At 29.0% G+C, this 117,387-nt stretch overlaps 2 protein-coding genes across 3 annotated transcripts; both read right to left on the bottom strand.

Annotated features, from left to right (window-relative positions):
* Nucleotides 1–36,409: 36,409 nt before the first annotated feature.
* LOC107446841 (chymotrypsin-like elastase family member 1) lies at nt 36,410–58,786 on the bottom strand. The gene is made up of 6 exons (XM_043041982.3): nt 58,529–58,786; nt 53,276–53,352; nt 52,029–52,135; nt 47,286–47,557; nt 39,788–39,939; nt 36,410–37,422 (listed from the first exon to the last, which is right to left on the bottom strand). Exons 1-6 carry the CDS (start codon nt 58,716–58,718, stop codon nt 37,249–37,251), a joined length of 972 nt encoding a protein of 323 aa, XP_042897916.2. The 5' UTR covers nt 58,719–58,786; the 3' UTR covers nt 36,410–37,248.
* Nucleotides 58,787–61,525: 2,739 nt separating this feature from the next.
* Nucleotides 61,526–81,183, bottom strand: LOC107446851 (cytochrome P450 4V2). Of its 2 annotated transcripts, XM_016061623.5 has the most exons (11): nt 80,747–81,183; nt 77,467–77,579; nt 74,747–74,832; nt 72,974–73,164; nt 71,020–71,089; nt 69,539–69,665; nt 67,329–67,526; nt 66,111–66,281; nt 65,784–65,850; nt 64,519–64,698; nt 61,526–61,960 (listed from the first exon to the last, which is right to left on the bottom strand). In XM_016061623.5, the coding sequence occupies exons 1-11, from the start codon at nt 80,961–80,963 to the stop codon at nt 61,773–61,775; spliced, it is 1,608 nt and encodes a 535-aa protein (XP_015917109.4). In that variant the 5' UTR covers nt 80,964–81,183; the 3' UTR covers nt 61,526–61,772. The 2 variants fall into 2 exon arrangements, with proteins under 2 accessions (XP_015917109.4, XP_042897915.2); XM_043041981.3 differs by lacking the exon at nt 77,467–77,579 and having other exon boundaries at nt 80,747–80,875.
* Between the last annotated feature and the right edge of the window lie 36,204 nt (nt 81,184–117,387).

The following is a 117,387-nucleotide window of genomic DNA, read 5'->3' as shown; positions in this document are numbered from 1 at the left end:
GATCTACGAGATAAATACCAATCTTAGTTCATTTGCCAAAATATTATGCACTTATATTTTTTATAATAGGTTGTCATTACTACAGTACTGCAGTGTTTGTTACTACATTTAATTTAGTGTCACTATTGTCAATATTAGGCTGGCGATATTTTACGACCTACGAAATAGATACCAATATTAATTCGTTCTTCAAAAATAATAAGAAAAATCTTAGTGCCGTAACTAATTATTTTAGCGAATTGCAATTAATCAATTTTAGTTCTAGGTACAGACAGAAAATTTCATTGAAAGGCTAAATTCATGGCCAAAATGAACCTATTCGCAAGTAAGAACTATAAAAACTTACCATATTGTTATTGACACCAATGATGTAAAATGTTCAACTAAGTAAATTTTTTTTCGAATTTTAGAAAAGGTAGTGTTTGGCTTGAAGATGTAGAAAATAACGTTTCAGGGCAAAAATGACTGTCCGCGTTACTTGTATTCTTACAATTATTATTAAAGATCATTTCATTCTGACAAATATTTAGGTTACATGGTTTTCTTCCATAAGCATGATTTGCAAATAGCATCCCAACGTTTCTATACATTCGGAAGTTAACTTTTGAAAGCATACTCTTTCACTAAGCTCTTCGATTGCGATCAGTTACTTATTTATCACCAAATATGGCTAATAAAGTTTCTTTGATTTATTTTTTTATTTAAAAACCTATTTTACGATTCTTAATATCACTACCGACATCTAATGCGATAGCCTCTCTTTAAGAAGAGTTTGCAAAATCCATAAAAAATAAAAAATGTGGAGGCAAAACTAAGAATATGCAATTTATTACGTTTATATTCACCACAACATTTAATATTTAATTTCAAAAACTAGGTAGTTTTTGGTCCAAAAATGTGGGATTTCAAATTTTAAATTTAATGATATCTTTATAATTACGATACTGATACCACAATTTTTTTACTTTATTAAGGACATATAAGTCCTGTTAAAATATTAAGATACAGATGTTTGCTACTGCGAGTATATAAACTTAATTTTTCTGAATGAAAGTTCAAATTAAAAAAAGGAGCTTCAAATCTGTTGTTTATTATTTAGAGATTTGCTGAATTTAATTACAGTTTTACTAATTTTATTAGTTTAATTAGTGAAAATAATGTGACCCCAATTACCCTTAACTATTTCCAGCATTTATGTAGACAAATCCTTTCAGTGGTATTTTTTTTCTGAAATTATTAGAAAATGGTCACAGAAATTATAGGTGAAAAAATAGTTTAGCAACAATACTTAAAAATAAATGCGTATGTGATAGATAATTCTTTTAAGTTTTACTGATTTGAATTAAGAATCTAACTTTTCGACTAATAAGTCAGTGATATTTATCGGTTTATTAATCTGTGGCTTAACTTATAGAAAACTGTAAATAGAATCAAAATGTTTGAATTTCTTCCTATAGGATTGAAATGGATACCTTTTTAAGCATTTTGAATTTTTCAAATATTGTAAAACATAAATTAGCTAAATGCCATAAAACTTCTCATTTTTAAATTTAAAAATTATGTAAAACAAATAAATGTTTTCTAAATTTATGATTATTTAATAGAATACAATTTATTTAGTGTCGTGTAACAAACTTATACGTATCTTTTCGGATCAGTTCTTTTATTTCAGTTGGTTTGTAACCGTTACTTTTTACAAAATCTCATCAATTTCATCATTGAATTTTGAATTGAGTGTAGAGGATAAACTAACTCATAAATTGTGAAAATTAGTTTTTTCACGATTCGCCGAAAGTGGTGTTCTTAAAAAACTTATTTCAAATCTTTAAAAATTTTAATTTCTTAAACTATGTTGATGTATGTTAATTGTAAAAAATATACAAAATGTCACTATTTTGACTCAAACTGAAACATATTGCAGCAGCAATATGTTTTGTTGCAATATGTTTACGCCGTTAGAGGGTACCAGCTTCGGATGTCATAAATGCAAATACTAACTAACTTATAGAAGAGAATAATCAATAGAGAAATATTTTGTGACTGAGATTGCTGGCTTTCATGACGGAAAAACATATAAAATAATAAATTATGTGAATATCTTACTTAAAATCATTAAAGCAAATGTATGCCATTGATTATTGTCTCTTTCAGACAAAGCAATGAAACAAATAAAGCATTTACATTGTAGTTTTTTTCAATCAATATCAAAGTCAAACACATTTTTTTTAATTTTAGAAATATATTTTGAAGGACTAATTTCTTTGCTTAAAATCTTCGCAATATTTTTCAATTCATATATGCAATTTTCAACCTAAAATACATCTTTGTGATTTACTTGAAAAATTGAGCCTTGTTTTATTTACTTTCATACTCTTATGCAAATTGTATGCCACCTTTAAATTTTTTTAAAATTAGATTTGGTTTTGCTTTGTTTGTCGTTGATTTTGTTGTTTGGCTCTAAGAAATTTCCGGGTGTTGACCGTTATTGTGCAAGTTATCAACTTACACCATATTGCTTTTGATATCAACATAGACAGGTGATCAATTTATGGTAGGGAATAATTCATTGTATGCTTCCATTTTTTACTATTTCTTATATTTTTATGTCCATGTCACAAATCAAAATATGACTAATTGTAACTAAACCTCCAAACATAATTTAAAAATTTTGCTTTTCTTTCAAATAACTATCTGCATGAGTTAAAATTTGTTACCTAGGAATAACATTACAGTAATGGGCTTCAAAAATACGGATAAAAAAAATACGGATAAAAAAATGTCAAACTTTTTAAAAACACTCATATTTGGTTTTTTAATGTGCCAGTTATTTATTACAAAGAATTTTTTAACGTATCGCTATACAAGGTCCTGTGCGCAGCATTTTAAAATTAGCTTTGCGAAACGTACCAATTAATTTGTTGCACGTTACAAAACAAACAAAATCCCTTAATATTTTTCCATTCATGATCACCTCATAAATTGTTTTAGGTTAACCTCTTGTTTCTGTTAATTTTAATACAAATTCGCCATTTCAGTGAAACTAATGCATATTAATTGCATAAAAATATTCCGATAAAAAATCCATGATTTATTCATAAAGGAATCAGAATAGCGTTTAATAACACTATTAGACAAATTTAATTTATTTCTCTGATTGTGCTTGCAAGATAGACAGGTGGTCAGGTAATAAAGAGTTTTTTTTTTCCTTTCTTGAATGGAATAAATCAAATTACAAATGTGGTCAACTTGACGAATTTCACTAAATTATTATTCTGTCCACTGTGAACAGCAGTATAAACTTCACTATTATTTTTAAGTATAAACAAAGTGCATATGGTATGAATAGATCGAACTATTTTTGCAAAGAAAATCGAAATGACTGAATAAATTTGTAATACTGACGAAGAAAGAACACTCTGAAAACTGCATTACCTTCGGATGAATCTTTCTAAAATTTTAAAAAAAAAATTCTATCATTTCTTATTAGCTTGCGAAATGTAACTTTAATGGAATGTTTTAGAGTATTTGTATATGCTTTAGAATAAAACATGTAATATTTTATATTTTATAACCGTCGTTGAACAGCTGACCCAATTTTGAGTTCACGACTACTAGCTCCGTAGCCTTGTAATTTTGAACCCAGTTCAGAAGATAAGGGAACTCCTGGATCAAGTGTGGGGGAAACTTGCCTTCGTGGAGGATTTTTTGATGAAATTAACCCGCATTTGTGTTACATGGTGAGGAAATCCTCAAAAATCTCCCCTGGTTAGCTTCACGGTGAGAGGACTCCATGATCCGTCTACCTCTGAGGATATTTTACGTCTGCACTGTGGTAGGTGCGAGTTGGATGTGGAATCGAAGAGCCATTGTTGGAATTCGAACCCGCTTCAGCTCATTGGAAGACTAACGTCTATCCCCTGAATTGGAGATTGATCGCTCTCTGGTCCAGGTCAAAATAACGATCTGTAGATGTATGAACGGGTCCTCCCTGTAAAACGGGCTGAAGTCGTATTCTTGACCATAGATGGCACCACTAAGAAAACAAGAAACGCACTATGATGAAATTGATCACCATTATAATTCGATTATGGGAATGATGTACTGTGTTTCATCTGATATATATAATTCGATTACTATTGATTAAAAATTAAGATTAAGTAATTAAAGAAATTTTAAAAGCTAGGAAATATGCAATGCCAATTGTGGCATCACACGCACCCTCTGGCTTAAAATCAATTGGATTCCGGTGGCAGGTTTGCAGTTGAAGTAAGCGAAGATAGCTCCTTTGAGATACTAATATTTTAGTGAACATACTTACATTATATACAATTTGGATTGATTTATAAGAAACATCACCACAGCATGTGATGGGAGAAATACTGGCAGGCTGCCATATGCGTGCTGGTAGTTATACAATTCTAAGAATATGATGACGTCAGAACTCTTAATTCAGTTCACTTCAAAAATAAGTGAAAACACAATTGATTATAGACAAACAGATAATAAAATGAAATAAACTTGATTTTATGATGAGCGGCGAACCCATCACCACACTGTTATTGGCAAGCATTAGTAACAACATCTATCGAAACTAGAGTTCGCCCTCATAAAGTATGCTTATGTTTTGAGTTGTGTAATAAGTAGAGATGTCCAATATTTTCTGGAACAGGTATTTGGAACCTGTTATTTAATCATACCTGTTATAAAAATAACAGGTTACTTCAAAAGGCCTGTTCCTAAATACTAGGCAAGAATTTTAATTCAATTATCTTGGCAAAAATTTATTTTTCTACTTGTTTTAAAATGTTAAACTGTTTTTTAGCAATCTTTGTAGATTTTATAATAATAATAAAAAAAAATCACGTTTTATTTATTATTACAGTGTCGCAGCCAGACATTGCGAGGGTCTATACAAGTTTTGCATTTCTAGTATTATAATTTTTTTTAGAGCTGCTTTAAATCTAATAATTTAACGAGTAACTTTTCTAAAATCAAATGAATTATTCGAAAAATGTTTATCTATAGCTTATTTTCTCTTGTTCAATAGTTAATATTTCTATATATAGTTTTTTTTTTTAAATTTTTATTATTATTATTATTTTTTACATATTTCGTGGTGTCACTAGAACTGCATTCAAAAACCATGCCAAGGCAGTCTTGCATAGGTTCTGAAAAACATTCTACGATAATATTTATAACAAATACCGCCTATGAAACGTGAGCCACTTTATGAATTCCCCCTCCCTCCTCGTATCTTGGAAACTTTGAACTCATTTCTTTTTTTTTTTTTTTTTTTTTTTTTTTTTTTTTTGAAAAGGGAGAAGCACAACCTTTGCTGCGGAAGATTTTTATTGATTATTAGATATTTTAAGGTGATATATCTTTATATATATATTTCGACTGTTCGTGTGTATGTCACTGAACTCCTCCTAAACGGCTGGACTGATTTAAATGAAATTTTCTGTGTACCTTCAGAAGGATTCGAGAATGGTTTAGATTCACAATAGAACATTCTGCCACAAACCGTTCCAGCGGTATCAGCGAAAATCGAAATGGAATTTTCTGATTGGTTAAAAGTTAGCCATTGTTTTAAATTTTGCTTTATACGAATCAGTTATCAAATATCTTGAAGATAACAACAGTGATATTTTCTATCTTATAGCTCTATTCTTTTAGAAAAGTAAATTACATATACTTTAATATTTAATCATAATTCGGTTCTTTATTTCAGGTGAGCACAAGCACGTAAAATCAACGAGAATAAGTTTCGTAATTATTGGTCGTATCACGGATTTAGTATTGTGAAAACTGTTTAATAAAAATCAAGGCAAAAGCAAATTTTATTCATCTTGCACGCTTTTAATAATTATTTATATTTAGTATGCAATTTTAGCTCAATTCAGTATGCAATTTTTCATTGCTGACAGTTGTCATTTGAAAACTATTAGATTGTTTATTATTACAAAGTTTGCGAATTCACATTCATTTTAATTATTTCATTTAAAAAATAGGAGTACACTATATTTGAGGGTGCCCCTTGACTCTCACCAAGTTGTGATAGCGGTTGATCTCCAAGCTGGCCGATGTTGAATCCCAATCGTGATTCTGATTCGTTTAAATTTCAGCGTTATTTTTAAATGTTCAACGGTATATGTAATTTCAGAAGTCCGTTAGTTCTATGTTGGATACCGGCTGATTAGGTTACTTTTGCTTCTGATCAAAAGGATCGAAGGTATGTGGGCAGTCATAAAAAAAGGACTTTAGAAAAAAATGTCACCGCCATTCCGATACCACAGACGCCATTTTCAATTCGTATTTCGCCGAATTTATGTGGCGATGGAGGAACACAGATTCTATTCATGATAAATTTAGACAGTATCTAACTGCTATTAGAGAATTCTGTGCACCTAAAACTGAGGAAATTCAAGCTTAATGAATAAGTGAGATGTTTTTTTTTCCTTTTCTTTCTATGCTTACTCCATTAATTTTTATTTCGATTCAAAATGCATTTTATTGGGCTCATTAATTTTGCTTACATTGGGTTCATTGCAATTTTATAAAGTTTTGGCCGATGTCTTGCTGAAATTTTCCAATGTATTATTAAAATATCATTATGTTTCGGCAGCCATTCCTGTTACCGCGGTGTTCCACGCAAACAGGAATGGTGATAAACATAAGTTACCAATTTCGTCAAGGGGCACCCACAAGTACATTTTTACCAAAAATAGATTTTTGTTTTAAATTTTATCATTATTATATTTCTTACTTAATTTATTTCATTTTTATTGCTTTTTTATTATTTAAAATAAATACGTGAATTTTCGAATTAGCAAATTTGCGACCACTGTCAACTTCTACATTTCTTTTTGTTTGAAAGAGAATATTTGCAAAAATATGCAGCCTAAACGAATCGCTCTTAGTCGATCAACATCTCAAGCACGCAAGAAGAGAACTAACCGTGTTTCAGAAAAATCGGAGCAACGGGAAGAAAGACTTGAAACTAATCGAGAACACAATGCTTTAGCCCGTTCCTTAGAAACGTCTGAGAAACAGGAAAGAAGACTGTTAACAAATCAACTACGCACTACTCAAGCCTGTTCCTTGGAAACATCAGAGCAACGGGAAAGAAGACTGTTAACAAATCAACTACGCACTTATCAAGCCCGTTCGTCGGAAACATCAGAGCAACGGGATGCAAGAATAAAAATCAATCAAGAACGCACTTCGCTATTCAGACGCTGCCAATACTCTGATTTGAATCTGAGTGCATTTCACTATGATCCGACAACCAACTATAGTCTTTCACCCAAGCGTCATCATCGGAAAAATGGATCAATTATGTATGTTTTGTAGTGCTCTCAAATTTAAGAATGAAACAGCTGGAATTTGCTGTTCTGGAGGCAAAGTGTAACTACCAGATTTAACGTCGCCAGCCGAGCCATTATCAACGTTGTTATCGGGTCAAGCAAATCAATAGAAACTTTTCTTGGCGAATATAGGTCAGTACATTCGTGTTTCCAAATGACTTCATTCGGTGCTGCTACAAGTATCGGTGCGCATATGGACAGCTAGAGTTATTTATTACATTCACATGCAATCCTGCTTGAGCTAAAATTAAAGAGCTTTAGTAACTTAGGCAAACATCATCGGATCTTCATGATACATTATCACACGTGAGTTAAAACAAATATTAAGCTCTAAACTTGGTTTTATTGCGAAAAGTCATGTTTTTAGAGAGACACGGTGTTTGATGCATTTTATTGAACGGCAGAAAAAGAGAATTGCCACATGATTTGGCTTATTGAAAAACTCACACCAGGACAAATTGGTCAGCTCATATCAGCAGAAATATTCATGACGCCATTGATCCAGAATTATTTTAGATCATCATCCAAAATATGTTTCATGGTCGGTGTGCATCACCATACATGTCTGTTTGAAAATGCACTAACGATATCCTGGAGAATTAACTGTTGAAACTATCACTGGTTTTTTCACCATTAAATAAAATTCTCTATTCAAATCATAATCACAAATCCACAAATCTCATTTACACACTTAAATACAAAATTTAAATTCAAACTGAAAGCGTTGCAACGCACGCAGGGTACAGCTAGTAAATATATATATATATAAATTTCCCGTTCATGTTAGTACATCTGATTTCGCTACTCGCTTTATAGTTTTTGTTTTATACTGTTCATTCTTTTTCTTTTATTTTATTTTCTGTTTTTACGTGTTATTTTTACTTATTGTGTTCTATTTTATTTGTTATAATTTTTGTAAAAATTTTCTTTGAGTGCTCCTCACACTATTGTATTAATATATTTTGCTTTGGTTGTATTGATACAATATCAGATAGCATTCTTTTTTGCGGATATAATCATGTGGGCTGATGAAAAGATTATATCTTTTACTTTCCGGATTTTTTAAAAAAATTTCATCCTTTTTTCATTATTATTCCCCCCCCCCTTTTTTTCATATGTCTATAATTTTCCTTTGTTTTATCTTCATTTTGAACTATATATATTAAGGTTAACCCTAAATATGCTAATTAGCTAAATATGCTAAATATTATGCTAAATTATTATATATTTATATGCTAAATATTCGAATCAGACACACAGAATCGAATCAGACACAAAAACTGTTTTACATGAATAACAATATCTTTAATTCAGCAAATTTTGATTTGGGAGGGCCCCCCCCCTCCCAAATCAAAGTCACTATCTGTAAAGTATGGTCCCGACAATTTAAGCAACAAAGAGGTTGTTTAAATCCTAAGTTTAATAATTAGTATTATTATTCACTTTTTTTTCAGTTTATCACCATATCTCAAGAAATTTTATGGCAGAAATCTATTCTCAGAAATTGATCACACAATTATTTTATTTTATTTTATAACCGTCGTTGAACAGTCGACCAAATTTCATGGGTTTACGACTACTAACGTTCAACTCCGTAGCCTTGTAATTTTGAACCAATCCAGAAGACAAGGTAACTCCTGGATCAGTACCCCCAGAGGTATTGATTTGTTGTGGGAACATGGAGGACTTTGAGACTCGACAGATTTAACGTGCATCATTCACCATTTACTACACTGGGAGTCTTCGACCGGCAAAGATCGAACCCACGACCTCTTGGATATGGGCCCAGGGCCCTACCGACCAGGCTATCCCGGCCTCGATCACACATTTATAAAATTTATTTATCCGAAGAAAATTGAATGTAAAAATTAATTTTAAATAATTATCTATTATTGTTTGTTATTTATAATTAGAGACGCCCGGTGGCAGAGTGGTAAAGCTTTGCGCCCCCGTGCCACAGGTCCTGGGTTCGATCCTCGGGCCGGGCAAGGTTGACTCAGCCTTTCATCCCTTCGATAAATGAGTACCAAGCATGCTTGGGAACTAAACAATTTGGGTTCCGCGTTCGGCTGACCACCGAACCGGGAACATCTGATCCTGCACCCCGGAGCCCATGGTCAAGAAAACTGAGAAGGGCACAGTAGGCCTTGGCCCTCTATGGGCTGTCGCGCCGTTGAGTTTAGTTTAGTTATAATTAGAAGAAAACTAAAATTTAAGCCATGTAAATTTTACATCATTTTAACTGTGTAATTTTAAAATGCAAAATTTGAACATTACTGATCAAATTGTTTCTAAGTTAAAAAATTTCAAAAAGACATGACCTCATTCGAATTTTACATTGTGTCATTTAAAATTACATAGTTGAAAATGATACATGAGTTAATGTGCCTTGGTATTCAAAATTTTTTCAACCATTATTAAACAAATTAATATAAATTAAGAAATAATTTTAAAAAGATTACATTGTCTTTCCCTTAGTTAAAGAAATTTTATAATAATAAATAAAAAAATTTAATTCGTTTAAAATTTTTTTTTTTTTACATGGAATACGTAAGAAGTAAAATTAACAAGCCTAAATAGAATTAGAAGGAAAAACAAATAGCCCAAATTCATCGAACAAAAGATCGATTTAGTTAAAGAATTTGAGAAATTGAAAAATTTCTTGAAAAAATTTCAACAGCCTTTTTTCCCCCTCCTAAGTGTAAACATCGTATTTCTAAACTTAAAAGCAATTTATAGACTTTAAAAAATTGTTTACTTGTATCAGCAAGAATTAAAAACTTCTCGTGTGAGTAGCATAAATTGTAGTTCATTTATGTCGCACTAGAGCTGTACAATGGGCTATAGGCGACGGTTTGGGAAGCATCCCTGAGGATGATCCGAAGACATGCCATCACAATTTTGATCCTCTGCAGACGGGATGGCACCCCCGCTTCGGTAGCCCGACGACCTGCACGCGAATTCGAACACTTTACGGTAGAACAGTTTATCGAGGACCCATACCGCACACCCACGGTCCCTACGCAGACTGATCCAAGTAGTCACCCACCCGCACACACAGACTGCAGCCGACTTCAGTGATCTGATGGGAACCGTGTCTTAACGATCAGTCCACTGCGGGACGTGAGTACCATACGATAAGTTTTGTAACGTATATGTGAAATCATGGTAAGTCTCAATTTCTGTGTTTCCTTTGTCTAAAAAATAAAAGAGCTGCAATAGAAGTCATAAAATTTAGCTCCTATAAAATCAAATTTCGTTCTATAAACTTAAATTTAAATATAAATTCCAATCATACATTAATATTAGTACTTAAATTTCGTTTCGTTAAAATTATTTTGCGTCCGAAGTAAATCATTAAATGCTTTTTTTTATTTCACTCCTAAGAAAATGATTATTCTGCAATTATATTGTTAAAATACATTTAGGGAGTCTTAAATTTCTCAATAAAAAATAGCCTTTCTAAAGTTTAAATAAAAAAAATAAAAAAAATTTTTAAAAATATAAAATTATTGATAGTCTACTGCTAGCCCCCCCCCCCCCTCTTGTGGTTCTACTTCTGTGTCGTAATAACCTATTATTAATAAAACTACCACCTAATATTTTAAACATGCTATATCGGAACAGCCTGTTATTTTTATCACAGGCTAGTATTTTGGAACAGCCGATATTTTGTCACAGCTAGTATTTTGGAACAGGCGATATTTTGTCACAGGCTAGTATTTTGGAACAGGCGATATTTTTTCACAGCTAGTATTTTGGAGCAGGCAGTATTTTGTCACAGGCTAGTATTTTGGAACAGGTGATATTTTTTCACAGCTAGTATTTTGGAACAGGCGATATTTTGTCACAGGCTAGTATTTTGGAACAGGCGATATTTTTTCACAGCTAGTATTTTGGAACAGGCAGTATTTTGTCACAGCTAGTATTTTGGAACAGGCGATATTTTGTCACAGCCTAGTATTTTTGGAACAGATGGTATTTTGTCACAGACTAGTATTTAGGAACAAGCTAGTATTTTGTCACAGCCTTTCTTACTATTTTGCAGTTTAAGTTAATTTGCAGCAATGCCGGGCACGGTGACCTGTCTTCCATGACCTTTGGGTTTTCAGGCATACGGGGGGGGGCAGGCTGTTTACAATTGCATTTTCCATATTTCCTTATTTTCATGTTTCCTACAAGTTGAATAGGAAAAAAATTCACGAAATTTTCCTACAAAATATGAGTCTTATTGTCTAATTTCTTCTCTCCTAAGTCTTACACTCTCTCTTTCGCATTTTTTTAAACTTTTTTTTTAAGACAATAAATATTTTAACTTTTTATTCCCTTATAAGAAGTTGGTGTTAAAATTGTTAAAACTATATTTAGTATGCGAATTCAAGCTATATTTAAACACTTCTTTGTATGCAAGCTATAGTGTTTGATAATATAGTGTTTGATAATTATATTATTATCAAACACTATATTTTTTCTCCCAATGTTTATCCTTTTTTACTTCGTGTACTTTAAAATGCTGAACTTATGACGAAGCATGAAGGGGTAGTACAATAGTACAGAGAAGATGAAGGGTAGTAGAATAATACGTAAATATTTCTATTTTCTTTTTTATGAAAAAAAGGAGAAACAATTCTTAACTTTCAGCCAAAGGAAGCATAAAGTTGTCGATTATGGACTCTAAGACTAATTACATTGCTATTATTTTTATATATATTAGGAAACTATCTGATGGATGTTCGGGTTAAGCAAAATATTTTATGAATGTGATTTAATAATGAAGTTTAGTAATAAAGTTTTAAGGGTCATTAAATTTGCGTATTTTATACATTTAATGAAAAATTCAGAATATTTTTTTTGAAATAGTAAATTGCTCACTATAGAGTAACTACGGCCTACATTTACATAAAAATGCTCCATTTTTTTCTCTCTTTTTTCCGACTACTGTATTTATTGCATTAATTACAATCGTCTTTTGGGGGACATCTAACCAAGGAGTTTTACTTCAAGAATCCAGACACCTTTTTACGGCATTGGTCCCCCGCCTCCCTCACTTTCACTGCGGGTTTCTTTTTCCGCTTTCGTTTTTGAGGTCGACCGTGACCTTCGAGGTTGCGAATTGACTCTCTCAATATCTTTAAATGAAGGCGTGTCCTTTACTTCCCTCGTAAATATTTGTTGTGGTAATTCAACCAATGTTCTACGTGAAGAGTGATTTGTTATTTCTCTGAATTTCGTCCACTCGCATACAAATAGATGTCTCTCTGGCATTGCCTATTATTTTGTTGCTTAAAAGATTGATTTATTTTGAATTTTTGAAGAAAATAAATAATATATTTTTAAATGATAATATTCTGCAGGAAAGGAAAAAATCTATTACTGTCAATTTCGCGAATTTTTGTCCCTTAATGGTTTGAATTTTACTTGACATAAAAATTATCATTAAGAGGTACATAGTATGTGATATTTTTAAATTAATGTGCTAATTGTTTTAAAAGGAAAATATTATTTAAATTTTCCAAGAAAAGTTTGGAATTGTTATAAAAAGGCTTGTTTCTTTAAAAATTATGCTAAATTCGTATACTGGTGTTTATTTTGCAAATTTTATTTTTTTTAATAAATGTTTAAAAAAATATCGGATTATGCTCTAGTTGTATTTAATTAGTTAAATGTTTTAGCTCGTGCAAATTGATAAAACTGAATCAATTACATTTTAGTAAACATATATTTTTTTTAGTTTGAAACTATAAAATGATGTTATTCGAATTATTTAAAAAAGTTGCATTGAACTAGGTTGCAATGTATGCAGTTAGACTACTTTCAGGTATTTAAGTAAATGAAATTATAAATCACTATCAGTAAAATTCACCAAATTCATTATGTCAGAAAATATAAATAATTTTACGAAAGTGGTGTTAGAATGAAGAGATTAGTTAACAAAGGGATCGTAATAATAATCACAAAGCATTTTAAACTATCTATTAAGTATAAAAAAGTTGAAGATTTTTTTCTAAGACCTGTTATTTTGGAACAGGTATTTGGAACAGGTATTATTTTGTATCGGAACAGCTGGAACCTGTTATTTGAAAATACCTGTTATTGCCCATCACTAGTAATAAGGAAAGTATTTTTCTTCTTATTTTCAAGTCTGTAAACTGTTTTAAATGCTTTTGCAATGTATAATTTCTAGCTGCTTCAACTCTGCTAAGCCTAGTTCGAATTCGTCTTAATATTCTCTGTATGTTGCGAGTATGTTTGACTAACTAACTATTTTTTGAAGAATTAGAGTATAATTGAATTTAAATTAATGAGTTTCTTACTTTATATTGACTAGTAAAAAATAACTTATCTTATCTTACTGAAATTATAAAAATTGATGTTACTAAATACTAAAATATGACATGAGCTAGTTTACAACAAGCAATGTAAAGAAACATGATTGGTGTTTTTGAACAATACTTTTGGAACAAGGTATTGGGTTGTTTGAAAGGTAATTTTGATTTTTTTAATACAAATGAAAGGTGAATTTCTTATAGTGAATAAATATTTTATTGGGTCATATATTGTTTATTTTGGTCCAATATCTTTTGCCATATTTCTGGGATCAGCATTATTCTACGCACATATATTTTTTCTTTGTTGGCAAAATCGGAGTAGGGTAATTTTTGACTTCCTTATTTGAAATAAAGGTTTTACATTCTAAAGAATTTCACAAAAAGTGGAACATTGTTGTATACAATCTATGTCTCCTCCTCAGTGATGATGGAATGGATAATTTTCTGATCATATGGAACACGTGTATCGAGCTTTGAAATTAAACCTAAGGCTTTTCAAATCATCATGAATCGTTGAATTCGATAACTTTATTTTCGCAGTAAGCTCTCACAACTCGCGAACAACTCGAATTACAACTCGCGATTACTTCTCAGTAATCGTGAGTTGTAATTCACCAGTTTGCATCAATTAATGCCTTTAATGAGTGTTATTCAGCTTAAATTAACGTGGAGCATCTTTGAGCATCTTAATCGAAATTTCGCCAGACCGGAATTTTGAAAACTAGTTTTGGCATTTGCGTATTGTCAGTACATCTTCTCCATACGCATCGGGTACTTATTTTCTTGTTTGAACAGAATTTTTACCTGCACGATGGGGAAAAAGTAAAATATGGCGAAAATTCTGCTTTTTACTTTCCATATTTTAAAGGGCACCAACCAAAACCTAGTGCGTGAAATCAATCGAATTTTTTCAATAGCAAGCCTTATTATACCAGCTGTCAAAATATATAATGATTATGTGGCTTAAGTGCGAAGTTGGTTGTAAAAAAATATAACTAAATCCTTGGGTGGTAAAAACGAAATTACTTTCTGAGCAACCCATTAGTTGCCACCATTTCTAACTTTAAGATAAAAGAAAGATTTTTACAGTGTATTGAGCTGAACGTACATGGGAACGTTTCATTTATAAAATAAAGGAAAAAATACAAATCTATGAAGTATTAATAGGTAAAATTTTTGCAAAATATTACACAATAAGTGCTGAGAAAATACTTGCAAAAATAACAAAATACAATACAGATTAAAATTTTAAAAAAAAGTAAAATCTATAGAAAACATTAAAAAAAATTAGAAGTAATATAATATATTTTCATTAAGAAGTATGCATGCAAAACTACATTTTGTACAGAGTGAATTAAAGAAAACAATTGAAGGGAGAGAATTAATCTATCACTCAAGTGATAAATTAATTTCTTTTCGATTATTGCACGTAAAATTTTAAGAAACTGATCAAGCCATACCAAAAAAATAAATAATAATTCTAAGGCAAAAAAATTTGAATTTAAATTTGAATTTTAAATATTTTTATCAAAAGAAAAAAAAAGTTTACAAGCAATTAAAAATTTCAAAAAATAATGATTTTTAAACTTACATAAAGGGCATTTAACATTGGCATTCTTTAATATGCATTTTCAGAATCTTTGTTAAAAATAATAACACACCAACACATCATATCAACAAGGGTTTCAAATTAATATTTAAATAATAAAAAAACTACTATTGAAATATCATGAATCAGTATTACAGAGAGCAGAAGTGAATGTATTAAACCTATTTGATTGCCGAAATAAATAGAGTGATGCTGAGAGACATTCTTTAAGAAGCCGTTTCAAGATTCATTAATCCAACTAGTATTGACATTTTCTGATCGATTTTGATCAGTAGCCATTCGTTAGAATCTAATAACGTTTATTTTTATGTTTTGAAAATGAGAAATTGAGACCTCTATTGTGCATACTTTTTCTAATTCAATTTCGACAAGAATTCTAAAAATGTATATTAATAATGGTTATTACGGAACGCAATTTATATAACAGAGATAACTATTTATTAATACCAATCTTAAAATTAATATCAATTTCATTAGGGCAAGCAGTCTAAAATATATCAACTCACAGCATATACAATTGAGAAATCCACTGCATATATTATTAATTGAATGCAGTAGGGTACTTACATTCAATAGGGACAATCTTCAAGTAACATACCACAAATATAGATTGGGAAGATATTTGGATGAAGGATAATGTTTGCAAAAAGCATTGATTTCAAATCAGCACATGGTGTCTTCTTTGATGAAACTGTACTAGATGGAAAAAATTTTACTTTAAGTTAAGAATTTTCTGAGTTTGTTGAATCGCGCGACATGATGATCAATTATTCGTTGTTTTGCTGTCAAATATTGCAGTTTATCATGTTATTATGGTTTCATTATGTTACCATTTTAACAATTATGTCTAAAGTTTTTTTTAAAAAATTAAACAGAGTAGAAAAGTTCTTGATGTAAATACGCTCATCACATGAAAGCATTTTTGATTATCCGAGTTTTGTAGCTTTTAAAATTATTGTTCGAAATCGTTAAATAATGCTATAAAAATTTTAATTTTTTATTAAATAACGGTGTCAAAATTTAGATTTCTAATCTAATAGAAATAGATGGTATCAAACCTTGCTTTTTAACAAGAACAGCATCTATTCACATCAACGTTATAACATTGGAATATTTTTTATTTATCTCATTTTATAGCTACCTAGTCCTTTTTCATTTGTTTCCACAATTTTATTTGTAGATTGGAGATTTAGTCTGAGAATCAAAATGTGTAAAAAATTAGTGCAAAATATACATCATAAGAATTTCCTTTATACTATATATTCTGCATAATATATATTTCATTGTTTTTTATATTTGTTTAGAATTATTTCTAACATCAGCACGAAGAGCGATAGAGCATAACCAGAAAACAATAAAATAAGAACACCAGAAATATCATGTAAATGTAATGGATTGACAGTATTTAAAGTGAAGTCAGAGTCTTTAGTTGCAGAAATGGTTTTTTTCATTTGAACTTCGTTAAAACATTTCTGATATAATCCTGAACTCCAAGCACGCGAAATAAAAACATTCATTCTATTCCGTAAGCAGAAATTTTTACGATAGTAAATGGAGATCATACTGAAGGAAATTTTGTCATCAGATATAAATAAGTTTGGGTTCGTACCATACTTCAATTTCAAAATGAATTCTTTATGAAGAAGTGCATCGTCCTCAACCAAAGCTTCGTGAAAAACTTTATTCTTTCTACAGTCATAAAAATTATTTTCATTTTCGATATTTTCTATTAATTTTCTAATCTGAGCATTGTTCGAACGCTTCAGTGAGTTAACAGAATTCTTGCAATAAACCATATGACATTTGTGAGTTCCAGCACTTACAGCATAGGAGAGCTCTTCGAAATTTTGAACTGGAGGATTTTTTAAAGGGTTTACCATGAAGGAGAAAAAAACCGCTGAATAACTGAAAGATATTATCATGGTGAAGAACAACCAAAACAAAAATAACAATCTACCTCTAATGGGATCGATTTTAAACTTCAACCCTTGCTTTAGGGCAACACTAAACAAACGAAATGAGAGATCCATATAAGATAACTTATTTTTCATTACTTTGATGCAAACTATCGGAATTAAAATAAAGACAGTCAGAAATCCCAACCATGTGTTGAGTGTGAAGGGATAAAGGAACGCAAATCTAGTTGATATGGGTACAGACTTTTTCACTACAAATGTAAGATAGTTGATTTTGTACGGAGTGCTTAAACCAGCCGTTATAAATCGGTCGTATGACATTATATGGAACATGGTTATATCTGCTTCTCCAGCATCAACAACCTGTTTAGCTGTCTGAAATCCTTCCAAATCGTTGTAGTATTTAAACTTTGCATTTACGCCCAAAAAGTGTATCAATAGTTGGAGAAATTTACCCTCCACCCCACTAAGTTCATAACGTCCATCAGAGAAGGTAGTCAAATTCATTATGTCTTCAACTTTGAATATCGAAACGGTAAGATCTTTACTGTCGCACATTGCGATTCTTGAGTCAACTTCTTATTCTATTTTACACACTTAAATTAACAAATCTGTGAGATTTTTACCACACAATATTTTTTCTGCGCTATCTTTTTATTTCATTTTATAAACTCATCAACTTCAATCAACAGTTTTCGGGATCTTGAAGATCACTTAATTAATTTTCTCGCACAAACCTTTTTTTTTTTACAAACTTATCAAGTTAAGTCTTTAAAATAGACAGATCATTTTTATAATGCAATACTTCTTTCGCACCAATTTTTTATTTTATTTTACAAACTTATCAACTTTAAATATCACAGTTTTTAGATTCACATTAGGTCAGTGAACTCTTCCATTTTACATGCAAAAATTCTAAAGAACTGTTAATAAATTTTTTAAATTAATTTTTGAAAAAAAATATTTTTATTATAAAATTCCCCAACATTTAACTACTTCCTTGCATTATAAATAAGAAAGCTTCAAAAAAATAGCTTATCTAATATTTATAGCACTTTTTTTTATTTTGCAGCTAATAAACACACGCACATTTGACTTGAAAATAAATAAAGAAATATATGGATTTTTTATGCAAATATGTAAATCAAATGATTTGACAAAACGTATTAAAACCTAATATTTTAAATAAAACAATCGTAATTCTGAAGACAATCAGCCATTTAGACAAAAAAGACCTCAGTGTCACGAAATTTCTCAATTTTTTTTTATTGATCTAGTTTATCATGGGTGAGATAATAATCATTAAAAAAGAATTATAGAATAGGATACGGAATATTTGCCGAAAATTATTGATAGCTTTCAAAGCGTAAAAGCTTTAAAAAAATATGTTATATGTATTAAATGTTTAAAACATAAAACCATTAAAAATATGAATAAATACCGCCGATTATCGCCGTTAGCAAAAAAAAATTTAACGAAAACAGAGAAAAGCATCTGTGATCGAAAATCATAAACAAACTAACTGTTAAATTTATTTTCAAAAATTTTAAATTTTGTTTTATACCAATCATTTAAATTTGTAGTGTGTATCAAACGTCTTACTCATTTCATAAATAAAATTGGGAACGAAAATCATATATAATGTTTAAAAAAATTTCACTTTATCTTCGCTTACTCACTGTAGTACAAAACAAACTTTTTTCTGAATTTTAAGAATTTGAAATTATTTTTGATTCTGCTCTTAACAAGTTAGAAACGATTAATTAATTATTTTAGAGGTTTATAAGTAATTATTGAAAAATAATCAATAATTACTTTTTGAAGTACATGTGTGCCTACAAAAAGAAGTTTTAGATGGGTAATTTGGAAACTGAAAATACCAGCTACTCTTATTAATTAGCATTTTTTATCAGGGGAACTCAAAACATGTAGGTTACACCTTACAAAACTATTTCATGTGGCAAATTTTCTAACTCAAAGTATCATCTGTTTCTTATATTGATTAGCATATTTTCTCTTTAACCCTCCGCATACGGCTCCCGCGATTTGAGCGGGGTATCTGTTTCGTCCCCCACTACGGGTCACGTGAAAATCGAGGGCGAAGAAATTTTTCCCCTGATTTCAATACGGATCCCGCCATTTCCCCGTGTACGACCATCATCCAAAACCATCATCTGATGCTTATTTTCGCTACTAGGTGGCACTACAGGGTTCGGGAATTTCGCAAATTATATAGAAAAATTTGTTGAAGGAAGATAGTAACGCCTACTTTTTAATATAGTAACCAGTAGATTGATGCTTTAACGTCGCATTTCATATCATACTTATAATTTTTGATATTTAGGGTATATATTTTGATATTAGTAAACTAAAAGTATCTTAAAAATCGCCCCGTACTTCAGGACCGTAAAGTATAAAAACTGAGCCAAACGCGGAGGGTGAACTATGTACTATAAAGTTTACACCTCAATCATAAAAAACTGGATAAAAATAAATCTCGTTGTAATGATTTTCTAACTTCATTTATTTAATGCATTGTACAGTGTACATACAAAAACTTTGGCACACTTATAACAGTTTTTATTTTATTTTATAACCGTAACAACAGCTTTTATAACAGCTGAACTAATTTAGGATTTACGGCTGCTAATATTCAACTCCGCAGCCCTATAATTTTTAACCCAATCCAGAAGACTAGGGAACTCCTGGATCAAGTATTGGGAGAAATTTTGCCTTCGTGGAGGACGTTTTGATGAAACTAACCCACATTTACGTTACATGAGGAGGAGAACCTTCCACGGTTAGCCTGACAGAAAGGGGAACCCATGATCCGTCTACCACTGAGGATATTTTACGTCAGCACTGCGGTCGGTGCAAGCCGGATGTAAGCTATTACCTTAATTCGAACCCGGTTCACCAAATTGAAAGGTGAATGCTCTATCCCTGTTATAAGTGAGCCATCACGGCTCACTTATAATATTTGACCAAGATTATTAGAATACTACTTTCTAAGACGTAATCTTAATTTTCGAAAGTCTAAGCTTAAAGCTCTAAAAATTAAAATTATGTTTTTTTGCCATTCAAAATGCTTAAAATGAAGGGAAAAAATGTGTTTATGTTTATTATTATGTTTATATAGATTAGATATTTTTCAATCATTATTTAATTAAATAGTAATAAAAAGAATCTTAATAGCTGAAATAATAAGATATTATTAAACATCGTCTAAAATATTTTGTTTTCATAGTAAAAAAAATTTGCACCTTTTTAAATAATGCAATTTTAAATGAAAAAAAAATTTAATTGAATAAATCAAAGTGCTCTTTAGAAATAAAAGCGTAAAATTATGACGTTAAGAAACTTCGTTGCACAGGCCCCATGCAAATGATTGCGAATGATTAAAATGAGATTAAAATTTATTTACTTTACTAAAGGAAATTTAACAATAATTATTAAATTAAATTATAACAATAAAGAGCGTTATGACTAAATTAATAAAGATAAATGCGTTAAGAAATTTAAAAAAAAATTATCTTTTGCAAAAAATCAGTATTAATTAAGGCTACGCAACCATGCACAAAACTGTAAGCCGCAACCCCTACCGATAAAAAAAAGCTAAAATAATTCTTATTTATGCTTATCATTATTTGTCAACCTTCCAGATGACTTTAGATAATTATTTTAAACAAATATGTTTTTCTTTCCTAAATACAACGCCTTAAAATAAATATAAACCACTCATTTTCATTCTGCACCAAAAATGATGCTATTACTCATTACTAATTCAAAATTATCGAAATTTGTCTCAGTCAAGCAATAAATTTTTTCTATTAATTTTGTAATTTAGTACATACATTTTTTTCCAATTGAGTCAATTTTCTTCCAGAAGAAGGTCACGGACACCCACACGTGTGACCTATGACGTGAGTACCAGTTCATCGCTTATAATCAAAATGGCCGGTTTAAGTTGAACTAAGTTTCTCCACATAAGTTGGAATGTTAATTAATATGAAGTTAATAAAATACAGCACCGTATTACACAACGAATTCTTTGAAATATAATTCTTACTCATCTACGTGTTTTACTTAATTTAGATTTATCACTTGTTTTATTGTAACAGTGATATATTTTTGCTTCGTTAAGCTAGCAACTTCTCTGCATAATATGTTTGTTTGTGTTCTACATGACTTCATGCCTATTTTTATGTTAAGTAAGAAATATATAGTGAAAGAACTGAAATATTTATGTAATAATCTTTATGAAAAAATATAGAATGGGTCACTCAAGAGAACTGATGCTTGACTGACTTAGTGCACATGAAATAGAATGGAAAGAACAGTTGCTAACTTAAACAAATGCCACGTTTTAACAAACAATCACGATCGAGATATCCTCACTACATTACTGGCAGGTATCTAGTGATGTAGATTACCATGTACATTACCGTGGATTCTAAAGCGGTAGTGTAAACAAAAAGAAGATTTCAGAAAAAATTTTAAACTTCTAATTCATCGGTGTCATCCTACTTTGATTTTTGTTTATTTTGAACTGACATCACACATTAATAATTCTTAAAAAAAGAAAAATAAATCTCATTGAAATTTGTTTTGTTTTTTTAACAGAGCTGTAAATCTAGTAAACATCATCGATTTTCTCTTATATTAAAACAGAATTAATAAATATTTGAAAAACATAATCGCATAAAGTTTTTTTATGACAATGATGTTAAACCTATAAGAAAAATTCATTTTTCAAAGTCTTTCGGAAAAATATTAATTAAATTTATATCTGTTAGGACAATGACTGAAATTCCCCTTTGCCCACAATGTTAAAATTGCAGTACTCTAGCCTAGATTGTTCTGGAGAAAAAATAAATTTAGTCACACACAAGCAAAAAGACACACAAACTTTTCATCTTTTTGTTATAGACAAGTTCCAGATATACCCGGGCAAAAACAATTTATGAATGGAGAAGTTTGCGATAAAACATGAAATATAATTTAACCCGTTCTAAAATTAATAATTCCTTACAATTTAGCTTTAGAAAATCCAGGAAAATTTTAAAACATTAACTATTAATTTTTTGCCAAGTTCGAGTTGCTCTTAAAAATCATTTATGCAACTTTTCCTTATTATAATAATAAAACCAATTAATACATTCGAAATAATAACAATAGTTTAAAACAAATATTTTTTTATGAAAAAAATAATTTTTGTAATATATTGAATAATTTCAAAGGCATATAATATAGTTCTATAGAGCATTTCCCTCCAGTTTTCCAATCCTAGGCTAATAATGATGATTGTCTTTTTTTTTTTCACAAGACATCCCAAACATACAGTAAAAGAAACGTCTTAATTACATTTAAATATCAATTAAGTTAAATTCTTAAAAAATGTTTCACTTAATTTGTTACCAAGGCAACTAGAACGCATTTCTTAAGCTGTCGAAACATAATATATAATGCAAATGAATAACTGTTTTAATTAAGGTTATTAGCTCCCCCTAAATCACAAGAGAAGCTTCGTCATATTATATGAAGGTTATAAGTAGGTCTAATTTCAAACAGTTACAATCAAAATCAGTCTTGATTTGACGTAACGATTTATTTCGAATTAATAATTTATTAATAAAGCACGTACATAAATTTCGCTTTGGATTAAACGGAGCTGTAAGCTAGCAAACATCACTGTTAATAACTCTGAACATTGATAAATCAGTAAAGCCGATACCCAAAATTATTTTTTGTTTATTTTTCATCTTCTTGAGGCCGTTGGATCTTGGGCTGTTTGAATTTATTTCTCCATATTTTAAAAAAAATACATTAAACTAAAAGAAAAAAACTGTCATCTGGTGTGCCAGTATAAAATGATTATTTCACAAAAAAATGTTATTTAAAAATGAGAACCTGTTTTTTTAAGTACATAAGTTCTGTTATTTTTACAAACAATTTCTGTTCAAAGCAAAAAAAATATATTTCAAAAAAAAAAAATTTTGTTATTTTAACAATATAACATAACTAAAATACATAATGTTCAGCCCGAACCGAGAGCTGATTTCGTACGCTCAGTCAACGCCGTTAATCGGACCGGGGTACCCTCATAATGAGACGAGCACTCTGTCTACGGAGCTGAGAAAGATCTAGGGCAGGGGTGGCGAACCTTTATACACCAACGTGCCCTTTTTTGGAAAAAATTGTTTAATGAAGTCACAGACGTGCCGTAAAATAATTTTGACTTCATGATTATTGCTTGGAAAAATATAATACTAAATACTATCAACTCAAAACTCTTTATTTAGTACATTGAAAAGAAAATACATTTTGCAATGTCTCAGTTATACGCGTAATTCAACTTAAAGTAACATCAGTGGGACTTCTGCTATTGCAGATTAAATGACAAGAAACTTATATTAGGTTGTAAGATATTGGTTTGTTGACTGTTGATTTTTTTGTTATTTATTTATTGTTTGTTTGCTTTTTTTATGGTTATCAATTGTTTTTTTTTAGCATTAATTGTTAATTTCTTTATTAATAATTGCTTATTATTTTGTTTGTTTTTATGAATTTTAATTTAATTGTTACATATGCTTCATAGTGTAATAACATTTGTGTAATAACAATTCATAGTGCAATAACAATTGTGATCGGTGGCGTGCCCAAAATATTGTGTAGCGTGCCATAAATGGCACGCGTGCCATTGGTTCGCCATCCTTGATCTAGGGTTTGATTATTTTATATTTTATATCTGTCTTTGAACAGCCAACCCAATTTTTGGGTTTACGACTACCAATGTTCAATTCCGTAGCCTCGTAATTTTGAACCAATCCAGAAGACGAGGAAACTCCAGGATCAGTACCCCCAGAGGCATTGATTTGTTATGGGAACAAGGCAGACTTTGCGATTCGACAGATTTAACGTGCACCAGTCACCATTTACTACACGGGGAGTCTTCGGCCAGCGGGGATCGAACCCACGGGACGGGATAGCTTAGTAGGAAGAGCACTGGACCCATGTTCAAGGGTATGATTATGAAGAAAACTCTTCAACTGTCTTTATTGTAAATGTCGTACTCATTGAAGGCGCATTTAATGGCAAAAAAATTTAATACTATATTAACCCACCCTTACAAAATGTTTGGCAATTTAACTTATCAAAATATTATATCTAAAGACAGATAGTAATCAAGAGGAGTATCAATCCACTATAAATTCGAAATACAATATTATTTACGCGATGCTCAAAACATTAAAATAATTTTTGAAATGTAAGAACAAGTTTAGAAAATAATCGTAAAAGGATTTGAAAAAAGATTAAAAAAAATATATATTACGATAAGCAAAAGTTCATTGCAAAAACTAAAATTTGAATTGACAGTTTTTATCCGCTTATGATTAGGGTGCAAAACAGAGAAAAACTGCTTTGTGAAAAACAGTTTTAAACCGTTAAATATGCGGAAAAAGTCAGGAATGGAGGAAAAACGGGAATGAGGCGGGAAAACGGGAGGGCACGGGTAACGATTAAAAACCTGAAAAATCAGTATTTATCTTAGAACAGTTTTAACTATATTTTAGCAGTTACAATTACAGTTATTTTTACAATGCACCAGCCTGCTGACACTGTTCTTACACTGAGTGTATGCTACAGTCCCCCTGATGGAGCACGTCAGTGCATTTCTTCATTCTTCATTACGCAGTATGTTCTTCATGTTTATTTTTGTATGTTTTTGATGACAGGAGTTATTTTTCTCGCACGTATTTTCTATTCTATTTTACAAACAGCGCGTCAGTGCATTTCTTCATTCTTCATTATGCAGTATGTTCTTCATGTTTATTTTAGTATGTTTTTGATGACAGGAGTTATTTTTCTCGCACGTATTTTCTATTCTATTTTACAAACAGCGCGTCAGTGCATTTCTTCATTCTTCAATATGCAGTATGTTCTTCATGTTTATTTTAGTATGTTTTTGATGACAGGAGTTATTTTTCTCGCACGTATTTTCTATTCTATTTTACAAACAGCGCGTCAGTGCATTTCTTCATTCTTCAATATGCAGTATGTTCTTCATGTTTATTTTTGTATGTTTTTGATGACAGGAGTTATTTTTCTCGCACGTATTTTCTATTCTATTTTACAAACAGCGCGTCAGTGCATTTCTTCATTCTTCATTATGCAGTATGTTCTTCATGTTTATTTTAGTATGTTTTTGATGACAGGAGTTATTTTTCTCACACGTATTTTCTATTCTATTTTACAAACAGCGCGTCAGTGCATTTCTTCATTCTTCATTATGCAGTATGTTCTTCATGTTTATTTTAGTATGTTTTTGATGACAGGAGTTATTTTTCTCACACGTATTTTCTATTCTATTTTACAAACAGCGCGTCAGTGCATTTCTTCATTCTTCATTATGCAGTATGTTCTTCATGTTTATTTTTGTATGTTTTTGATGACAGGAGTTATCTTTCTCGCACGTATTTTCTATTCTATTTTACAAACTCGTCATTTGTAATAAACAAAATTGTTGGATCTTTTATTGCCACTCATCACTTCCTTCGTGCTAGTTTTTGCTTTTATTTTTTAACTTATCAGCTAACTCATCAATTTTTACAACCAAAAAAATTTATTAGATCTTTTATCTCATGTGCCTTACTATTCTCACCCCATCTCGTTTACAATTCCATCAAAGTTAATAATCGAAGCTGTTTGATCTTTATTGTCAATATTCCTTATCTTCTTCTAAACATTTTATTTTGTTATATAACTAATCAACTTTAATTAACATAACTACGAAATCCTTCATCACAAACATTACTTATCTTGAGCCGATAAGTAATGTTTGTGATGATACTAAAAACTAAATACTTGCTTTTCAGTACTATTTACCAAAGTTTCTAGTCACTTTATCTCATAATTCCATTAGTATAGGTAATACTCACGTCATTTGCAAAAAATGGGTTTTTTCTTAACATTGTATGCTAGGAGAACAACAAAATTAGAAAAAGCCTACTTAATACTACGATACGAAACGAACCTTTTTTATTAGAAGTGTGAAAATTTTACAACCTATCCAGTTTTTTTTCTCTTTTTTTTGCAATTAGCTATAAAATAAACTGAATATTTAAGAAAATCATGAGAAGTCAATTTATTCAACTTCAAGCAAAAAAAAACTATATCACGATTTTAAATATGAAAACTAATAATGACACGAAAGAATTTTTAATGTTTTCTCAGGTTTATTTGGGAGATTTCGCAGATTTGCGTTAGATTCCGTATGCTTCCGTCCGTAAGAATTGAAGCAACTGCACATTTTCTCGCGGCACAGCCTGTTTAGATCCGACATTCTTTTTTTTAAGATCCTACTGTACCGTGATCTTACTAAGCTACAAGCACACTGTTAGCACCTGTACCTACCTTTGAATTAACGACATGGCGTGTTTCAGATGATCGAGAATAACGCTAACACAAAGTGACGAAAGAGGATTGATCATTACAAATATTAAAATCAATCATTAAAATCTACAGCAATTGGTTGATTTAATAAAATAAAAAAATATTTATTATTATTTAATTTTTAATTTATCATAAATATTTTTTTAATTATACAATTTGGTTGAAAGAAGACCAACTTCCTTGATTGCTACGTTCATTGTTTGTATATGTTTGTTTTAGTTTTCTGGTTGAAGTTTACATGATATTCCACTACCTTTTACATACGGATTTTTGCGAAATCTCTTATTTTCCTTCCCGTAAATTTGATATTTTTTCACTGGTGCATGCGTATGTCACTATAATAGTGCACTCTAAGCGCACATGCACAATTACTTCAAATCTTATTAGCGAGAGCGTATGGAATGTGAAGCAGAAGGACGAAATCTCCCTAATGAGATTCCTTCGGAAAATATTTGCTAAATTAATAATTATCTCAGTATAAAAGCTTTTCTTATAACAACAATACTATAAACTTGAAACCATAAAAATCTGAGCAAATAAATACCATCAGGCATCCATGGTGCAGGTACATAGCACTATTCAGATTTAGAAGAAAACAAAGCAAAAGTATTTTGCAGTAACCCACCACAAGCAGTAACAAAAAACAATATATTTTTTAAGGTTTTAGAAACTAATTTTAGAGCAAATACTGCAATCTCAAGTGCATAGGTACCCATCGTGGGTACTATTAGGGCTAGGCTTGTATGAGGACTTTCAAGAAGATGAGTGAAATTTTAGCTATAGAAGAAAGTTTTAAATATCGAGTAGACTTTAAAATGAATAATAATATAATTAAGTTCGAAAAACCAACACATATTTAACTGTGCATGAATGAACATGTAGTTGCATGTTCACTGCTTTGTGCATTTATACAGAATTTTTTCTACTACTAGAACGAGGATGGACAAAATATAGCCAGAAAATAATAAAATGAGAACACCAAAAATGTCCTGCAAATGCAATGGATTGACAGTACTTTTAGTGAAGTATGAGTTTTTCATTGCAGCAAGGATATACTTCATTTGAGCATCTTTAATAATTTTGTCATATAATCCAGAATTCCACGCTCGAGAAATGAAAATATTTATTCTGTTCTTTAAACAAAAATCTTTTGGAAAATAAAAGGAAGTCAAGGTAAATAAAACTATATCATCAGATATGAAAAGATTGGGATTCATGCCAAACTTCAACCGCAATAAGGCTTCTGGACGAAGAATTGCATCGCCCTCGACTAAATCCTCGTGAAAATCACTGTTCTTTCTATAGTCAAAAAAATAACTCTTATCTTCCATTTGCTTAATTAATCTTCGAACGTAGGCATTCTCGGAATGTTTTAGTGAGTTTATGCGTGCCTTTATAGGAAGCATGTAACATTTGTGAGTTCCAGCACTCACAGCATCGGAGAGCTCTTCGAAATTTCGCACTGGAGGTTGTTTTAAAGGGTTCACCATAAAAGAGAGAAAAACTGCTGAATAACAAAAGGAAATTATCATCGTGAAAAGCAACCAAAACAGAAACAATAATCTGCCTTTCAAGGTTTCGAATGAAAATTGTAACGGTTGCTTCAAGACACAACTGCACATATGAAAAAGTAGATCCAAATAAGATAGCTTATTGTTCATTATTTTGATGGCAAATATTGGAAGGATTAAAAAAACAGCGAGAAATCCCATCCATGCGTCGAAAGCAAAAGGTTGCAGAAATGCAAATCTTGTTGATATAGGTACAGAATTTCTAACAGCAAACGTATAATAGTTTAATTTGTAGGGTGCACTTAAAAACCCTTTATCAAAGCTGTCATATGACATCATATAGGTGGTGGATATGTCTGCCTCTCCCGCATCTACAATTTCATTAGGTGCATGAAATCTGTCTAAATCAACTTCGAACAACTGTTTAAACTTCGCATTCACACCCAAGAAGTCTAGCAATAGTTGCAGGAATTTTCCTTCAACTCCATTAAGTTCATAGCGTCCATTGGAGAAGGTAGTTAGATTCATAACGTCGTCAAGTTTATAGATCGAAACTGTTAGATCTTTAATGTCACACATAACTTCTCTCGTTTCGATTTTCTATTATATTCTACAAACTCATTTCCTTTTATTAACAAAATTGCTGAAATTTGTAATATGAGACTCTGTTTGTCCTATTCTAAATGAACAAACTCATCAACTACACTGAAATTAACATAACTGTTAGATCATCTCTCGATCAAATTCATCAGTTTAGATCAACAAAAGAGTTAAATCTTTAATGTGACATATTACTACTTTTATGTCATTTTTCTTTCAATGTTTTAACTGATCATAGTTAATCCATTACAACTATTAGATTTTTAATGTCAAATAATCTTTGCTCATACCAACCATTTTTTAAACTAAATTTTATTTTCCGTGCCCTATTTATCATAATTCCAAACAACTTATTGAATATTTGTTCTTTTTTATTTTGTTTGATTTAAATTATTGTGTTGTCTATAACCTAATTGTCGATCAAACTTTTAAGAAAATAGCCTACTCAATGTTTCGCACCCTATTTTACTTAAAATTTTTCATTTTATAGTTTTATAGGAAATCAAACAATTGTTTGATAAGGAATATGAAAGAATATGAAAGTAAATGTACCATTTAAACCAAATATGTGAAATAAATTATTGTAAGCAACGACTCTAAAAGTCACGAAATATCTTTTTTTAATGATTTCGCAGAATTTTTATGGATTTGGAGGTACGTAAGAGTCTTATACGTGAGAAAAAAAACATTTAAAATATTAAGATTATAAGCTTTAATGGCTTATAGATACATTATATGAATAATAAACTTGAAATCAGTAAAACCGATAAAATCCTGAATAAATAAATATCATTGAGTATTATTGTTTTCCGGCAAAATTAAAAGAAAATGAAACAAAGTATTTGCAATGAGACACAACAACCAAAAAGCAAAATAAATTTCTTGATGCTTTCAAAAATTGATTTTATAACAATGATTTCAGTTTTTTATACTATACGCTATTCACAAACATTTGATTACTTGGTTTATTTGTAGTAAAGAAAGCCAGCAAACTTGGGAAGAAATAGGCAATATTTTCTCTCACTTTTTTATTGAAGTAAAACTGTATTATTTATCTTAATATAAAACACAAACATTGTTCATTTGTAATGAATGCAAAATGCATTATGTAAGCTAAATGTGGGAAAAGAAATTTTTTTCAAGTAACAAGCCGAAAATTTAGATAAAAATAAACTTAATAACTTAAAATTATATAACATTTTTACTACGAACTTTGAGTTCCGTGACTACCGCATATGTCAGAAAATAATCTCCTTAAAAACAATTTATTGACTATGATTGTTAGGTTTTAGTGTGTATAAAGATATAAAGACATTAAAAATAATAATTTAAATCTTTAATAAAAATAAAATCTTAAGCAAATAGATATCATTTAGTAATGACTAAAGCCCGGATTTTGATGACATTTGCATTTTTCGCATTTTTGGACATTTTTTGTCTTTTAGAGCATTTTTTTAGATTTACAGGGCATTTTTCTTTAAATTTTGGGGCGTATTTTGCATTTTTTAAAGTTTTTTGTTAATTTTTTCCAATTTGTATTATTTTTTTATCAAGTTTCATTATTACACTGGCTTCCAAACAATTAAGAAAATCTGTAGGATATTAACAGGTGAAGCAAAATCTTTTCAAATTGAAGAAGAATTGTCAGTAAGTGAGACCGTCTTTTTCAAGTACGCACCTATAACATCAGTAGACGTTGAAAGAAGCTTCTGCAGGAATGAAAATTTACTTTCAGACAAGAGACGCTCGTTTACATTTCAAATTATTAAAAAACATTTAATAATTCAATGTAATTCTGATATTTAGCAATATTATGAGATGGAAGTTGTTATATCCATTAAAGTTTCTATACAAAATGAAAATGTTTTGGAGTCAATATATTTTCCTTTTTTTTGTTATTTTAGGATATAAAACATATTTTTCAAACTTTAATGAATGTAGAACAAGTATTGCATTGCTTTATAGTTTTTAAATGACTCATAATAATTTTAAAGAACAAAACATTTTTTTAATTTTATATTTTCACTTTATTTAAGGCATTTCTTGCGCAATTTTTGCATTTTTAAGGGCATTTTTTGCCCTTTTTAAGGGCATTTTTTGCACTTTTTAAGGGCATTTTTTGCACTTTTTAAGGGCATTAGTTGAGATTTTTTAGGTCATCAAAATCCGGGCTCTAGTAATGACTATGACTAAAAAATTTTAAAGAAAAGACAACAAAATGAAAAGTTTGTTAGGATTCAAAGATGTTTGAAATCTTAAAAATTAGTTTTTGTTTCAATGAATTCGATTTTTAAGGTCCTGTCAACTCTCACACTCAATCCGGAAGTAATATTTAAATTTGAGATCCTATATAAGTGAAGAAATTAAAAATTTCGGGTTTTGTTAAGTCGGAATATATATATATATATATATATATATATATATATATATATATATATATATATATATATATATATATATATATATATATATATATATATATATATATATACCAAGGAGCTTGCCATCCAGTTTTATTTAACTTTTATAGGTTTAGATGAAAGATTTTGATTATTAAAAAGATCTTTCGATTTGAAAGTTTTTTTTTTATCGAAATACCAGTATTGTGTCCCAGGAGTTCAGACTTAACTGAACTAAGCCTTAAATGTGTGTACTCAAATACATTATCTAAGTTTGGTTTTGTATAATGTGCGTACAATTTTTTTTAATGGTTCCAGCCGTTATTAGAACCCAACCTTTTATCTACTTATCGGCAATAAAAACCATATGTTGGTGACGGTTTTTTCGAGTTAATACCCACACAAACACCGATAACTAATGAGTACAAATTTTAATATCGCAACGCATTGTAAAAAATATATATCGTGATATTTTCCCTATTAATCTAATTTCTACATTGTTTTCAATATTTCTGTTACCCAAATAAAATGTAGCAACATTCAAAATAATGTGGTATTCAATAATTTTCGCTTTGTATAATATTCACGATATTGTCAGTTTCGATGCACCTATGTAAATTATCGGTAGCTAGAGATCTGTGTAAATTAGAACATAGAGTTGTTCCTGTTAGTAAACTTGGCTTCATAATACCAATAACCGATTAGCACTGATTTATAATATTTTCATATTTATAGTATTTTCATTTTCATTTCATAGTATCTTCATTTTCATTTTATAGTATTTTCATTTTATATTTATAATATTTTCAAATTTACAATTTTTTATTTTACGGTTAATAAATAATTAGTGTTCATTATTAATAGTTGGTATTTAGATATTTTAAGATTGGAATTTAACCTAATTAAAAGCCTTGAAATTGAAATGCCGTTTGCTTTAATAAGAATAAGCACACTTATGTCTGACATTGAAATATAATACATATTTCTTGAATTTCTGATAACTTATGTTAGCCTGCATATTCTCTTCCGCACTTAAACTATGAGATTAGTGAGCTTAAACTCTCTCAGTGGCGCGACAGCCCATAGAGGGCCAAGGCCTACTGTGCCCATCTCAGTTTTCTTGATCTCGGGCTCTGGGGTGCAGGAGCAGATGTTCCGGTTAGGTGGTCAGTGAGCTTAAAGGATATTTTATTTTTCTAGTAGTTTGAACTGTTTTTGCTTGCTTTTTTTTGTTTTTGTTTTCTTAATGTTTTGTAAAAATGCTGTTTCAAATGACAACATACGTTTTAATCGATGCTTTTTTTTTGAAGAAAAAAAACTTAGAAATGAATTTTTAACGTTTTAATTTTATTCATCAATGAAATTTCGTATTTTCGATACTGTGCCTGAACCGCAAAGAGGTGTTGGTTTATAAACTACCCCTTGAAAATTTGAAAACTTCTAAAAAAGATACACGATCCGAATAGGTGCTCCTATTCTCGGGTTATTAGCGAACATATAGCAAGTTAATGATAGACTTTTCGCTTTTATATATAAAGAGACTAGCAGAATGCCCGTTCTTCGTACGGAATGAGAAAAAAAAACAGAAAATAATAAATAAATCAGTAGGGGAGAGTGGGGTCAATTGTAACAGGGTACGATTGTAACAGAGCAAAAATTTCGAGTGTCGGGTTCTAGATTTGGTTCCTAGGTGGCGCACAAGGTGTATTTAATAAATCTACATGTACACCCCTGATGGCAACCATTTTTATGTACTTTTGAAGGAGTTACATCACAAAAGATATTTTCACGCCACGCAAGTACTTTTTTTGGTATTAGAATATTATATTGTAACAAAGTAATTTTGTTTAAACAAATAAAAATTAGTAACCGAATATGTAAGTGGACACTTTAATTAACATTTCAATGAAAAAAAAGATTAGTTTTGCTAATTAACTAGCATTGTTTTTAACAAATGAAGCTGAAATGGAGTCTTGGGGACAATTGTAACAATAAGTAAAGGGACGATTGTAACAGCTGAAAATAAATAATCCTATGTTTACAAACCATTACTTAACTCTTTAAGAACCACCAATAGTTTCCTATATCATTTATATTATGTTGCATGTGCATTATTTTATTTGTCACCTTTCACAGAATAAATTAAAATTTTTAACCCCTTAAAGTTAAAAGTTTAACCCTTTAGGTTTCTGCTCATTATTATTTTTACTCCTAAAATATCACTACTATTTTGATCAATAAAAATATATATCACAACTATGATAATATGTATAATTAACTATGTTTCAGTTGAATTTATGAACTGTTACAATTGACCCCGTAAGTGGGGACAATTGTAACAACTGCGCGACTGTCAAAAATTGTTAATAACTAATATAATAATATTTAAAATCAGGTATTTATTTTTTTTCTAGTAGAGGATAGTCTACTTTACTCGTCTGTCAATTAATACTAATAATATATTGGATTTTTTGTTAGTTAAAAATAGTTAAGTAAAAAATGTTACAATTGACCCCACTCTCCCCTACTAAACAGCCATGCACAAAGAATGAAATGCATATATACTGACGCAATTAATAAAAGCTAAAATGATTCCAATTATACATTTACTTACTATCAGTTTCAACATTTCCCGGTAAATTTTCGTTACTAAACTATGCAATTTTTTTCCTAGTTTATCTCATCAGAAAAAAAAGATTAACTGTATTCCGTAACTCCAACTGACACTAACTCATATCAGCGAAAATATACTGCTTTCAAATAAAAAAAATCTCCGATACTTATCCCTTTCAAGGAGCCGTAAGACATCTATCTCCACACTATCAATATTGGCTCAGTATTGGTTCAGTTTCAATACTCACCAAACATACTTTGTTTGTAGCTTTATTAGTATATTTGGTACCTATTACATGCCCTCCAATTGTTCAGAATATTCGTATCCAGAAACACTCGAGCAGCTCCCCCTATGTAATTGCAATTAGAAAACGCATTATGTCTTATGAGTGTTTGTGTTAATATGTAAATGTTTGTGTTACGTCCTAATAAATGTTTCTGAAAGCAACAATTCGTTTGTCAACTCGAAAGTAATAAGTTTCGTAACACCAATAGTTGAATTTTGAGCCAAATATATTTATCAGTGGTAGCTAATTAAAACCGAAATCTTTTAAACAAATAAAATTCTTACAAAATTTTCATTTTAATTTGTTCTTTTCGAAGGAAACGAAATTTTCCCATTTTTCTCATAGGATTACCATTATGCATTGTTGCAATTTGAACTGCAAATGCTTTTTCTTTTCAATTATTCACGTGATAAGAGAAATGTTTGGTAGACTAAATCTTTATTTCACCAAAAATGAATTTCGCTGGAAGTTAATTGCAAGTTGTTTAACAATTATTTATTTTCAAATTATAATATCACGTAAAATCAAGGAGGCGGGTGACGTCACCGGGTTAGTATTTTAAAATGTATCTGTAACCACGTGTTTATTTTGTTTATGTACTCCATCGTAAGTTAAGAAAAGACCATTGTGATATAAGATTTAAATAAACATTCGTGACTGCATATAGTTCCATTTTATTTAATTATCAAATTATATAAATATGCCTTTCAAACAATAAAAGAGTTTTTAGTAGTTAAACTACTTGGACAGAAATTTAATTCCTGCTATTTTTTGTGACATATATCATAGAATCATTAAAAAAAATATTATAGTTTCGTAATGGAAATTTTATAATTTCGTAATAGTTACTGGAATTACAGACTTGGTGACATATTTCAATGAATAAGGAGAACACAGTGACAAAGAAAATAACTATATAATAGTACAATATTATTGCATTTGATTGGACCAATAAAGGTGACGCGTCTAATGCTGAGATGTCATTAACAAACCAAATGAAAGATCGAGAATTTCTTTTAATTTTGTAATTTTTTTAAATTATTTTTTATTATTTTTTTTTATTATTATTATTATTTTTAATTTACCGTAAAGGAAAATCGTCTGCAAGAAATGATATCTATTATTATTTCATCAGTTGGCTCTTGGCATTTCCGGCAAAATTAAATTGCTAGTGCACTTTAGCATCCAAATAGAGTTTCGGTGCTGCCATCTAGTGTGGCAGAAACTAGACGTCCAAATTAACATGACCAACGGTATCTCACCCATTGTGGTGGTCCTGTAAGAGTGGATACCACCTCTGGAGAACGCACTAGGTCTGCTCATCGGCAAGACCAATTGTGCGGCTCATTGGAAATAAATTATTTCATCAGTTTCTTTAAATGCAAACAGAGAGACATATATTTGTTAAGATTTTTAGATATTATTCTTATTAATTTTTACAACAAAACAATTGATTTTATTTAATAAGTTTAATTTTCCTCATTTCATATGATTTAAGAAAGCAAGCAAAAGGAAGGCTGCGCAACATGCCGTTTCAAGAGTTGGCGATGTTGATATACGTTCGTGCTTGGAAATTTATCAACCATTTGTAACGTTCACTTAGATTCAAACAGGCTCTCTTCATTAGGATAATTGTTTTTTCTTAACTTACAAGAGAGTGTAGTTACTCTTTAGACAAAAAGTCATTGGTAATTTTAAAAAAGTTATATTCAAATGTGAAAATTTCGTTAGAAAATTACTTAATTGTGATAAATCTCGAGTATATATCATGTGAAATCCTCAATCAAATATGTAACCCACAATTCAATGTTCAATAATGCTGAGTAAAATCAATCTTTATTTTGAAGAGTTGATGTTCGCAAACCCTTTTTTTTTTTTTAATCTAATAATGCAAAGTTACGAAAAAGAACAATCCACGTGAACGTTTCAAATATTGAAATTGTTTTTTTAATTTTTAAATAGTCTCGTTATATGTTTTCCAGTTTTGTGCATAAGTGCGTATTGTTAATTAATGCCTATCTGTTGAATACTAATAATTCCTTTACCTTGTACGCAAAACGAGTGTTCAGCTAGTTAGGAATAAAATTGTTGTTATTAGAATCTTTTAGTTGTTTAAAATCTTATATTTCTGATTGCAGGAAGCATATTTGATACAAAAATGCTCATTGATATTCGTTAAATTATGAATAAAATTGAAAAAATAGTTTGTTTGTTTACTTCAGTTTTCTATGAAAAGGAATGGACGAATAATGAATGAATCATTAAACAAGCAAAAATAAAATGGAACTTTAATAAACGTATCTGATCTAAAAAATTAACACAAAATTTATAACACAACAAAAATCCCTTTATTTTATTTTTTTTACAAAAACAATAACAAAATAAATAAATCACAACATTGTGCTACATTGATTAAGTATTAATGAACGATTAAAATTGTTCAAGTAACAAAAATAAATTTTGCTAATATTAACAAGTGAACAACATAAAATAGTAGAAGAAATTTTTAGCCTTTTTTTTAGATGTTTCATATTAGTCGTACTTTCAATATACTTTTTTTATAATTGTAAAAAAAGGATTAAAAACATGGATCATGAGTCTTAAATTCATATTTAAGTGAGAAAAAAGAAAAAAAAATCACCATCTAACTCTAACAAATCATTATCGAGGTCAAACAGAGTAAAGTAGAGATTTAACTATGAAAAACCAGTTTATATTTCTGATCCACGCAGATAATGATTCGTCAAATATTAATTTGCGACTTTTTGCGTGCAGATTATTTTACTCCCTTTCTTAAAAGATTTTAAAAATATATATTCAGGGCAGTCATTTAGAAATATTAAGATTATGAGACTTTAAACAAAAATTTACTGATGTTTATTTTTAAATGAAAAAAAAATGGCAGCTTGAAATTTGTTTATCAAAAATCAATTTAAAAAAATCTAATTTAAATATCAATATTTGAAAGCTGTTTCCGATAAAGCATATGCAACAAATTTATCTGAGAAGTTTATACAAAACTGTTTTAGACATAAAAATTCCAACAAAATATTGTACAACAATGAAACAGTTACAAAATATGCTTGAGATGTAGAACTTTCAGTTTACCTGAAAATTTAAGAGGACTGAATAATTTCACATCTCTATCAAATGAAGCAGAATAGTTATGTTCCAGGTGACGGTCTAGTCATAATCTCTTCAATCCATTTTTCAAAATAACTAACTCGTGTGTAAATATCGGGATATCCTTCTTTGGCGCAGCCAGAACCAAAGGACGTTATTCCGGCAACATAGTATTGACCGTTTACCAAGCATTGTAAGGGGCCACCCGAATCACCCTGTAAAAAATGTGAATATTTTGTGATTATGAAAAAAAAAAAAATTTAACTTAAGAGTAACTATTTTGGCTCAATACAATAATCATAAGAATGTCCGGTGAATCGGAAAAGTCTAAATTCTTTTCCAATTAGCCTGGCCCATTGCAAAATGACGACAGTGTTTTTCAATTGAGCGGGATTTTTCAATTGAGCCTTCCAATTACGTGGCCAAGGTTTGAATTCCAGTGGTAACCATTAAGAGTAACCATTTTGGCTCAATACAATAATCATAAGAATGTCTGGTGAATCGGAAAAGTCTAAATTCTTTTCTAATTAGCCTGGCCCATTGCAAAATGACGACGGAGTTTTTCAATTAAGCGGGATTTTTCAATTGAGCCTTCCAATTACGTGGCCAAGGTTTGAATTCCAGTGGTAACCATTAAGAGTAACCATTTTGGCTCAATACAATAATCATAAGAATGTCCGCTGAATCGGAAAAGTCTAAATTCTTTTCCAATTAGCCTGGCACATTGCAAAATGACGACGGTGTTTTTCTATTGAGCGGGATTTTTCAATTGAGCCTTCCAATTACGTGGCCAAGGTTTGAAATCCAGTGGTGAATGGTCGATATGAGTTCTGTTCCCGGCATGCATCGATCACTGTGCTGATGTAAAAATATTCTCAGTGGTAATTGAATCATGGGTTAAAAATCCTCGTACCACCCGGCTAAGCGTGGGAGGTTTTCGTGATTTTCTTTTTTCTAGATGTAGTGCAAGTGCTGGTTAATACTATCAAAAAGTCCTCCACGAAGGCTAGCTCTGCTTTGAGTGCAAAATTATAAAGTTATGGAGTTGAACATAGACCCATTTATGGTGTTACGTAGTCGTAAATCCATTAATGGGTCGGTTGTTCAAAATAAAATAAAGTCAGTCGTTTAATTAACCTAAACAAGAAAACAGTTTTCCCACTATTAACTTCTAAATTTGAATTAAATGAACAATTGTTATGTCAAAAGGCAAATTTTAAATAACTCTTCCTGTAACCAAGCATTCTCAATATTTATACAGTGTTTCATAACAACAAATCAACCACAAAAAACCGACTTAGCGAATCATTTAGTTCCACTAATGTTGCCATTCTAAACTTACTAAATTGATTTGCCTTTTATTGAAGACTTTATACGTAAAAATAATAAAGTTTCAAAGAACTCTCTAGTGTAAGCCTTTTAAATTTAAAAAGGGTCCCAGATGGTCGTAAACGTTTTAATAAAGTTGCCAAAAGTTAGCAAATTATCAATTTTTATCGGAAAGTAAGAAGTCTTGATTTTTATATTCTGATAAGTCTAGTTCTGCCAGCATTAAGTGATTAACTGCAATAATATTTTGCACTATTAAAATTTTCATTCTAAAATTAAAGTAAAATAACTGGCAGTAGTCAGTCTATCCAATTAACCATTAATTGGATAACAATCAATGGACAATTTACCGTCGAATTAATTGAAGTTTACGGTAAAGAACATTTTTTTCCTTTACGATTTCAAAACCGTTTACAACTAGTATAGTTAAAAAAAAAACATGAATGCAAAACGATACAGTTTTTCTACACCATTTGCAGCTAACGTGGTTGAAAAATCATAAAATATGTGGTTTAATTAGTTAATCTGGTTGCTTCACCTGCTGAAAAGGATGGGAAATACTACACTTTTTGTGTTCAGCAGTTAATGCTGTTGCAATCGATGCGTAAATGAAAGTATTTTATTGTAATAGACCAGAATCACAAAGTGGGAAGTTCAGAACACTGGAAACTCTTCATGTTGTAAAGGAAATGGCGAAAATATTGTGACGTGAACGCTCGAACTTGAACCCATCTTCTGTCGGTCATCAGATTGACAAATTATCCTTCTCGATTATAATATCTACCCAACTGCAAGGAATTAAATGGCTTCACTAGGTGGGTCTAACTGGGGTGACAAATTTCTGGTTTGTCAACCGTAATAGGTAAAAGTGGTTATTAAATGGCTTTTCTCATAGTTAACAGTTTGAATGGAATCTTATTTATGGTTATTTGACTGATTTATTTTAATATGGTAAAGTAGCAATTAAATAAATTGTTATTTTACCATTTTTTTCCATTTTATATTTCTAGCAGTGTGTAGTTTAAGCTGTGATATTGGTAATTTTCAATTGTTCGTTTTTTTTTTTTTTTTTTTTTTTTTTTTTGTAAGTTGCATTGATTATTCAGAAAATCAACAGAATGGAGTTAAAGGCAGAAAATATTTTAATTCCTGTAGGATAAATATAAATCATTTTGTTACTATGCAAAGATTTTCAGTAGTTTCAAAACGAAACTCTTCAAGTTTAAGAAGAAAAAGAAACAGACTACTTACTTGGCATGTACCTTTACCCCCTTCTAAGATTCCTGCGCACATGTGCCAGCTTTTAATTGGAATTTGATAGTTTGGATAATAGACTTGATGGCATACATTATTGTCGAAAATTTGTATTTCTACCTCTCGTAAAACATTGGAGCCTCGCTTATCTGGAAAAAAAACCAGACATTTGAAATATTATGTAGTACAATTGAAAGGATTTAGTTATCGAAACATTATTAAACACACAGAATACTTTGAAACAGTAGGGTCAAAATGAAAGCACAAATCAGGCTTACTAAAAGAATCAAAAATCACATAGAAATATGAAGTTGCAAACACTAACCTTAGCTGCTTGATGAGTTAGCAAATTTTATCTGCTATACAAGGAAAATAATTCAAAATCCTTTTGCGCTATTTTATTTATTCTGTTTTTCCTCATAATTAGGACCAATACTACTGCAGAAGACTGTTACGAAATAATATTGTAAAAACTATGTGCATCCACATATTTTTTTTAACCATTTTTACTCCAAAATGATTGTTGGTAAATCGAATAATGTAAAGTCATTAGCAAGAGCAAAAATGAAGTTACTTACTAAGTGCCAAATTAAAGAAGTATTCACTATACCGTTGTCCTTTTTTCACCAAAAATGATTATAAAATAGTATTATTAATGACACAAGTTTACAGGTACTCATTTTCAAGTATTATTTATTGTCTATACAAATTGCCCTAACAGTAAAGCCTTTTTTTTTTTTTTTAAAGCCGAACAAAGTCGAGTTCAACGGTGCCGAGTTTTTTCAGTAGAACATTATACAGAAAATAAATTACTCCTTTCTATGCAGTGTAAAATATATATCTTATACACTATAATATTAATATAATAATATTTTTTTGTAATATTAATATAATAGTGTACACTTTAAATCTACGAATATAGTAAATCGATTATTTTTATTAGTTACTAAATTTTCTTTAACTCACGCTCTAATTATTACCTCATAACTGTCTTGAAATTATTTATTGTAATTATTCATAGAAATTATTTATATTAATAGTAACTATTTACAGTAATTACCTTAAACCCACGTGGAGAAACTGATTAAATATTACCGGCTATTATTAATAATTGTTGTTTTTATTTTGGGTTTTACACGTTTGCTAGGTAAAGGTTAACTTTGTCTTTTCTTCCTTTGGTTAGGTAGATATTTAAATTCTAGATTACAGTGAACCATAACAAACTAAATTAAAATTGTTCAAGAGCAAAGATTGATTTTTTTAATTATTATTTTAATTAATTATTTATTATTTATTTTAATTAATATTATTTTAATTAATATTATTTTAATTAATATTATTTTAATTAATATTATTTTAATTAATTTATTTAATTATTATTTTAATTAATTCTAATTATTATTTTATTTAAACTTATTTTATTTTTATTTTTTATTTTTTTGATCACGTGGTTAGTTACATGGTATTCTACTTAGTTCTTTTATCAAAAATAATGTTGTATGATTTCCATCAAATTTCGAATAGCTAAGAAAAATCGAAAAAGAAATGGAAAATATTATAAAAAAGGACGCATAAGTTAAAGTATTTTCTAGTGCGACTATTATTGAACCAATTTTCCCCCTTTCTTAAGATTACATTTTAGTTCAATGCATGATTCTAATTTACTGCTAAACTGTTTTCCTATAATTTGCAAGCGTAATATTCGATGAGTTTTTATTAATTAATGCAGTTTTAATAATTCTACTAGCGTAACAATGAAATATTGTGAGAAACTTCCTTGTTACATAGGGAACAATTAAAAAAAATTAAGCTAAAAAAAAGAAACAGGAATTCATATTTTTAAATCAGGTTTTTTTGCTTTGAAAATTACATCGATTAGTATTCTTTAAACGTTTCATTAAATAATTATTTTTCTAAAAATGGATCACCTTGAAATCTACATGAAGGTCAGATCTTCTTGTTATTGTATTGTAATTACCCAATTCTTATTCTAAATAAACAAAAGAACACTTCATATATTTTTTGACCTATTTTTTAAAAAAATGAGTAGAGATGGCTTTATGTCTTGTGATTATATTCATGCTATAATTAAGTGCAAATCTTTATAAACAACTTTATGTGACCAATGCAGTCAGTGTAAGTATGATAACTGTTCAAAATATTATTTAGGAAGGAGTTTAATATTTCAGAGAAAAAAATACTGAATAATAGCGAAAAATTTTACCGTTAGACCATTTTTTCCGGTAATTTACACTCTCTTAAACCTAGTTTTAAAAAGGAAAAAAAACATTTAACAAAATCCAAAAACTTTTGAATTTCTATAAATTAAAAATATTTTTTTTATTTTGATAAATTAAAATGAAATTTTTAATTAAATTTATCAAACTCTAATTTATTAGTTTAAGGGAAAAGGAAAAGCTTGTTACATATACATAAACATAAATCATATTTTTAATATTTAAACATGACAATTTTAAATATGTTATATTTACTAACTACTAGATGGCAGCACTACAACAAATTCTTAAATATTCTTTTACTCGTTAGAGAGCACACAACATTAACGTTTACAAACCCTAAATTTATTACTTCGAACATATACGTAGACAAGGAATGAATAACCAAGTTAAATTATGTCAATAAAATATTCAAATAAAAAATTATAAACCCTGAAAAATTCAAAAATATTATTTATAGAGGGTTGAAAGAGTTCCTGATAAATTCTGAAAAAAATTTCTGTTTTTTAAAATGACAAGATGAAAGATTTTTTATTAATTAGATTAAATTAGGATTAAATTAATTATTTTTTCCAAACAGTTTTTAAAATAATTTTAAAAAATTATTCGCTAATTTTAAAATCTTGCATTTAATTCAAAAAAAAATTATGAATACTGTGTATAGAAAATTTGAATAGCGCTCGAGGGGGAAAAATCCAAATATACGTATTTTTAAGAGTTTTATTCTTTGAAAACTATTCTAACAATTTCATGCAAATACTTTGTTAAAGCCCTTAAATTTAAGCCCTAACTCATATCTATACAGATGACTCGCTTTCTGAATTTTCTCTGGGCGCAGCAGCTAGAATCGTTTGTGAACAGTTTTGTTTTCTTTACCTGATCAGAAATTTCAAAACAACTTTGATGGATAGTTACAGCCAATTCTTTTCACAATCGAACAACATTCGACGAAATTCACCTTAGAGAGTATGTAGTTCAGTGGATTCCATTGAACTGTGGCATTGCGGGCAATAAGAAAGCTGTCTATCTTGCCAAGAAGTGATTTTTGGTTCCCAAGAAACCTTCTGATAATTTGGAATTACAATCAACTGAACTGGAAATTTTCAAGTGCTTCTTTCTGTGAAACGGCTTTGAATTTTTCGACAGGCTAACCTTGGAATGTACTCTTCGCCAAATCTAAACCACAGGAGATTGTTTCAAATTCAACTTTTTATCGAGCGGTAGCAGTTTCGATTTAGACTCCTGATTGTCGTCGTGGACTCTTCTACGGGATCTGTTTGTATGACTAGCAAGGATATGACTCTTTTGCATTTGGACGAGTGCCTTATCTTCTTTCTCTAGTCAAGTGCAGAAATATTGACGATGCCATGGTATAATGGCCTAGCGGCCAAACGACTGGTATTCGATAATTAAATAGAAAACAATTTATTCTTGTTAATTTCAAATAATAATATTGTTTATTTCAATAAATGTCCGAATCTTTAAAGTGCCGGAATAGTTAGCGCTCCTCTTCTGAAAAATTGTCACTTATCTTGTAACCAAAAATATGATTAGATGTAATCTCCTTTTCACAGAATTTACGCAATTACAATAATTTTAAATTTATTCGTTTCAATTGTCTTTAAACTTCGCAACAACAAAATATTATTATTATCATTATTATTATTATTATTATTATTTTTACTATTATTATTATTATAATTATTACTATTATTATTATTATTATTACTATTATTATAATTATTACTATTATTATTATTATTATTATTATTACTATTATTATTATTATTATTATTATTATTATTATTATTATTATTATTATAACTATTATTATTATTATTATTATTATTAAATCGTACTTGGGAAACACTTTTGTTAAATTAATATTTTCATTTATCGCAATACTTCCTTTATTCTTCTACCATAATTTTAAGTTGGAATGAGATTCCAATTAGCCTGATATACTTTTATACCTGATTATAACAACAATAATGAGAAAATATCTACCATATATTGTAACTCGATCATTGCTTTTAATTGCTATTTTTATTCATCGAAGTTGTTTTTTTTTATGTTTTAAGCTGGGACGGAATTCCAGGTTCACCTGACATACATTTACACTTGATTGTAGGAATAATAATTGTAATAGTAATAAATTTTGCTTTATAGCTTCCCTTACAACTAGTAAAATATATAAGTCCTTCATTTCACTGTGATGGTGAAAATTGCTGGACATTAACATAACAAAAAGTAAAATTCAAAAACTAATAACGAGAAATTTCCCTAATCTTTTATTAATAAGAAGTGTGGTGCCGCATATATGTTTAACATTAAAAAAAACATAAATATTTCCAACCTTGAAATTTCGCCAAAGAATGCCCAACGATCTTGAATTACCAAGAACATGATTTTCAAAAAATTCAATCAGAGCGAAGCCTTCAATGCCAAGGCGCAATTTAACGACGTTTCTTAGGGTTCAAAAACTTCTTCTCAAGGTTAAAGATAATTGATGGAGACATTGTTGCACATAAAAAAAGTTTTTTTCCCCTGCTTTTATATCACTGGTGTTAATTAGGAGTAAAAATATTAACTTCCCTAATGTCAGCGAAGAACAAAACAAGTGAAAATGGCTGTTTGAATATAATTGAATTTGTCAAAGCTAGTAATTTATTCAATCTATTACATAAATAACTGTATAAACGCATTCCAGAGTTATCCTAAGGGTCTAGTTGAACTCGCCATCAGCGGAAAAAAACGAATATAATATATTAAAACGAAATATAAATAAAAACGAACCTATTAACTTCACTAAATCAGCATAATGAAAATGGAAATCTCCTGTCAGCAATAAAGCAAGTTATCAGTTTTAAGGCAATTTTATTGTATTAACCCTTTGATACAGGTGAAAGGACAGTGTCCCATGCATTTTTCTGACTCTCTAATTACTAGCAAAAATACATTTGGGTATTTTAATATTATAAAAAACAGTCTAATAGTTACTAAAAAAATTCCATTAGATATCAGAATTATATAAGTACTAAAATATAAAATCCAGAGAAAATAGTTTTTCACTTACATGCAAAAATTTAACAACAATTGGTTTTATAAACTAAAGAAATTTCAATGAAGAATAACTATTTCTCTAATATCTAAATATTTGTACACCTACTATATCAATATAATAATATTTTAGGTCTAAATGACTAACACCTTTCGCAGAGATGGAGAGGTGCAAATGCTTACAAAATTTTCAGCAATAGGCCACAAGTCAGCTTTGGGAGAGATTTTTTTTCACTTACAAGCTCTTTACCGTAAAAAAAAAAAAAACTCATAGTGCCGTAGTAGCTCAGGGAATAGAGCTCTCGTCTTCCAATCAGATCAACCGGGCACGAATCCCAGCGATGGCTGCTCGATGCGAATTCCGCACCCTGCTCGCACCAGCCACTGTGCTGATATAAAATATCCTCAGTGGTTAATGGATCATGGGTTAGAGTCCCCTTGCCATCAGACTAACCATGAGAGGTTTTCGTAGTTTTCCTCTCCATGTAACGCAAATGCGGGTAAGTTCAATCAAAATGTTTTTCACCAAGGTGAATTTCTCCCAATACTTGTTATTTTGTCTTCTGCATTGGATTAAAAATTACAAGGCTACGGAAATGAACATTAGCGGTCATAAGCACAAAATTGGGTCAGCTGTTAAACTACGACTAGAAAAAATCCTCATAACTACGAAAATGATGGTATCTGGTCAGGAAACGCGCCAAACACTTGTAGAACATCGCCAAAATCTAAAGTTGGTAATGGTTTGCGGCAGAATTTCCTTGGTGTTGGTGTTGAGGGAGTTAAAATAAATCACAAAGTGAACCAGCAGTATGGTCTAGAGAAGCTGTTGTACTTTTGTGTTCCAAAAATACTTTGATAATGCAAACTTTAGTTTCAACAAAACTCTGAACCAGCTCCGAAGACGTAAAAGACAGAAAAGTGATGCAAAAGACATTTTCTGAACATGATATCATCTTAAAAGTGACCACACAACTCGCCAAATATCAATCCCATGGATTACAGTGTATGGTTCAATTTCCAGAGTAAGGCCTGTGCTGGAACACACAAAAGTTTGATCTTCCTAAAGCAATTGCTTCAGGGCCCTAAGATATATTGAAGGTAAAAGACTTGTGGCCCATTGCAGAAAATTTCAATAAGCGTTTGCGTCTCTGCGTTGCTGCAAACGGTCGTCACTTTAAAACCAACGAAACTTATTTATTTGTGAAAGTCCACCTTTAGTATTTCTTTGTTATATTTTGTTAATTTATTATTTTTAATAAAGTTATGTTATTATAGTTATTGTTTGTCCGGTTTTCGTTGCTGAACTCTGCAGTCGAATCACTTGCGAGGAAAGCGGAAATAGAAGCATCAAAACTCGCTTTGTTTCCTGTAAAAACATGGCGGTTTTCTAATAATCAGTTTTTTTATTTCACTGTGGCCCATAGCCTAGCAGATATCAATCCCTAGATATAGCAGATGTCTCTTTCTGACAATCAAAGAGGTTTTACTGTTTTTAGTTCGTCTTTCTCAAGCGTTCATTCATCAAATTTCAACGGTCTCGCTTAAGTCGCGGCTTTATAAATACCTGTATAAGGTCACAAGAGTTATGCTTCCCACAAAAATTAAAAAAAATTAAAAATTTCGATAGGAATCTATTTTTTTCCCTATGATTTGTTCGGAAATCTGCTTATAACTTTAGAATGAACAATAAAAATGCTCATAAATTGCTTTGTTTACATAAATGTGTGTAGCAGTAAAGGTTCGTGTAGGATCAAGTAAAAAGGCCTACTCTGAGGGGCTATTTTCTGTTTTGTGTTATATGTTTGTTTTTTATATTTCTCATCGAGATTATTTGCAGGTATAACACATCATTTTAGAAAAAAATATTATTTTAGAATACAAAAGCTAACGCATACACCCAATACTTTGCAGTAGGTAAAATTTTAAAATCCCACCCAGTTTTCCACCAAAAAAAATTCTAAAAATCCAAATAATTTTTGGTAATAAGCTAAGTAAATTTCTTTTTCTAATCAATTTATATCCAAAAAAATATTTTAACACATTACTAGAAATTGGGTCTATAAAGGGCTAATTTTTGATCCATAATTTGCATACTTTATTGAATTTTATTTTTCAACAAGAATTCTAAGAAAAAAGGGTTAAGGGTGTTTAATACGACTATGTGCTGTAGGCTGGTTTAAATAGTTAATAATTACCAAAATCGACTTTTCCCCATCCTGTTGCCACGCACTTCATCCCTAAATATCCAGCTTCTTCATCAGGCAAGCATGCTGCTCTAACATAATCATTAAATTCCATCTCTTTTTCCAACTTAAGCAGAGCTATGTCTTTGTCATAACCATGGTACCAAGGGTTAAAGTGAACTTCAGACACTTGAATCGTTTTCTCTGGACCTTCTGTGAGTTTCAGGTTGTGTTCGCCAACTCTGACCTTCCAAAACACTGGCTGAGGTAAGGAGAACAGTGGGCTATAATAAATGAAGGAAAAATGGTTTCTGTCAGCCTAGTGGCTATTTTCTCCCATTAAATCAAGGGAGGAAATTTGATTCCAAACATGGAATTTCCATTTAAAAATTTTTTAATTTTATTTGCTGAAGAGAAATGGATGGGAAAGTCTGTAATAGCTTTTTTGTGGAACCATGATAATAAATAACGTAAATTTTATGCAATTTTCATTTTTAGCCATTTGAATGACTTGTTCGTTTAAGTTTCCTCATAACCTTCTATGATGATAGGTCTCCACAATATATCGTTTTTAAAACACTAATTATCACTTTCTAATAACACAGAAACCCAAATATATCTATGCCAGTTTCTAGTCAGCCTTTATTATAGAAAACCATATAAAAAAAGGCGTCCATATACAATGGGCCCCTACTAAATAAAGCCACCTTGATTTTTTCCATAACTGAAGCAAAGAAAACGTAAGAACCAAACAAATACAATATGAAATCCATATCTAAACACATACTTACAAGGAGTAATTCACTTGCTGCTTCCCCTGAACTGAAAAAAAAATATGGAATAACCGAATTTTTTATCTAACTTAAAATATGTGTTGTTGCGTACTATTTACCAATCCCAAAAGAACAATAGCATCAATATTATGTCAGTATTATCAATATTATGAAGGCTGCTGATAATTAAAAATTCTAGAATTGCCGCTTTCAGAGAAAACTGGATGCCCCAAATCGGATTTGTCCAGCTGGGAAAAAACGCCATTTACGTTGCAAAATTTTCACAGTGTTGGTGTTAGAATAATTTGGTGCATGTCATGCCTGGCATGGTCTTTTACCTGACATATATCCGTAAGAAAAAGTGAGAACAGTCCTGAGTAACACTGTATATACTAAAAAGTTAGGGGGCAGAATTGAAGGTTGCCGTCAATGAAACGTGGGATATCATTGATTGCACTCTCCTCCGAGGTTTAGTAAATGGTATGCAGCATCTTATATTTCAAGTCATACTTGACGGATATGTTTGCTATACTCAGGCACTTTAATTGTTCTTTTTTTTTTACTTATTATTTTTTCCTGTTCAAGTGAAACAGGAAGTGAGTTACGTCTTGCAAATATATGTTTAGTTATAGAAGTTCTCAATAAAGATATTTGGTTCTCATTGTCTTCTTAGCGTCAAGTTATGGCAGAAAAATCGAAGTGGCTTTATTTAGTTGGGCACATTGTATAATAAAGGAGCCTTGAACTACTCAAGGATACTTTTATGAAAAGATAGGCTATGTATTAACCATCTTAATGCGTAAACGGAACAAAATATAGAAAAGCGATTTTTTTTTTAACTCAAAATTGGTAATAGAGCAAATTAATTTAATTTAATACTAATATAATCTGGGAATTGTTTGAGTGAAAAGTGTTTACACGGTTTGACTCAATTTCAAACAATAGCTTCCAGTACAACTGCTGATTTTGAATCAATTTCGAAGAAAAAATAATGGAAAATTTACAGTAGAAATTCAAAAAAGGTTGCTCTGTTTTAATCAAATAATTTATATTTTTAAATTGATGTGATTTAGTGATTTGAGGCAGGGCAGAATAAAGATGAGATTTTAATTAGATTCTTTTAGATCAGGGTTTTTTTTTATCTCTTTTCCGCGAAGTATTTACGGTTCCCAAAACATTACTCAGTGCTTCATGAAATAGTAAGGAATGTTTAAAATGAAAATAAAACGAATTTTAAAGTTTTTTTTATTGAAGAGTTGTCAGTACGTCCTTCTCATTAAATCCGTATTTAACTAAACGAAGAAAAAAATTTTGATAAATGCAATAGTGTCGGTAACAAATTGAATCAAACAGCAAATTGTACATCGTTAATATTTGTCTTGAATTTATTTACTCTTTTATGAATTTTTATCTCAAAGAAATTGTTTGCTGACTGCAATGGAAATTTAAACCGAAATGAACATTTTTTTAATTGTGAAAGTATATGTCCTGCAAGCTAAAATAAAAAACGCGACCTTGACTCATTAATTCTATTTTGTCGTGCTAATTACAATGTACTAATTACATTATTATTACAGTAATTATGTATTGTACTAATTGCAGTGTATAACTGTGAGGTAGAAATTGAACGCTCTGCGTTGAATTTCTAATTTCAATTTTCCGATTACTTTTTCAAAAATCCTTTGTGACTGAAAAGCTTTTGAAAATCTCTGTTTTACAGAACCAGGGTTGCTTTTTTACAGTATCAGAGTCATCTGGTTGTTTATTTTTTTTTGGGGGGGGAGGAATTTTTAAGCTTGAAATTACACTTACATAGTAATAATTTTTTTATAATTCTCAAAAATACTTATATAATCATTTTATACATTTAGGAGTACTTAGATTATGCGATTTATCATTCTCATCAATGAAGTTTAAAGCTCTTAAAGGTTTGAGGGACCAGCAATAAATTGCAAACGAAAAATAGTGTTTTTGAATACCCTAAGCCAAAAGGTGTAGCGATAAATTTGTAATTTTGGCTATTATATGCAGCAACAGCGCAATATTTCGTAAACCAAGCTTAAATATTTATGGTGATATGGACATTTTTATAAATGAAAGAAACAATATTTTGTAGTATATTTTTTTGCTATAACTTAAAAGATATTCAATAAAATTAAACAAAATTTTTGGAGCAATTTAACTTCTTTATTTCTTTAAAATTTGAGGAAAATTTGTTTAAAACACCGCAACATATGAGTAATTAAAGTAATTCGTTTATACTGCTCATACAAGGAAAAAAATTAATTGTTTTTTTCATAATGTTGCAGTGAATCGTATTTGGCAACTAATGAAAGAAATCCGATTTGAATATCTTAAAAATTTAAAAAGTCTTAAGCAATTTTCTCTTTCTTTCTTCGTACTTTAGAAAAGAAAGCTCAAAAATGATAAAGGTTTTGCACAAATTTCATTTTGTATTTTAAACAATATTTATTAAAATCGACACCAGTGTTAAAGTTCATCCCTCATAAAAGTCTTTCTTTTTTTCTTTTTTTTTTTTTTGGCTGTTTTTTTTTTACTTTATGCAATTTCCTTTTCGTGTACGAACGTTTAGTGAATTGTATTACCATTTGTTATTTAATTTTATAAATATTCCATTATCTTATGATACAAAAAAATATTTGTAGAAAATCATTTATCATTTCGAACTTTATTTTAATATGTAAAAAACTACTTTAAAAATTGTTTGAAACTTTTTAAATGTTTGAGACATTCAAATCGGACTTTTTTTGATTAGTCGCCAAATACGATTGACTACAACATAATGAAAAAAATATATATACCATTTTTTTCCGTTTATGAGCAGGTTTAAGAAAGCATTTCAGAATTATTTTAAATTGCTCTAAAATTTTTGTTAAATTTCATCGAATATTTTTGAAGTTACAGCAAAAAAACAAAAGACAAAAAAAATTGAATTTTATAAAAAAATGTCTATATCTCCATAAAAATTCAAGCTAGGCTAACGAAATTTTGTGCAATTATTGCGTATAATAACCTAAATAATTATTGCACATTAAAAATTTATTACTACATTTTTTGACATAGATTGTTCTGAAAAACTATTTTCCGTTTATAATTTATTATCGATCCGTCTATCCTCTAAAAGGTTTAAACTTTATTGATATGTATGAGAAATCACATAATCTGAAGTTATAAAATGATTCTTAGAATATTTCTTGAGAAATATGAAAAAATGTATTAGTGTATAAGTATTTCCATTATTTTGTCCACTCCCTGTATAATCACATTATTTCAAGCTTTTGAATCAAATCTTTAGTGTTGCTGGATAAAATAACTTTGTAATGACTCCCTATGGAAGTATGCTCCATATTTCAGAACTCGAAACACAAGGCTCATTGCAAAGCAAATTCAGCCTAATTGATCAACTCTTGGCTTATTTCCTAATTAGACAGAATGTCATATAACATAATTGTAATTAGCCTAAGAATATGAGACTAAGTAGAAATATTGAAGATTTTTTTTTCAATTAGCACGGAGCATTTTAAAGAGTCTGACTGTTAAACTACGCTAAATCTTACGTAAAAAGTAGATATAGGCAGTATTTTCTCTTCTTCTACGCAAATTTTGTTGATCGCATTATATTAAATGTTAAAATCTTTTTATTTTATTTATTTTTTACATGTTTTTGAAAATTTTAAAATCAGACACGTACTGTAAAATACGTAAAAGATGAATAGGTCATGGCATTTTTTAATATAACGAAGTCAAAATGCATTTTTTATTTCTAAACTCACTTAAGTGTACAATACTCACTTAAGTATACAATACTCACTAAGTATACAATACTCACTTGAATATACAATACTCACTTAAGTATACAATACTCACTAAGTATACAATACTCACTTGAATATACAATACTCACTTAAGTATACAATACTCATTCAAGTATACAAAACTCACTTAAGTATACAATACTCACTTAAGTATACAATGAGCAGCTGTCAAAACCCACTGTTTATGAACTATTACAGCACCACACCAATGGCCGACTCTTCCAAATTGTGGATGCGTTAGCATTAACGAGGCCTACACAAAGAGAATGCAGAATATGTAATGAAAAATAGTTACCACAAGATCGAATGGTCAGATATTTAATTGAGTAACTATTATGTAAAGTGAAAAGTAGAACAGTTTTAAGAAATCATCATATTCTCATAGTCACTTTTCCGAAATAAAAAAAAAAATCTATATACAAAATAAATTGTATTTATAAAAAAATGAACTGCGATCTATCAAACAAAATTAACACAGAAATTGCACTAAATGGTTTAAGAGGAATAGAAAAAATCTCCATATTATTATTGACGCCAACTATGCTTTATTAATTTGATTGGCAATACTGCTATTACGGAAGTTGGCGCAATTTTGATAAGTGCTAAAAGTACAAATATGCGTACACTATAAATATGCTTAATACCTTTTAAAACAGCATCAAAACTGGCAAGTTTTAATATAGATACTGTAAAAAGTGATCTTTACCATCCCACAGAAGGATAAGTAACGGAGAAAATCATGTGATTGTGGTAAATTTAGGCTATGATGATTTGGCCTCGAGTAACAAATGCTACTGAACGTTACTGAATACAGTTAATCTTCATTTTGATGGAATGAACTTTTAAAAACAGGATTTGCTTAATCTAACAAAGTAAAGTCACTTGAATGGCCTCAAATAATAACAATAACTAAAGAAAATATATTATTTCGTATTTATTACTTGCGTCGGTATATAAGTTTCAATTTCGGGCATGATTTCGTTCAGTAACGATTTATTCATTATTTTCCTTTTTTAACCTCATAAAAACATATAAACTAACACAAATATGTTTTAAACAAATGAGGTAGATGAATTAGATATGCAACTGCCAGCATAAGTAATAGATATAGCGTTTCAAAAGCTTGAACGCTATTCATTTTTGCATATTTTCGCTTAAGGTCATTCGCCCACCGAGTAATTTAAATAGACTGCAATCTTGGAACAGTATTATTATATGGCTTTTACAATTCCAAAAGTAATCTCCAATTGAGAAAGACCTTTTTTGATATCTCGCTCAAACGTAAAGAAAAAATAGGTGCCTTAGGGCAAACGTTGTCTTCATAATTAAAGTCTCTGTGCTCGTAATAAAAAGAAGAAAGAAAAATTAAAGAAAAATACGTGATGCTTTTCACCTGCCAAGGCCATTTATGTGGTTCTGTTTCATTACCACCAACAATCCTGCTCGTCAAAACAGGACCGATGCCACACTCTGAGAAAGAAAAAATGAGAGTAAAATTAGGTAGATAACAAGTTATTGTAAAACGTAAATGCACTCTAAATTAACCAGAGATTAAATCAATGAATCTAGGAATCATTTATAATTTTAATCATTATTCTAATCTACTTTTTAATTTTACGAAACTTTTCGATATTCTTTTTTCAAAATATTTCGATGAAATATTTTGAAAAAAAAGCATTTTTAATTTCGAATAGACTATAAAATTACATAATTAACTATTAAGACTTAAGTATTAACTTAAATTTCGAAGTTTAGTTAATTCATGTTGAAAATAATTTATTTATGGATTTGTTTTGCTTTTTTAAACTGCTTAAATAATACCAATGTTTGATAAAATGTAATTGATAAATTTGAAGTTAAATTATCAAACAAAAGATGCTTTTATCTTCGACAGCTTGTAATAGTTGTTTCTATACGTTAAAAGATAAAAATGTTTATAGTATAACAGCTATCCTTTCTTCGAATTCTTTCGACAATTTATTATATTTTAATTTGAAATAATTTATTAAGATATTTTACATAATTTATTACAATATTTTATTTACTTTATTAAGGTTATAATCTCGATGATATATGTTATCTAGATTGCAGTATAAATTTAAATTTATAAAGGTATTTAATTCCTATTGAATATAATGTATTCAATTATTTTGTCATTTTAACAGTTTAAAAGGTATCGATGTTAGATAGAAAAAAAATCGATAAATTCGGTTCTAAATTAGAATTAAAAAGATGCTTTAATCATCGGCAGCTTATTGTAATTTCTTCTATTTGTCAAAAGATAAACACGCTATTATGACTGTTTATATATATTATTATATTATTACGTCTTAAATGTAACCATGATTTTATAAATGTGATTAATACTTAGAGAAAATAATTTATTTAATTATTTGTTTAACTTAACAGTTTTAGGGACATTATTGTTAGTTAAAAAGAAAACGATAAATTCAGTGCTAAATTATGATTCAAAAGATGGTTTAATCATCGACGGCTTATAATAATTTATTCTAATTGTCAAAAGATAAACATGCTTATAATATTCATTTTATAGTACAGCTTAAATGCAACCATGATTTTATAAATGTAATTAATACTTATATAAAATGATTTATTTAATTATTTGTTTAACTTAACAGTTTTAGGGACATTATTGTTAGATGAAAAGAAAACGATAAATTCAGTGCTAAATTATGATTCAAAAGATGGTTTAATCATCGACAGCTTATAATAATTTCTTCTATTTGTCAAAAGATAAACATGCTTATAGTATGACTGTTTATCTAATATCAAAATATAAATTATCCTTTCATTAAATTCGTAAGACAATTTATTATGTTCTCTTTTAAAGCATTTAATTAAGATCATATAACATATATTATTATTAAAGCTTAACTGTTAACATCAATTTATAAATGTAATTAATTCTTAAAGAAAATCATTTATTTAATTATTTTCTTACTTTAACAGTTTAAATAACACCAATGTATGATGAAATCAATAAACTCGGTTTCACATTGATTTCATTCACACTGGATTCAAAAGAAATCAATAAATTGGAGGTTGAATTACCACACATCAACAACGTGTAATAGATGATTGCTTCTATTTGTCAAAAGATGAACATGTTTAGAATATGATTGTTTATCAGACTTCTAAATGTAACGATTCCTTTCAATGGTTTCTTAAGTTGATTTATTATGTTCTCCTTTGTTAGACAAGATTTATTTTATGACCACACCTAAGATTGGCTGGAAGGCATCATAATAAATCTGATTTCTCTGTTTCTGTAAGACAACTAATTTCTCAGTCCTTTTGTCGAATTAAAATAACAATTAGATTCGTATACCTTAAATTCTTATACAAGCTTTGAATAAAAAGGTTTCTACAACGTGAAGAAAATATTTAATTCAAAAAATATAACTTCTTCAGGATAACATATTTAAAGAAGGTTAAAGGTGAAACTAATTTCTAGAGTTAAGTATAGCCTTGAGGGTTGTAATATAGCCTTGATTCATACTATTCTGTAGTTTTTCCTCTCAAACTCATCCTATGGCATGTGGTAAAAAGGTATAAATGTTTACTTTGTGTTACATATAAATAAAGTTGAAACAACGAGAAAAAGCAAAATAGTCTACAGATATGCAAAATAGAATGTTTCTCTGTAAATTCCGTGTTGGCCTTTTGCGCATTGAAGGTGAGCCTTTCGTTTGACAAGAGAGCACCTCAAAGATCGATGGCAGTACTCTCTTTCACAGAGTCACTTTCTCAATTTAGACGTAGATCTGAAGGGGAAAGAAATTTTCTCCAGATCCCTGTACCCATGGAACTCCGAAGCGACCGACCACGGAACTCTCAATTCCCCAGATTTTACAGGCACGTATATCACATGTACTAGGTGGGTCTTAGCAGAGTCGATGATCGAACCCGACACCTCAGTACTGGAGTCTGTTCCTCTAACCACATGACTACCATGCGGAACGTACATTTCATATAATCTTCAAAGCCTTTAATCCAATAGAAGGGAAATTTGGCGCATTGATAGTTTAAAGCACGAAGAAGGACTCTGTGAACATCAGGACATTCGATTACGTATTGTTTAAACATAGTATGTGAAAATCAAATTTTCTCATGTGATTAATATTAAAGCTTTAAGGCTTATATTTAAAAGATGATGTCTATAAACATCTGAGAGCTTACAGCTCTATTTAATTAGCAACGAGTTTCGGAAAAAGTTAATAGCAAGTTTTTCATGCTTCTTCCTAGATTCCTTAAGTCACGTGAACAGAAGTAAAATCACGAGGATAGTTTTAGTTGTATGTAGGATAACGAGTAAGGAATTGTTGTTTTGAAAGCTACTTAAAACCCAAACCCATGCCCTTACTGTTTATAGTTATGTACCTATTCGAAATATTTTTCCAGAAAACATAAATTATGTGAAGTAACGAGAATTTTAAGGAGTCAAAATTGAAGCGTTTATTAATCAGTGCTAAATCAGCGGGAAAATTGCGTGAATGTGATAAAATCATGACTATCACAAGTTGGCCGCAAGCGATAGCAAAAATTTTTATGGTAAATAAAACTATATATAGTTGATCTCTTTTTTCTATTCGGGGAGTTAAACTTCCTAAAATTCTGTTCTGTTGAATTTTAAAATGTAAAGTCGGTGGGTAGCATTACTAAAAATAAAAAAACACTTGGAAATTAAGTACTATGGTTCGATTGCGTGGAATACTTTGTAGGTGGGCTTAATAAAGATATATGTTAAAATCTTTGCAGCTTATATCACCGAAAATTGTGATAAAAATATTATTGTTTTTAGTTATTACAGTCGAGATTAGAAGATTAGATTATGATTATAAGATCAAGATTGTGGTATAAATCGAGGCTTAATAATTATGATTACGATTAAAGCGCATCTTGACTGTTACGAATTTAATTTGTTAGTATTTTATTTTATAATCCGCATTGAACAGTTGCCCCAATTCTATGTTTATAACTATCAACGTTCAACTTCTTAACCTTGTAATTTTGGGCCCATTGCTGAAGACAAGGGAACTCTTGGATCAAGCATAGGGACAAACCAGCTTTCATGAAGGACTTTTCGATTGATACCCGCATTTGCGCTACATGGAGGGGTAAACCACGAAAAACTCTCACGGACAGCCCGACAACATGGGAACTCTAACCCATAATCCGTCTACCATTGATGATATTTTTTTTTGTCAGCACTGTGGTCGGTGCAAGTCGGGTGCAGAATAACAACCAGTCTCCGCTGGGATTTAAACCAGAATTACCTCATTGGCTAGTGAAAGCTCTTTTCTCTTATGCATCGTATCTCAAGTATAGAGAAAATTTTGCGTAGTATCGCAATTTGTTTGTCTGTCCTGTCTATCATAGGTGCGTTCCAATACCATTCATTTTACTTCAGCAAAATTTGACTTACTGGTAGTTCCAAATACGAGGAAGGTTACTGTCAAGATTAAAGCATTTTACTGGAAAGCGTTCAAGAGGAATATGTGAAAAACGGATTTTTCTTTGGATTAATACTACAAATTGTTTCATACAAATTACAGAATACTTTCCTATATAAGTCTAGTTTAAATCTTAGTAGTTTATATAGATGTTGAAAGCTTTTGCTAAATGTGATTAAAATTGTGGTGGTAGCAAATCTGGCTGTAATTAGTATTGAAAAATCAAATTCGTATTGAAAAAGTCAAATTCGTATTAAAAAAATCAAATTCGTATTGTAAAAATCAAATTACTAATAAAAAAATTAAATTAGTACTGCAAAAAATCAAATTCGTATTGAAAAAAAAAATTATAACTACAGATTTCTTTTAAGGATCATTCCCATTCTAAAATGTGCTTTAATAAATCTAATTATGAAAATTAGAGGAAAAAAACAGCGAATAGTAAAATTATGTAGTAAGTGCCAATTTAGCGAAATTATTTTATTGAAGTTTGAAAGGAATTTTAAAAACTAAAGGACACTGAATGAGCGAATTACTTTCCTATTATATTAATCAATTATACAATAAGCAAATAAATGAATCATGAATAATTGTTTGGAGAAATCAATAAATCGGCATATTAGAAAACTGGTGAATCAGATTGAAAATAAATTTTAGAAAAACGCTTAAAAACATAAAATTTGTAGTGCTGCAGTCAATGACTGTAGCTATCATTTATTTATTTATTAAATTTCACATCATTCATCAGCAAGAAAATAAATAAAATAGTTATAAGTAATTAAATTATTACATAAATTCTGAAGATTCAAAGGAATTTTAAGCAATCAAATTGAAAAATTAAAAAAATTAAACTCATATATTTAAAATACTATTGCATCATGATTTATTTTTAGTTGTTATAAAATAATTAGTAAAATTAAAAACAATATCCTAATTTCACTTTATGAAGTTTCCTTTTTTCGTCTTCTAACGCCAAAATATAAAAAAAAATATATATAAAAGAAGCATTAATCTTCAATAAAATCATACTTTAATTAAAACACCATTTGAGTAAATATTCTAATTCTCAGTATCAAAATAATAAAACTTATTTTATCCACACTTTAAAAAAAAAAATATTTATTTTTTCAGAAACTCGTCTAGAAAATAAATAAACGAATAAAGAAACTTACTCTCAAAATTTTCACCACCTTCCGCTAAAGATACCAACGATACGAGAAGAACAATGCAAGGTATCGGAAGGAAGAAATGATTGGGCATCTCTAAAGAGAGACAGATGGATCTGAGTAACAGGGTGGTGTCACCAAGGTGTTCTCGGCATGGCCCTAAGAATGTATGATGATGGGCTCGCGGCTGTGTCATCCACAAGAGGCCATCATCCTTACAAACCGGATTTTTAAAATTGCTCTCTCCCCCTTCCAGAGAGAGTGATTTTTTGGCATCAACGGAAGCGACACTTTTATCAACAGACCATCAATTTATCCTACTCAATTATTCCGCAATTTTTATTCTCGCCAAGTTAATGGAAATCTAAGTACCTTGCTTCTAACCGTTTTCAGTGGTTATAAGTGGATTCCCATTTATTGAAGGTTAGGTTTTGTTTTCACACTAATACATTTGGGTCGGTCAAATTTACATAGTAGTTGCTCTAAAACTTCTAAGGAAATAAAAATTTTAAATAATAAATTGTTATTATTATTTTGTTTCATGCTTTGAAGAATTTTTTTTTAATTGAACTTGTAGTACAAACAGAGGTGTAAATTTATTTTCTCAACCCTATTATTATTTGACGGATAAACTCTTTAACTAATCAGTTTATCAGTTACATTATTATTTAGTTCGGAGATTTTTAACTTATAGGTTTTGATCTGGTGGGTGTGGGTCGCAATTCCTGTTCAAAAATTAAAAATTTTGAAAATGAAATGAATAATATTTCTAACATTACGTGTGCATTCTACTTAAAGATTAATGATTAACCTAAGTATTCCATGCAAAGAAAGGGCAACTTACACAATAAGAAATCAGCCATGAAGCTCCGTATGTATTCATAAGGTTATAAGGATGAATATTTGCCATCTTTTCAAAGTACTTTTCAAATTTTAAAACAAATTTATCAATTACACTTATCTTTATTGAAAATTATCCATAAGTTATTTATTAAACATGGCTAAGCTGCGTCAGTGTATTATATTTATTGTCATTCTTGCTTGCAATACATTAATTGGAAAGGTACGTGCATTTTACACAACATTACGTAACATAAGATGCATTAACATAAAAAATGAATTCCATGATTGTTAATTATTCTATTAGTTGCCTAATTAAAATTAATTAAATTAAAATAAAGTGTTACTTTGGTAAAATAGGTCATGCATTTCTTAGCTAGATTCTAAATGTGAGCGGTACTTTTGTCTGAGGTATATCCGTCTGTTTTCGTTCGCATTTCAGGGGTCGTTATAGAGCGTCAACTGATCAACTGTTTGAATAGAAAGAAAACGAGTAAAAATCAGTATTTGCTATTGCAACAGTGTTTAGCAGATGAAGTAAGCTGATTTAAAAATAAAAGCTTCTCATACAAGCTCTTTTTTTTAATCCTTTTGTGTTGACTTTCAAGTTTTATTTCTTCAGTTGTCGATGAAAAAAAATCTAAACTAAACAAATAAAACTAAACCTTCTCCCTTTTACGCCTATAAACTTAATAAAAAATTGCTTGCGCAAATGTGAACAAACTTACTCACCCATTAGCACAGGTGACTTGACCTTCTTTTAGTGTTGATTGTAAAATAAAGGTTAGAAAAAAAATTATTTTATTATTGATCATGAAGAACTCAGAATAGTGATAACTGCAAATTCTCTTTACCATTTTCCCAATTACAAACTTATGATGAAATAAGAAATAAAGAAGTCGTTGGCTTCTGAAAATGTTTAGCAAAATGTCGTTGGGCTTAGTAATTATTTCACAATGTTTATCTCCCTTTTTTCTCAAAAGGCAAATAAAGATCGAAATCCAATAGAGTGTGTGTTCGTAATAGAAAATATCCTCTTTTATAGTGTAATTATTTTAATACGAGAACTGAACAAAAATTTCCAAACTGAAAACTTGACCTTAAAATTGATCTTAAAATGGCAAGAAAATGAAATTTTGAACAACTCTCTAGTTTTATTTTTGCCTTTAAGAAATAGACAAGCATGAAAGTTTCGTGAAGAAGTCTTAAACTTTGCCGAAACAAGATCTATTTACAAATCTCTGGTTACTGATTCGTATAATATGGGCCTAAACTTTGAGGCCTCAATCTGATAAATTTGCAAATAGAAATAGTTATGGGAAAGCTGTTAAAAGTTGCAAAGAATTTGATTTGGGCCCAATATTAATGTCTGGAATTAACACCCTCCCAAGAAATGAGCTTTAATTTCTGAGAGAGAGATTTAACTTAGGGAGGGGAGGCAAAAGTGTCAAAACATATCCGTTGCTATCTGGAGAAATGATATATATTTTTTTTTTTGTCGAGTCTATGACGTAGCCGAATCAAATGTTTCCATGCGTCCTGATTACTGCATCTGCGATTTGCTTGGTATTATCGTCATAAAGGTTTATCAATGACGGCAAGACTCCTATTTCTCTCAGATTAGTAATCATTGCTGGACACTCAAAGATATGGCATGGTGTCAGCTGCGTATCTGGGCAGGAGAAATGATATGTTTCCTATGTAACATTTTATGCGCATGAAAATGACACCCAAGTCGATATATCTAATCATTAACTAGTTATTTAAGTTTCTTTTATATAGAGACAGTACAAATTCTGCCTCATTCATATTTATGCGTCTGACATTGCTACGCAGGCAAGTGAGGTATTGATTCCAATATATTTTTTAAGAAATGGATAGGAATACTTCAGTTCATTAATAGTTTCAAAGTTATAAATGTTTTTAGTCGGTATAAATTTTATTCCTACATGTTATTCCGGTGAAATAGCCGCCTTAAACAACAAACCCTTCTCAAATGAAGCTTCTGAATAGGAGATAACTGGTATTGATTATAACACGTTCCAGACAATCTTCATTGTCACCTTCAAGAAGTAAATCAGTTTTATCTAAATTATAAACTATTAAACTTTGAAGTGCGTGAGTTTAAACTTATCCTGTATAACTTCAGACTTATATTTGAACTTTTATCTGTAAATACAAGCGACAAGTGTAGAAGTAAGTCTTTTATTGAAATAAAATAACATAAACATCACTTATGAGAGACGCGGTGACATAAATTTTTGTATTTCCAATCCATAACCACTCTTTTCTTCGAAGTGGGTGAGGCATTCAACCAATACGCTTTTGTAATTCAATAATACTGCAATGTTCTCGTTTATTTTGTTAAATAAAATGAAATAATTTCATTGATATAACAATTTTATGCTCGTTAATATACTAAGTGGAAGTCGAAATCCTGATGCCTCTGTCTAATTTGTATCCTCAATCCTTTATATGGACGAAGAACGAGTTCATTTATAAGATGGACTTGGTCTCTTGCATCTAAAGATCTCACTTTGAATCTTCTCAGTATGGTAGAAAGAATGGTTTTCTCTTCCATAAGAGCAAATTTTTGACCTAAATGGAAAACAAATATTGTATAATTGTGTCTAATATAAGATAAGATTACTATAAGATAAGATTACTATAAGATAAGATTTCTATAAGATAAGATTACTAAGAAGAATTACTATTAGAAATAATTTTGCTTATTGACACTAGAAAGTCTGAAATACCTATACTGCCCGAAAGCAGTCAAAATTACTGGATTGGGAAATAATAGCTAATGTGCAAGGAAATTTGTTTAAAATTAATTTTTAATATTTTTTGCATTATTTACAGTTACATAACAAGCTATTAGTAAATATTAACAATAAAAAAATTATCTGTTGTACAAAAAGTCACAAAATTCCAAGGAATTGTATCATTGCTTTTCTAATTTAAATTAAAAAGCAGTCAAAATGACTTCTTTAGGCAATTTAGTGTCAAATTGCTTTAATTACAGCGTCCTCTTTTGTTAACGACAAAATTTTGACCAAATAAAAACGGACATTCTCCATAATTATAACTGAGTAACATAACTACTGAAAAACAAAAATGGTGTACGTTCAGTATTTCTTTAGTCTTATTACTAATTGTGGTAAAGTTTTGATCTAAATGAAAATTATTAGGACTGCTTAGATATGAAAATTTATTTAAAAAATATCAAATAACCAATTCCGTTAATATGTGTCTCTTATTCTTTAAAAAGTTTGACCTAAGCAAAAAGCAAACATTACATAATAATATTCAGTATAACTGATTTTCATAGCAATGAAAGTGGTGCATTTTATCAATTCCCATTTGTGACAAACTTTAATCTCAACAGAAAACAGATTATGACTATATTTTGTACCATTTTAAAGAAAAAATGTCAGATAATAAATAATAAAAATATCATATAATTTTTATTGCAATTTAAGAAAATTGTGAAACTTATGAAAATTTAATTTTCATCAAATGACTAACTTTTTTTAAATGACTCTTCTTAAGGTAGGCATTTGTATAAAACAAAAAAAAAGATTTTATCTAAATCTGATTAGATTTCATTAGCTTAGAGTAAAATGTCAACTATCATACTTTATTGTACTGAATTAATTTTTTAATGTCATATTCATTCAATGCATAGTATTCAATGTATTTAGGCCAATATTTTAACCTAAATGAAAAGGAATCATAATATAACTATGACTAAGGTATGGACAGACATTATAGCATCAACATATAGACATTAAACATTACATAATTTGTAAAGTATCAACTCTTCAAATCTATTTTGAACATAAAATAGAGTTGATAGAGAAAACGTATAATAAGATTACCCGTTTTACCCATACAATGCGCCCCGCAGTGGACTGGACGTTAAGACACGGTTCCCAGCAGATCACCGAAGTCAGCCATCACTGGCTGCGGTCAGTGTGCTGGTGGGTGACCACTTGGATCAGTCTGCGTTGGGACCGAGGGTGTGCGGTATTGACCCTCGTTAAAGTGTTCTATCGTAAAGTACTCGACTTTGCGTGTAAGTCGTCGGGCTACCGAAGCGGGGGTGCCATACCCTCTGTAGAGGATCAAAATTGTGATGACGTGTCTTCGGATCATCCTCAAGGATGTTTCCTAGACTGCCGCCAATAGCCCATTGTGCAGCTTTAGTGCGACGTAAATAAACTACAACTACAACAACAACCTATACATTGCTGATACATATTTTAATGCTTTAAAAATATCTAAAGTTGGATAAAGATTTTTGCATTTATACTTTAATTTATCAGGCTAACATTACATTATACCATCATGTTTGGTTTCAATTTAGTAATAGTTGGAGTGAAATCCAGCAAATGCTTAAGTTTTGCTGATGGGGATGTTTAATTGTCATATATTTTTCTTAACTTTTTAACACCATGAATGTGTCTCGAGTTCTAATTATTGAAGAATAGCAAGATTAAAAAGTTGTACTTCGTGTACTTGTAAAATAAAAATTTCGTTAATGTACTAGGAGGTTACACTTCATGTTCACTATGCTCAACAAGCCCTGTAATTGCTTCTCATTCATCATTGAAAATCAAGGAGAAAAAACAGCTCATGTCCATTTTTTTTAAACATTACGGCTGATTTATCTTCAGGTGCATTTTGAGGGTTACTAAATTTTTGAAAATCAATGACATGGCTGTAAAATCGGAATGAATAGAATCGGAATCAGAACAATGGAAAATAAACTCGGTACCCCCCGAGAGTTATTGTGCAGTGAAGAAGAACTGCACTCGAAGACAACAATTCCTGTCCGTGCACAAATTCGGTTTTTCTCAGAATCAGCGTGTATGGACCTAAGCCTTTCCTCCTTCTTGATCTTAGAAAAAAATGTTTCTTAAAAGTCGATAAAAAATATCATTTTGTTCATGTATAATTGTTATAATTTTATGTAAGTATATTTAATTAATATATTAATCGTAATGAAATGAAAGGATAGCTGGATTTGAAAAATAGCCAACACTACAAGAAAGAAGACTTTAAACTTAGAAGCATAAAATGTGCGACACAATCAGTAGAAGATCATAAAATAAAAAAATTATTGTATTTTAATAGAAAAATAAATTACTAACCAATGCAGTTTCGTGGTCCGGCAGAAAATGGCACGTATGCAAACGGGTGCCTCCCAGTAATATTTTCAGATGAAAATCTCTCCGGATCAAACTTCTCTGGATTTGGGAAACATTCTGAATCTCTATGCAATATATAAGCATTCACCAAACACGTTGAACCTTTCGGTATAATGAAACCGTCTAAATTTACAGGAAAATAGAACGTTAATTATTCCACAAGGACCATCACATACATTATATCATGAACGAAGAAAAAGTAGATTAAAAATTTCCTACGTAGTATACTGTAAAAAAAAGTAGATGAAAAGTCTTTACAGAGGCAATCACACAATTTAAAATTTTGATTCGTTGCTTAGCTGCTAAACTTTAGTACATTGCTCGGCTATTAAAATATAGTATATTACCCACCCCACAACTTATGAATACACTTAGTTTCTAATAGCTGGGTACATACTGTAATCCAGTGAGCTAATATGTCACTCTCATGGCCGACGGAACGGGGGTTCGAGTCCCTGTGTTGACACCACAATGTTTCTTCTATTTCTTCAACACATGACGAATTTCCTATATCCTGCTCTCCCCAATCGGGCATTCATTGTTATTAAAATACGAATGTCTTATTCACGCATTGATGACAGCACTTAAGAGATTCTTAATACAATAAAGTCTAGCTTTTCTCATTTCTTGCGATAGATGGCACCACCAGAAATTTAATTGAGCCTCATTCCACAGTTTATTTGAAAAAGAAATCAACTATAATTTAACGCAAATGTCCATTACCTAACAGAAAAAGTTTTAAGTAACCTAATCCCAATGCCCAGTTAAATTTTTTTTACAGTTTAGAAACCATGCTAAATGTAGACTACCAAATAGTTATGTATTCACGGTTTTTTAACCATACTAATTTCAAAACTGAAACAGAAAAAAATGTTCCTAACCATGAACGTTAAGGGTAATTGAATGTACAGACAGCTACCGGTAATTTTACCGCACTATTAGAATGAAAATTCAAACAGTGTAGGATTTTGCTTAGCCAATAAAGTGTATCATATACGCTTGGCAACTAAAACTTAGTTCATTAATTGTCTATTAAAATTTACTATATATACTTAGCTATTAAAATTTAATTCACTTCCACTTTTAGGACGCACATCATGTTAATGGACGGCAATAACCAAGGACTTTTAAAATCTAAGAATATGCATACCAAAACTTACGATACATAATTAAACGTGCTAAATGAAAAGTACATTTATATCACTTACTGCAATCTAGATCTTCTGTCACTTCTCGCCCATAAGCGGGTACTGATGGATATAGCCTTAAAGCTTCCTGAAATGAAAAAAATTTAAAAATTTAGAGTTTTAACTTTAATATTCTCAAAATAAAAAATAAAATAAAAAATTTTGAATATAAAAATAATAACGAAAATTATCTTTTAAAATTTTGAAACTTTTGCAATTCATAGCAAAAATTAATTAGTTAAAAAGTTAAAAAGCATAAATTAATAGTTAAAAAGCATAAATTTTATGTTTCTTCTAAAGAATGATAAAAGCGAGTCCTATGCTTTAATGTAAAATCCAATATTATACCTTAATAACGCATTCCAAATATTTCATATTTTTCAGATCCTCGTCAGTGGGGTCCCGATCTTCTTCTCCAAAAATCATATCCAATTCATTGTGGAGTTTTTCCTGAATCCAAGGGTGGAGTCCAATTAAATATAGTGTCCAATTCATGCTCATAGACGTGGTGTCATGGCCCTAAAAAGAATAAATAATCCAAGGATATCATTGAGTGGTTCCTGTAATCCATGATTCATTTATTCGTGCATTTTTAACTTGATGCTTAGAAAGGTTTTATGACCTTAATGGTGGTTCTTAGCAAAAAATAAAGTTTTAAAAATGTTACTGTCACAAATGGAATTGTGAAGGTGCACTTATTCTTCTGAATGAGAAAATGAAGCGATAAACATCATTCAATCTTTATTATTATTTTGAAATTAAAATAAATGGATTAAGCATTTAATTGTCAGCTATTGCTGGTTAATTGTCTTGTATTACCAGCTTTCATAAAGGGAGCACTCTTACGTAACATAGATAAAGCCACAGTTTGTTAAGGTAAAAATCTACAGACATATATTTTGTAATGAATGCATTGTAATATCAGTTTCTATATTTTTCGCATCTTGCATTAGTAAACAGCTGACAAAAAAATACTCGTTATAATTTTTTTGTCGGATTTTCACACACTTAATTGATGATCCAAATTGTTCAGGGAACAGACCTACCTTAAATATCCTTATTAATTAATGAAGCTTCAGGTTTTGAAATCGGGTACAAAAAAAATCACCTTTTTTGTGATGAACACGAATTTTTGTCCGTCACAGCAGGAAAAGAAAGAAATTTCATCTAGGAAAATTTAGAAAATTTTATTTCCACACAAGGATTTCAGCACAAAAAGGCAATATTTTTTATCTTTTCCTTTTTTAAAATATATTTCTGAAAATGGCTCAATTAATATTTTTTTTTTTTACACAAAAGTCAAATTTCATTTATCCAATGATAAGGTACTGACAAAAATCTTTTATTTTTTAAGCAAAACAAACTTAAAAGCTTAAATATAAAAAGCTTGACAAGATTCAAAAATTGTTACATCGTGTGGAAAATACCTAATTTAAAATGTTGAAAAACAAATTTGCATAAATCCATAAAGTAGATCCTTAAATAATTGAATTCTCCTGTTTACAAAAAAAAAAAATTAAAACAAATCTTTGATTTGAAATAAATTAAACATTTGTATAAAATCACCTCAAATGTAAAAGTATCTACTTCTTCTCTAATTTCATCTTCAGTTATTGAATCATTGTCAATGAGCTCATCCAGCAAAAGATCCAACAGCGCTCTTTTTTTCCTCTTATACTGTATGTCATCATCGGCACAGTTTATATTCAAAGGACTATTCGAATTTTTTAATCTGATTTTTTTATGCTTTTTTTCGGCAATCATCTGAAAAAAAAGAGATTAAAAATATATAAAATCAAAAAGTAAAGCAAGCCAGTACACCAATCACCTTCATTTCCACAGACAAGCTCGTACATATCGAACTGAAGCTGAATGGGCTTCAAGCCGCCACCGAGGATGGAACCCTGGTTCTGATGATGATTAATGATCAACTAAGGCGAATTCAAAATCCTGTCATTACAGTAGAAATTGTTTATTTTAAGAGTCATAACACCGGTAATAGAAACTCTCCAATATGGCAGCGGGTTCTGCAGATCATTACAACATCTGCAGATTATCTTCTGCAGATTATTTTTCCCTTCGGTTTTCTTTTTATAAAGCAAAAAATTATATGAATGGAAATGGTTGAGATTCCTTTAATAAAATGACTAAGATGTTTAATCTTCAAACTTGTTTCTAGTAAAAATTAAGAAGCTGAATCTAGGGAACACAACGAAGAATAAACAAACTTTAAGATTTTTCATCTGTTACTTAATTACAGGTTTAACTTCATAGGGATTTTTCTTTTTCTGCATCATCATATATAATTCAAGTGAAATTTAAACAAAAAGTCTTGGGTATAGTTTTTAAAGACCTTATATTTGAAAATTTTGCTATATATTGGATTAAGCTAAATTTATACAATAAATAATCTCCGTCTGACTGCATTAAAGTTGCAGATAAATTCGAATTTATGAAAATAGTGCTACAGATTCATTACATGAATTCTGCTGTCAGAAAAAATAAGGTTTGGTTGCAGAATGTAATGTTTAATTACATTTTGGGCAACAATTTTTAAAGGGAGTTTAAGACAGATAAGCACCTCAATCAATATGGATATTTTTAAAAATCTTGACAATTTCATAGAGTCAACTCCCTTTATTAACGATATAACGAATATTGGAATATTCTGTTTATAAAAATAAAATTTAGGGGAACCAAATCAACTTGTAAGAATAATGTCTCCACTCAAGGTAGTACTTTTACTTTATTTCACCACTTAGTAACATAGTTAACCAGAACAAAACTTATTTATAGTCGGCTGATTGAATAACATGTCTTTTTGTAAAATGACGACCGCTGTTTCGGCCGGTTTAGATTCCGGGTTTTTCTAATCGAATGAATTTTTTGAAAATCAGATAATTGGGGAAACTGCATTCTAGAGAAAACTCAAATGTTTAAAGTAACCATCGATATAAACTTGTAAAAAAATTAACAAATGAAGACAAAATTTGTGAAGAATCTAATTTATTTACTTACTCATGCATTATGACGTCTTCTACCTAAACTCAACATTAAAATTTATGCTCTTGATAATGAAAAAAGAAATATTATTAACATTACTATTTTTGTAAGCAGCCCTAAGTAAAAATCCTGGAATAACATTCATTATAATCTTTGCAAAACAAAACCAATTTTTACAAATTTTTATACAAATCTTAAATTGCACATCAACTTATCTCAATCATTAGCAGGGGCTGAGCATTACTGAGAAAAAAGTAGAATAAAACTATCAGAATGTGGTAAAATGTACTATGTTTTTTGGGTCTATTGGAACACCAAAAAGATCGATAACTCTGTCAAAGCACTTTGGTAATGATTTTGATAAACACAAGTATAAAATATTGTTTTATGTGAAATAAAATTTCGTAAAAGTGGTAAAATTTATTAACTTTATCGTGATATCTTAGAGCATGGCATAAAAAACATTTATTCGGTTCAATTTACTTTTCAATTTGCATTTGTTTATAAAGTGTGTGGTAAAAGGAATTACAATTTTGAAAAACAGAATTTCCGGTAAATCGTTACCAAAAATTACTCTATGTATATTTTAAATACCATATATTTTGGTTTTGTTACTAAAATTATGCTTCCTTTATCAGAAATGTCATAACCATAATAATTTTAACTGTAATTTTAACCCAATTCTTCTCTTCGTTCCCTCATTATTACAATTTAAAATAGAAAAATATGCCTCCTTAAATCATTGATATAAATTCAAAAACTTTTTTACTTACTTGATTAGTAAATTCATGCAAGATGCTTTTATTCTTAGCAAATTTTTTACCAAATGGTAAAATAGAAAACAAAGAATCAAACCAGAGCCATGGACTATGCATTCTTTCAAATACTGCACCAGTTAGCCTATATTTAGAATTATTTCATAAAACATTTTTTGAAAACTCTTTGAATCATGTAATTATAAAATTTAAGTTGTTTGAAATATTAAAAATATATACAAGAAAGATGTCTCAAGTGTGACTCTACAAAAAATTTTCTGTTGTAAATACCTTAATTAAAGATAATGCATAAGTGTTTGTTCTATTTTGACTTATCAATCAATAACTGTCAATTAAGTAAAATTAATTCGATAACAACAATCAAATAAACAAGGAGTTATTATAATAAAATATACTTTTCACTATAAAATATGCTTATAACTATGCTTTTGCTATACGAACGTCGCCAAATTCTTGAAAACACATTTTTGGCTTCAAAGTTATTATGAAAAATTAATATTGAGGACTTGCCATGAAACATTATGCATTAATATTAAATCCGAGATGACAGCAAATAATTAATCCCTCAATCAACAAACATTTTGTCACATATTAAAATTTAATTTATCAAAATCCCTAAGCTATGAACTAATTTTTTGTAACCAATATGATGAAAAAAAAATTGTTCTTGCAATAAACTATACATTTAATGTTGACAGCATTTATGTACCAAAAATAATCATGATTTTCTAATAATATTTGAATCACTGCTAAGAGAACACTAGATTGCTATTGGATCCAAAATATGGATTAAATAATAATATTTATAATATTGCTCTATAAATATGGATAATACGAAGTGTTTTTGTAATAATTTTTTCTAAATATGATTTTATAATATACGTTAAAACTTGTTAAATCTGGAGAAATTTGTAGTTTTACAATGATAATTTAAAGCACGGAATAAAAACTATTTATTCGGCAAAATTTACTTTTCAGATTTACATTTTTTATTAAATGTGGGGTTATAAGAACTGCAACTTTTAAAGACAGAATTTCTGGTAAACTATTTCTATATGAATGGAAAAATTACCGAATGAATGGTTTAAATACTGTAAATTTTGGTTTTATTAAAAAAATTAAGATTTTTTTTTACCACAATAGTCATTACTATATAGTACGGTAATTTTATCAAAACTTTTTCCTTCGTGTATGAAATCAATGAAGTCAGAAGTATTGATTTCTTCTTCTAAGTTTTTAAGAGATTTTAAGGAAGCATTTAAGCATTTAAAGGAAAAAAGCTTATCTAAGAATTTTAAAGCATAAAAAATATTCTTCTCAATAAAAAGCATCGATGTTAATATTTCTAAATAACTACTTAAAATACGAGAACAATTACATAAAAATTTCATATAAATCATCTAGCAATCTCATGGCCTCTTCCTCTCGGCTCGTTTTTTTTCATAAAATCATAAAATAATTATAAACTATTCCCTTACCCATGCACAGCCTGCGAATAAGGATGACTTGGCTGTGTTTGGCTGCTCAACTCCTTTCCCAATATTGATTCTAAAAGAAACTTAGTAAAAAATAAAGTGGTTGAAAATAATAATAATGTTATTAAATCTGAGAAATCACAGAAATTAAACAATGAAATTGTTAAATCTGAGAAACTTAAAAGAGAAACAAATAATAAACTGTAAACAATTGAATCTGAAAAGTTTAAAAAATTAAATAAAGAGACAACGTAATCTGAGAAAAGTAACAAATTTTAAGACTGTGTTAAAAAAAAAATGCAGTTTATAATATTAACTTAATTCATAAGAAAAATTCTATTAAACCCTTTCCTGTGACTCTTTAACTCAGTTTCGGCAATGCAAATGTGCTAATTGTGGAATGCCCGATCTGAGTTCGGGCAAGAAAAAATTCGGGGAAGCCCGAACTCAGTACATCCAACATATGCGATTTACCCTGGTGTAAGAAATTACAGATTATTTTGTCGATTATCTCTAGAACTACTGGACCGATTTTAATGAAATTCGATAAGTACATACATATTTTGTTCCTAATAAATTTAGAGAATGCGAAATTTTGTTCCTAGAAGGTTTAGTCATTGCGAAAGATTATTTTCACGCCGAATTCTGCACACTTGAGATAATTTTCATATTAAATTACCTTCATTCGGCAAGTGATAACTTTATATTTCTTCTTAAAATGAATTGCAATCGAAGTTCCAAAATGTGAAAAGCTTTTGACAAAACAAGCTTGTCTTATTTCCTTAAAGCTCTCTCAGATTCTTCTTCCAAGGGTGATTCAACTTTCCAGTGTTATAATTTATAGATTTTTCAGCATTAGAAAGTAATCTCACGATTTAAACATGGAGTTAAGTATCCTGCATCTTTCATTTAAAGAGGATTAATCACTGATTTCAGAAGAAGTATACACAATATCTGCAAATGTAAAAGCATTTAAAAATTCCCAACAAAAATTTAGTGTTCTTAAATGTTTCTTCTTGATTTTCGTTACGGTTAAGACATCTTATATTATTATTATTATTATTATTATTATTTTATTATTGTTTTTATTATTGCTTTTATTATTGTTTGTATTATTGTTTTTATATTTGCCATTATTATTTGCTATTATTATTAAGAATATACTTCTCACACCCAATTTAAAAATTATTTTTAAATTATTCAACAAAAAACTTTAATATATTTTCAATTCAAGATGACAATTTTAGAAATATTGTGTAGATTTATTTTTCTACTATACATTTTTTTCCCTTACGCAACAAAATAAGCAATTATTAAATGTCAAAAAATGTGATATTCTCGATCAAAGCCACTTTCATACTAAAGCACTGCTCTTTTAAAGATAAGAACCACGAATTTTTTTTGGCAACTATTGCTATATTTATATATTTTCATTGTTTTTAGTTGTAATTATTGCTATAAAATCCATTTTAATGTAGCTATATTATTCAATACATTGATGGCTTTCTTACTTGTTTTTATGTATTATTATTGAAAGGTTTTAGCTATTATATCTGATTTTTATAATGAATCACGATAAATAATTTTTTTTCCAAATCAAAAAATCGCCTCATTAATGAGAAGAAAAAATGCAAGGGCAAAAAAATAGCTTTAAGAAATTTTTAAAAAAAAACTGGTGCTTAAAGGAAATAATTGAAATTTTAGCAACACATAATAAAATTTAGACTATCCCTTTTAGTAGAAAGTAAATCTGAATTTTCTAACATTTTAACATTTGGAAGCAATTTAATTTGTACTAGATATCGGCATTTTTTAAATTCTTACGAAAAACAATGTTGTATTACTGTTGAGTACGAGTATTTACAGTTTTTTTTTCTATAAACTTCGCGAACCTTACAAAGATTTAATTCGTATTCGATTTAATTCGGATTTAATTTAAATAATGATTTTTACGTACCGCATATTACGTCCAGACTGCATAGGGTAATGAAAGGTACAATGTCTATAAAATCATCATGGGTATGTTTATCTAGAATATCAGCCAAGATTTTCGATTGTTTGTTGAAGATTGGTTGAAAGTCCTTTAAAATACTGAAGTGAAAAGCTGATGTCAGCTGTTTTCTTCGGTGCCTCCATTTTTCTCCGTGGCTATAAAAAATTATGTAAGTTAGAGTTTGATGAATAATCTTATGTACGTAAAAAAAAAATGCACTAATACAGTAAAATACAAATTTCCGCATGGTGACTAGTGGGAAGTTTTGTGTATAGTATTTGAAGAGTACCCTAGTTTTTAGTCAATTATTTCATTTTTTTAAACAGAAAATCTAAGCACAAGGAGAAATATATATGATTTATTACAGAGGGAAAGGGTCTAAAATATGATCATTTAAAAACGATGGTTGAAAATATCTTTACTTCTGGCTAAATCTGATTTGAAGTTGAAAATGATAACTATAACACACTGAATTATCATGATCTTAAATATCTAATTCCTCTGAATGCCTTCCTTGATGTAATAACGAGAACGGTGTTCTAACATGAAACTCGCAAGTAATAACACTGAACCAATAAGTTCTTTGTACCTATGTGATTATTAATTGAAAAGCATACAAGTTTTGCTATCCATCACTTTTCCATTTTTTAATTTAAAAAAAGTCTAAGATATCTGTATAAACTACATAACATTGGAAAAAAGGTCTAAAATATTATCATTCACTTATTTTAGAAGCGACTTGTGTTTATAAAAAAAAATTGAATCTGGCTAAAAATTAATGGCATTCTAAATCGTTAGTTCATGCTCTGCAATATATTATTCTTTTTCATTCCTTTCTTGAAGTTACAAACCTAACGGAATTTAATTATCAATCAAATTTGCAGTTGTAGTTCAAAATATTCTGATGAAAAGTTCTCATCAATACGAAGTCAAAAAATTTATTGTTTCTAAGATACGAAGCCGATATCATCATGAAACGTAATTCTCCATTCTCTAATATAGTTCACATTAATCAATGTTCTCAACATTCACATTAATCAATGGGCACAATGTAGAGCACGATGTAAATTACGATATATTAAAATTTCAGCCGATTTGATGAAGAATTAATTTCCATAATATTTGTGCAGGGTGTTTAGCTTAACCAGGTCTCAGTTGAAGTCAAACCATGGTATGATGATAGAGAGATTCAAAAAACTAACTAAGGCCAAAATTAAGGTCCTCCTACCACGATCGAAACACGTGTCGTGTAGGCTTCAATATGGCTCTTACATAGCCATACGATTTGAATCTTTTTTCTTTTTTTTTTTAAATTTTGTCCTCGTTTGCCTTAATGCTTGTCTGCTTGCAAGTTGAGAACGATTGTTCGATAGTCCATCAAAAAAAAAAAAAACTAGGTTCAATGTTGAGTCATAATATTAGTAATTTAAGTCATAATATAAAGCAAAGTTGCTGCAACCATTGTACAATGCTACAGTGTTGTGTGACCAACTACAATTAGGATTAATTTATGTGGTGAAATTCTGCAGTTTGGTAATGCATTAAGGTTGCAACAAATTGTATGATAAAATGGCTCTAAGTGATCAAAAATTTTTAACTGTGTAGAAAGTCACAATAATATCAATTTCAAAATGCAATGTTTTTAAAATTTATCAAAAGTTTTTAAAATCTATCAAAAAAATTTTTATATTTGCATTTTAAATTTAATTGAGGAAGTCTGCAGGAGAAAAATGTTACCTCGTTAACAAACCAAATCCAAGCCATGGATGCAAGAAATCGTAGAACCAGGCTTTCTTTATCTCTGTACTGTGATTCAAAATGCCCTGAATAATAGGGTATTTATAAATAATTTCGAATAACAATGAATTTTTATAATACATTTCTAATTTCTATATTGCACAACATATGAAAATATTATGTATAAAAAGTAGCGAGTATCATTAGGAACTAATCTGAAACTAGGTCACCAAACTCGCATCCATTTTAATTCATTGATTTTGGATTAGTCTCGAATAACTACATTTTGGATATCTGAAGCTGTAACTGTAGCAATCCTTTCTCATTCTCCCGAACTATCTCACTACCTAACTATCAAACTTTCTCGTATTGGTTATTACGTGTTCGCCTTACATACAAATGATTCGCCTCACATAATTTAGTTCATCCTGCCTAACTATAAATACGAGGGTTGTAAATTAAATAGTGGCAACTTAACCTTGAAGCTCACAAAAGGGCGCGCATGCGTAAATAGGGTATGGGTGCGGTGAGGTGGCGCTGTTGTCGATGTGTAGAGTGCAAAAAACAGTCGATTTGCTTAGAAGGGTAGTTGTTGCGTGGCGTTAAAGTGAGGAGTTTCGTTTCCATCGCTCTAAAGCATGTTGTGAAAAGGCTTAATGACGAAAAAAGACGAGATGCTTGAATCCATCGTGCTACTGTCCTATATGGTAAAGCATTTGCTCCAAAGGCTTCCACTAATCCTCGATAGCATTCTGTTGTATTTTTGCCACGGGCAACCTCGATTGTAAGCCACGACCGCTGATCACCTTTTGAAAACATGCTTTAGAGCGATGGAAACGAAACTCCTCACTTTAACGCCACACAACAACTACCCTTCTAAGCTAATCGACTTTTTTTGCACTCTACACATCGACAACAGCCCCACCTCACAGCTCCCATATCTAATTTGCGCATGCCCGTCCTTCTGTGAGTTTAAAGGTTAAGTTGCCACTATTTAATTTACAACCCTCGTAAATTTGAACATACTTAGCAAGATATATTTTATTCTAATCTGTTTTTATCTTATATCTTTGATATTTTAAAGATCAAACAGAATTTATCTACATATAGATGAAAAAAATGTATTGATTGTTGTTTCTAATATCACTTGCCAATATCAGCAGGTCTGCTTGGTGAAACTTAGCGAATTTGAGGTACAGGGTGCTTTTCTTGTTTTTCAGTATCGCCATCTATGGTTAAGTGCATGACTTTAGCCACACACATGGCGTAACCCGTTTATAGGGTGGACCCATTCTTACATCCACAGATCGTAATTTTGACCTGTACCAGAGATCCAACAATCTTCAATTCAGTACCCCCAGAGGTTTTGATTTGTGATGGGAACTTGAAGGACTTTGTAACCCCGACAGATTTAACAAGCTTCAGTCACCATTTACTGCACGGATAGATTTCGGCATGTGGGTATCGTACTCACGGCCCCATAGACATGGACCCAACACCCTACTAACCAGGCTATGACGGCCGTGGAAAAGTACATACTATATTTATGAAATTTTAATATAAATATCTTAATATATTGAAATATTTCCAACAAGAATCGTAATTTTTTGAAATTTTATTTAAACAAACTGTATATTTTCTTTTGCTACTACGATAATAATAATAAAGTTACGTTCATAATAATGACGTTAATAATATCACGGTGGACGAGCGGTTAGCCTGCCTGACTGCGAAGTCAACGGCTGCGGGTTCGAATCCCACTCAGGGCATGGATGTTTCTCTCTGTGTGTTGTCCTCTGTTGTGTGTTATGTGTGAATGCGGCCCACCCAATAAACGGGTATCTGTAACAGCATGACTTGGGTAATGTACTTCGCCTCCTTGACTTTGATCACAAGGTGCTCACTAGGCAATACAAAATCAGCAACACTTCCGGCCCGGCACTTCCGGCGAAGAACGATAAGTTCAGTGCCTGCCGTTAAAAAAAGGATAATAATAAGACCTTTAGCTAAGGGATTTAAAATTCAAATGCAGGTTTTAAAATTTCTGCATATATTGCGTGTTAAATATCTTTTTTTTTTAAATAATTCAAGTAATTGTAATTTTGTATTCGATTTAAATCGACTTTTGCTTTAGTTTAATATCAAAATTGTTTTGAAATCTTCAATTTAAACGAATTAAAATTTTAGGTAAGTTTATGTATTCAATGTAAACTTTTAAGATAAATAAAAGGAATCAAAGTTGTATTTAATGTTTCGCTCTCACTTTCTCGTTTTAGATCTACATTAAGATTGGTATGCATCTAATACCTAAAGTATCCGGCTTCTGTAACTGATACTTAGCTGTATTAATATTAGTTTGCAACTGCTATTAAAAAATATAAAAGTTAGCCCTTACTCATCTCTAAGAACAAGTACAAAGTGGTCATATTAAAAAAAAAAATTTAAAAAAAAAATATGCCGAAAAACAGATAAAATTTTCTGTAAAACTTCACATTAGTTTAAATAAGAAGAACCTCGTACAATTTTTATTCTTAAAGGTCCCATAGACAAAACTTTATTTTAATCAGAATAATGAGAATAAAACAAAACAATATTTTCTGATCTTTCTTTTATTTATTTATTTATTTATTTATTTATTTTTAAGATCTGATCCCGAAACATTTCTTAAATGCGGAAAATATTTAAGTGTTACAAGACATATTAGTTTAAATGCAACTCACCTCCACTAAATCTGCTTTAAACACGGTAATAAATGGATAGTAAAATTGCCATGCGTGGGTTATACCTTCTTTTAGAAACAAAGTGTTGTAACCATGCATTCCAAGGAAATCATCTATTTAATAAAATTTAAATTCTCAGCTTAAAAAGTTGTAAATAATGCACAATTTTAGTAATAAGTGATAATTAATTTTAGTACACTCTAAGAAATTACAGCGAAAAAAAACCGGCCCTCAGGCTTAAAACTGATAAGATTAAAAAAACTGTGTACACGAAACTATAAGGTTTTGTAATCATTTACAACTAGCAGATTTTCGAAACCATGAAAGTAAAGCATACATTATAGCTCTTTGTGTGCTGCACTATTTATGCGTGATTTCGAAATCTAATAGTTCAGGGTCACCAATTGCAGAGTGCAAGACACATGTATATCTTCATAAATTTTTGGAAGGGTAGAAGTATTGTGGTGTCAACGCTGGGTTTCGAGCCCCTGTTCAGTTGGTTATATGATTCGCCAATTAGCCTTCTTAACTAAAGGATGTACACAACTGCAGGGAACAAATAACTTCACGCGGTGGGTCTAGCCGTGTCTAGCTGGCGTGAATAGAATTCTAGATGTTCAACCGTATTAGGTAAAAATAATCCATAAATGTTTTTTCTCAGACTTCACAGTTTCAATATCTACCTTTTTACGATTATTTAATATTTTTGTTTGAATAATTGCTATTTAATCATTTTTAGCTAGAACAGTGAGCAGGGGTCGATCCAGAAATTTTTCCTGGGGGGAGTCATAGACTCAGATCCCCCCCCCCCCACACACACACAATAAATTTTTTTTGTACATTTTTGTACATTTTTTTTGAAGAAAAAAAGAGACTGGAGTTTTTAATGCTAGCCTTCTCTTTATTTTTTTCATTATGAACAATAGAACAATACATAAATAATTCAAGTATTAATAATTCAAGCATGCTGCCAGATTTTAGTTACGAGTTTCGCAAGTGCCCCATCTTCATCTTTATACAATCTTTGGTTAAACCTGTTGAAGCGCGCTGAGAGCGCTTCAATATTATTAATGTTTACAATGAAACTATGACGAATTTCGTTTTAATCTTATGGATTCTTGAAACAGTGAAGAGCATAATTAGATGGGGGGGAAATATCGATTTTTCCGATCTACCTAGGTGTATATGCCCTCTTAAATAATTTTTAAAATATTTTATTTCCTTTGTAAACTATTAAAAAAAGTTATTATGTTTATTTATTTTTTCAACTTGGGGGGAGGTCAAGACCCCTATGACCACACACCCCCCTCTCACCCCTGGATCCGCCACTGTAAGTGCTTCGTTCATAGAAAAAAATGGCTTAACTCCATATTTTTGAAGCATGTATTTTTTTTAAAAAAATTTATTGTATTTATTCATATCACCCATTTTAAAAGTAACGGAGGTCTATTAAAAAAGCACTGGGAAAAAATATATGATAAAACTTTTTTTTTCTGACATTAATTTGCGAAGAGATTATTATTTAAAATCCGTTTTCAAAAATATACTTCAATTTTGCGATGAACGACTCATAAAAAGTTTTTAAGCACTGTAAATGGATTTTTAGTTATAGTATATATAATTAATCTCTCAGTAAACAAAATTAATCTTATAATATACACAATTAATCTTATAGTATACATAATTACTCTTATTGTATACATAATTAATCTTACTTTATACATAATTAATCTTAAGGCATGCATTAATAATCTTATGGTACACGTATATAATCTCATAGTATACATAACTAATCTTATGGTAAACATAAATAATTTTACAGTATATATAATTAATCTTTATGTAATTTTAGTAAACGATGCAATGTTTAAACTTGAATTTTCTTTTTTTTCACCAAGTTTTCCCATAGAAACAACAATTTAACAAGAGCTAAATAATAATGTATTTAAAAAGTTTCATTAGATAACAAAGTCGAGAAAAGTAAAGTGTTCGTTAAAAATTTTAAACAAGTTTATTTTTTGGAGCTCTAATAACAGCAAGTATAGAGGATAAATTTGTTACTTGTATTTTAATAAATATTCTCTAATAAATTAATATACAATATATTTAGTTTCGAAAAACGTAGTAGTAGGGAAAATTTTTTTATCATTATTCAATTATTATTGAATTGTAAGGAAGCGTTATATATTTGCAGCAAAAAAAAAAAAGCTTTAATATTTAAATGCACAGTGCGCAAAATAAAAAATGGATCACCCTGAATAACTTTTGATCTAATGATCGAATCTTCGCGTTCTAGAATCTAATCTTAATGATTTACGGAAGTGACCTCAAATAATCTAATTAATTAATACAGACGATATTTTAAGTTGTGAAATCAGACACAAAAACGCATTTTCTCTGAATAAACATATAATTTTTTTACTGATTTGGATTTGTGATCCCTAAAATATCGGGGGTAGCTTGCACTATGATCCCCATAGTTTGTAAGGAGAATGGTCCAAAATTTGAATGTCAATTTTATTTTTTGCTTATAATGATTGCCAGATCTCGAGAATATCATTTAAGCGAATCCATATTTTTTTAAACTAATAGAAAAAATTTGGGCACAATTATTAAAATTCTTTTATTCAAAGATACTTCGATGCAAAATATCAGTTTTAGTACATATTTATTATTTTTTATTCTTATTCTTTAAAGTCGAAAAAATTTTGAATTGTAAGGTATACAATTTTTTTAACATCATTGTAAAGAATGTAGTTTTAAATGGCAAAAAAACAAAATTTTAATGAAATCGGTCAAGCAGCTCCTATGAAATTGATTTTTAAAAAAGCAGTATTTTAAAAATTTTTATTTCTCTTTAAAATTTGATTCAATCAATTTCGTCCGAAATTTATATGATGCCATTCAAAATTACATCTTTTAAGATGACGTAAAAAATTTTATACCTTACAATTCAAAATTTTTCCACTATTACTGTATAAAATAATAATAAATAAGAAATAGTTTACTGAAAGCAATATTTTGCTTGGAATTATCTTTGGATAACCTAATTTTATAGTTATGTGCAAAACATTTTCAATTCGCTTAAAAATTTCTCGAGATACGGCGAAATACGCAAAAAATAAAATTTACATATAGGGGTCCGAATTTCGGACCGCTCTCTTGAACAATATATGGGGACCATATTTTCCATATTCCATGTACCTCTTATATTTTGGGGGTCAGAAATCCGAATGAGTCGGAAAAAAGGTCGTTTAAAAATAAACGTAGTTGTACTTACAAACATGAATTGGCAGGGGCAATCTTCGTAGCATTAACCTTATCCTTGCATCCAAATGTCCAAGAACATTGCAAGATCTCAGCTTGAGACCGGGAAGTTTATTTACAGCATCTACGGAATGGTGTTTTAGAAATTTTTTCACTAATACTGATACTAAAAACACTAAAAATATGACTTGCAGCGCATACTGTAAAAACAAAGCGGTTATAAATGTCATCGCGTCAAAAAATATTTATATTTCATCTGTTTCGTCAACTATATATCATATACATTTCTGTTTTTAATATAACTTTGACACACGGTTTAAAATAAATTTGCTGCAGAATAAGTACTAGCTGCTAAAGCATCGCATCCAACCATTGAATTATTATTTAGTTTGATTAGAACTCCGTCTAAAATGAACTCCGCTTATCTTTGAGCTCAGCGATAAAAGAGAGATTGATTAAATACGAGTAATTCAAACAACACTAGAAGAAATGTTGCGCAACTTATAAACTAAAATTAGAGTATTTTTAGCTTATAAGTTGCGCAAGCATTATAGTATGAAGAATTCTTCTAAATACAAATAATATAAAAGTTCGAAATGATTAAATATTTACTTATAATCCTATCAGATATAGTCTATCATTTTGTGATGTAAATTCGCCTACCAAAATTTTATGAAATTTTAAAATTGAAATTGTGGAATCTAATTAGATTTTTCCCCCATTTTAAAAATTGTTGAACTTGTTACATCAAGACAAAGAACGGGCACTCGCAATAGCTGTTCTTAGGGGTAGAGAATTGTTTTTTTTTTTTCCTAAATATTTTATGCAGAGCCCTAGTGACTCAGCGAATAGAGCAGAAACCCGGAATCAAATCCCAGAGATGGCTTTGGGATACGAATTTCGTACCCGGACATTGACTACAACTATTAAATAAGTAGCCAAGTTTCAACTAATGGTTTAGTTTAAGAGGAACTCGAACTTTTTTGGCGATTAGATCTCAAAATCTGTTTTGGTGAAACATGCAATTTTTTTTAAAAATGAGGATTTATCCTTTTTTCATTTCTTTTTTACCAAGTGTTCGCTATATTTTCAACTTCATATGTAATCGATACTTAGTTGATGGAACTGAAACATTAGTATATTTATTTATTTTAGAGAGAGTTTTTTTTTTTTTTTTTTTTTTTGCTGGTATGATCATTTTTTGATGTCATCTTCAATACACCTGGATTGAAATGTTGAAGTTTTCAATGAATTCTCACTTTTTACGAAACTAATTCTTTATTTCTTAAGAATGCAATGTTGTCAAGTCTCCTTTCAAAGAAAATTGAATCGGTAATTGGTGCATTTTGCGTTTATTGCAGATTAAACTCTTTAATTTTAGTAAAAGTATTAAATCCCTTAATACCATTTTACGAAGCATTAAATACTAATGCTGATGTTGATTACGTAAAGAATCTTAAGAGGGCAAAAGATTTTCCCGAATCTAAAGAAAAGAAAGAGAAGCAAAACATAGAGACAGCAGGATTTTCAAAAATTTTATATAACCGTTTTACTTTATGAAACAATTCTCGAGTTTCCCGATTTATTTATTTTTTTATTTATTTATTTAACATGATCATTATTTAGTTTTGTTTATTTATTTATTTCTTATTTTTTTATTTTTATGTATTTGATTATTTATTTATTTTTAATTTTATTGTATTTTATAACCATCATTCAGCAGCCGACCCAATTTTGGGTTTACGACTACTAATGCTCATTTTTCCACTCCGTAGCCTCGTAATTTTGAACGCAATCCAGAAGACAAAGAAACACCTGGGTCAAGTATTAGGAGAAATTCTCCTTCGTTGAGGACTTTTTGATGGAACTAACACCCATTTGCGCTTCTTGGCGAGAAAACCACGAAAACTTCTCATGGTTAGCCCGACGATAAGGGGACTCTAACCAAAGCCGTCTCGAAGGGAGGAGTTATTTGTTCAGGAGGACACGGCCCTCGGTTTTTGACGTCACGCATCGCGATCCATCTACGTAAGGCTCCTATATTATCAGAGCTGACCTATCAAGCAATATTGGAGCAAAAAAGTTCCGAAGTTAACGTTATGTTAGTATTGTACTTATGTTAGCTCTTTGGAGCAAAAATAGATGATGAGTCGGCCTGTCTAATTCAGGGGCTCTACATCTACGCTTCTTCATTTTCCATATAGATTTAAGTAGTTAGAATGTTTGTTGTTCTAAAGAGATTGCTTCATTCATTAAATTTCAAGCTCTGCTAGAAAGGGAATCTTCAGTTCAACGGAAATATAATTGTTGAATTTCCTTAGTAATAGTTTTTAAATAACATTTATTTAATTATCGAGTCCCGATTATCCGAGTTAATGTGGACCAAGATGAATTCGGATAACCCAAAAACTCGGTTAAAACGAAGAGTATAAAAAAGAATAGAAAAAGAGTAGGTTTAAATGTAATATATTTAATAAATACAAAATTTATACGAGTACACCACATACTATTCATATCATAATTAAAAAGTTTACTTAAAAACACTTAAAAAGCATACTCTACTGGAATTAAAGTGTTTTTACTTAAAGCAATAAATCGTTTGGCACTTTTCTGCAGCCAATGTTTCAACATTTTTTTAGGGATAACAGGAAGGATGGTGTCGTCTCTTCTTCTGTTCTATAATATAGCTCTATACTATTTAAAATCAAAATATAATTCTTATTTTATTAAGTTTCCATTCGAATGCAAGTTTAAATCCTCGATCCCTGTTGCAGGTGCCAATGAGTGTCAGTTCTGTTGCCTATCTGTTGCACATTAATTGTTTAATACATAGATGCACATTAAAGTTACAGTAGCCAGAATTTCTTAATATGTAATTATATATTTCTAAAAATCTACTTCTTATTTTAATTTATAATTCAATACTTTTGTTTTGTACAACTGGATTAAAATCTGACAGTGATATTTAATGTTCTTTCAAACATCAGAGAGTCCTATAGAAAATTTTGATAAAGTTGTGCCCCGCCATCTGGTATTTTTAATTGCTGCCCGGCCTTATGCAAGTTGGAAACCCCTGTTTTAGATATTCAACAGCACTTTCTATAGCTTTTAGTCCATCTGTACAACAGATTTTTATATGTTGATTTTCATCGTCACTGTCTTCATCATCTCGCTAGATTCATTTTCCTTATTGACGATATTAAAGATCATTTAATATCGTCAATAAGGAAATCTCGTGTTGATCGTAGGTAATCTTGTGCTGATACAGTGAAAATGGTTAAGGGTGTGATAATGTTGGATTTCGTTTTCTTGAGTGTTTGGAAGATAAAATTCAGAATTGTTTTCGGCTGAAGTTTTAGAAATAAAAAATAAACCAGAACAAAACAAATCCTTAAAGTATTTGATATCTCGGTAATCGGCACTCTACTGTATTTCCTAAATTTCTCTGTACTCTTTCACAAAAAATTTTTTTTTTCTTTCCTTCAGCATATTTATAAATCAAAATGTAGATTGTAAGCAGAGAAAGAAAATTGAATCTTAATACTTTCAAATTTTTCGACTATAAAAAATCAGAATTTTAAGCAAAACAAATAACTAAATTTCTTTTTAAATATAGAGCATCAGTTAATCTCAAAATTTGACTACTCAAAATTTACATTTTTATTCTGTTTAAATTACTCGACATAAGAAGTTTTCAGCTATTTTCTATCTGCAGAATTAAAGTATACAAACTATATTTCAATATTAAATGTACTGGAATTTAATTTATTGTAATTAAACATAATATAAATTTTATTCACATACTTTTTTGCAACTTTAATAACCAAACATCATTAAACTTAGTGCAAAGGAAATTATCATCTATAAGAAAAGTGGTAAAGATCTGAATGTATAAGGAGTTAACTAATTTATTTAATAAATGCTAATTGTGTTCAGTTCAAATATTTCATTTTTTTAAGAAAAAAAATTATTTTTGATTAATTATTATTGATGGTAAGTAATGAAAGACGAAGTTTTTACACTTTATTTTTATAAAATTTGAAAAAAAAATTGTGATTTAGCTGAAATGTTGCTTATCAATATTTTATTGCAAAATATGTTTTTATTACATATAAGTTGAACAACCTAATACACTTTTATGATCCAACTATGATTTATTCAATATATTGTTATTCACTTATATGAAGTTTTGAGCCAATAAAGAAAAGTAATAATGGAAAAATCTAATCATGGAAATTGCACTCGTAAAATAAAGAGCATTTTAAATAAGTTTCAGAAGAAATTGCTTAGCACTTTTATGAAAATTTTTAAACATCCAAGGCTAGAATTCTTTATTCTCATCATCAAAGATAATACCAATTAACAAAGCTACCATTGTTTTAATATGCAACATGTACCTTTTTCAAATCAATATTAGAAGTTTATGAAGAATATATGAAGGGAAATAATTTAGAACAAGGATGTACAATCTACATCTCTAAGAGTATGAATTAAAGTGACTTTTGACGATTTTATATATGATTTATGCCGACTGGATTGTGTAGGGATCGTGGAAAAGGGTCTTGCATCGGAAAAGTTCTGGGTTCGAATTCCAGACAAGGCATAGATGTTCTTTAATTCTCTCACCTAATATGGTGTCCCTGAAAGATTTTCCTTCAAATCAGCCCTGTAAAGAGCCTGAAGTGACAAAATGTTAACGAATGGGCATTGGAATAAAAAAAAAGATATATAGGATTTATAACACGCTAGAATCAACTTTGCATGTAACTAACACAGAACCAGCTGAAACAATGATCCTGTTGCGTGACGTCAGAGCTGAATATCACAATCAGTACCTAGGCCCTCTCTTCAATTATCAACTCCCCTTTTCGAGGCTGCCCGGCTCTAACCCATGATCCGTCTACCACGGAGGATATTTTTACGTCAGCATTGTGATCTGTGCGAGCCAAGTGCGGAATTCGTATCTGCCATCGTTAGGATTCGAACTCGGTTAACCTCATTAAAAGACGAACGCTGTATCCTCTGAGCCACCACGACTCAATATTATTTTTATATGATATTTGACTACCAAAGCTCATTGCTTTTATACGATATTAACATATGATTGTATGATATTTTTATATGTCTCTATATTATATATTTATTTAAATTTTGTCAACTGTTAACAACACTAACTGTTACAAATTGTTCTGTGAAAAGGGCACTAAACAATGTAGAACATATAAAAAACAGCCACCGTCATGCTTTTGAACAGTTAAACAAAGCAAAAAAGCACTGAAAATAAAGCAAAAGAAACTAAAGCATGAGAAAAAAACGCTGGAAAAAAATCATCCCAACACAAAATTATGTCTACATTTATTAAATATTATAAACTAATTAAATATTATGAATTAATTAATTATCTTAAAATAAATCATTTAATATACAAAAATTAGATTGAAGCTTGTGAAAGAGGTACTTTTAAGATTTCATACTTTGAATTACTTTCATTTCTTACCCTAAAATGAGCTTAAAAAATTCGAATTATTACACTTATCGTTTTGTGATAGGATTATCCTATAAAAATAATACGTTTTTAAAAAACGATTTTTTTGTTAAAAAAGTAAAAGACATATTATAATGAGATATTAGATACATTTTTGTAAATAATTTTAACTTATCATAAGATTAACACACTGAAAGAGCATTTAGACATTACATATGATAGTATACTATCAGTGATTTTATATAATTAAAATATTAAATAATATTATATTTTTATATAAATAAGATATATAATTAAATTATATAATTAAAATAAATTCCCTTCAGCACACTTCTAATTAATCCTTGTGAATAAATTAATTTTTGTAAAAAATATTTAGTTATATTTCAATACATATTTAATTAAATTAAATTCGTGCTCAACGGTCCGAATCGAATTGTTCATTTATTTCATATACGAACTACGCATCTCCACTTAAGAGTGTCACTTTTGCATTGATAACTTAAAATAACTTTTTTTTTCGCTGTCTTCGACTACATAAAATAACGTTTTACGAAATATTTGTAACAGTAAAAATTGAGATGCAGCTAAATAATTGCGGTTTAAATAAGAATTTCATTTTTTTTTTTTTTTTTTTTTTTTACAGAAAAGGGAGATTTTCAAATTTGCCTGATACTAAAACATACTTTAACAGTCTGATAAAAAAAAAAGATTTAAAAAAACTAAATAAATAAAATGAACCATCAGTAAACTATTATTACAATGTGTTATCGGAAAATTATCAATGCATTTCATTAGTAACATTATTAGTTTTTTTTTGTTTTTTTTTGCAGAGCAAATTCACAGGTTCCAGTTTAAAATTTAAAGCATTTGGATAACCACATGGAAAAAATTTTCCTCCATAGTTTTAAAGTTTTTTGAATTAAATTGACGAAATTGTAAAAAAAAATTTAGGAGCTGAGTTACCATAGAAAATTTTTAGTTGTCTAGTTCTAGTCAGCTGTTTTATTCATTTTCAAGGTTTAAACATGAAAATTTTATAAAAACAAATATGATGCTGCCATCTGTTGAACAAATAAGATTACAATACAGTTCCACTAAACGATTTCTAAAGTGTTTAAACATAATATTTTATTTTATTGAAGGAATTGAACTTCAACTGTAGAGAAATTAAAGTCCTTTTATACTTGTTATAATTGATAGTATCATTTTGGGGCAGAGGCTCTTATCAAACCATAAATATACAATTGAATTAGCGTAAATAATTTAAGTGTCACACACTTTCCTGAAAAATATAATTTATTTTATTACTGTTTGGAAATTTTTTTTATCAAATCCTTAATTTGTAGAGAGTTAAATTGGAAAATGCCATGCAATAATTTAAATTTTTTTCATTTAATTTTGCAGTTATTTTAAAGTTACTGTTATTTTAAAAGTTACAGACGTTTTAAAAAAATAAAATTTTTAAGATTTAATTATCGAACATTCGCTAGAGGGCGCTGGCTCCCCTAAAAGTTGAAAATTACATTCAAAGCAGAAATAATAATGTGGGAAATTTTCTTTTTCTTGAATTTTTTTTGTGTGAAAAAATTCAGGGAAAAAAATTACATGCTCTGTTTGACAAAGCCATCTGATTAGAACCTTATGTATTGTGGTTTCTATTGTGATTTAGAGTAATATTTATGCTTTTTTGTGGTTGTTTTTGTTTTTATTATTTTGACGCCTGATATGGTTGAATCCATTGTAAAAAGCTTTTTGAAACGGTCTTGGCCTGTAGTATGCTGCAGTGCACTGCAGAAGAAGAAGTATTGAAGGAATGTTATGTACGCTTAAGAAAATAGAAAATCTGTTTAAAAAGAATTCCGCCCCTAAATATTCCAGTTTTCACAAACAATATCTTTCTAACTATTACTTCATTAAAAATTATACAATGAAAATATTATAGCTGATTTGGATTTGGTTGTTATACTTATTTTTCAAACGTTTATTTTATTGAATTTAGAAATTCTCAAAAATTCTAGAAGTTTAGAAATTCTCAAAAATTCTAGAAATTTAGAAATTCTCTCGTTTTGCAAGCATTTTTCGATAGATATTTTCAAAACGAAATTTTAGTTTTCAGTAAAAAAAAAAAAAAAAAGAAGAAAAATTACTATGTTATTATATTTCCGCCAAAATAAAAATTTAAAAGCACCCACTTTAGATTGATTGTCTTGCGCGAGCTCGCTCCTCAATACTGTCTCTATTGGTTGAAATTCCTTATATTTTCCTTATTGTATTCCTTATATTTGAAATTTTTTTCTGCATCTCTGTGTCTTCTTCCATCATTTTATACTTTGACATTGATGTAGGATTATGATAATTGAATCAAAAATATAGTATGTCAGTTTTTGCCGATTTTCTTTTTTTTTTTTTTTCAAAGTCGTAGTAAAGATAGTTTTGTAAAGTATGCACTGTCTTTATGTTCAATACAAGTATCTTTGAATCAAAAAGCTTCATTCACTTAAATTATCTGAATCATAAATCGAATAAGATTAATCAAACAAATAAATTTAAATTTTCGAATAAATGAATTCGAATCTACAAATTTGAATCATAGAATCGTATCAACTGATTCCAATCAGAGTACAATTGTTAATTGGAATTAACAAATCACTGATTAGGAATCAACTAACTTCTAATATAGTTTTCAGTTTTTAATAATCTCATTATTTCTTCCTTCTATATATTATTTTATTTTCCATCGAACATTTTTTTTCATCCTATCTGAATCACAACTTGGGTCAGATTAATCAAATTAAGAGATATGAAATTTTTTGAATTTAGAATCGATTAGAATTGTGAGTTAGAATAGAATCTTGAATTTAGATTCGAAACAACAATTCCGAATCACTGATCCGAATATTGGAATTATTAATTAAAACCATTGAATCGAATCAACTTGTTTGAAGCAAACAGACTGATTAAATCAAATCGACTTGTCTGAGACAAATAGGCTGATGCTGATTGAATCAAACCAGCTTATTCTAATCACATTCAAAATTCTAACTGGAATTAGCAATCAATAATTGACTCAATTTCTAGGACAGTTTTAGTAAAATAGTTTTTATTAAGTACTTTTTTTGTCCCTAAAATATCCTTTTCTTAATAGTTTTATTTTTATTTCGTCATTACCCATCAGACATTTTAATCTGTGGTTGTTATCGAAAATCGGCTTTTATTTCCAAACCCACTTTTTTCCTATAAATTTATCTTTCCATCTCGTCCAAGGTCATTGTTTTCAAATTAATAAATCTGAATAATCAAGTAAATAGTTCTGAATTTTTCAAATGAAAGGAATCAAATCAAGAAATCACCAAATCGAATCAAGTTAATTAAATTTATAAATCTTTATTTTTGAAGAAAAAAAAACATATTTCAATCAGCAAATTGGAACCATTGAATCAATTTTGTCATGGTAAACGGAATTTATGAGGAAAAATTAGATTGGGAAATGAGAACCGAATTTCGAGAACTACCACAGTTAAATAGAAAATGTACAAAGGGGGAAAAATATCTGATAGGTAATGCTAAAATAAATAAATAAAAAAAAACTAAAAGGATATTTAAAAGATAAAAATTATGAAACTACAAGACTATTAAGAACTGTTTCGCCCGAGACTATTCTAGATGCAGTGTTATTGATTGCTGATTCCAATGTGCATTTTTATTATAATTAGAATTATATAAATATAGAATTAGAATTATTCTACCACTTGATTTGGCTCAAATCAGTTAATTTGGCTCAATGGTTTGAATTACTAATTAGAAATTTGAATTATTGAATCAAATTAACTGATTTGAATTTCAAATTGGAATCACAGAATTATATCAACTGATTAATCATAGAATCAAATCAATAGATTTGAATTTCAAATTCGAATCTTAGAATCAAATCAACTGATTCAAATCATAGAATCAAATCAACTGTTTCAAATTCAAATCATAGAATCAAATCAACTTATTTGAATTTCAATTTCGGATAATAGAATCAAATTAATTGATTCACATTCAAATCATGGAATCAAATCAACTGATTTGAATTTCAATTTCGAATCACTGAATCAAATCAACTGATTTGACTTTCAAATTTGACTCAGAGAATCAAATCAACTAATTTCAATTTTAATTTCGAATCATTGAATCAAATCAACTGATTTGTATTTCAAATTTGAATCATAGAATCAAATTAACTGAGGTAAGCTGAATCAACTAATTGAATTTATTTAAATGAGTGTCGAAATGCTCAATGGGATCAACCAATCAGCAATCAAAAACCCACTCTGTTTCCAGTATAGTTTTCAGTAAAAGAACCTTTCTAATAATCTTTTAATTTTTGTTTTATAAATACTCTATTCCTACACTTTCCTTTTTTTATTTCAACATTATCCATCGGGCATTTTTTTTATTCCCTTTAACACTTTCTTTTTTCAACCAACTGAGGCAGTCATCGAAAGTCAAAGGAAGGATTTCCTAAAACCACTTTCTTCCTACAAGCCTCGTTTCCCATCTCTTCTTCTTGTCATCGTTTTTCCACTTGCCTCTCTTTTCAAGTTCTTATTTGTTTCCTAAATAAACCTCATCGCTTCTTGTCTGTCATTTTGTTCTTTCGAAGATTCTTTTTTTCTGTTTATTATTTTATCTAAGAGATCTAACCGTAAGTGTTTTCCCCGAGAGCAACAAACAGCAGATTATTATGGATCCGAACTTCCTGTTCCATTAATTTAAGTTACTTTTTATTCGAGTAAATTAAATTTTTAACGCTTTCAGATTAATTATACAATTTTTGAAGTTCAATACACTCATCAAATCTAATCTAATCTAATTAATTTGAAAAAAATGTACAAAATTTAAATATATAAGTGCTTTATTTTGTTTATTCATTCATTTATTTTTATTTTATTTATTTATTTTGAGGAAAATTGCACCCACTGTCTTCGAAATTTTTTAGAAAGGACTATTTTTGTATTTCGCACCAGGCCGATAATGGGCGATCCTCTTTCCGAAACGTTTACTACGATTGATTTAGAACTTCTGGAAAATTTATTAGTCATGAACTGTTAAATAAAAAAACTTTAAAAAGTAATTTTCTTTTTAAAAAAATTTTCATGATTTGGTAATCATAAAATATGTTTTTTAAACAATAGTTTTCATTCGATTGACATCGGAAAAATATCTTAGACATAAACTACTAAATTTTTTAACTACTTAATAAACTAGTAATTTTTTTTTTAAATATTACAAAACCCACGTAGCCCTTTAATTATAATTTCTAAATAACAATACTAATGCGATTGGCTTAAATCTCTGAACAAAATTTCAAATATAATTTATTAAATAAAAAAATTGTAAAAATATATTTGAAAAAAAAAATTACGTCATTTGTTTATTTTTGCATTTTATTTGTATTTTATTTGCTTCTGCTTAAAAAGTGTGCAAATACCTTAAAATTTTCTATCTAAAGGCAGACGCGCAAAAAAATATTAGTATGTACTCCAATCCTAAAATCTCTTTATAACTTACTACGCTAGTCCAAGAATATTTGAAAGTATTCTTATTTTTTATTTCATCTATAAGTTTATTAATTTATTTGTTTATTTATTTTTTTATATGCAATTTTATTTTAGGGAGAGGTTTTAAATTCCTTTTTTTATAAAATGAACAGTCGTTACAAAAAATATAACAAGGCAATGCTTAGACTTTAATATATATATGCAAACACCAAACTTATTTAGATATAAACATATATAATCTAAATAAATTTTGTTTTTCATTTTAACTTTCAAAAAATAACTTTCTTAAGTTCACAATTTTCATAATAATTTTAATTCAGAAGCATTTCAGAATTTTAGTTTATTTCAATTTGGATTTAAAAAAAAAAATAATAATAATAATTCCTAAAATTTGCTAGTTTTTTTTCTAACGCAAAAATAGTAGTACTCCATAAAAATCTTGTTCAAAAGATTTTGAGGAATTTTAAAAAATAGCTTGATTACATCTGGTTTAAAATTTCAGAAAAATTTGAAATGGAATTTGAATAAAACTATGGAAATTATCAAAATTCAAATATATCAAGTGTGGTGTATTACTATGGAAAAACAATGCCAGATTTTTTTTTAATGTTTCAGAAAATAGTTTATCGTGTTGTGGAATATTTAGCGTTTTAACATCTATATGTGTATTGAATTGAATAGACCACCCCTAAATGTGATTCAGAACAATCGGAAAAATATCGATCTCCGGTCTGACCTGTTTGTTCGGAATTGTAACCATTTAGTTCTCAATTTACATCTATGCATCTTCCTCGTATGTCGTTTTCCCCACTAAACTCGTAAATCGTGGATTATAACGCATGCGCAGTTCCGGCTGACTCATAACTCATAGCATCCATGCATACCTAAAAACACGCATACATATCATCTGCGCACTGCCAAATTTCATTCTTTATTTTTTTATTATTATTTTATGATTCTCTTTTTTTCCCGCTCATAATAGTACTAAAGAACCATTTTATGTTGGGGAGAAAAGAAAAAAAAATGAAAAATGATGACAAAGCTGTTCAAGTAGGATTTTATTTATTTATTTATTTTTTTTATCTTTTTTACAGTAGTTATCCAATAACTTTAAGTTCAAAAACCTTAAATTCACACAACCTTTAACAGTAAAGGGTCATTTTTTTAGAAGTATCTGAGTATTTGGGACAAAAGATTTCTTTTAATAAAATCATGGTATCTGATAGATACAAGATTTTTTAAGGTACGCATTGTATGTCAGCGTTTAAGTTTGTTTTTTGATAGTCATATTTTAGAGCTGTTAGACTTCCTTTGTTCTGCGGATTGAGATTTAATATTTGCAGCAATAACTTATGCGCTGTTCTATTTTGCAAGAAAATGTTTCAAGAAGGAAGGTTTCAAGCAATTTTAATGGAAAAGAATAAATTATTTTTTAGGCTATAAAAATGAATTCTGAATAAATGTTGCCCAGCATTTTGCTCCCCGGCCTTATGTGCCAGTGAAGAAAATAAGTTAAAATGACTATTGAGCAACATTAACACCTGACTCTAAATTCAGATACCTAATTAAAAAGCGGAAACCTACAATCGTCCTAAAAGGAAAACCTCTGAATAAATCGTTAACTGAATTTTAATCAAAAGGCATGATTAGATGACAATTATAAGCAGAAAAAGTCTACAATAATCAGAAACGGATACCTTTTGAATAAATTATCAACTGAATCATAATAACTAATATAATTAGTTGACAATTATAAACAGCAGAAATCTACTACAATCTAAAGAGGTAACTCTTTGAATAAATCATCAACTGAATTATAATCAATAAGCATGATTAGTTGACAATTATAAACAACAAAAACCTACAATAACCTGAAACGGAATCTCTTTGAATAAATCCTCAATTGAATTATAATCAATAAGAATGATTAGTTGACAATTATAAACAACAAAAACCTACAATAACCTGAAACGGAATCTCTTTGAATAAATCCTCAATTGAATTATAATCAATAAGCATGATTAGTTGACAATTATAAACAACAAAAACCTACAATAACCTGAAACGGAATCTCTTTGAATAAATCATCAACTGAATTATAATCAATAAGCATGATTAGTTGACAATTATAAACAACAAAAACCTACAATAACCTGAAACGGAATCTCTTTGAATAAATCATCAACTGAATTATAATCAATAAGCATGATTAGTTGACAATCATAAACGACAAAAAACCTACAACAACCTGAAGTGAATCATTGTCATTTGGCAAAGTTAGTTAGCAATTATAAACAGCAAAAATCTACGATATGTCTAAAAAGAACACACTCTGAATAAACTATAAAATGAATTATAATCAGTAAGCAGAATTAGTTGACAATTCTGAGCAGCAAAAAAACTGGACAAAGTAATACTCGAAATTTCTTGCAGTTTTCATATTTTAGGGGGTAGCGTGAGATACAATGGGTATTTAATATTAATTAAATTTTCCATTCAGGCGCAGAAACGTATTCATTCTGAATAAACTTACTTATTTTTGGATAGATTCTTATTCTTCGATTTCAAAATATAAGAAATACCCTCGAGTTAAAAAATGTAAACGGAGTATAAATTTCTGGTAAATCTATTGTATTGTATGATAATGGCATCTCTGGTAGAAAGAAACCATAATTATGGTTAATAAGAACAAATTATACTGTACTTAAACCATTCGTTTGGAAATCTTTTCTTTGATACTAATCGCTAACCGGTAATCCTGATTTTTAAAATTGTAGTTCATATTACCTCACATTTATTAAAAAATACAAAACTGAAAAATAAACTTAGTCGAATAAATAGGTTTTATGCCATGCTATAAGGTATCATGATAAAATTACCAAAATTTACCTCATTTAGCAAGTTGTATCACAAATTATAAAACGATATTCCGATAGTCTGGAAAATGTCTTAATGTCATTTAAATTCGTTCTTGTTTTTTAATCCGACTTTGAGTACTGCATATACTTTCATTCTTTCTTTTTTTTAAAAAAAAGTATAAATGTTTTCAGTGAATATTAGCGAACAAAAGTAATTTAAAAGATACTTCTCGCACCCCACCGAAAAACCTGTCACGTGCCTCTGTGTGACACCCGTGTCACAGATTTGCTACCTCTGTTCTGCAGCATTGCTTTACTAAACACTTAGTATTCGAAGGCATTCGATTGTTCACGTAAAAATTTATTAATTAATTATTATAGTTTTTGCCTTTATGTGAAAACACTATCAATGACAATACAGACTTCTTCTTTTACATGGCACATCCGTAATTGTCTCTTAAACAATTGGCACATGCTATGTAAAGGGTTGGCTTTTATCATGTGATAAAAATAGGTAAAATTAAAGTTTTAAAAACCACGTTTTTCTAGAAGACTAAAACTTCTATCACTACATGTGAGGCACCCTCGTTTTTCTATTAAGCTCTAACAAAAAATAAAATTTCCAACTTTGCATTCCTCTGAAGGATTTTATTAATAGTATATTAAAAGCATATTTTTAAAATCAAATTTTAAAAGAAAACTTTTTAAAATAAAGCATGCTTAGAGTTTTTATTGGTAATAATTGGGTTCATAAAGGGGTAATAATTGGGTTAATTGGTTCATGAGGTAATTGGGATAATAATCTCATACAGTAAAACCTCTCGGAAGCGACCTTCCTTGACTTCAAAATGTTCTCGAAGGTACATGATTTTTCGTAAGCAATTTAAATTTTTCTCAGTTCCATTTTTCTTGTTGCGGAAATGCCTCATGTGCTTGCATCATAAAAACCGAAACTATGAACAAAATTTCCGATCAATAAAAATGACCTTTTAATAGAACAATTTTCAATAAATAAACAATTATGTTTTTGCTTAAATATAAATTATATTTTAAATCATAAAAATTAACTTAAAAAATGAGAAAAGGTTTGTTTATTGAGATGCTTAGTTTTTTCTAAAATAATTTTTTTTCTAATTTATTAACTTTCAACTGAAAAAAACAAATCATTGATAACATCGTCTTTAACTGCATCATGAGGTTATCTTTCTCTCTCAGAAATTTTAAAAAAGAGCTCTCTAAATTATTTTGAATAGATTTGAATTTACTTATTTGTACTGTTAATATTTTTAGTTTGGCTATTTTTTCGTGTTTCCTTATTTGATCTTCTCCGAATTTTGTGAAAAAAATCGGCCGGTTATTGAGGGAGGGTTTGATGGCCAACACTAAGTCAATGAAACTAAGTCAATGGAAAAACTAAGTGAAGGAAATACTAAGTCAATGAAACTCTTTCAAAACAAAGTGATGCCTCAGGGGATAGAGCGTTCGCCTTCCAATGAGGTGAACCGGTGTTCGATCCCGGCGATGGCTGGTCGATACGAATTCCGCATCCGACTTGCACCGACCACTGTGCTGACGTGAAATATCCTCAGAAGTAGACGGATCATGGGTTAGAGTCTCCGTCAGGCTAACCGTGGGAGATTCTTGTAGTTTTCCTCTCCATGTAATGCAAATGCGGGTTAGTTCCATAAAAAAGTCTTCCACGTAGGCAAATTTCTCCCAATACACGATCCAGGAGTTCCCTTGTCTTCTGGATTGGGTTCAAAATTACAAGGCTACGGAGTTGAACATTAGTAGTCGTAAACCCAAAAATTGGGTCGGCTTTTCAACGACGGTCATTAAAAAAAAAAAGTCACTGAAAAAAATTCCGTGCCTGTCAAAAGTGGTGGCAGATAGAGGTGGACGCTATACGGAGGTGATCTTTACTAGAGATTTCACTGTACATTTTAGAGTAAAGTTACAATAGCAGGTTCGAAATAAGGAAAAAAAACGAATAAATAAATAAAACAACGAATATTTTTGTAAAAATAAAAAGACCTTGAGCAAACAATCTTTTTAAAAGAAAAGAAAAGTATAAGAAAAGCATCTAAAACGGTTCTTAAAATTTGTTGTTGTTTTTCTGCTTTACAGGAGCAAATCCGGAGTGAGATAAAAGCTGGAAGTCCATAAACCCACCAGAAGAAAAAGGAGTTTAAGAAAAAATAGAAAGAGATTTGCAAAATCTGGCGTCTTGAGCACCTGGATGGTAATCCGTCCATATCTTCAGTTCTTCCATCATCCATCCATCCCCCATCAGAAGCAAGCTATCTAAAAAGAGCTTATATTGACAGCCAACTCCAAAAGAAACAGTTAAACTCTTAAAGTATCAAATCCGATGTTTTCGTTGTTCGTTGCATAGCATAAGGCTTTATATATTTATTTATTTTTATAAATACGATGAGAATATAAACTGTAATAAGTTCCTTTTTGCTTTAGATAAAATTAAATCGTAAAAAAATTCGATATTTTGTAGTGTTTGTTTATTTATTGTTGAAAGACTTTGGAAGCAATCTTAACCTACAATATAAAAAATTGTAAATCAAATTACGTTAAAAAGTACCGGCACTCAGGGTGGCGGCACTTTTTACCGAAAAATCCATTTTTTACAGGAACATCTTGTATAATTGAAAAAAAATATTGTATAACGTAATTATTACAATAATAATTACATCCGATAAAATAAAAAAATATCTCTATATAGCCTATAGTTTTGAAATTAAAAGCTTGTTTTTCAGTCTTAAAGGATATAAGTAACAAATTACAATTTGCATGCACAATGCCTTTATTACTTCTAAACAAAGCGCTCTATGAACTTAATTTTGATTTTATTAGTTTAAGCGTAAAAACTTATTATGAAAAATTGTCTCTGTAAAAAATGTCTCATTTTTTAAACCGATCATATACTTTATTTTTTTGTAGAAGTCTAGTTTATAATTGCTGCAGTTTTATTTTGGTTTCTATATCCCTCCACAAAAGAAGCTCAAGTATTTTTTTAGAAGCAATGTTTTTTTTTATAAAAGTATTATTTAAGATAAGTTTTATTTTAGCTGTAACAATCTAACTTGTCAAGCTGTATAGATAGATGTAAGTCAAAAATTGTACTTTGTATTCATGAAGCATTCATCTTTTTCTAATAACATCTAAACTATTAGTTTGATCAAGTTGTTTTTGATCTCATTCATAAATAAGTACAAAATTGAACTTTTTATACCTAAAAACTTGATGGTTTTAAGAATACTAAATTAATAAAACTGTTAGTATCTCAGAAGTGGCTTGAAGTTCAAAATCTCACCCATTGTGAATTAAAATTAAATAAAAAAACCTATTAACATTTCCCGAATATATATATATATATATATATATATATATATATATATATATATATATATATATATATATATATATATATATATATATATATATATATATATATATATATATATATATATATATATATATAATAATAATAAATAAATAAATACAAGAAAACACTAAGAAAGTTAAGAAAAACAATAAGTAACATTTATTGCGCTTAAGCTGCAAGTAAACAGCACTCATTAGATAAGTTCAAAATGAAGAATAAAACAAAGAAAAAAAATAGACATATGAAAAAAAGGGGGTGGGAAATAATAAGTAAAAAAAAATAACAAACATTTTATTTAAAAAAAAAAAAAAAAGTGAAATGTTAATTAAAAAACCGGAAAAAAAGATATAATCTTTTCTTCAGCCCACACGATTATATCCGCAAAACAGAGTGCTTTCTGATATTGTATCAATAAAGCCAAAGCAAAATATATTAATACAATAGTGTGAGGAGCACTCAAAAAAATTTTTTTACAAAATAACTACATAAAAATAGATCATAAAAAGTAAATATAACATGTAAAAACAGATAATAAAATAAAAGAAAAAGAAAAAACATTAAAAAGGGGGGGGGGTAATAATATATTTAATAATTTTTTTTCATATATTTATATATAATATATATAATAATATATTTAATAATTATATATATATATATATAATATATATAATTATATATATAATATATATAATAATATATTTAATAATATAGAAATATATTATAAATATATTATTAAATTATTAATATATAATAATATATTTAATAATATATTTATAATATATTTCTTTTTCTTTTATTTTATTATCTGTTTTTGCATGTTATATTTACTTTTTATGATCTATTTTTATGTAGTTATTTTGTAAAAAAAAATTTTTGAGTGCTCCTCACACTATTGTATTAATATACTATTTTGCTTTGGCTTTATTGATACAATATCAGAAAGCACTCTGTTTTGCGGATATAATCGTGTGGGCTGAAGAAAAGATTATATCTTTTTTTTTCCGGCTTTTTTCCGGTTTTTTAATTAACATTTCACTTTTTTTTTTTTTTTTTTAAATAAAATGTTTGTTATTTTTTCTTATTTATTATTTCCCACCCCCTTTTTTTCATATGTCTATTTTTTTTCTTTGTTTTATTCTTCATTTTGAACTTATATATATATATATATATATATATATATATATATATATATATATATATATATATATATATATATATATATATATATATATATATATATATATATATATATATATATATATATATATAAATATACAGTGAAACCCCGATTTTACGTTTTCAGTCGGACTAGCGATAAAAAACGCTCAAAGCGGAATAACGTAAAATCGGGGTTACGAAAAATCTATGCATATTTTTAAAAATTGACACCTACCAGTTAAATTAATGGAAAAGATTAGTAATCTTCACTTCCTCTTTGTTTTTAGCTACAATTTCATCTACAACTCGTTCAATACTAACAATTTTTTGCAAATTTACTTCTTGATTTACATTTGCAAGTAAAAATTGTTTTAGACTTTTTATGCTTTGTAGTTTTTATTGTTGTTACCCACCCCCCTATTGACAAAAGGAACAGAAAGAATGCAAGAATTGCTCCATGCAGCTGAAAAGCAAGTTTTTCTTGTTCAAAAAACTAGAAAAAAGTTTGTGTGAGAGTTGTAGAATAAAAAAAAAATTAATTGGATCTGTTGGTAGAAAAACGCATCAAGCGGGATTTTCATAAAAGGGGTAACGCAAAATCCGGGATTTTTTAACATTATCGGGATAGGCAATTTTCGCGGATCAGTAGAAAATTACGTAAAAAGCGGGATAACGTACGAAACGGACAACGTAAAATCGGGGTTCCACTGTATATATATATATATATATATATATATATATATATATATATATATATATATATATATATATATATATATATATATATATATAAACTCAATACTTTCGTTAACAATTTCATTTAAACGATGTTTTTTACCAGAAGGATAAAATTACTGCAGCAACAGTTGCTTTATCGAAGAAAAGAATTCGAATAAAATGTGAAAGAAAGAACCATTTTTCCTTACAAATGCCGGAGGAAAGAATTGAGGGTTGATTTTTTTTTCTGACGAAAAGATTTTTACCGCTGAACGAAAGAAAACGAATCTTAGATATTTTGTTCTCCGCGAAATAGTAAAAATATCTATTTATAGTCAAAAAGGATGTTGAGTTCGAGATTTGAATAAACGTTAAAAAGTTCTAAAATTTTTTTAAACGTTCTACGTTTTATCTAAACTGTTTTGTTTATTCAGTTGAAGATAGTTTATTAGATTAAATTATTTAAGCGAATGTAACTACAAAACTCACACGATATAAAAATTATTAAAAAAAATAATATTTATAACAAAATTCCAAAAGTATTTTAAGTGAAGATAATTAAGTAAAAAAGTACATATAGAAACTTTTATGATTGCACAACAGTTTTTTATATAGGGCAGCAAAAAAAAAAAAAAAAACGTTCACTTTACGGTGCCGCAATGATTTTTGTTTCAACATCAATTAAAAAAAATTTTATTCCTTAATTTATAAGGGAAATGTAAATTTACCTTGAAACTTAATGGCAAAAAAAGTATATAATATTTTGGTATTAAGAAAAAAATATTTGAAAGTAAATAAAAGTAGTTTGAATGCTTAATTTTTAAATTAAATAAAATAATAAAAATAATAATAATAAATAGTAATATTAAATAAATAATAATAAAAATCCAGGGAAAAAATCCGATAAAGGAAAAAAAATAAAAATCGGAAAAATAAAAGTTATAATCTTTTCATCAACTCACTCGATTATATCCGCAAAAAGGAGTGCTTTCTAATATTGTATCAATATAGCCAATGAAAAATATATCAATACAATAGTGTGAGGAGCACTAAAAAAATTAACAGAAAATTTACAACAAATAAAATAGGACACATTAAGTAAAAATATCACTTTAAAACAGAAAATAAAATATAAAGAAAGCAGAAATCTATAAAGCGAGTAGCGAACTCAAGTGAGCTTACATGAACGAAAAATTTTTCAAGAATGATTTTAAATATTTTCGTAACAAGATTGCCAGATTACAAAATAAGAAAACTTAAGCGCAAATTGAGGTAAAAGCGTAAATAGACGGTGTTTGTTTTATAGTGCGTTCTTACTGCAGTACTGAGTTTTTTGCAGTCTGAGAGTGTGAGCCGATGAAAAGATTATATCTTTTATTTTCCGGATTTTTTTTTTTCTTTTCGGAATTTTTTTTATGGATTTTTATTATTTTTATTACTATTTTTCTTCGTCCCTTTTTTATTGTTTTGTAATTTTTCTATGTTTTCCCTACATTTAGAACTATATATATATATATATATATATATATATATATATATATATATATATATATATATATATATATATATATATATATATATATATATATATATATATATATATATATATATAGATAGATAGATAGATAGATAGATAGATAGATAGATATATACATATAGATATATACATAAATCTGCAGTTAAAATTCAAAACTATTTAGTATATTCAAGAACAGCATTCAAACCTGTCGGAGACTGTGTATTCTTTTAGACAAGTAAAAAAAAAGAAATTTATAAATGAAACTAAACTTTGTAAGCATTGCGTTTTCTTCAACTATAATAGTTTACATAAACTCCCTCACTCCATCATTAAATAAACAAGCGAGACACGGGTTGGTCAAAACAATGACAAGGCTCGTTGACTATGATTAATAAAATGTCGGCTGACAAAAAATGTTTTTTTTTTCTTCTCTTTTCTTCGCTTTTTTTCTATTTTTATTACAACGTACGAATTCAATCAAGAGGAAAGTGTTAAATTTCTAGTTTTCTAGTTAAAAAAAATTCACAAAATTGAGTAAGATGTAAACGGCAAGTAAAATATAAATAGAGAAATAGAAATAGAAAATAATAAAACATTTTAAAATTTTGTTTTAAAAAAATTATCAACCAATGATCATCCCCAAAAGTTACAGTATTTTTTTTATTCCTGATTAATTCGTAAAATCAAATTTTTATACTCTAAAATTTAAATAAATAATGAATTAATTTTTTATATGAAAAATTCAAGTATGTTAAACTTTACTGCACAAATTTTCAAGTTTTCGAACATTGCAATTAATGCAATTAAAAATGTGAAATTAACCTTCGTAATACATTTAAAAATAGGAAAAAACAAAATATACATACAGTTGTGCTAACAAGATATTAACCAATTTGTTAGTAATTCGGTATTTTCAAGCTACCGATTCGAAAAAAAGTTTGAATTTAAGGTATACAAATTTTTACATCATTTTGGAATATGCAACTTTAAATGACAAAATAAAAAGTCAGTCGAATAGCTCTCCAGAAATTAAATTTTAAATACGCAACGTTTTAAGATTGTATAATTCAGAAACTATTTATCCGTTTTCAATTATATTTGGTACCTTACCATTCAAAATTACAATCGTCAAAATAATGTAAAACTAGTATACTTTACTATTTAAAATCATTTTGACTATTATTAAATAAATTAATGAAACATAATAAATATTTATTAAAAATTATTCTTCAGATGGTATTATCTTTGGATAAGCAAATTTATATAAATGTGTACAAACATTTTCTATTCTTTTAAATTATTATCAAGATTTAGCGAAATAGAACTGAATAACATTAAGGGTATAAAAGCGAAATTAAGATTAAGAGTCAAAAAGCGAAATAAACATTAAGGGTATAAAAGCTAAATTAACATTAAGGGTATAAAAGTGGAATCAACATTAATGGTATAAAAGCGAAATTAACAATAAGGATATAAAAGCGGAATTGACACTAAGAGAATAAAAGTGGAATTGACACTAAGAGTATAAAAGCGAAATAAACATTATGTGTATAAAAGTGAAAATAGCATTAAGGGTATTTTATTTTATAACTGTCGTTGAACAACCGACCCAATTTAATGGGTTTGCTGCTTCTAATGCTCAACTTCGTAGCCTTGTAATTTTGAACCCTATCCAGAAGACAAGGGAACTCCTGGATCGAGTATTTGAATAAATTTTGCCTTCGTGGAGGACTTTTTTATGGAACCAACCCTCGCTTACTTTACATGGAGAGGAAGAGCACGAGAACCTCCCACGGTTTGCCTGACGGCAAAGGGACTCAAACCCATGACCACTGAAGATATTTCACTTCAGCACTGTGGTTGGAGCAAGCCGGATGCGGAATTCGTATCGACTGGGATTCGAACCCGGTTCGCCTCATTGGAAGGCGAACGCTCTATCCCTTGAGCCATCGCGGCTCAACATTAAAGGTATGAAATTAACGTTAAGGGTGTAAAAGTGAAATAAACATTCCAGACTTTTAACTAATTAACTTTTCCGGACTGCCTCTACTCCCACATTTTGGGGATCAAAAATCCAATTTCGTAGAAACAAAGATATGCTCATTCAAAGAAAGCAGCAAGTTTCTGCTTTTGATTTCTTAACTTAAAATTTCGTCTGCGTTACTTAATTACCATGTTTTATATTAAGCCATTAGGATTGAAATCCAATCATTAAATCAAAAATTATTAAGCATGCTCCACTATATTTACGCCCACTGTACACAAATATTGACACTATAAATAAATGAAAATAAAGATTAATGCTAGTAGGCATTATTTTAAGTTTTAAAATATATCTCTTCTTTCTTAAAGCAGAATACTTAAAAAAAAATTGCAAGTAAGTTCGAAATGTCCCTCAATAAAACAAAAATAAACCCTCCACTCCAAAATCGTTCTTTCAGGACATATCGGAACAATCTCCCAATCTCAAATGATGCTGAATAAGTCTCTAAATCATGCTTTAGCGAGTTTTACTGATACAGCAACTTTCCAGTATTTTGCAAAGAGCTGCACAACACACTAACCATTCTCTTTTTCGTTCGATTTTTTTTTCTTTTCTTTTGGAATATATTTCACTTTCTCTCAGAGACTTGCTCTTTGGATTTTAATGCCCCGCGATTCAATTGAAAAATGGAAATGACAAAGTATGTGTCAGACGTTAAAATCGATTTTTATTTTCGAAATGCATACACTACTAACCTTCCCTTGGCAGAGACTCGTACTCTATTGATTGGTTCCGAAAAATTTCGATCGGGATTGAAAATTTAGGTTCCGTTTTTAAAATTGCAAAAGATTTCCTGTTTCGTTCTCTGCAGATCTCAATAAACGAGAAGTGTGCGAATAATGTGATAACATCTATTTTGGAAGTTAGTTTCAACGAAGAGTGCTAGTGGCGGTATTTTATTGCGGTATTTATTTCCGAGAAATGCATAACAGTAATATGATATTTCCCATTTCAAAGAAAACATTTTTTTATCTTAAACCACGACTAATTACCGGGATCCCGCTAAACAAGATTTTTCTATAATCTTTTCCAGTAGAAAAAATCAACAAAAGTATTTTATAACTTCCGCTATCCCTATTAAGTTAATAATAAAGCAAAATATGTGGAATAAATATTCTATAATTTACATACGAATATACTATGCACAATGTGCATACAAAGCTTTAAATATTTTACAAAGAAATATTAGAAAGTGCAACATATTATTGTACGAGTATTATTACATAATTTTAGAGGTTATTAATCACATAATTTTGTGTATGAAAGTGCAGCATTTTATTGAGCAAAAAAAAAATTTAAATATTGAAGGGATTTCCAAAAATTGAATACATCGAAAAATTGAATTTTTAAAAAATTCATAAAAAAGCAATCATTTGTGGTCGACTATTCAACTGCTTTTATTTTCACTTTACCTAAGAAAGAGATTTCTACCTCCCTTTCCTACACAAAATGACAGATAACAGAACATTTTTTCATCTGGAAAAATTAATCAATATATATATATATATATATATATATATATATATATATATATATATATATATATATATATATATATATATATATATATATATATATATATATATATATATATATATATATATATATATATATATATATATATATATATATATATATATATATATATATATATATTGTTTTTTGTTCAGTAAGAATGAAACGGAATTCTGGACACTTATCTTCTTTATGAATAAAACTTCGGCATGAATGTCAAAAAGATATAATCTTATCAATTAACATCCTGGCCAGAATGAATACGACATTTTTCTCATATATAAAAGTAAATAATATTATAACATCAGTAATATGATTAAATCTGCATATAATTTAATCGTAATATTATTGTCATTAATATAATGCATACAATGAAGCCATTTGTAAGTAATACAAAGATGCCTGTGATTTATGAAACATTTTATTTGATTATTTTTTTGATCTTGAAAGAAATAGAAAAGATCTTGTAATCTTTATTTTCTTATTTGTTTGCATATTTATAATGCGTTTATTAATTGCACAAGTTTTACTAATCCTAAGCTGTTCATTGTGATGAGACTTTTGTTCAATTAACAAAGACTTTTTTCTTTTTTTCAATTAATGTTTTATTACATTAAGAGATGGTAATTCAATTTTGATAAATTCGCCATTAAAATAACTCCTTAAGAAGATAATTAGAATCAGCAAAATTTACGTACTATTCCATGAAACGTATGTCCCCATTTTGTTTTATTCATATATTACTGATGCATATGAATGACCGAATTCATATATTACTGATGACCGAAATCAAGAAAATGTCGACTTTCACCGGTGAATGTCAACAATCACTCAGTCGCTTTGGTGAATAACCGAAATATTTCTTATATCCGATTTGATATTAATTTATTCCCTGATATTATTATATTTAATCGATATTTTAATATCTGTCGAGGATAGATAAGGCGAAACATCAGTGTTCCGAGTTCCGGTTAAATACATACTGGGTAGTGGCACTTGACCTTAAAAAAACATTGATGTAGGTATTACCGGGTAAATGTATGCCGGGCAGTGGCACTGAACCTTAAAAAAAACATTGATGTAGGAAACCATTGATGTGTATATTTCGGACATTCACCAAAGCGACTATGTGATTGTCAACATTCACCGATGAAAGTCAACAACCACCAATTTCGGTCACGGTAACATATACAGTTCAAGAGAAATGCTTAACTATACAATTTCAAGTATAGAAATGCAATTTGTAATTGTAAGCATTTTAACCTTAAAAAAATTTACGTACTTTTACCTAAATGAACAAATCTAATAAATAAATAGCTTTTACCCTGAATTTTGTTACACTCATAAATAAATAAAATATATTAATATATAATTTATTCGGAATATTTAAAATTCAGTTCAACGCAAAAAGGAAACTTTTTATCTGAAAAATAGGTGGTAAAAAATAATTTTTAAAGCCAGCAAAGAATAACAAAATAAATTAAATAAAAAAGATCGATATTTTAGGTTCTTAAAGACAAGTTTTCAAAGCAATAAAATAAAATCCTAAGTTGTAAGTTACTTTTCTTTGAAAAGAACTTATTCGCGATATTTTTATAGAAAATTAAAGAACGTAGTAAACTATTTTGCTATTTATGTGATTCCAAGATAAATAACAAATCATCAGCAATAACGTCTAGAGCAAATAACTATCCAAAATAAATATAATAATTATAATATAATAAATATAATATTCGTGTGTTGCTCAAAAAAAATTTCTAACAAGAAATGATGAAATTTTCACTTACTTTTGCATATAAATTTGTAATCTCTTCAGTTTTGTAAAGTTCATATGGGATGTATAATAATTTATCTTCTCCATAACCATGAGAAATTAAACAAAAGCTTAATGGAAGCGGTTCTGCTTTTAAACTTTATAAAATGCACTGCTAGAATTTTCATTTTAAAATTTCGTTTAAATAGCCGGCAGCAGTCTATCCATCCATTTAACTGTAAAGTTAAAGGTAAAAAAAACACTTTTTACCTATATGGTTTTGAAACAACTAGTATGATTAAAAATCAAGTTTACAAAATTACTCTTACGCATTTACAACTAGCATGGTTTCAAAACCGTAAAAAAAAAATAATTAACTAGACATTAGAGCTAGGTTGTGGTTGAGTGGTGTTTTATCGACTGAACCATAGAATGTGGTTTAATTTATTTTTTTGCTTGTTTCATCTATTCTAAGAGAGGGGAAATACTACTTTTTGTGTTAAGAAACTTAATGGTTCTGCCATCTATGTGAGAATGAAAGTATCGAATTCGCTGAAAACTCTTCATGTGTTGAAAGAAATGAAGGAAATACTGTGACGTCAACGCTGCGATTCGAACCCCTGTTCTGTCGGTCATGAAACTGACAGATTGGCCCACTCGTCTATAACATGTATGTACCCAGGTTCAAGGAACTAAGTGGCTTCTTTAGGTGGGCCTAGTTTGTGCGATAAAATTCTGGTAGTTTAAACGTTTGAATACCATCTTATTTATGATTATTTGATTCGTTTGTTTGAATATGGTAAATAACAATCAAATAAATTGTTATTTAACCAATTTTTCCGAGAAATTTCTGACAGTGTACTATTACCATTTATTTCTTAATTGATTCGAAAAAGACAAATTCAAGAGACAGACTATTGCTGAATCACAAATAAATGAAGATTCAATTTTTTTTAATCACTTTAAAACGGTAAATAAGGATATGAATAGTAACTGTACCAAACCAATACTAAAAGAAATATTTCTTTTTTATTTATTTATGTGAAAAAGTAGCTATTTTAATCTTTAAAGATTCGGATTCATTTCTTAATTTTTTAAAAGTTGTAATAGATATACTTACTTTTCCAAATCAAAAATGTCTCTTTCTTCCTTTATTGATTTGAAAAAATTATTATTTGTATCTTCATTAAAATTGAAAAATAAATTTTTTTCCATTGATTTCGAAAATGTATTATTTTTATGTTTATTGAGTTTGGAATGCATGCTATAATTTTAATTTGCGTTTAATTAAGGATACGAAAATTACTATTTGTATCTTTATAGAAATTGAAAAAAATTTTTTTTTATTGATTCCGAAAATTTATTATTTTTATGCTTATTGATTTGAAATACATACTATATCTTTTCCTGTAGATATAGAAAAAGTAATATTTTTCTCTTTATTGATTTGGAAAATATATAATTTCTTTTTTTATTGATTTGAAAAAGCTACTATTTCTAACTATATTGATTTGAAAAAGATTGATTCTTTCCATTTATGACTGAAAAAAAATTGGCGAATATACAAGAAAAATAATTAAATATATATTATCTCCCTTTGATACTGATAAAAATATTAATATTTATTAAAAATAATTCAAAAACCTTTATTTGAATTTTTTATATCGAATATAATATTAAAAATAATCATTATCACTTAGAAATGGTTTTAGAATAGTAATATTTCAAAAAACATTTGCTACGTAATAAAGCAAAACCACCGAAGCGAATATATCAACAATTGTTGCTATCTTCAAAACTTGTTAAGCAGGTGACATGTTTTTGAAACACATGGTTACAGTGTACTGAAACGTTACTATTTAAGTTTTTAAGGAAATAAAAAAAAAAATGGCTAAATTTTTAGAACCGTTTTCCGTTGTGAATAAATTGAGCTCAATCAATTCGTCGCGCTAGCTGCCTTTATGATACACAAAATAACATCTGCCACTCTCGTAAAAAACAAAAACTTTAATTCATTCTCAAACAAAGACGGAGCAAGTTCGATGAGTTTTTGTTCTTCACTATTTTTAAGGTGACCCCCACGCATCAGCACGATCCATAATTTTTTTTAAAAAGCAAAATTTGATGTTTAGCAGACATCACGTTTCTTGTTCCATAGTTCGTTTTCAAAATCGTGACTTAAACCACATCATACAGTCGCTACAAGTAACAACTCGCCAAAAGATTATAATTCGTTCTATCACAATTTTCATATTTTGCGATTACAAAATGTGGTTAAAAGCAGGTTAGGCGGGTATAACTGACTGAAACGGAATTGTTTTCATTGGTTAACTTAAATACTTGTGAAATTAAAGGAAATAATTTAAAAATTCCAGCTTGATCGTTTATTGATATCAGTCGCCTGCTTTATTTTTCATACTAGTTGAATACCAGTTCTTCGTGCAAGGTGAAAAAATGAACATCTATGAATCAGTACTGGACATCGTTACAAAATCGAACACAAAATGGTAAAGACAAATACCGTCTCTAATAAAGCTAAAATAATTCTAATGTCATTTTTATTTATTTATTATTATTTGTTTCCCTTCTCGATTGCTTTACGGCAGTGTTTCCCAAAGTGTGGTACGCGTACCCCCAGGGGTACGGGAACAGTTTTGTGGGGGTACGCGTTCTGATGCGAAATATCTTGCAACAAGCGAAAATTTCAAGAATTTTTATTTAAAAACAAAGCTAGCCATGAAAATTTACGATTACGTATTTTTCCATTGGCTATTTTTTGCAGAATTAACAATTAATAATTAGTGGTGTCAACAGTCAGTTGTGATTTTTAACTTTTGTGAAATGTTTTTATAGTAAACGATACATTCACGTTTTTATTAGTGGTACACAGCGTTACGAAAAATTTAGAAAGGGTACACAAAAGTCATAAGTTTGGGAAACACTGCTTTACGGCATTAGATTATGCAAAGCACGTATTTGGTAGTTCATCCCATCAAAATAAAGATTAACTGTATCATTTGGCATAATACTGTTGCTTGAGGCAGCTCATGATACTTAAAATTTAGCATAAAAATACACAGTATTGGTGCAGCTGTAATCGGTCTGTCATCTTGCCCCACGTTTCTTTATTTATTACAATTTAGAATAGATTTTTTACGAGATAATGAGAGAGAAAGAGAGATGGATATTATTCATAGAGTAAAAATCATGATAGGATTTTTAACAGAGCGCCTACACGAAAAACTGCTCATTTAATTTTTCCCTTTCATTTTTTACCGTTTGAGACGAAATTTTCCCTAAAAGACTCACTCTGGTTAACTGCGGTCTGTAATACAAGCAAGTTAGTAAAAAAAAGTAATTTCATGATAAAAATAATTTTTCATAGCTTATTTCAAACTTACAGAGTATATATTGTTTTTTTTTTTTTTTAACGAAGTGCTCATATTTTATGTAAATTAAAATTCGAAATATACTTTTTCATAATTCAAAGCATATTCTGCATTTGGGAACATTTAGTAAACTAATTAAACTTTAACGGAATGCTCACCCACAAAAAATCACTAATACCTAGAAATCAAAAAAAAAAAAACTTTTTTTTTTTTTTTTAGTCTTACTCAGTAGAATTGAAAATTAAAAAAAAACTGCATGTAAATTATATTGGGATATAAGGTAACGAAAAGTTTTGACTCGAAGACTAATCAATATTTAGCAGTAGTTTTGGTGGAAAATTCTTCCAAAACTGTTTTAATAGAGTTTAATTATTTAATCATAAAACCCTATTAAATCGTTCATAATAGGACTTATCTCTTTCTTAAAATTGTATACAAACAATCTTAGGAAAAATTATTTATTATAAAACATTCTAACTAGAAAATTTATCATTATTTTGGTGAAAAATGGCTCGAAAATCATTTCAATAGAGTTTAATTATTTAATTATAAAACCCTATTAAATCGTTCATAATAGGATTTGTCTCGTTCTTAAAATTGCATACAAGCAGTCTTGGGAAAATTATTTATTACGAAACATTCTAACTAGTAAATTAATCAATATTTAGGTGGAAAATGGTTCGAAAATCATTTTCAGTAGAGTTTAATCCTTAATCTTAAAAATTTTATAAACTTATCTCGTTCTTAAAGTTGTATAAAAATAGTCTCGAAAAAAATTTATTATTTGTTTCAAAATATTCTAACTAAAAATTAATCAATATTTAACAATCATTTTGGTGGAAAATGTTTCGAAAATCCTTTTTGGTAGAGTTTAATCTTTAATATTAAAACCCCTTTAAATCGCTCTTACTAGGGTTTATCTTGATCTTAAAAATATATACAAGCAGTTTTGGATAAAGTTTAAGCCATTGAAACATTTTAACTAGAAAATAATCGATATTAAGCAATTTCAATTTTGAAAGAAAATGATTTAAAAATCGTTTTCGTGGGATTAAACCCTATTTAAAAAGGTTTTTAACCGTTTCTAATAGGATCTAATATATTTAGTTTTTTTATTTATTAATATTTATTTATTTTATTTATTTGCTTTAATTATTTATTTATTTAATTTATTTACTTTAATTATTTATTTATTTTACTTATTTATTTTATTTATTTAAGTTCATTTTATTTATTTATTTAAAGTCAAGCCATTTGGTTTTCGATATGATGAATAGTATTCAATCTGGCCCTCTAATAAAAATTGAGTTTGACTTAATGTGTGGCTTATAGTTAACTTATCGTAAAACTAGTATAGTGTGACTTAGGGTAAAACTCATAGCTTTTAAAAGAAGAAATATAAATTTTCGGTGCTACTGGAAACCTAAGTACTACTGGAAACGTAAATAATACTACTGGACATATTTATTTAGTTATTTATTTTATTTATTTCAATTCATTTTATTTTGTTTTATTTATTTATTTAAAATCAAGCAATTTGGTTTACGATATGATGAATAGTATTCAATCTGTCCCTCTTATAAAAATTGAGTTTGACTTAATGTGTGACTTATAGTTAACTTATCGTAAAACTAGTATAGTGTGACTTAGGGTAAAACTCATAGCTTTTAAAAGAAGAAATAAAAATTTTCGGTGCTACTGGAAACCTAAGTACTACTGGAAACGTAAATAATACTACTGGACATATTTATTTAGTTATTTATTTTATTTATTTCAGTTCATTTTATTTTGTTTTATTTATTTATTTAAAATCAAGCCATTTGGTTTACGATATGATGAATAGTATTCAATCATGCCCTCTTATTAAAATTGAATTTGACTTAATGTGTGACTTATAAGCTAACTTATCGTAAAACTAGTATAGTGCGACTTAAGGTAAAACTTATAGCTTATGAAAGAAATATAAAATTTCGATACTACTGGAAACATAAGTACTACTGAAAACGTAAGTAACACTACTGGACATATTACTGGAAACATAAAAATATATTTTCACATCAGCTTCTAAAAGTTGGATAACAATTTTATACATATAGTAAAAAAAAAAAATCCTAAATTCGGGAGTTTTAACATCCTGTCTATCTTCGCAATAAAAACACTTCCTTTATCCAAACGAATCGTTTTTATATCAATAATTCCTTCCCGAATAAAAATGATAAAATGAAAACAGGCACTATGACAGAAGAAAAAATAAAACTTCCATCAACGCTTTTTATACTACAAGAATATTCGTGGGAAAATGAAACGCCAGCAAGGAGTGGCAAAAAAAAAATAAGAGGATAAATAAATAAATAACAAAATATCGTCCTTTGGTCATTTCACTTCATTCAAGAACACCAAGATCGGAAGAATGGGGCATTTTATACGTTCGGTTGCTCTTCTATCCCCCACCTTGTCTACCCGGGTGAAAAGGCTCCCCCCATATACTCCCGTAAATAGCTTGGCCATCTCTCACTCAAACCCCAGGAAATATATGTTTATGGTTTTATTTCGGATTTCGCCAAACTTCGCCAGAGGAAGAAAGCTTCCTTCTTTCTTTTTCGTTGGTGATGTGTTCTTTCACAAAACTATTGTAAAGACGCAATATATATGTGCTTCAAGGATAGTTGTGGATACGGAGCAGCTGATTCTTTACCTTTTTTTATTTTTATTTGTTCGATTCATTCTTTTTTGGAAAACAATTTTGCCAAGCACATGTTGCGCTTGAGGATTTTCTTAGCCAAGCAAGGCGTGTTCTTTTATAATATTTATTAGTATATTTATAATAACACGTTACGGCCGTGTAATAATATCAATTATTCCGGGACCTTTTGAAAATCAGCGAGAAACTGTTAAAGTTTGTTTTTATAGGGCGCTAGCTTGCGTGATTTTTTGGAGGATGTTATAAACGTACCCGCCATGTTATTCCAAGATTGGTAATAAATGAACTACTTCCTGTATGTTTTCTTTGCTAATTTTCGTATAAACATGATATTTTTTAAAATTTCCGGTTACGAAAAAGTAAATAATTAGATGTTGATGATTAACCTTTTATTTCCTTCCTAGTACCGTTAAATATAAAATTTAAAGTAGACTTATATATTTTTTAGTATTATGACTCTTAAAAATAATCCCTATTTTTAAGAATCTATTATAACTCTTAATAAAATAACCTCCATTTTTAAGAATCTATTATAACTCTTAATAAAATAACCTCTATTTTTAAGAATCTGTTATAACTTTTAATAAAATAACCTCTATTTTTAAGAGTCTATTATAACTTTTAATAAAATAACCTTCATTTTTAAGAATTTATTATGACTCTTAATAAAATAACTTCTTTTTTTAATCTATTATAGTTAAACAAAATCTATCATAAATAGCACAAAATAGTATTAAAAAATTCTAATAAACAGCAACTTTTCTATGGTTTAGCTCTGAAATGTAAAAAATAAAATATTGAGTGTAACTTATAAGAATCGAGTTGATATATTCTCAGTTAATTTAAGATATTGTGTTCATTTAACATAAATTCTATCTTAACATGTGTTGCAATAATTTCTTATAAATTTTTTAAAGAAAGCTGATAAAACACCAGTGGTTTTCAGATTGTAATAATACTATTATCAAATAAAGCACAACTATTTTATTTCATTTCATCTCAGGATTCATCATATCGTTTAAAAAAAATGAGCTTTATTTATTTATATTTTTCAAATATTTTCTTCTCTTTGTTAATTTGGTAGTCAGATGTATTTTTTCTGCAACTAACTCGAGTGAAAAGTTTAAATAAATCTGTTTTTATACTCATTTACTGTCAATATAGATAGATACAGATTAAAAAAATCGGATGAAGTTACGGCACTTAGTAGGCAACATCCGTAAAATGCATTTAACGTTAATTATCATCTAAGTTTTGCAATAATATTTATTTATTTAAAGTAATTTTGCTGTAGTTATTACTGAAAAATTACGGTATATCAGATTTCTCCGTAACATATTTCTCTAAAAATGAGTTTTATGGTAAAAAGTACCGGCATCTTAAGTGCCGGTACTTTTTACAGGAATTTAATCCGGAATTTTTCGCAGTGTACAGTAGATAAAAATTAAAAATAGAAGTTTTTTAGTAGAATTAGAATACCAGAATAGCAATCATATTTTCAGTTAAATTAATAGTATTTATTAAGTTACATTACAAAAAGGATGATCTCGTAACAATTAACACTTTCCTTGATTTTGGTGGATATTTTAATTGAATTTAAGTTTGAATTGGAGTCAACTTCTCCGAAAAGTTCGAATTCGGAGTTGGATTCGATCATTTCAACAACCGACTCCCTAACTCTCACGCACAAATTTAGAAAGACATATGCCGACACAAGTAATATAGATAAAAAAAATAAAAAAAACTCTTTTTTTTTAATTTATTTATTGTCCTTGCTGTTGTCTTTACATTATTAGACTAAGCATAACACTTTTCCAGAAGACCGTCTCATGAAAATAAAGATTAACTGTAATCATCAATATCATTTGGCAGGATGCTGCTGCTCGAGGCCATCTCATGATAGCCACAATCAAGCAATTTTCTCCGATACTTATCCCTTTAGATAGACCGTGAAAATCAACTCATATCAAAAACCTCGCCAATTACCCTATTACCAGTAGTATTAATTACCAAAATCAATAGAGCATTATTGGCGTCAATAATACATGGTGATTCATGTATGGTTCTTCTTAACAAATAAGTATCTTTTCTCTATTAATTTTGCTGTTTAGTGCTTAGTTCATTTTTCTTCCTTCTATGGAAACATGTTTTAGAATCACAACTATAAACACAATAAGCATGTAGTTTCAGATAACTTTAGAAATACTAGTTTAGTCACGTAGCACCGATTCACAAACCATTCTCGTTAATAAATAATGTTATAAAAAGTAATTAAACATTAAGGAACATGCAATAAAATGCTTAAAACGAAATCGTCTACAGTTTTCTTTATAATAGCTAAAACTCTAAACTAATGGAAAAAAATCATTTTTCAGACATCTCACCCAAGTTTTTAAGCGAGGTTTAGGATCGGAGGGTTGAAATTGCTCCTTGCAGTCTCTTTTCAAATTTTAGAAATCCAACATTGATAATTCTGGAGTTATAAAAGCAATCAACTCAAAAAAATAGCATGACTTGAAAGAAGTTGTTACATTCGGATCTAATTTGTTACAAATTTAAAAATAGAAGAATTTTAAAAGAATAAATGGGATTTAGTAATTGTGCTTATTTTGTTAGAAATATTTTATACCATTTATGAAAACTATTATATTTCATACACTTTACATCATGACTAGTGCTGAGGGATATCTAAATTTCAATTTTGTAATATATGTCCGTTAAATATCGATATTTCAAATAAATCAATATTCTCTCTAACCAAATTAAATGTACCAACGATCACGATAACAAAGTATTCGAAAGTTATCGTTATTGGTAATACTCTCGACGCTATTGTATTTGATAATTACCATAAACTAGAAATTAGAGGAAACATAGAATTCTTGATATATCTGGACAAATATTGTAATCACGATGTCTAAATAATACTGATATTTCATATTAATCACTAATTTCGCTGCTAAAACATAATGTATCAACGTTCACAGCGTCAATATTTATCGACATCGATAATAGTATGAAGCATGGTATCGTGAAAACACGTTTTTAAATATGACACGCTTTTAAATAGTATTAATATCTTATGATGTATCTTTATATCTCTCTATTCTAATATGACTGGAAAACGTTAGTCGGCGTAAGGAAAAATTACTTGAATAATAGTCGCTGTTAATGGATATCGTTTATTCAGTAAGAAGTGTTGAATATTTCATGTTCTTAAACATGAATTACATTTTATCTACCCTAAATTACAGACAACAAAATTTAGGGAGCCAATACACAAAATTTTTATATTTACTCGAAGGACATAAAAAATTGTTTTAATTTGTCAAGAGATAGACGAAAAATGGGGTACCAACGTTTAGTCTGTCTATGAAAGGAACTCCCCTCGCCATTCGTTTGAAACAGTGGTGGTGACTATATTTACGATGTATAACTATTTCAAGTAGGGTTGCTGGGTCAATATTTGAGACAGATTTTGGCTCGGATCGGCGAGAGAGAAAGGGAATTAATGGGTGGAAAAAGCTTCCCTTTTTTACGCGAGGGTAGTTCTTGCCATAGACAAACTATGGGAATTATCATTCCCCAGTGAGTGGTGACTACGTAAAGCGGAGGCTCTAGCAAAATTACGAAAAATTAAAGTATGCTAGAAATTGCTAGAGGGTCTTTTAACAAACCGTATAATGGAAGAAATAAATATTATACACTCATAATATATATATATATATATATATATATATATATATATATATATATATATATATATATATATATATATATATATATATATATATATATATATATATATATATATATATATATATAAAAATAAATATATATATATATATATATATATATATATATATATATATATATATATATATATATATATATATATATATATATATATATATATATACACAGAGAGAGAGATTAACGATGAGAAGAACATACCACGATAATTCCCACTCTTTTACTTTTAACACATTTTATAAAAATGTTTTGGAAATAGTTAGGGATATCATCACTTAAAGTTATATAAAACCTTTCCATATAAATATAGTTGTCATTAGGTACTTAATTAATAGCTTAATGACTTGGTTATAGAATTGCATTATGATTAAAACGAAAAAATTAAAAGACTTGAAATGGGACAAAATATTAATTATTTATTTATTTTTTATTGATTTTTATTTTTTGTAAGGAGGCATCAAAATATTTTTTACCTCTTAAGAGGATGGTGATCCAAAACAGGTTTGGAATCCTTGATCCAAGCCTTCATTAAGCGGAAAATAACTGTAAAAGTTCAGAATTTTGTCTCAAAATACCAACCACAGTCACTATTTAAATAAAATAAAAATTTAAAAAAAAATAATAATAATAAATTAAAAGTACTTGAAAGTGGAAGTTTCCATGATCATTTCAAACTAGCCTTTCGTGGAAATAAATTTAAAAGGAAAAATTTTTAATTCAATTTTTTCAGCTGCGCAAATAATATTGAACATATTTTATTTATTTATTTTGTAGTTGTTTATTTATTGTTGCTTTTATTTATTATTGATATTG

Source organism: Parasteatoda tepidariorum, chromosome 6 (assembly GCF_982258835.1).
Source record: "Parasteatoda tepidariorum strain Cologne lab strain chromosome 6, Ptep-v5.0, whole genome shotgun sequence".
Lineage (NCBI taxonomy): Eukaryota > Metazoa > Arthropoda > Arachnida > Araneae > Theridiidae > Parasteatoda > Parasteatoda tepidariorum.
Note: the sequence above shows the minus strand (reverse complement) of the source record. Positions and strands in the feature narration are given on the sequence as shown.

Coding starts and splice junctions, on each gene's coding strand:
- LOC107446851 (XM_016061623.5), bottom strand. CDS start 80,963: ATGACATTTATAACCGCTTTGTTTTTACAGTATGCGCTGCAAGTCATA. Junction 71,090..72,973: donor CAGTCTGGACGTAATATGCG/GTACGTAAAAAT, acceptor AGTTTCTTTTAG/AATCAATATTGGGAAAGGAG. Junction 67,527..69,538: donor TGCATGAATTTACTAATCAA/GTAAGTAAAAAA, acceptor CTTTTTTTTCAG/ATGATTGCCGAAAAAAAGCA.
- LOC107446841 (XM_043041982.3), bottom strand. CDS start 58,718: ATGACACAGCCGCGAGCCCATCATCATACATTCTTAGGGCCATGCCGA. Junction 52,136..53,275: donor CACATAAATGGCCTTGGCAG/GTGAAAAGCATC, acceptor CTCTTTGTGTAG/GCCTCGTTAATGCTAACGCA. Junction 39,940..47,285: donor ATGGGGAAAAGTCGATTTTG/GTAATTATTAAC, acceptor TTTTTTTTCCAG/ATAAGCGAGGCTCCAATGTT.